Source organism: Pleurodeles waltl, chromosome 3_1 (genome assembly GCF_031143425.1).
Source record: "Pleurodeles waltl isolate 20211129_DDA chromosome 3_1, aPleWal1.hap1.20221129, whole genome shotgun sequence".
Taxonomy (NCBI): Eukaryota; Metazoa; Chordata; class Amphibia; order Caudata; family Salamandridae; genus Pleurodeles; species Pleurodeles waltl.
The window spans coordinates 1,377,091,796-1,377,235,974 of NC_090440.1; positions in this window are offsets into that span (position 1 = coordinate 1,377,091,796).

A 144,179-nucleotide genomic window follows, 5' to 3' on the forward strand; every position below is an offset into this window, starting at 1 on the left:
TACTGGTCAGATCCTACGCATCTTCCAAAGAACGCTGCTCAGATCTTGAAGGATGCTTATTGGATGAACTGGCAAGTTGACGAGTTGGCATCAGTCCCGCCCTTTAGCTTGACAGATGATTTATTTTTAGCCAAGTGCTACTATGAGTTTGAACAATACTTATACATAATAACTTCACCTTTAGCACATGCACTTTATATTAGATTTAGAGTTGGATCATTACCATTGCGGGCTTTTACTTCCAGATGGGAACAAACAGAAAACCCAACCGATCTCTGTCCAATGAGATGCATGACCCTAGAGAGTATTGCATGTCTTTATTTTTTTGCCAGGAGTACAAGAAACAGAGGGCTTGCTGGAATAGACCATTATGCAAATATTTGGGTATCAGGGATCACCCTTAGAATCTGTAAAACAAGTCTGCGTGGGACTGTGGTATGTGCACTGGCAAGGTTTTTAGAGCCAATTTGGCATATTAGAGGCAAATCCTTAACTACTAAAGTATAAATTCTATTTTTAACTATAGCTATGATCTTTGTACACATGCAGTTTTAGTGAATAAGAGAACACATTAGCTAGATGCAAATACTTGCGATAAACAGTGATTAACAGTGAGACAATAGAACAGGAATTATATTTTCCCTAATGTGTGAAGGATATAATCCACTCCATATATCGTGTGAATTGATAGGCCCTTATTGCATTTTTGCACAAAGATTTGTATTTATAGCTATGTATTAATATTTTTATGGTGATGTGCATTTGTGTACTTTTTACATTATTTATACTATTGATATTTTATATATTTGTAACACATGTCTGTGGGTGAGTTTTGACCTGAGATTTATCAAGATCTATGTGAATTTTAATGATCTCGTTTAATTGCTTTTATATGTAAGAAGTTTTGTTAATATGCTTTTAGGGTATTCTTGTGAAACTAAAGCTGAAATTGAAAATTGAAATTGAACAAGTTTCTAAGGAAACAATCCTTTTGTATGATCACACTGTCAGATATCCTGCACCTTCTCAAAACTGGAGATTACATGACATTGTTAGATCTCCAGGATGCCTATTTACACATCCCTATACATGCAAGACATCACAAATATCTCTGCTTCACCGTGGCCGGTGCCCATTACCAATTCAAAGTTCTCCCATTCGGATTAAAGTCAGCGCCCAGAATCTTCACAAAATGTCTCGCGCCTACAGCAGCTTTCCTTCGCAACAAGGTTTTTCAAGTCTTCCCGTATTTGGACCACTGGCTGATAAAGGCTCCAATGTCGCAGCTGGCGTCCAAAGCCACCAATGCCTGCCTAGCATTATTTCACAACCTAGGCCTAACAGTAAACTTCGAAAAAATCATTTATTCTTCCGACACGCAAGATAGTCTTTTTGGGTGCGGAACTCAACACCGTCAAGAGCAAGGCTTATCTACCAAGGACACGGCAACAGAGGCTAGCCAACATGGGTACTACGGTCTCAAAAAGAAAGTCTGTTTCAGTGCGAACGTTCAAGTCACTCCTAGGAAGGATTTCCTCATGAATCACATTAGTCCAACCTGCAAGGTTGAAAATGAGGCCATTACAGGAGGAATTGCAATTGCAATGGACACAATCTCAAGAATCCTTTGAGGATTTAATCAATATTATGTTGGAGACCCTGCAGTGGTGGTCCCAAACCAGCCATATCTCTCAGGAAACTGACTTTCCTAACCCCATGACAGATTTCATTATCACAACTGATGCTTTATTGGACTGCTGGGGAGGTCATTTGCAAGACATGTGCATTCAGGGAAAATGGTCAAGTTTGCAGAAGAGACTGCACATAAATCTGCTAGAGTTAAAGGCAATATTTCTTACGCTCAAGGCGATCCTCTGATGAATTTCGGGATCCTCAGTGTTGGTCCGTGTAGACAACACAACAAGCATGTTCTATGTCAACAAGCAAGGAGGAACACAATCTCTTTCCCTTTCAAGAGAAGCACAATCTCTCTGGGAATGGCTCACTCTTCACAAGATTTCTCTGAGAGTGGAACACCTTCCAAGTATCAACAGCGCCCTGGCGGATTCTCTCAGAAGGACGGATGACAACTGCCACAAATGGGAACTCAATCAGAGGTAACTGGACAACATCTTTCATTGCTGTGGTCGGCCAACTTTGGATCTATTTGCCACCAATTAGAACACCAAATGCCAATTTTACACCTGTCGATGCCCACTTCCAGGGTCGTGGGGAAATGCTCTTTCGATGCGATGGTCTGGGATCTTTGCATATGCTTTTCCCACCTTCCCATTAATCCCCTGGCTTCTCAAGAAGATTAAATCAGAGGGTTGCAAGCTCATACCCATAGCACCCAAGTGGCCCTGGCAGTATTGGTACACAGAGCTCTTTCTCCTGTCGGCGGCCAATCCCTCACGAATTCCCAGCAAGCACAACCTTATAACGAAGATTCAAGGTCAGGTTTGTCATCCAGATCCCACCTCTTTCCAATTGTACGCATAGCTCCTGAATTCCATGAGTTCCAGGGCATGAACACTGATGAGGAATGCAAGGTAATTTTGTCCAGAGCATGAGCTGACTATACAAACAAGACTTACAGGCTCAAATGGAGGAGGTTTTGTATCTGGTGCCATCAAAACAATATGCATCCGTTAAAGGTCTTGCCCGAGCAAATTATATCATACCTTCTTGCTCTGTCTAAATCTGGGCTCTGGCATGCATCAGTTAAGGTTCATCTGGTGGCTATATGTTCATACAGACCCTCTGCAAATGCATCCTCCCTTGGTTCTTCCAGGCTTATAAAACAATTTATGAAGGGTCGGTTTCGCACTTTCCCCTCCTGTGGGACCACCTCCTCCTCAATGACATCTAAACATTATCCTTTCACAATTAATGAAAGCTCTGTTCGAGCCCATACACAGAGCGGGTCTAACATATCTCACATATAAAGTGGCAACCCTCCTTGCACTTACGTCCACTAGGAAAGTCAGTGATATACAGCCTTTTACCACCAAGGAACCCTATCTCATTTTCTCATACAACTTTGTTCTTCTCAGAACAAACCCAAGAGACATCCCTAAGGTGCCTTCATCTTTTGACCTAAACGAACCAGTGATATTGAGAACCCCTTCTTCCCGAATCCATCAACTGTGGCCAAAAGGACTCTCCACACACTGCATATCAAACGATGCTTGAAGTTCTACCTTCAGCGTACTAAACAACTCTGGAAGACAGACCAGCTACTCGTCTCCTATGGCCAAGGTCGTCAGGGTTACTAAAGCTCGTTGGATTGCATCCACCATTCAGTTCTGCCAAACGAAGGCTGGAAAACCACTAGTCAGTCGGCCTAAGGCACACTCTACAAGACCAATTTCAACATCAGTTGCTCTATTTCAAAGGATCGCCTTGGACAAGATATGTCAAGCTGCAACGTGGAAGACTACACATTCTTTCACGCAGCATTACTGTTTGGAGTCAACAAAAATAACTGATTCACTCATAGGACAGGCGGTCCTGCGTCATCTATTTCATTAAGGTGAGCCCTTTTTCTTCAATGTGCATGTTTAATTCGGTATGCAATTGCTTATAACTCCTGCTCAATTATTGCTTGTTATGTATTAATGGATATATGTAGAAATGTATATATGTGTGTCTATATATATATATATATATATATATATATATATATATATATATATATATATATATATATATATATATATATATATTTTTTTTTTACTTTTTTTTTTTTAAAGATTAAAATGCTTGTACCCATCATCCACTTCGGGCATAACAGTTATTATGAGTACTGCTGGCTATTCAGATTCAAGCATGTGAATTTATGAAAGATCCGATACTGGATAAGAAAACAAGTTACTTACCTGTCTGTAGCTACAGTTATCCAGTATTGGTATCTTTTATAAATTCACATGCGACCCACCCTCCTCCCCTTTGAGGCTCACATTTCCTTTCCATTACATACTCTTCACTCTAGTGCTAGAAAATCTGAGGGAATGAGCCTCTTTGGGGAATATTCTAGAGAGTGCTGGCGCCTGATTGGTCATAAGTCAAGTTTGGATCTGTTTTTACACAAGGACATTGATAGGCTATATGTTTGTGTTTGCTAGCATTATAGCCTATGGAAAAAGTTTACTTACTGCTTTTTAGGATACCGTGGGTCTCCCACTTCAACGATGGGGATGATTCAAGCATGTGAATTTATGAAAGATACCAAAACTGGATAATTGTAGTTACAGGTAAGTAACCTGTTTTCTTCCTTGGGAATTATTTTGGGGGGCTTTAGAGAACTCCTTATTTTTAGTTTTTCTTCACCCTCTTTCTTCTGGTGGGAACGCTGACTAACTTTGTGGATGCCCCCTCTCTCCCAGATACCTTTTTGGACTCTCTGATGCTAGAACCAGAGGTCAGCCTCCTCAGCAAGCTTCTTGAGATCAGTCAACTTACTGTCAACTAGGTGCTGGGGCAACTCTGTGAAACAGATACGGAGCATGTGCTTTCTCAAGATTAAATCATACAACCAAACATAATCATTGACTTTGCTGCCCCGCACCCAGCCATTCAGTGCCTTACTGGAGTAATCAATTAAAACTACCCAGGATTGGTTGGGGAGCGTCTGACTGTCTCTGAATCTTTGGCGATACTTCTCAGGGGTCAGTCTAAATTTGGCAATCAAATGGCTTTCATGGGAGTGTACTTGGTTTGGTCCCTAACCTCTAATGTTAGAAGTTTGTCCCTCCCAAGTGCTGATCTGTGTTTCCACAGACCGGCCCCCCAGTGCTCTTCAGGAACCCCGTGTGCCTTCAGTGCAACTTCATAAGCAGAAAACCTCTCATCAATGTAATCTCCCACCATGTAACTGAGCACCAAATTCTTGAGTATACGAACCTTCTTGTTTCCATATGGTACTGTATGCATGCTGCCACCATTACTGCTGGATTCCGCTCATCTGACATTGAGTTGCAGCTATTTCAGACTCAATCCATGAGCCAACAAAAGTTTCTTCTCAGCTAAGGCTCTTTCATCCTCAGCCTTCCTCTCCTCAGCCTTTCATTTTTTCAACTGCAGCTCGAATTCTCTCTCCTTTCCTCTGGGGTCAGACCATGACTAGAAACACTGCTTCCTGCCCTCACAGGTAGCACAAATCCAGGGGTGTCCTTCTCTACTGTTGCAGGTAACTCCTCGAAAAAACTACTATATGCTGCCACAACTCAACATTCTCTTGGGAACTGGACTCTGCCCAGGCCCTCAGCACCATTTGAAGTTCCACCTTCTTGGTGGCTCCTCAGACAGGTACCACCAACCCTTTGCAGATGCTTTTTAATAGGAGTGGGCAGAGCTTGCAGAGTTATACTCTGAGGAATTCTGCTGAGATATCTTAAAATTCTGTGAAATTCTGCAGAGTTCCACGTGCGGCAGCATAGCGCCCGGTCCTACCCCAAAGCCTCTGGTAATGAGTCAGCTTCCTCACATGTGATGGGCAAGGACATGGTAATAAAGAAAGAAAATGGGCTATAATGATAGAGTGGTAACCAAATGAAGAGATCCTGTGCCAGTGGCTGTCACAAGTACACATCCTTGTCCCCCAGCTGCATGCTACTGTGAGTTCCAGTCATTGTGCTCCTTCCTGTCTGATTGTGCTGCTGCAGTTCTGGCTCCCGAACTGATTCCAAAAAAGGAAGAAGAAATTGCTTACCTGGCTGCCTTTTCCTCTCATTCCAAGCACACTTCCTCATTAGATGAGGCTGCAGTGGGGAGAGTGCATGCTGCGGAGGCCTAGGCTTTGATGGCGGACTCTGCTTCAGTGCACAGCTCTGCAGCAGCAGCCTGTGCCTCTAGCTTCCACCCTGGGCTCTCACGCACCATTCTTGACACTGCTCACAGACCCATCAGCACCATTCAGACTCAGCATCACCCAGTGCGAGCAGGAAGGGAGCGACAAGGAGCAGACAAAGAAGGCTGCGAATCCAAGACTCCACCCGGGTGTCCCATAGCTGGGCTGCAGCTCACCCTACAGCCTGTGTGCATAACCACTCAGAGTTGGCAGCACCCCACCCAAAAGCCAGCACTAACCTCTATTGGGGATCAGCAGGAGGTAAGACAACGAGCTGAGCCAAGCTCAGCATGGACAGCGCTTACAGTGCTGCTGCACATATTCTGTAACTGCTACCAAAGCGAGTCTGAAACAACCAGTGCTATCAACCAATCAAGTTACTATTAACAAATTCTTATTAAGGTTGGGAAAGTGGGAGGAATTGTGACTGATTGGGTGAACTCTTTGCGGATTGGTTCGTGGAAATACTATCAGTTATTTATAGGCCGAGCTATAGTGAACGTTTAGTTAGCTGATTCAGGATTAGCAAAATAACCCCTCGGCTGTTATTCACTGGCTGTGACATCCTAGAAAGTACAATCACTCATCGCAGAATTTACCTGCTGTTATATTCTGGCCTTCTGTCCGTAGGAGGACTTCCTATGATGTAAATGTGTTTGTTTTATTGCTCCGTACCCCAGGGCACCTTAGGTTGACTCGTTCTGGCAGAAGGCCTTCTGGGACTATCCGGTGCCCAGAGCCACACAGTTTTTACCTGTGTCACTTGGGTGTAAGATTTGTAGCCTTCTGTCCTTCACAGAACTGCTGGTCCCGGGTTTAACCCTATGGTCTTACCGTTTCTTGGGTATGCAGAGCTGAGTCTGATCTTGGTTTGTGAACTTATTGACTAATACAACAATTATATCTAGGGGTGAGTGAGCGGCGCACCGGTGAACTCCTCTCTGCCACCAGCTGGCGGAGTTTTTTTTCTGAAATCTGCACTCCGCTTGGAGCGCGGACTGCCAATCTCTGTGAACTCTGCCAGTGGACTGGAGTTCACCACCCCCCCTACTTTTTAACGGGTTTACTGTGAACTTCTACAGCTTAGCCAGCTCAAACTCCAATGCTCCACTTGTAGAATCAGCCAGAGACATGATGTATAGAGTGTATTAACAACGCAAAGCAGGAAAAATTGCAGAAGAAGGGAAAAAAATCTAAATTGTCTTTAAATGTGGGTAGGTAGTAGCTATTGTATGGTTCTGCACAAACCCAAGTCCTCTCCTCACCACTAATCACCAGTGTTAGAAATCGGGTATGCACCCTGTCTAAATAGGGACCACAATCCTCTGGTAGCTTGACACCGAGCCGCAGGCTTAACCTAGAAGGCAATGTGTAAAGTATTTGTGCAATAACTCATACAGTAACACAGTGAAAACACCACAAAAAGTACTCCACATCAGTTTAGAAAAGTAGATAGTATTTATCTGAATAAAAAAAGACCAAAACAACAAAGGTCCAATATACACAGGCCAAGATGTAACTTTTTCGAAGTTTAAGTAAGTCTTAACCCGTAGGAATCAATGGATGTATCTCCTTAGCACAATGTACCTGGGATGCCTCAAAACCAAAGATGATGTAGGCCACAGGGGAGATGAGGTGCCAGAAAGCAAAGCGATGTGTCAATTCCTTACAGCGCAGAGGAGGTGATGCGTTGATTCTTCCATCGCAGGAAAGGCAATGCATCGATTTCCAGTCATGCAGCCTCAGTTCCTTATTGCAGTGCAGGGTTGATGACAGACTGACACCCAGGGACGATTCGTAGAAAATCCAGACATGCTGGGATGCTTAAACTGAGGTGAAATTGGCACTGCTTTGATTCCACAAGCGCTGCATCAGTTTTACAGCTGCGAGACAGGCGCTGCATTGATTTTTCCAGCATGGCACATTGAGGTGTGGATTTTCTCTTTTACATGAAGTCTTTGATGACCCTGAAACCTCTTAACAGAAGGCAAGCTGACAAGCCCTTGGAGATCAAGTATGGTGGGACGGCAAACTCGTTCCAGCAGACTCAGGGAGCAGCAGACAGCAGGGCAACAAGCAGAAGAACAGTCCTTCCATAAAAGCAGTCTAGTTGAGTCCTTTGGGCAGCACTGCAATACAGTTGTAGATTCACAGGGAGTACAGACCCAGTATATATATATATATATATATATACTCAAATGTGCCATTGAGGTGGAGGAGACTTCAAAGAGTGGTTTTGAAGTGCACCACTTCCCCTTTGAGCCCATCCTTGTCTGTCAGGAGATCTGTGGGGGTTTTATCAGTCCTTTGTGTGGGGTCAAGCCACTACCCTTTGAAGTGTAAGTGAGAGTCTCTTCCCACCCTTCCTGTCCAGGAAGACCCATCAGTATGCAGATACAGCTGATCGTCCTGTGTTTATGGCTGTCTGGGTGGAATGCACAAGGGGAGCTGTCAACCAGCACAGACCAGACGTGGATTGAAGACAGGATGTAAGGCACAGAGAGCAGTAAGTGCAGAGAAATGCCTACTTTCTAAAAGTGGCATTTCTAAAATACTAATGTTAAATCCAACTTCACCAATAAGCAGGATTTCTCACTACCGTTTCAACCATACCAAACTTGACAATGCTACTCCTTTCAGATCAGAAATTACCACTTTAAAGTATGTAAGGGAATTTCAAATGCTGGCCTATGAGAGGAGCAGACTTCACAATAGTGAAAAACAACTTTGGGAGTTTATCACTACCAGGACATGTAAAACTTACAAGTAATTGTCCTGCCTTTTACTTACATATCATCCTGCTTTTCGGCTACTTAGGACCTACCTTAGGGGTGACATATATAATAAAAGGGAAGTTTAAAGCTTTGCAAGTATTTTTAAATGTCTAGGCGAAGTGGCAGTGAAACTGCACAAACAGGGCTTGCAATTGAAGGCCTATGACATGGTTAAGGGGTTTACTGACGTGGTACAATCAGTGCTGCAGACCCATTAGTAGCATTTAATTTACAGGCCCTAGGCACATAAAGGACACTTTACAAGGGACTTATCAGTAAATCAAATATGCCAATTGGGTAGGAGCCAATGTTACCCTGTTTAGGGGAGAGAGCACAAGCACTTTAGCACTGGTCAGCAGTGGTAAAGTGAGCAAAGTCCTAAAATCAGCAAAAACAAGATCAGTAAAATGGAGGGAGGGAGGGAGGCAGGCAAAAGTTGGGGGAAGACCACCCTAAGGCTGTCAGATCTAGCAACACACATTTACACTCATCCACCCATTCACACTTACACACACTCTCTCTCCCATGTAAACACACACTAACCCGCAAGCACGCACACAACATACATTTAAAAGCATTTTTTTACTTACCTCATCTTCAACGGAAGGTCATATCCCAGCTAATTGTACTTCATTTTATTACACTAAGAGTGAAAAATTAAACATTGTTCACTGTTAGTGTAATACAAAATGAAGGAAAAAAATCAATGTGGAGCCCCAAACAGCCTTAAGAACAAGCTTACTATGTCCTCCTGGTACTGATTTTGCCACCTCTGAGGCCAGGGGTCGAAAAATCAGTGCCAGGGGTCGCAAGGGGCAAGCCAGGGGTCGCAGATGCGACCCCTGAATGACGTCCATGTCTTTTGAGTTCTGTTTCTTTCCTTTTCCCTGTCAAGCCTCTCCATTCCCTTCTCAATCCTCCTCTCCTCCTCTCCTATTTACCCTCAAACACACTTGAACTCATCTTTAAGTCCCGATCACGCCTCCAATTCCTTTACCTTCTGTTTACTTAATCGTTGGAAATAACATTGTTACCTTACACTACCCAATCGTTCCAATGAATGAGCATGATTACCATGGATGTATCTTTGTTTGTACCTGTACCCTTGATGACATGGCACGAATAGAAAATATAAGTGCACACCTTTTAGTTTGAGGGCTTTATCTCTAGTTGTTGTCCAGGAGCGTTTACGACTCACCAGTAGATGGTGAAAGGTGTAAATATGTTGAGTTGGCTGTAACTGCGCGTTGCGAAAGAAGTTTTTTTTTATTGTACTTGCATACTTACATTTTTCCAGAATTTGCAACGAAGCCATTTCAAGTATCAGTAACACATTAATCATATTAAAACAGTTAATATGTTCCTTGTCAAAATACAGAAATGTATTCCATTGCATGTGCACTGGCAGTACCTAAAGGAGCGCTAGGGGCGCATGTCACCTGCAACTCCACTGAATAGCTGCGCGTGCACGCAGCACGTGGAGCAGGCCGCCATGTTGCAGACAGTAGACGCTCGTCACCTGAAATCCCCAGCTTGGCCCACGCCACGAACCCACAGCCTCTCTGTTACTAATATCGTTAAGATCCTTTTACTGGCGTCCCAGTAATAAGCACAGGCGGGGACACGGTGATTAATGCGGGCTTGATGGATGAAACCCCCTGTCACCATTTAATACCGGTAACAATACATTCATTAACCAGGATTAGTTTCAGACATAAGCTGGCTATACCCATGGCTATTACTCACTCAGTTCATTAACAGGACAGCATTAGTTCTGGTACCTTTGAGCTGGAATGCACACTGCATACAAATTACGCCAAATACTATAAATTGTCGTGAAAGACTGTTTTAATAATAGAAAAGAATCATAGAATATAAAAATTACTAAAATGCTCTTAATCCAAACCTATTGTGATTTGAGCTACATTTCTGGTCTTATTTGTTTCCAATTGCTGAAACAAGAAGCTGCTAAACCACGGATGCAAAGAGCATTATTTGAGCGCAAATCCCCTGCCAAGGTCCTTTGGTACCTGCACAATTCCTTAAAACGCTTCTTCATTAGAGAAAGAGCTTCTGGTCATGGCTCAGAGAGATTTTCACCTCCTGGGCACGGTTCACTTTCGGCTCACACTAGCATCGATTTTAAAGTCACTCCATGGTACACTTAGAACCTTAGGTGATTCCCTTCCCAGCAGCGGAGCTAGTTGCCCAGCTACTTTGCGCCTTCCCCATGAGGACAAAAGTGCAGTGCCAGTACTATTATTAGATTTTCGGACCGTCCCTCAAATTATTTTTACTGTTTGTACTCCAAATATTTGAATATTAGATGGAAAACAGTTCAGAAATAAAATGTGGGGAATGGAAGTAACCAGTGATGGGCCCTATCTGCGGAGGGGGTTGAGGGGAGGAGTGGTTGGAAGGGGCACAGTTATGAGATTGAGAAATTATGTGGTGATGGACAGCTCTGTTGACTGCATTGTTTTGAAATACAAGGACACTTTTTGTAAATACAAATAGCATCTTGTGGCTTGTAGCCACCACACAATGAAGTGCTTTGGACTACCTTGAAGATAGGATGTTGCAAAACTGATACCTGCTATTGCTATAGAATACAACATTAACTTCGTTTAGTTATTACACAACACTAATAACCCGAGTATTCAAATTTCTGAGGTCCACAAGTGAGTAGCTTATCCAATCCAAGTTATTTCTTTGCTTTTTGGGAGTTGTATACCTGTTTATTCCATATCAATCCAGGGCCAAAAGTACTATAATGCAATGTTGATCCCTGGACTCGATTACATAATCACACAAAAAGCGTGTGCAACATGAGAGCACTGTTAACAACTTGCTTTGTCATCATGTAAAAAAGTGTAATCGGTCAGTGGTGGAACAGGGTGTGGGACAGGCCTTATTTGTATACTGGAATAAGGTCCCAGGGTCACCTCTCAGGAATGGCCCCACCTGTGACCCAGTGCTGTATGCTGACAACAAGACCCAGGCATTGAGCACACAATTAAATTGTTTTGCCTTGAGGACAGCATCCTGGCAGATGGCCAGAGCTCTACTTTCAAAGCATAATCACAGTTCCAAGAAACAAACTTAGGCCCATATTTAAGAAAAATTGGTGCATCAGCTATTATGTGCAGTTGTGCGTCAAAAAGTAGAAATATGGGCCGCAATCCCTTGACCACTAGGGACCTGGGAAGTAGTTTCAGGAAATCTAAACTAGCCAGACAGCATCTGAAGGAGAAAGCCCATTCTCCCTTTTCTTCTAGAGATTTTAGTCCATTATTTTCTTGACTGTCTTGAAAAAAGACGTGCTTAACTTTTTACTTAGAGAGACTTTGCCTTTTCTGAACTTTGATAATGAATTCTGATGACTAGCTGACCGAACTGATGTCTTGTTGACGAAGACTGTCAAAGCTTGCTGAACCTCATTGAGGAGGAATACCATGATTTTACTGACTCCTATGTCTATTTGCATTTGTTTCTAGGTACCAACCGCTATTTTGATAGAGCCATAGTTAGATGTTTTTCCAAATTGGTGTGACAAAATTGGTTTGCATGAAGCCCAAATATGCTAATTCTAATCCGGTGTTAGTTAGTGTTCTCACTGATGAAGTCAGCTATATGTAATAACGACTGATGTCTTTCTTTGCTTAATCTAAATGTATGTAATATCATTTGCGCAGTTATTCTTGTTAATAATTTGCACTGTAACTTTGGAATGTGTATCAGCTCAAGCTTTGATTAGATTGCGTTTCTTTTGCCACTTTGGACAGCCAGTGTTGTTTCTGTATGTTTACAATTGATTTTGAGATTAACCTACACGACATTAGCATTGTTAATATAGGTAAATAAATATTCAAACTTTTGCATAAAGGTGTGGTTATTCATGATTGCAAGGTCATGGTGCGTGACAATTACTGACTCCTATTGATTACTAATGTTCTTGACTGTTATTGATTATTGATTTGCATGTACGGGATATATGGTGGGAAAACCCTGAAGCACGTGAAAAGGTTAATCAACCTATTCGCGTCTCCTTGTAAGTTTACTTATTAGGGTCGGACGCACTAACAGAGATGGTAATAGAGGATGGTTAGTCTACTTAAGAGCACAGCGTAGATGCCCAGTACAGGTTATTGTCCTTAAGAGCCCATCATAGATGGCTGGTATAGGTTAGTCTTCTTAAGAGCCCATCGTACAGTCCAGAAAGAGAGGTAGCAGAGTGTTTGGTCCCAGAGATTCTAAGTGAGAAATAACAGGTGTCCCCAGAGATGATAGTAGGGTAAGGGTTAATACCTTACAGAGAGCAAAATAATTCGTAAATTGGGTGCAATTGGTGAAATTTTGGATTTTCTAGATTTAATGATGCAAATTGAAAGAAAATGTGCCCCTAAGTACCTAAAATGACTTTCCCAGAATCTTGGAGCTTGCCAATGATTGTTTGAGGATCTTCTTGGCGTGTCTATTGACTGTGTGAATGAGGTAGGTTTTGCGCTTGCACAGCTTATGCAAATCGCAGGTGAATTGTGATGTTTGTGAGGGTTTAGGGAGTTTGCGTACTCCAAATGAAGTTGTAGGAGTGTGCATACTCCATAGTGTGACAGTAGGGAAGTCGTCAAACCTCACATGTGTGGCGCTTTGTGCTCACAAATTGTCCACATGGTTGTTGGTATATGGACTCTGCATGGTCTAAGACTCTCGAGTATATTGAAAAGTGTATGAGACACTTGGGTTTCATTGTAATTTGTCTGATTTAATAGGTCGACTGGGTGTGGCCGACAAGTCGGAGTGTGAGTCAAAGTGAGTGAAAGAATTTTTGACTGAGATTTGCAGAGTCCCATGTGCACCAGGACAGCCCCACTGATCAGTTGAGAGTGAAATTAGCGTGTCGAATTTTGCTTGCGAATCAGGGAAACTGAGAAAGAAGGAGTAGCTGTTACAGCGAAACGTGCAAAGAGAAAAGGCATTGTTGAAAAGTAACCAGAAAAGACTTTGATAACCTGATTTGACTTTTGAAAACCTGATTTTGACAAGCTGCTAAACCGATTTTTGACAAAAGAATTATGGAAGTAAGACTGAAAGCTGTAAATAACTGCTAAAAGATTTTTGTTTTTGATTTTTGCTGCATAATTTAAAAAATGTTCTTTTCTACTTTCTGATTCTTTACAGATCATGGGTAGCATTAGCCCGCAGGGTAGGAAGAATAGGTGCTGTAAATATATGAGCATTGGTTTGGCAATTGTGTGTATGATATTGTTCTTGATATTGATTGTGGGTATGACTGTTCTTGACAAGAGTTAAGCCAACCATTCTTCATCTTTAGAGAGAACTACTGCCTTAACAGCAATAGAGAAGTTTAGGTTAGATGAGAAGTATCTGCACGTGGGTAGTAGTGCACAAAAGGAATGTAGGAAGTTGGCTCTGTATGCACTATTTCAAAGTAAGGAATAGTATGCACAGAGTCCAAGGGTTCCCCTTAGAGGTAAGATAGTGGCAAAAAGAGATAATACTAATGCTCTATTTTGTGGTAGTGTGGTCGAGCAGTAGGCTTATCAAAGGAGTAGTGTTAAACATTTGTTGTACATACACACAGGCAATAAATGAGGAACACACACTCAGAGACAATTCCAGGCCAATAGGTTTTTGTTATAGAAAAATATATTTTCTTAGTTTATTTTAAGAACCACATGTTCAAATTCTACATGTAATATCTAATTTGAAAGGTATTGCATGTAAGTACTTTAGGAACTTTGAATAATCACAATAGCATATATACTTTGTATATAAAACACATTTAGCTGTTTTAAAAGTAGACACAGTGCAATTTTCACAGTTCCTGGGGGAGGTAAAGTAATGTTAGCTCTTGCAGGTAAGTAAACCACCTACGGGGTTCAAATTGGGGTCCAAGGTAGCCCACCGTTGGGGGTTCAGAGCAACCCCAAAGTTACCACACCAGCAGCTCAGGGCCGGTGAGGTGCAGAGTTCAAAGTGGTGCCCAAAACGCATAGGCTTCAATGGAGAGAAGGGGGTGCCCCGGTTCCAGTCTGCCAGCAGGTAAGTACCCGCTTTTTCGGAGGGCAGACCAGGGGGGTTTTGTAGGGCACCGGGGGGGACACAAGCTCACACAAAAAGTACACCCTCAGCGGCACTGGGGCGGCCGGGTGCAGTGTGCAAACACGCATCGGGTTTCCAATGGATTTCAATGGGAGACCAAGGGGTCTCTTCAGCGGTGCAGGCAGGCAAGGGGGGGGCTCCTCGGGGTAGCCACCACCTGGGCAAGCGAGAGGGCCTCCTGGGGGTCACTCCTGCACTGAAGTTCCGATCCTTCAGGTGCTGGGGGCTGCGGGTGCAGGGTCTTTTCCAGCCGTCGGGATTTTAGAGTCAGACAGTCGCGGTCAGGGGGAGCCTGGGGATTCCCTCTGCAGGCGTCGCTGTGGGGGCTCAGGGGGGACAACTTTGGTTACTCACAGTCTCGGAGTCGCCGGAGGGTCCTCCCTGAGGTGTTGGTTCTCCACCAGTCGAGTCGGGGTCGCCGGGTGCAGTGTTGCAAGTCTCACGCTTCTTGCGGGGATTGCAGGGGTTTTTAAATCTGCTCCTCTGGGTACAAAGTTGCAGTCTTTGTTGAACAGGGCCGCTGTTCTCTGGAGTTTCTTGGTCTCTTGGAAGCAGGGCAGTCCTCTGAGGATTCAGAGGTCGCTGGTCCTGGAGAAAGCGTCGCTGGAGCAGGTTTCTTTAGAAGGCAGGAGACAGGCCGGTAGGACTGGGGCCAAAGCAGTTGGTGTCTTCTTTCTTCTTCTGCAGGGGTTTTCAGCTCAGTAGTCTTCTTCTTCGGTAAGTTGCAGGAATCTAAATTCTTAGGTTCAGGGGAGCCCTTAAATACTAAATTTAAGGGCGTGTTTAGGTCTGGGGGGTTAGTAGCCAATGGCTACTAGCCCTGAGGGTGGGTACACCCTCTTTGTGCCTCCTCCCAAGGGGAGGGGGTCACATTCCTATCCCTATTGGGGGAATCCTCCATCTTCAAGATGGAGGATTTCTAAAAGTTAGAGTCACTTCAGCTCAGGACACCTTAGGGGCTGTCCTGACTGGCCAGTGACTCCTCCTTGTTATTCTCATTATCTCCTCCGGCCTTGCCGCCAAAAGTGGGGCCGTGGCCGGAGGAGGCGGGCAACTCCACTAGCTGGAGTGCCCTGCGGTGCTGGAACAAAGGGGGTAAGCCTTTGAGGCTCACCGCCAGGTGTTACAGCTCCTGCCTGGGGGAGGTGATAGCATCTCCACCCAGTGCAGGCTTTGTTACAGGCCACAGAGTGACAAAGGCACTCTCCCCATGTGGCCAGCAACATGTCTCGAGTGTGGCAGGCTGCTAGAACCAGTCAGCCTACACGGGTAGTTGGATTAGGTTTCAGGGGGCACCTCTAAGGTGCCCTCTGGGGTGTATTTTACAATAAAATGTACACTGGCATCAGTGTGCATTTATTGTGCTGAGAAGTTTGATACCAAACTTCCCAGTTTTCAGTGTAGCCATTATGGTGCTGTGGAGTCCGTGTTTGACAGACTCCCAGACCATATACTCTTATGGCTACTCTGCACTTACAATGTCTAAGGTTTGGCTTAGACACTGTAGGGGCACAGTGCTCATGCACTGGTGCCCTCACCTATGGTATAGTGCCCCCTGCCATGGGCTGTAAGGCCTACTAGAGGGGTGACTTATCTATACTGCATAGGCAGTGTGAGGTTGGCATGGCACCCTGAGGGGAGTGCCATGTCGACTTACTCGTTTTGTTCTCATCAGCACACACAAGCTGGCAAGCAGTGTGTCTGTGCTGAGTGAGGGATCCCTAGGGTGGCATAAGATATGCTGCAGCCCTTAGAACCCTTCCCTGGCATCAGGGCCCTTGGTACCAGAGGTACCAGTTACAAGGGACTTACCTGGATGCCAGGGTGTGCCAATTGTGGAATCAAAAGTACAGGTTAGGGAAAGAACACTGGTGCTGGGGCCTGGTTAGCAGGCCTCAGCACACTTTCAATTCAAAACATAGCATCAGCAAAGGCAAAAAGTCAGGGGGTAACCATACCAAGGAGGCATTTCCTTACACAACCCCCCCCCCCAAACGAAAGAGGATGAGACTAACCTTTCCCAAGAGAGTCTTCATTTTCTAAGTGGAAGAACCTGGAAAGGCCATCTGCATTGGCATGGGCAGTCCCAGGTCTGTGTTCCACTATAAAGTCCATTCCCTGTAGGGAGATGGACCACCTCAACAGTTTTGGATTTTCACCTTTCATTTGCATCAGCCATCTGAGAGGTCTGTGGTCAGTTTGAACTAGGAAGTGAGTACCAAAGAGGTATGGTCTCAGCTTCTTCAGGGACCAAACCACAGCAAAGGCCTCCCTCTCAATGGCACTCCAACGCTGCTCCCTGGGGAGTAACCTCCTGCTAATGAAAGCAACAGGCTGGTCAAGGCCATCATCATTTGTTTGGGACAAAACTGCCCCTATCCCATGTTCAGAGGCATCTGTCTGCACAATGAACTGCTTGGAGTAATCTGGAGCTTTTAGAACTGGTGCTGTGCACATTGCTTGTTTCAGGGTGTCAAAGGCCTGTTGGCATTCTACAGTCCAGTTTACCTTCTTGGGCATTTTCTTGGAGGTGGGTTCTGTGAGGGCTGTCACAATGGATCCATATCCCTTCACAAACCTCCTATAGTACCCAGTCAAGCCAAGGAATGCCCTGACTTGAGTCTGGATTTTTGGAGCTGCCCAGTCCAGAATAGTCTGGATCTTAGGCTGGAGTGGCTGAACTTGGCCTCCACCTACAAGGTGTCCCAAGTAAACCACAGTTTCCTGCCCTATCTGGCATTTGGATGCCTTGATAGAGAGGCCTGCAGATTGCAGAGCCTTCAAAACCTTCTTCAGGTGGACCAGGTGATCCTGCCAGTTGGAGCTAAAGACAGCAATATCGTCAAGATAAGCTGCACTAAAGGACTCCAAGCCAGCAAGGACTTGATTCACCAACCTTTGGAAGGTGGCAGGGGCATTCTTTAAACCAAAGGGCATAACAGTGAACTGATAATGCCCATCAGGTGTGGAGAATGCTGTCTTTTCTTTTGCTCCAGGTGCCATTTTGATTTGCCAGTACCCTGCTGTTAAGTCAAAGGTACTTAAGAATTTGGCAGCACTTAATTTGTCTATCAGTTCATCAGCTCTAGGAATGGGATGGGCATCTGTCTTGGTGACGGAATTAAGTCCTCTGTAGTCCACAAAAAACCTCATCTCCCTCTTTCCATCTTTGGTGTGAGGTTTGGGGACTAAGACCACTGGGCTAGCCCAGGGGCTGTCAGAGTGCTCAATTACTCCCAATTCCAGCATCTTGTGGACTTCCACCTTGATGCTTTCCTTAACTTGATCAGACTGTCTGAATATTTTGTTCTTGACAGGCCTGCTGTCTCCTGTGTCCACATCATGGGTACACAGGTGTGTCTGACCAGGGGTTAGGGAAAAGAGCTCAGCAAACTGTTGCAGGACCTTCCTACAGTCAGATTGCTGTTGGCCAGAGAGGGTGTCTGAATAGATCACTCCATCTACTGAGCCATCATTAGGGTCTGATGACAGAAGATCAGGGAGAGGCTCACTCTCAGCTTCCTGATCCTCATCTGTTACCATTAACAGATTCACATCAGCCCTGTCATGGAAGAGTTTAAGGCGGTTCACATGGATCACCCTCTTCGGGCTCCTGCTTGTGCCCAGGTCCACCAGGTAGGTGACCTGACTCTTCCTCTCTAGCACTGGGTAAGGGCCACTTCATTTGTCCTGAAGTGCCCTGGGAGCCACAGGCTCCAGAACCCAGACTTTCTGCCCTGGTTGAAATTCAACCAGTGCAGCCTTTTGGTCATACCAAAACTTCTGGAGCTGTTGGCTGGCCTCAAGGTTTTTACTTGCCTTTTCCATGTACTCTGCCATCCTTGAGCGAAGGCCAAGTACATAGTCCACTATGGGGGTCATTCCGACCGCCGGGGCCGGGGATGCGGGAGCACCGCCAACAGGCTGGCGGTGCCCCGCAGGGCATTCTGACCGCGGCGGTTTGGCCGCGGACAGACAAGGAAAACCGGCGGTCTCCCGCCGGTTTTCCGCTGCCCTGGGAATCCCCCATGGCGGCGCAGCATGCTGCGCCGCCATGGGGGATTCCGACCCCCTCACCGCCATCCTGTTCCTGGCGGCTCCGACCGCTAGGAACAGGATGGCGGTGAGGGGTGTCGTGGGACCCCGTAAGAGGGCCCCACTTTGTATTTCAGTGTCTGCTTTGCAGACACTGAAATACGCGACGGGTGCCACTGCACCCGTCGCACATACCCACTCCGCCGGCTCCATTCGGAGCCGGCTTCCTCGTGGGGAGGGGTTTCCCGCTGGGCTGGCGGGCGGCCCTCTGGCGGTCGCCCGCCAGCCCAGCGGGAAAGCCAGAATGGCCTCCGCGGTCTTTCGACCGCGGAGCGGCCATTTGGCGGCTCCCTCCAGGCGGGCGGCTCCCGCCGCCCGCCGGGCTCAGAATGAGCCCCTATGTCTTGTTTAGGCTCATGAAGAGGTCTCTCCCAGCCTTCTTTCACAAGAGCTAGTGGTCCCCTTACAGGGTGGCCAAACAGAAGTTCAAAGGGTGAGAATCCTACTCCCTTCTGAGGCACCTCTCTGTAAGCGAAGAGCAGACATGGCAGGAGGACATCCCATCTCCTTTTGAGTTTTTCTGGGAGCCCCATGATCATGCCCTTTAATGTCTTGTTGAATCTCTCAACAAGGCCATTAGTTTGTGGATGATAGGGTGTAGTGAATTTATAAGTGACTCCACACTCATTCCACATGTGTTCAGGTATGCTGACATGAAGTTGGTACCTCTGTTAGACACCACCTCCTTAGGGAAGCCCACTCTGGTAAAGATACCAATGAGGGCCTTGGCTACTGCAGGGGCAGTAGTCGACCTAAGGGGAATAGCTTCAGGATACCTAGTAGCATGATCCACTACTACTAGGATGTACATATTTCCTGAGGCTGTGGGAGGTTCAAGTGGACCCACTATGTCCACACCCACTCTTTCAAAGGGGACCCCCACCACTGGAAGTGGAATGAGGGGGGCCTTTGGATGTCCACCTGTCTTACCACTGGCTTGACAGGTGGTACAGGAGACACAAAACTCCTTAACTTTCTGGGACATATTGGGCCAGTAGAAGTGGTTGACTAGACTCTCCCACGTCTTGGTTTGTCCCAAATGCCCAGCAAGGGGAATATCATGGGCTAAGGTCAGTATGAACTCTCTGAACTCCTGAGGCACTACCACTCTCCTAGTGGCACCAGGTTTGGGATCTCTTGCCTCAGTGTACAGGAGCCCATCTTCCCAATAGACCCTATGTGTACCAGTTTTCTTGCCATTGGACTCTTCAGCAGCTTGCTGCCTAAGGCCTTCAAGAGAGGGACAGGTTTCTTGCCCCTTACACAACTGCTCCCTTGAGGGTCCCCCTGGGCCTAAGAGCTCAACCTGATAAGGTTCTAACTCCATAGGCTCAGTTCCCTCAGAGGGCAGAACTTCTTCCTGAGAAGAGAGGTTCTCTTTTTGTTGTTGTGTTGCAGCTGGTTTCCCAGCTGACTTTCCTTTTCTCTTGGTAGGCTGGGCCCTTTTTCCAGACTCCAGCTCTACTTTTTCACCCTGTGCCTTGCACTGTGCCCTTGTCTTCACACACACCAGTTCAGGGATACCCAGCATGGCTGCATGGGTTTTCAGTTCTACCTCAGCCCATGCTGAGGACTCCAGGTCATTTCCAAGCAAACAGTCTACTGGGATATTTGAGGAGACCACCACCTGTTTCAGGCCATTGACCCCTCCCCACTCTAAAGTTACCATAGCCATGGGATGTACTTTAGTCTGATTGTCAGCGTTGGTGACTGGATAAGTTTGTCCAGCCAGGTATTGACCAGGGGAAACCAGTTTCTCTGTCACCATGGTGACACTGGCACCTGTATCCCTCAGGCCTTCTACACTTGTCCCATTAATTAAGAGCTGCTGCCTGTATTTTTGCATGTTAGGAGGCCAGGCAGCCAGTGTGGCTAAATCCACCCCACCCTCAGAGACTAATGTAGCTTCAGTGTGACACCTGATTTGCTCTGGGCACACTGTTGATCCCACTTGGAGACTGCCCATTCCAGTTTTAACTGGAGTGGAGTTAGAAGTGGTACTGTTCTTGGGACAGGCCTTGTCTCCAGTTTGGTGTCCAGGCTGATTACAGCTACGACACCAGGCCTTTTTGGGATCAAAGTTTTTACCCTTGTACCCAAAATTGGTTTGTGAAGAGGCTCTGGGCCCACCCTCCTGTGCAGGTTTTTGGGGGCCTGTAGAAGACTCTTTACTATTTTTGTTTTTGGATGTCTCAACACTCTTCCCCTGGGGAGGCTTTGTGACCCCTTTCTTTTGGTCACCCCCTGTGGAAGTCTTGGTCACCCTAGTCTTGACCCAATGGTCCGCCTTCTTTCCCAATTCTTGGGGAGAAATTGGCCCTAGGTCTACCAGATGCTGATGCAGTTTATCATTGAAACAATTACTCAACAGGTGTTCTTTCACAAATAAATTGTACAGCCCATCATAATTATTTACACCACTGCCTTGAATCCAACCATCCAGTGTTTTCACTGAGTAGTCTACAAAATCAACCCAGGTCTGGCTCGAGGATTTTTGAGCCCCCCTGAATCTAATCCTATACTCCTCAGTGGAGAATCCAAAGCCCTCAATCAGGGTTCCCTTCATGAGGTCATAAGATTATGCATATTTTCCAGAGAGTGTGAGGAGTCTATCCCTACACTTTCCAGTGAACATTTCCCAAAGGAGAGCACCCCAGTGAGATTTGTTCACTTTTCTGGTTACACAAGCCCTCTCAAAAGCTATGAACCATTTGGTGATGTCATCACCATCTTCATATTTAGTTACAATCCCTTTAGGGATTTTCAACATGTCAGGAGAATCTCTGACCCTATTTATGTTGCTGCCACCATTGATGGGTCCTAGGCCCATCTCTTGTCTTTCCCTTTCTATGGCTAGGATCTGTCTTTCCAAAGCCAATCTTTTGGCCATCCTGGCTAGCTGGATGTCCTCTTCACTGGAGTTATCCTCAGTGATTTCAGAGAGGTTGGTCCCTCCTGTGAGGGAACCAGCATCTCTGACTATTAGGTTTGGAGACAGGGCTTGAGAGGCCCTGTTCTCCCTAGTTAGGACTGGTAGGGGGGAATTTTCCTCCAAGTCACTATCTTCGTCCTCTGTGTTGCCATCCTCAGAGGGGTTGGCCTTTTCAAACTCTGCCAAAAGCTCCTGGAGCTGTAGTTTGGAAGGTCTGGGGCCCATTGTTATTTTCTTTATTTTACAGAGTGACCTTAGCTTACTCATCTTAAGATGGAGGTAAGGGGTGGTGTCGAGTTCCACCACATTCATCTCTGTACTAGACATTATGCTTCTAAAAGTTGGAATACTTTTTAAGAATCTAAAACTAGTTCTAGGTTCTAATTCAAACTTTCACAAAACTTTTAAACTCTAAAAGAAATGCTAACAGGGACTAACACAAGGCCCTAGCAGGACTTTTAAAAATTTAGAAAAATAGTTCAAATTGCAAAAATCAATTTCTAATGACAATTTTTGGAATTTGTCGTGTGATCAGGTATTGGCTGAGTAGTCCAGCAAATGCAAAGTCTTGTATCCCACCGCTGCCACCAATGTTGGAAGTTGGCTCTGTATGCACTATTTCAAAGTAAGGAATAGTATGCACAGAGTCTAAGGGTTCCCCTTAGAGGTAAGATAGTGGCAAAAAGAGATAATACTAATGCTCTATTTTGTGGTAGTGTGGTCGAGCAGTAGGCTTATCAAAGGAGTAGTGTTAAGCATTTGTTGTACATACACACAGGCAATAAATGAGGAACACACACTCAGAGACAATTCCAGGCCAATAGGTTTTTGTTATAGAAAAATATCTTTTCTTAGTTTATTTTAAGAAACACAGGTTCAAATTCTACATGTAATATCTCATTTGAAAGGTATTGCAGGTAAGTACTTTAGGAACTTTGAATAATCACAATAGCATATATGCTTTGTACATAAAACACATTTAGCTGTTTTAAAAGTGGACACTGCAATTTTCACAGTTCCTGGGGGAGGTAAACTAATGTTAGCTCTTGCAGGTAAGTAAACCACCTACGGGGTTCAAATTGGGGTCCAAGGTAGCCCACCGTTGGGGGTTCAGAGCAACCCCAAAGTTACCACACCAGCAGCTCAGGGCCGGTGAGGTGCAGAGTTCAAAGTGGTGCCCAAAACGCATAGGCTTCAATGGAGAGAAGGGGGTGCCCCGGTTCCAGTCTGCCAGCAGGTAAGTACCCGCTTTTTCGGAGGGCAGACCAGGGGGGTTTTGTAGGGCACCGGGGGGGACACAAGCTCACACAAAAAGTACACCCTCAGCGGCACTGGGGCGGCCGGGTGCAGTGTGCAAACACGCATCGGGTTTCCAATGGATTTCAATGGGTGACAAAGGGGTCTCTTCAGCGGTGCAGGCAGGCAAGGGGGGGGGGGCTCCTCGGGGTAGCCACCACCTGGGCAAGGGAGAGGGCCTCCTGGGGGTCACTCCTGCACTGAAGTTCCGATCCTTCAGGTGCTGGGGGCTGCGGGTGCAGGGTATTTTCCAGCCGTCGGGATTTTAGAGTCAGGCAGTTGCGGTCAGGGGGGGCCTGGGGATTCCCTCTGCAGGCGTCGCTGTGGGGGCTCAGGGGGGACAACTTTGGTTACTCACAGTCTCGGAGTCGCCGGAGGGTCCTCCCTGAGGTGTTGGTTCTCCACCAGTCGAGTCGGGGTCGCCGGGTGCAGTGTTGCAAGTCTCACGCTTCTTGCGGGGATTGCAGGGGTTTTTAAATCTGCTCCTCTGGGTACAAAGTTGCAGTCTTTGTTGAACAGGGCCGCTGTTCTCTGGAGTTTCTTGGTCTCTTGGAAGCAGGGCAGTCCTCTGAGGATTCAGAGGTCGCTGGTCCTGGAGAAAGCGTCGCTGGAGCAGGTTTCTTTAGAAGGCAGGAGACAGGCCGGTAGGACTGGGGCCAAAGCAGTTGGTGTCTTCTTTCTTCTTCTGCAGGGGTTTTCAGCTCAGCAGTCTTCTTCTTCGGTAAGTTGCAGGAATCTAAATTCTTAGGTTCAGGGGAGCCCTTAAATACTAAATTTAAGGGCGTGTTTAGGTCTGGGGGGTTAGTAGCCAGTGGCTACTAGCCCTGAGGGTGGGTACACCCTCTTTGTGCCTGCTCCCAAGGGGAGGGGGTCACATTCCTATCCCTATTGGTGGAATCCTCCATCTGCAAGATGGAGGATTTCTAAAAGTTAGAGTCACTTCAGCTCAGGACACCTTAGGGGCTGTCCTGACTGGCCAGTGACTCCTCCTTGTTATTCTCATTATCTCCTCCGGCCTTGCTGCCAAAAGTGGGGCCGTGGCCGGAGGAGGCGGGCAACTCCACTAGCTGGAGTGCCCTGCGGTGCTGGAACAAAGGGGGTAAGCCTTTGAGGCTCACCGCCAGGTGTTACAGCTCCTGCCTGGGGGAGGTGATAGCATCTCCACCCAGTGCAGGCTTTGTTACAGGCCACAGAGTGACAAAGGCACTCTCCCCATGTGGCCAGCAACATGTCTCGAGTGTGGCAGGCTGCTAGAACCAGTCAGCCTACACGGGTAGTTGGATTAGGTTTCAGGGGGCACCTCCAAGGTGCCCTCTGGGGTGTATTTTACAATAAAATGTACACTGGCATCAGTGTGCATTTATTGTGCTGAGAAGTTTGATACCAAACTTCCCAGTTTTCAGTGTAGCCATTATGGTGCTGTGGAGTCCGTGTTTGACAGACTCCCAGACCATATACTCTTATGGCTACTCTGCACTTACAATGCCTAAGGTTTGGCTTAGACACTGTAGGGGCACAGTGCTCATGCACTGGTGCCCTCACCTATGGTATAGTGCCCCCTGCCTTAGGGCTGTAAGGCCTACTAGAGGGGTGACTTATCTATACTGCATAGACAGTGTGAGGTTGGCATGGCACCCTGAGGGGAGTGCCATGTCGACTTACTTGTTTTGTTCTCATCAGCACACACAAGCTGGCAAGCAGTGTGTCTGTGCTGAGTGAGGGATCCCTAGGGTGGCATAAGATATGCTGCAGCCCTTAGAACCCTTCCCTGGCATCAGGGCCCTTGGTACCAGAGGTACCAGTTACAAGGGACTTACCTGGATGCCAGGGTGTGCCAATTGTGGAATCAAAAGTACAGGTTAGGGAAAGAACACTGGTGCTGGGGCCTGGTTAGCAGGCCTCAGCACACTTTCAATTCAAAACATAGCATCAGCAAAGGCAAAAAGTCAGGGGGTAACCATGCCAAGGAGGCATTTCCTTACAAGGAACTTTCTTTTAATGTGTTCTATCGCTTATTGAGTGAGTATGTTGAAAGAATTGATGCAAATAATTGTTATGTGTGTAAGCAGATTCCTTTATCAGTGGAAAAAGGAGTTACCTATCATAGTTTGCCTCCTACTTATGGGATAAGTTGTAGTCTGTTACTAACAAGATTCTATAACCAGGAGTACATCCAGTACTTTTACTCCAACCATGACGTGATATTTTCGTTTGTCCCCATAATTAGATACTTGAGTAGAATAGCTAAGGATAATGAGATGGTATTGTTTAGGGGTTTCTTTGAACCTACATTAACTTTTGGCACAGCTTATGCTCACAGAAATAATGTGACATGCTTGCTTACACCTTTCGAAAAGAGCTTCTTAGATCACACAGATGACAGGGGAAAGACAATGAAGGAAAAATTAGAAAAGGGTTTAGAGAAAAGTACTTACAAGAATGATTATGCTTTTAGTGTAATAAAAACACAAAGGAAACTAGCTTTAGATGCACAACATGTAGGGAAGCTTTGTGTATATAGACCTAAATCTCTCACTGACACTTTATTTGTGGGAACAAGTGAATGCAGACATGTGTTTTTGTTTCAGAGTTAATAAACATTTATGTTGAATGGACAGGATCAGGTGATTCCTGGGATATATTACATCTGTGGTCCTAATGCTTAATACCGTCTTCCAAAAGGATGGTATGGGACATGCTATTTGGGGATAGTTTTTCCAAAGATTTTTCAACTTGACGACTTAAAGAAATTTCTGAAAATGATTGAATTACATCACATTTGAAAGAGGATAGGGTCTCCTTCTGGTATAGTGGGATATATATTTGGAGCAATGATTCCTTCAAGAGGAGTTGTTATGAATTTGATAAAGATTCAAAAGTTGTCTACTATAGTGGAAAACATGCTGACAAATGTTTCAGGAGCCATGATCTTGATAGATACAGAATTAGCTGCTGAAAGAGCTATGACTCTTCGTAACTGCCTTGCGTTACACAATCTTTTAGCAAAAGATTGTGGAGTTTGTAAAATGCTTAATTCTAGGCATTGCTGTTCGTTCATTCCTGATAATAGTAAATAAATTAGAAGCTTACTTACTAATCTGACTAATGAAAGTGCTGATTTGAAAGAGGTGAAAGACCCAGGTGTTTGGAAGAAAATTGGCAAAGGATTTGCTTCATTGGGAAATTGGCTCAGCAACATTGGGAAAGGGATACTATTGAAAATAATACAAGGGATATTGATTGTTGTGATTTGCTTAATTGGAATATGGAGAATATGTAAATTGTGTAAAGTGATCAAATTAAAGAAGATTAAGAATAGCCAGAGGAGGGAAGAAAAGAAAAGGGAAAATTTGTTTAGGGAAAATTTGAAAAGGGGACAAAACTATGAAAGGATTGAAATGACAGAATTTTAGCTGATGCAAAATTTGTATGAGAAAGTTTAGTGTGATGGCACATTTAGCATCAGAGGAGGGATTGTTAACGCTGATTTTACTAATGAATATTCATGTATTTTCTGTGCTGAATTTGCGTAGAAAATGTACTATTATAGAGAAAAATAATGCACACTTTTGAAGGTGCGGCTACATGAATGGCTACCAATGATAACGAAGTGTACTTATTAATCGCTTATTAATATGAAAGGATGAACTTATGTTTGATTGATGTAGTAATATGTCATGTTAAGGGTTATGTATTAGCTTTATTAATTGTAGGCCTTAACTTAGCAGACGTCTTGGCCTCGTTGCACGGCCTCATGTCAAGTTGCATTTCTTAGACGTCTCATAAAATGTCTGATTAGAGAATTAAATTGTGATTTTCCACCGTACTGTCCATGTGCTCGAATCTAAAAGTCGTTCTTATGAGAAACTGCTTGCTAGGAGATGATGTACTAGCTAATGCAACATTGTTTAATGTAATGTGTGTAAGACCGACTTTCTCAGGAGAGAACAATGACCATACTGACAGGAGTATAAGCTGCAACAATATTTTTACCTGACAAGCCGAATGATGAGAGCGGGACAAGAGGAGCCAATTATCAAAATGTAAACCATGTACTACACGAATTGTAGATTTGAGGGTTTAGATTCATTGGATTAAATGGAAATATGCAATCCCTTGACCAATAGGGACTTGGGAAGTAGTTTTAGGAAATCTAACTTAGCCAGACAGCACCAGGAGGAAGAAGCCCATTCTCTCTATTCTTCTAGAGAGTTTAGTCCTTTGTTTTCTTGACCGTCTTGAAAAAAGACATGCTAAACTTTCTGCTAAGAGAGACTTTGCCTTTTATGAACTTTGATGCTGAATCCTGATGACTAGCTGACCGAACTGATGTCCTGTTGACTAAGACTTTCACACCTTGCTGAACCTCATTGAGGACAGGTATACCATGACTTTACTGACTGCTATGTCTATTTGCTTTTGTTTCTAGGTCCCAACTGCTATTTTGATAGAGTCATAGTTAGATGTTTTTCCAAATTGGTTTGACAAAATTGTTTTGCATGAAGCCCAAATATGCTAATTCTAATCTGGTGTTAGTTAGGGTTCTCACTGATGAAGTCCGCTATATGTAATAACAACTGATGCCTTGCTTTGCTGAATCTAAATGTATGTAATATCATTTGTGCAGTTATTCTTGTTATTAATTTGCACTGTAACTTTGGAAAGTGTAGTATCTCAAGCTTTGATTAGATTGTGTTTCTTTCGCTGCTTTGGACAGCCAGTGTTGTGTCTGTATGCATACCAATTGATTTTGAGATGAACCTATGTGACATTAGCATTGTTAATATAGGTAAATAAATATTACAACTTTTGCATAAAGGTGTGGTTATTCATGACTGCAAGGTCATGGTATGTGACAATTACTGACTCCTATTGATTACTAATGTTATTGATTGTTATTGATTACTGATTTGCATGTACGGGATATATGGTGGGAAAACCTTGAAGTGAGTCAAAAGGTTCGTCGACCTTTTTGCATCTCCTTGTAGCTTTACTTATTAAGGTCCGACACACTAACACACTTGAACAGTTCATATCAAAAGTGTTTCAAAGGAATTATTATCATGAACTTTTTCAAATATAAATTCAAGTGTATATTACTATTCTGCACATTGTTAATTATACACAATTCTATTAATGCACAATAACCTCCAAATGTTTCATTGTGTTTTGCCTCATCAAAAGTTACCTGCTGTAATTCCCTGCTTAAAGAATCTCAAATAAATACTTCACCTCATTTGTTCAGAGATCACTGTGGTCATAATAATGTCCCTCTCACAACATTTATTCTTTCCTTAAAATTGACATTAGAGCTCCAACATTCACTTCTGCATTTAATTGTTTTTGTAAAGTGATCTGTCATGTATGTTCATGTCCAGCTCATGCTATGTAAATTAAAAATGTGGTAGATTTGATCTTCTAATTGTTGTTGCTTGTTTGAGTAGCACATTGAAGCCATTTGTAGTACTAAGACTCAAGGGAGACCCAAGAATTATTAGAGACTCGAGGTAATGCAACTAAACAGTAGTTCTAATTAAGACATGGTCAAAATGACAACCAAGTGAGTGTCAGTGAAAAATATGCTTGGTGCACTCTTGAAGAGTGATACACACATCTGAATAAAGTGATCAGTGTGCATATCATATAATCAAGACAACCATGCCCCTTGTGGTTACAATACAGAATATGACTGTGGCACAAGTAACGGACCCTAAATATTCTGTATTATAAATATACTGGGGGTCTTTGTCTTGATTTTATGGCAATCATTTCAATGTTAATGTTTGACCATGTCTTTATTAAAACGAGCTGTTGGTTGCAATTATTGTTGTGCATTTTTATAGTAGGGACTACTGTTCACTGACATAAATACCATTTGGGCTTTAGTAGATTCATAATGTCTTTCAGTGGCCAGCTCTAGATACATATATAACACGAAAAGACAGTACTGGGAGTGTTGCTATCCCACACCAACTCCCAAGAGAAATCTATATAACCACTAAGGGTGTGGAGTAGTAGGGGTTAAGGGTGGAACTGGGTCAGTGTACCCTCAATAGGCGGTATCACTTGGGTCGCCTTGAGATACGGGATGGAGAAAGCAAGGGTGAAGAGTGTCCCAGGGATGGAAGGCTGTGTTGTCCTACGGGGGGAGTTCCCTTACGGACTAGGTGGTCTCACACACATAATAGTGTCTTGCTTCATCATTTGACCACCTAGCCCCACCCAAGTAAGATGATACTACTTGGGCGGACTCACCCTCTTGGTTAAAGGAACCAGAGGGAGTGCTGAAATTAAACTGACTGGATAAATTACAGGGATCCAGATGAGGTGGAGAGGTCTGTAATGGCCCGGAGTCGGGCGGATGGCCTCTGGTCTGGCTAGCACCGAGGGAGGGGTATTCCCTTGTAGTCACACTCACTCCAAAGGGATTACCAAGGAGAGTACCTACATGCCTACATGCCGGTGCCGGCCTGGCGCTAGCCAGACCAGAGGCCATCCGCCCCCGACTCCGGGCCATTACAGACCTACCACACCATGAACCACCTGTTGAGGTAGGTCCTTTAATATTCACTTTGAGCACTTCACTTATTACTAGTGCTCCGGGATCCTAGACCCTGACGAATGCCCCTGACCCACCAGCACTTTGAGAGGGCAGAAACATGTTGGTCATACGTATTCCTTTTCAGACTCTTAAGAGACATTATTCTCAAGTGAGCCTCCTCCCCTGTTCTTAACCTTACCAACATGCACCCCCATTAAAATTTAACTAGTAGCAACTGGTGACATGTATGGTAATTTTATCTCCACCTCATCTGGATCCCTGTAATTTATCCAGTCAGTTTAATTTCAGCACTCCCTCTGATTCCTTTAACCAAGAGGTTGAGTCCACCCAAGTAGTATCATCTTACTTGGGTGGGGTTAGGTGGTCAAATGATGAAGCAAGACACTATTATGTGTGTGAGACCACCTAGTCCGTAAGGGAACTCCCCCCCCCGTAGTACAACACAGCCTTCCATCCCTGGGACACTCTTCACCCTTGCTTTCTCCATCCTGTATCTCAAGGCGAGCCAAGTGATACCGCCTATTGAGGGTACACTGACCCAGTTCCACCCTCAACCCCTACTACCCCACACCCTTAGTGGTTATACAGCTCTAGATAGAACTGTTGAACATCATGTGAGAGTGGTGCACAGCTTGTACGGTAAGTGACAAATCACAGGTTGTTATTACATTGCCAGTCAACCAAACTGAGGTACAAATGTTACAGTGTGGTAAGCTAGTGCTAAACAGTTCAGGCCCTTTCAAGTCAAAAGTGGCTCTCCCATGTATGCCATTTTAATTTGGACTACATCTCAAAGTGTTCAGTGCTCAGGGTCGTGTAGGTGGTTACAACTAGATATACACTGGAGTTTTTCCAAGTCTATTTTTAAGTAACAGACAATGGACATCAACTATTGTCCAGGGAACCTGAAGCATTTTTGACGGAGGCAGGAATAAGGTTGTGCTATCTCAGAAGTAAGAGATGTGTTGAGACGTTTAATAAGAGGGTAAAGAAGCGCCTTCAGTTGGCTCTGGCTAATGGTGTGAAGGTGAACGTTAGAGACTAGGTAAGAAAGAAATTGGTCCGTCATGGAAAATTAGGAGCTGTTTGTCTATGCCTTAAAATATGGTGAATGTGAAGGATACTGTGATTGTGTTGAAAAATGTGGCGAGATGTTGAGTAATAGCAAATTGTTGGTTATGCTGACTTGTGTGAAGGTGCAGAAGGTTTTAGTGTTGTTGATGTGTTCAAGGGTGGAAGTGTGCATGGTGGTGTTGATGGCGCTGCTGAATGTTCATGACAAATAGCCAGCAGAAAAACATCAGTGGTTACTGTGCATCCAAAAAGAATGGTCCAAAACCCTTTCAGTTATAAATGACTGTCCTACCAATTAACTCTAAAAAGATCCAATAATCCTTTGCTGGTTTGTATTGAGATGTTTTGTCTTATCAACTTTCATGGGCATATATATGTTTTGAGGTAGAGGGCTGTGGTTGGTAGGTTGGGGGAAAAGTTGTGTTGTTCTGAGAGAATGTGGAATGGTGTAACTGTGGTTGCAATCTTCCTTGATTATGTTAATGACAGCTGCTGCTGTGTGGACCTCTCACTACACTTCTTCAATAAAGAAGTGGTGCCGCTTATATTCACACATCCTGTGTTTCTCTTCAGTAATCTTCATGTAAATACTTTATTTAAGAGCTTGGCAAGATCACCTTATACCTTCACTTTCTACCCTGCCGACCATCTAAACTAGTGTTGCCACAACACTGCATCGTAGATACCTACAACTTTATACCATACAGTGAGCGAGGTCTCACAAGCCTAGTGAGATCTCAGCAGAGTGAGCAGTTCAAGCTTCATCACTATTCGTTGTACCCTTGTCCGAAAAGGGTGACTAAAAAGGCAGATCTTGATCATGCTAATAAAGAGGCTCACCCAGACGTTTCAATTTAGTAATTAGTTATGTTTAAGTCAGGTGTCACTTTCTTTCTGGATGTATTGATTGACAAGATGAATGCAAAGGTTTCACCCTTAACTTATTTTCAATGACTGGGTGACTTCAGGACTGATGTTGGGACCCACATGGAAGGTTCCAGGACCAGTTCTTTGTACATCTGTGTAAACATTTCCTACCACAATAAGGATACCCAGAGTAAATTTCTAGTATATTTGGCAAATGACTTTAACCTCTATGCTACCAATCCAATCCACCTGCTAAGCCACTTCTGTGCTTGAAGCTGAGGTTGGTAAGCCCAGGCCAATCCCAAACACTGAGAGTGCTGTACTGATGAGATAGAGTTTCCATCCAAATAAGATATACTTTTCACACCTGCAGATTCACTTCAGGTATATTTCGTTGAGACATCAGACCACTTACAGTAGAACAAAAGTATTTATGCTCTGACAGCCCACACTTGTTTTCCTGAAAACATATTCAATCCCATTGAAGCTCCATGTTCCTGATCAGGTGTTGGAGGTCTTGAGGCAGTCTAATTTATATATTTCAGGCCTCTGGGAAGTATATATAGTGTTTCAAAGCAGAAGTGATCTTTTTCATTGGGAATCCACGAGCTCAGTATGAGGTCATGAAAGTTCTAGGAAGGCAATGGAGTTCCATGTAATTAAACAAGTTCCATACTCTGACCTCTTTGCGTCTTACGTGCTCATTGAGCTCTCTCACAATCTGGCAGCTCATATGAGCTCTCTGATCTCATGTGCACTCTCTGACCTCATGTAAGCTCTGTGACTTCACAGGAGTTTATGGCCTTGTAACATCCCAAAAACATTTTGGAAATCTTTGACGTCCTTGAAACTCTATAACCTAATGTCCTGTTTATGACTTAATGTGATATCTATGATCTTCTGGAGCCCTATGACTGCAAGACAACTATATGGCTTGAAGTGAACTCTGCTACACTACTGTAGGAGAGGTATATGACCTCATGTTTGTGCTGCAACATCCAAAGAGCTCTCTGACCCCATGAAGCACTGTGACTTCATGGGATCTGTTTGTTCTTATGGAAAAGCCATGACCTTGCGTGTGTTATTTGTCCTCATAGAGCTCGGTGCACTCATGAGAGCTGTGTGGCCTCAGGGTAGCCCTATATCCTCCTGGGAGCTCTAGGGTTTCATGGTAGCTAATTGTCCTCATGAGAACCCAGTGATCCTTATGGGAAGTGTGTGACTTCATGGGATTAGAATACAATGTTTACTGTCACCTGGATGCTTCTTTACAATTGTACTGAATATGAATGGATGAGCGGAAAGGGAAGGCTCTTGCCAGTGCTGGGGATCCAGGCCCTCATGCTACCAGAAATGATTGACACATACACATGATTGTGGTTTGTACAACTGGTCCTGGACACGTGCGCCCGGCCTCTTTTGTTTGCAGGATCACCTGACTGGTGACGCCTGTGATGGATGGGTGTGGGGTGAGTGTGGAAGCCAGTCCTCAGCAGAGTGGTTGGTGGAAACAGTAGAATATGGCCAGCCGGACACTACATCCCTCTCAAACGTTATTGAAAAACCAACAACCAAGTCCAACCTGTGGGAGAGAAACATAAACACTAAAATAAACACTGAGGCCCATATTTATACTTTTTTAGCGCCGCATTTGCGCTGCTTTTTGACACAAAAGCGGCGCAAACTTACAAAATACAATTGTATTTTGTACGTTTGCACTGCTTTTCCGTCGAAAAGCAGTGCAAATACGGCACTAAAAATGTATAAATATGGGCCTGAGGCTCTTCAGGCGGTTCACCAGACATGCTGCATGGAAGAAGTACAGCTGGGGGACTCGGCATCACAGCACGCCTCCGTAGTTTAACCATGCTGCTCTGGACAGGAATGGCAGTGTTGATGAAGTCGGGATACCTCAATCGAATGTCCATGACATTACAGTTCACTTGGGGACTATTGGTCCTGTCCCGCCTGGGCTCACAGTGTTGGAGTCTATTTGCAAAGTTTGATGCAAGTGCATCAGGAGCAGTGGGGAGTCCACTTCAAGGATCTCTGGGAAGGCATTCAGGCTCCAGGGATAGTGAACCTCCAAGACTGAGGATGACCTGGATGGAAAGGTGTCATCCTTGAAGGCCTTGGTGCATCCCAATGTCCACTGGGAGAGCAGCTTCAGGCTTCCCTCTCATGCTAGAACTCCATCGGACAGGGGTCTCCTCGAGGCCCTTTAGCGGGCTGCCACGGGACCGTGTGTACTGTGCCGGGCCTATCACAGGCCAGATGAAGGCGTCGCTGAGGAACAACCAACAGGACCACATCCAAGTTGCATTTGGAGCCCACAAGGGTTGTTGTCACAGAGTTTGTGTGCTCTGGCTGTCAGGATTCAGGTGCACAGGCCTTTGTCTGATAGTCTTTGGGTGACCAGTCTCCATTCGTGACCTCAGTGCGTCCCGATGCCTGTAGTGGAGCTGCCTCAAACACATCTCTCTTGGCAGGATTCCCCTCTCACCGGAATTCCCTTGAGGCTCTTACCCCTGAATTGCCACAGGACTGCGTGGGCTGTGCGGGCCATTTGTAGGCCACGCCAAGGGGTTGCTGACGAACTCCTAACAGGGCCACGTTCAAGCCTCGTGCAACCCCAAGTGTGGATGATCCAGTGTTCAAGCATGCTCTCTTTGGCAGGTGTCTGGTTCATGGGGGCTCACAGCAGGTTTCTGGGTGGTCAGCCTTCCACGGTACCAGGGATGCCTTGTCAACCTCTGGTCTTATCGCTGACATTGGCTCCACTCTGGTGGTGCTGTGCTCCTTAGGTGATTTGGGTGGTGCACCTGATAAGGATGATGATCTTACAGACTAGTAGTTAGATCAACAGGTGGTGGTGTCGTTCTTGGAGAAGGGGTGACTTGAGGGACTTCATGGCCGCATGTGGTTCTTGCATGGCATGTGCAGTTGGCAGCAGGGATGCCATTGATGTCAAGCAGCCAGTGACAGGTACCAGGACGGTCTCACTGAGAAGCATGGGGCTTGGACAAGGTTCGTGCATGCTGGCGGCTTACAGTTGGTCCACCCACGGAGCTGTCTCCAGTGATGTCTGCTCACCACGGTGGCTGGCTTGTGGGGATGGATGCCCTCTCTGGTACTGCTACGAGTCCTCACTCCTATCGCTCTTCTCCCTTTCTCTTGCGCACCTTTGGTGTTCCTGATCTTCAGTGTTACAGGTCTGTCACACCCTTTCTTCTTCAAACCTTCATGTCATGGTGTAGTGCCACGTTCCTCTCTCCTCTCCGTTTCCCTTCTTGATGTGGCATTTCAACACAGGTCACATGTTGCGCCACATGGACCTCTCGCTGGCTTGTGCTGCACCTCTGATGGTGCATCTTCTTCTGTTGCAGCCTCTCGCAGGCTTAGTCCTGTCAGCAGGACTCGATTCCTTCTCCTCCCGGACCTCTCACAGGTCCGGTCTGTTCCGGGATCTTCTTGATGGTCACTCCCTGACTGGGGGGACACCTTTCCTTTCTTTATGTCTTCACTCGAGGGTGCAGAGCCTGCGCCTCAACAGTGCACCATCATAACGCTTGCTCTTGCCACTGTTTGCTTGGCAGGATCGGTCAATCCTCCTGGCGTGCTCAACGATGGGCCGACGGTGGACTTCTTATGCTGTGGTGTGGCTGGCTGACGCAACCTCTTCCCATTGGCGCTGGATCTCGCTCTCAGAGGGCTGTCCGTCTCTTGGGCTCCTGCCTGTACTGTCATATTCGCAGTTGTGGCCCTCTGCGCACTTCTGACATTGTGTCTCTGTCCTTTTTCCATGTCGCCCTTTTGCTGGCGCAGGTCATGCCCACTCTCCGTAATGGTGGCTGTGTGGCGTACATCTTCCTTCGTGCCCCACCCAGGGCTTGCGGTGCCATTTTCTTTACTGCGTTTGCAGCGGGAAGCCACTAGGGAGTGCAAGTGCAGCATACAGTACTCTTCTTTGCTTGTGCTGTCTTTGACCGCAGGGTGTTGTCTTTCGCTGGACGCTTGACAGCTTTCATTGGGGTAGCTTTGTACATTTGCAGTATTCCTTGCGCGGTTACCAGTCTCTCCGTGTGTCAGGCAATGTCCGTGGGTGCTGCTGCCACTTCAACTATGGGTATGGCAGCCTTAGCACTGTAGGTTTTTTTTTGGTGCTGCTCACTTTATTTTTGGAAATGGGTGCAGTAACCACTGGTGGCCACTAAGTGGCACTGCAGCCTCATTAATCCTACAGGGCTGTGCTGTTCTTGTGGGACAGGCAAAGTAGCACTTCTTCTGCCAGTTCTCCGGCCCTGTTCCATGTATTAGAATTGGCGCAAGATGCTCTCCTTGAGTCGCGCCACAGGAAGCTGATCGGGGCGCTGCATTCTACCTTGTGGAGGCGCCGTCAGTATTCCCTGATGCAGCGGGCCTCCCCATATGACAGTGCAGGTGTGGAGTGAGCCACATGCCCTGGTGCAACCATTTTTTCTTCCTGCTTCTGCGCCCCAAGTACGTGCAGTTTTTTTCTTTTTGTTTTCCTCTACTCAGCCTTGCAGTGGAGAGGCAGGCAACGTCAGTATGTGCTGTGGGGAGGGTCAGCAGTCTCTATGTAGGCTGATATTGACTCTCGTTACGAGAACCAGGAAAGGCAGCCAAGGGTCGTCCAGCCTCCCTTCCTGCTTAGGGGCCATCCTCAGCAGGCAGCAGGTGCTCAGTGTCGGTGTGGCTCTCACTGGGGGCCCAGCGGGCTCTGCTCAACTTGGTGCAATCTCATTGCCCCTGCAGGGGTTACAGGTGAGCAGGGGAGATCACAGTCTTGTGTGGCAGGCGGCTCTTTTCATTACGCTATCCCCGGTCAGTTCATGCTGGTGCAAACGCATGTGTGCCACTGAAGCTTTCCTAGTGTGGCAGCTCACTTCTTTACTGCGGGTGCCGCTAATGGCTATCGGCAGAAAGAACGCTTGCTGCAGCGCTTTTTGTCAGGCCGCAATATCTCTCCCATGCTTCTCACGCTGCGTCACGTCTGTTCTGCCCGCAGGGCTCACCTCACACCTGGCGGGTAAGCAGGCACTTTATTGCTACTGCCCTCCTTTCGTGCAGACCAGTCGCCCACGCTGCATATGCCGGTGCGGGGCTCATGTGTGTCACGCAATGTCGGGAAGGCTTTACTCCTCCACCTTCCGCTGGGACTAACAACGTCATGCGGGACAGCAGACTGTCTTCTCCGCTTCTGGGGGAGGGGGGCTGATACCGGTTGGTAAGCAGTCTCGATGCAGGGGCCTCACCAGGGACACCGGTGTCCGTGCTGGGTGGCTGTCTTGTTTACCTGCGCCAGTGGCTTTCGTGCTGGCTATGGGTGCGGGGGTGTCTTTAGGCACAGGCATCACTTCCCCCCACGATCAACAGCAGAACTGCTGCTAGCACACACTTGGGGTCAGACCCACTCATCGCCATTGTGTGTTGGAGGCCCTAGGCCTACCGCAGGGCTCATCCCTCAGGCCAACATTAATCAACATCTACATGGCCCCCCTCGCACAAGTAGCCCGCCAATACAACCTCAACATCATCTCCTACGCCGACGACACCCAGCTCATCCTCTCCCTCTCCAAGGACCCGCGCACCGCCAAAACCAACCTCCACGAGGGAATGAAGTCCGTCACCGAATGGATGAGAAACAGCCGTCTGAAACTGAACTCGGACAAGACGGAGGTCCTCATCCTCGGACCCAACCCCTCCACCTGGGACGACTCTTGGTGGCCAACATCCCTAGGAACCCCACCGACACCGACCGACCACGCACGCAATCTGGGCTTCATCCTCCACTCCTCCCTCTCCATGTCAAAACAAGTCAACGCAGTCTCCTCCTCCTGCTACAACACCCTCTGCATGCTCCGCAGGATCTACAAGTGGATCCCGACAGAAACAAGAAAACCAGTGACACAGGCCCTAGTCAGCAGCAGGCTAGACTACGGCAATGCACTCTACACAGGCATCCCGGCCAAACACCTGCGACGCCTCCAACGCATCCAAAACGCCTCCGCCCGACTGATCCTCAACGTACCCCACCGCAGCCACATCACACCCCACTTGAGAGACCTTCACTGGCTCCCCATGGACAAGAGGATCACATTCAAGCTCCTTACCCACGCACACAAAGCACTTCACAACACCGGACCTGCCTATCTTAACACAGAATCAGCTTCTACACCCCCACCCGACAGCTCCGCTCCGCAGGCCTCGCCCTCGCCGTCGTCCCCCGCATCCGTTGAAAGACATCTGGCGGCAGATCCTTCTCCCACCTCGCCGCCAAGACCTGGAACACTCTCCCTACCAACCTACGACAGACCCAAGACCTACTCACCTTCAGAAGACTCCTCAAGACCTGGCTCTTTGACCAGTAGCAGCAACCACCCCCCCTCAGCGACTTGAAACCCTAGCGGGTATGTAGTGCGCTTTATAAATATGCTGACTGATTGATTGATTGATTAGGCCCTCATGCTACCAAAAATGAGTGACACGTACACATGATTGTGGTTTGTACAACTGGCCCTGGGCACGCGCCCAGGCCTCTTTTATTTGCAGGGTCACCTGACTGGTGACGCCTGTGATGGATGAGTGTGGAAGCCAGCCCTAAGCAGAGTGGCTGATGGAAACACTAGAAAGGGTCCAGCAGGACACTGCACCTCCAATTACCACAGTGTAGGCACGCGCCCGCCCCCATCCAGGGGAGCCTAAGTGTATCTTTATTTCCACACTCATCCATGATACAAGACAGAAATCTCTCTCGCTCGTGTGGGATCGGCAAGTTCAAGTGCTGAAAAGGGCAGCTTTCGTGGCTGCTTCCAGCGCGGATCTAATGGTAATCTAAATTAGTTATTGGAAATAATTACCGACGCTTTATTGTGCCAAGCTTAGCAGAGCCCTGGAGAGCAGTCACGCTCAGACGGTGCCATGCAGCTAAAAGCTTTGATGCCCCATTAATATTCAAGGAGTCTCGTTCCTTTCCGCCTCGGTTACTAGCTGCTGGATGTCTGTGTGTGTGCACGTGTCTGTGTCTGTGTATGCTTTTGTGTTCTTCACAGTGCACTTGTGTATGGTTGTACCTATATTCCGTGCCATGCCGGGGGTGCTTCTCAGCACGAAACGGCTTAGATATGGTCTGGCTTCTGAGCTCCCTGCTCACGAGAGCACAGCTCTCAGAAATGACCCGCCCATTGGCTGGGCCCTGTCTCAGCATCCCTCGTTTTCTGTTGCCTGGAAACCTGCTCACTGTCTCAGCTCTTTGATCTGTGACTCTCTGGAGGTCTTCTAGGTTTTAGAGGCCAACCGACAGCTCAGTCCTTAATTCTTCCGGTGACCCAGCAAAAGGACTGTAACACCTCTCGGGGCGCCACAGATTCTGGTTAAACCACCTGCTTAACAAGGAGACTGCAGAAACCTGTAGCGCTAGGAATGCTCGCATCACTGCTAGTCCATGCAATGAAAATCCGCAAGGACCAGCGGACTTGGATATCGAGACGGACATAATTTAGAGCAAACCTTTTACTATCTCAAACCACAAATTATAAAAGGAGGGTCAGTGACGCAATGCAAAATTATGCCCCATCCCCCTGCAGAAATTGAAGACGGGCCACTTAATCGCCCATCCCTCGCAGATATTAGTTGTCCTTGGGCTGAAGAGAGGCCACCTGAAGGGTGAGGTGGGCCCTGTCAGGTGAGGTGGGCCCTGTCAGGTTGGAGGGTCCCTGCACCGCAGGGGCGTGCATTACGTGGCCTCAAATGACCTTAGAAAAGCTCCAAACATCCCATTCGAATTTCGTTTTCAATATTTGTGAATCAAATAAAATATTTCATCTTTTGCATATTTGTTTGACGAAAGCTTGTTTCTCTATTTTTAAAAATCTTTTTGGGTGTGAAATTATCGAAAATGCTAAGGTTGGCGTTCTCAGCTTCCAGTAATTACGCATTGGGGAGACCCTGGTTTCCAATAATGATTCAGTGGGCGACCCTGGCTTCCTGTAATGGTTATCTGGGGCTTCACAGAAGTCAAAAAGTTAAGAACCACTGGTCTAGAGCCCTCTAGGATGCAGTAGCTTTGTTATGCAGTTATGTTTACTGTCTTAGATGAAGAATTGCTTTTATGGAAATAGGATTTTTTTCCAAAAGTTGTTGGCACTTCTAAAGTGAGGGTTTGGCTGGGTGAAGAGTTGCAAGCAGTGGTGTGCAAACTTTGCAACCTTTTGGTTACGAAAATACAGGTAAATATCATGAAATTAAACAGAATATATTTCTTTGACTTCCTAGTAGATTTTCTCTTTGAGGGTATACCTCGCACAGTCATGCGAGATACCAGCAGAAGACAGGTTTCAGGAGAAAATGTCTCGAGAAAATATCTCTTGATGAGCAATTTTCTACTCAAAGCAGCTCTCTGGGGAGCAAAAATAATGCAAAATTTTGCATTATACAAAATGTAAAACAATTCACACTTTTTATGTAAACTAACATTTAAGAATTACATGCGATTATACGAAACAAAAACTTTGCAAAGGCCTAGTCATGGGTCATCTAAAGTCTTACATGTTTGGATCCTCTCCTGTACTACTAGCCTTACAGAGACAAGGAAGTCTTCCAGTTTCTTCTGATGATAGTCTGGCTCTCTTCAGGCCTCTCTTTTTGCAATCCTACGTCTCCCCTTTCTTTATTCGGCCCTGGTCTGTGATGCACACAATTGATTCGCAGAAGAAATTCCATATTTTAACTTGTGTGACTAACTAGTGAAGTAATTCCTAGTTTAGATTTAGTGTATGTAAATGTATCTCATGAACTGCACATCTGTCAGGGCCCGGGGTCTATTGGGCTGATGTTGGAATCCAGTGATGTAGATACTCGTTTTCTGATAGCAAAACAATTGTTTCCAGGATGGTACTAATGTTCCCACATTCTCTTACCTTAACTCCAGTTTATCTTTCAACATATCTGAAGGAAACCCTTCATCCCTTTTTACCTTGGCTATTTTCTATATGTGAACTTTTATGAAGTGCTTTGATGCTCATTTGGACATTGTCTGCCCTGCATGCAGCTGCTAAGCAAAATCATTTAAGATTATATTGCAAGATCAGATGAGTAGTCCAGGCTATCTGCAGTGGCGTCAGAATGTGGGTAAACAGAAATTCAAAGACATCCAGTGGAAAACAAGGTTTGGCAAAGACAATAGGTCTGGGTTATTACACAAGGTACCTGAAACTTCCATCTGTGCAATTGCACTCTACTTTCGTTGTACACTCATGTTGGCTGTGGAGTTTATTTCCTAAGACCCAAAAGGAATGTCAACCTTTTCGGAGAGATGTACTGGTTTGCTGTAAAGGTGTGTGGGCTTTTGGAGTATTTTTAGTTAGTTGAGACTACTAGTCTGAGAGGGTTGCAGGAGTGGTTTTGGAAGTACATGACTGCTATTCTGAGAGGGGTGCATGAGTGCTTCTCTTACTGTGTGACCTGTAGCTTGGGAGAAGTGAAAGAGTGCTGTTCGTAGTGTGTGATTGCTAGTCTGTGAGTGGCAAAAACCCCTCCAGACGGCCCATTCCCGCAATGATAACACCACAGTTGGATATTGGTTTGGAAAATTTTTTGGCCGCAGTTTATTGAAGGGTTAGTTTACAGCATGCCCGCCCTGCTTTTATGAGGGCCATAAATCATTCTGTCAAGTTGTTGTTATGAGCGATGCATTTGCCATAATGCTATATCTCTTCTGAGATTAGCCGACCTAGGGTTTGTGATTCACATTGGTACATTTGTGTCATACATCGCTTTGCATCTTTGACAACTTTAAACTTGCCCATAAAATTCTTGTTACATGCCGTTCATTCCTTTGCTTTCAATCAATCTCACGTTTGGTCCTTAGCCATTATTCCTTTTTTAAAGTAGGGGGGGGTATTTGTTTCCCTTTAGGCTTAACTCGCAACTTTGATTAGTCCTTGTGTCCAGCTCTCCGGTGGACCCGGGCTGCGAGCACCGTGTTTCCGAGTACCTCCGCTGACTGCCTTACCCTGCCGTGAGGCATCCCAAGGTAAGTAGCCCTGCCACTCCGCTGCGTTGGGTGTAGCCTTTGTAGTTCTTTTTATCTCTCCTTTCCGCCTTTCCACCGCTACTGCCAGTTATCCATTTGCCCAGCCTGCGACGCTCTGGGTGCCTGATGTAAGGTGTGGGTGGGTGGGTGTCGTCCTTTATTTTGCTGCCCGGTCTCTCTCGATCGTTGTGTGTGCTTTGAGCCGGGCAGCCGTTTTTAACCCTCATTTTTCCCTCAGGGCATTTGGGCGAAATTCAAATAATGCCCGCACCCCATTGGGTCACTTGTGCATTTCCTGTCCCCCCCTTTCCGTTTCCGCCATAACATCCTGCTTGTGACATGGCCGGAAAGGTTGGGGGTGGGGAGCTTGCTTCTTTGTCTTTGGGGGCACTTCCGCTCCCCTTTCTTTCTTTGTATTTTGCGCGCCACATTCGGCGCGTTTTTTGCTCGGGGGCCGCGGTGTGGTTTCCGCTCCAGCCCCCCGAGCTCCCTATGGTTGCGGGCCTTCGCCCAGAAAGTGCTGCTGGTATTGAGACCGGGCATGTGAGTGGGTTCTGTATGTACTATCAGTAGATCAGACTGTAATTCTGAGGGGAGTGAGGGCTTCCTGTAGTGTGTGTGACTAATAGCCTGTGAGTAGCGTGAGTGTGCTTATGGCAATATGAGACTGCTATTGTAATAGGTTTGGAAGTGCTTTCATTAATGAAAATCTGTCATGTAAGAATGATTTGGGTAATATGTGACTCATACTCGGTAGGGGGTGTGAGAGTGTCTCTGATAGCGTGAAACCGCCAGTCTGTGAGAGTGCTATTGGTATTTAGAGTGTTTTGAGGTGTTAGGATTTCAACCAACAGCGCTTTACCACTTTGCTGCCAGGCCTTTTCCCCTACTGTGCTGAGCCTTTCTTTGGCTATTTGGGGCAGTTTGCGCTTAGGTCCTCATAACGTTTTCTCCACATAAGCTACCAATGCCAAATTTGCGTCTTTTTTTCCTACATCCTAGAGATTCTAGAGGTACCCAGACTTTGTGGGTTCCCCTGAAGGAGACCAAGAAATTAGCCAAAATACAGCGAAAAGTTCGTTTAAAAAAAAAAAAAAATGGGAAAAAAGGACTGCAGAGAAGGCTTGTGGTTTTTTCCCCTGAAAATGGCATTAACAAAGAGTTTGCAGTGGTAAAATCACCATCTTCCGAGCTTTCAGGAACAGGCAGACTTGAATTAGAAAACCCCTTTTTCAACACAATTTTGACATTTTACTGGGACATATCCCATTTTACTATTTTTTGTGCTTTCAGCCTCCTTCCTGTCAGTGACAGGAATGGGTGAGAACCAATGCTGGATCCCAGAAAGCTAAACATTTCTGAAAAGTAGACAACATCCTGAATTCAGCAAGGGGCCATTTGTGTAGATCCTACAAGTGTTTCCTACAGAAAATAACAGCTTAAATAAAAGAATATTGAAATTGAGGTAAAAAAAAACAGCAGTTTTTCTTCACGTTTTACTCTGTAACTTTTTCCTGCGATGTCAGATTGTTGAAAGCAATATACTGTTACATCTGCTGGACTCTTCTGGTTGCGAGGATATATAGGGCTTGTAGGTTCATCAAGAACCCTAGGTACCTAGAGCCATTAAATGAGCTGCACCTTGCCATGGGTTTTCGTTCTATACCGGGTATACAGCAATTAATTTGCTGGAATATAAAAAGTGAAAAATAGGTATGAAGAAAACCTTTGTATTTCCAAAATGGCCCCAAGATAAAGTGTTAAGAAGCAGTGGTTATTTGCACATCTCTGAATTCCGGGGTGCCCATACTAGCATGTGAATTACAGGGCATTTCTCAAATAGACGTCTTTTTTACACACTGTCTTACATTTGGAAGGAAAATCTTTTGAGAAAGACAGAGGCAATAACACTTGTTTTCCTATTCTGTGTTCCCCCAAGTCTCCCGATAAAAATGGTACCTCACTTGCGTGGGTAGGCCTAGCGCCCGCGACAGGAAATGCCCCAAAACACAACGTGGACACATCACATTTTCACAAAGAAAACAGAGCTGTTTATAGCCAAGTGCCTAGCTGTGGATTTCGTCCTCTACCTCGGCCAGAACCTAGCAAAACCTAACAAACCTGCCCAGTTTTGAAAACTAGACACCTAGGGGAATTCAAGCTGGGGTGACTTGTGGGGCTGTGACCATGTTCTGTTACCTAGAATACTTTTCAAACTTGAAAATTTGGCCCAAAAAAACTTTTTCCTCTCATTTCGATGACAGAAAGTTCTGGAATCTGAGAGGAGCCACAAATTTCCTCCCACCCAGCGTTCCCCCAAGTCTCCCAATAAAAATGGTACCTCACTTGTTGGGGTAGGCCTAGTGCCCGGGACAGGAAATGCCCCAAAACACAACATGGACACATCACATTTTCACAAAGAAAACAGAGTTGTTTTTGGCAAAGTGCCTAGCTGTGGATTTTGGCCTCTAGCTCAGCCGACACCTAGGGAAACCTAGCAAACCTGTGCAGTTTTGAAAACTAGACACCTAGGGGAATTCAAGCTGGGGTGACTTGTGGGGCTCTGACCATGTTCTGTTACCCAGAATCCTTTCGAAACCTCAAAATTTGGCCAAAAAAAACCTTTTTCCTCTCATTTCAGGGACAGAAAGTTCTGGAATCTGAGAGGAGCCACAAATTTCCTTCCTCCCAGCGTTCCCCCAAGTCTCCCCTTAAAAATTGTACCTCACTTGTGGGGGTAGGCCTAGCGCCCGCGACAGGAAATGCCCCAAAACACAACGTGGACACATCATGTTTTCACAAAGAAAACAGATCTGTTTTTTGCTAAGTGCCTAGCTGTGGATTTTGGTATCTAGCTCAGCCGGCACCTAGGGAAACCTAGGAAACCTGCACAGTTTTGAAACCTAGACACCTAGGGGAATCCAGGATGGGGTGACTTGTGGGGCTCTGACAGGTTCTGTTACCCAGAATCCTTTGCAAACCTCAGAAATTTGGCAAAAAAAACACTTTTTCCTCTCATTTCAGTGACAGAAAGTTCTAGAATCAGAGAGAAGCCACAAATGTCCTTCCACCCAGTGTTCCCCCAAGTCTCCTGATAAAAATGGTACCTCACTTTTGTGGGTAGGTCTACTGCCCGCGAAAGGAAATGCCCCAAAACACTGTGGACACATCAAAATATTAAATACAAAACTACCTGTTTTTGCGTGGGGGGGACCTGCGTTTTTGGTCCTGAGCTTAGCAGCCATCTAGGGAAACCTACCAAACCCAGACATTTCTGAACACTAGACACCGGAGGCAGTCCAGGGAAGGTGTGATATGCGTGGATCCCCCAATGTTTTCTTCCTCAGCAGACCTCAAATTTAGCTCGAAAAATAAAAATTTTCCCAAGTGTGGGATCAACGCACTGGGACTAATTTCATACCACCCAACATTCCGCTCAGTCTCCCGGTAAAAATGACACTTCATTTGTGTAGGTGGGCCAAGTGCTTGTGACAGAGAAGAGCCAAAAACATGTCGAAATTGAGGGGGAACCAAAGTGGGTCCAAAAGGGCAGTTTGAAAAAAAACATTTTTAGGCTGACAAGTGCAGCAGAATTGTTATCGGTATAGATGAGACAATGCTGGGTGTTAGGAATTCTGTGGATTCCTGCAGATTCTGGAAGGTTCCATCACAAAAAAGTGGGAAAAATGTGTGATTTCCAGCAGAGTTGGAGGTTTACAGGGCATTGTGGGTAAGAAAATGGTGCGGGGTGCATGTGAAGCACACCACACTGGAATCACCCAGATGTTTAGTTTTCAGATGTGTCTAGGTCTTGTGGATTTTTCTACATGGCAGCGTCCCAAAGTTCATAAAGTGCAGCCTTCAACATTCCTAGTGGGACGATTTTGAGAGTTAGCCAAGCTCTCATGGCCCAAATGTAAAACTAAAACCCAAAATAATCAAATGTCTTCTTGCTTGCTATGGGATAAGATGTTTTAGTGTGCGGGGGAGAGCTGAAAGACTGTTCCCCCTTCAGTTGGGGTGGGGGCATAACCAGGCCCATACTGGTTGGTAGCCACCACCCCACTATTGTTTTTTAAACAAATTCCCTGGCATCTAGTAGACTTTCTGCCCCTGGGGGTGTGGATCAGGGGTAATTGCCCCATTTGCCCACTGGTAGGCAGAACAACTTTGGCCCCATTCATTTGGGGTGGGGGTATGGCCATACCCCCAACCTCTTATTTTGGAGAAAAAAACTTCCCTGTTCTCTGGTGGGCTTTCTGCAACCCATTGGGGGCGGATAGGCCTTCCAAAAATAGGCCAGTCTGCCCCCAAGGGGGGAAGATATGGCCAACAGTAATGTGCCCCCATGGGGAGGAACCCTTACCCAAGGGGCTGTCCCCCTAAAGAAAACACACACATACACACACACCAATCCCTGGTGCCTAATCGGCCTAATAGAAATACGCCGATCTGCCCCCAAAGGGAGCAGATATGGCCAAAAATAAATTTTCCCCCCAGGGGAGCGACCCTTGCCTAAGGGGTCGCTCCCCTTGCGTGAAATTGGCACAAAAAAATAATCCCTGGTGCCTAGATTGGCTTAATAAAAATCAACCGATCTGCCCCCAAGGGGGGCAGAAATGGTCTAAATATAATGTGCCCCCCAGGGGAGCCACCCTTGCCTAAGGGGTCGCCCTCACCTCTAAAAAACAAAACAAAAAAAACCCAAAAAAGGATCCCTTGCGCCTAGAGGTTTCTGCCCCCCCGGGGGCAGATCGTCCTGATAACAATAGGCCAACCTGCTCCCGGGGGGGGGGGGCAGAAATGGCCTAAAATAAATTCCCCCCCTGGGGAGCGACCCTTGCCTAAGGGTTCGCTCCCCATGTGTGAAATTGGCGCAAAAAAAAAAATACCTGGTGCCTAGTGGTTTCTGCCCCCCGTGGCCTAACAGAAATGGGCTGATCTGCCCCCAAGGGCGGCAGAAGTGGTCTAAATTTAATTTGCCCCCCAGGGAGTGACCCACCTCCAAAAAAATAAATTAAAAAAAAAACATTATCCCTGGCGCCTAGAGGTTTCTGAATTCGCCGTAAAAAAAAACTCCCTGGTGTCTAGTGGTTTCTGCCCCCCTTGGGGGAAGATTGGCCACATAAAAATAGGGGGCAGAACTGGCCTAAATATAATTTTCCCCCTAGGGGAGCGGCCCTTGCCTAAGCGACCCTTGCCTAAGGCTCCCCACCTCTGAAAAAACAACAAAAAAACTAAAATGATCCCTGGCGCCTAGAGGTTTCTGTCCCCCCTGGGGGCAGATCGGCCGAATAACAATAGGCCGATGAAGTCCTCGAAAAAAATTGACCCCCTGGGGAGTGACCGTTGTTTAAGGGGTCGCTCACCTTATGCCTATTTCTATTGATAAAATAAATCCCTGGTGTCTAGTGGGCATTTCAGAAGCCGGATCGCTTCATGATCCGGCGTCTGAAATGCTCTGAGAGACTTCAAAGGGAAAGAAATTCCTTTCCTTCCCTTTGAAGCCTCTCAGGCCCCCATCACATGATCGGAAGAGAAATGCTGAGCATTTCTCTCCAGCGCGATGGGGAAGTGGCCTCTGATGAGGTCAGAGTGCTGATGTCATCAGACATCACTGGTGGTGGGTCAGGAGGGGTTGGGGTGGAAGGGTAAGGGCTTCCCCTTCCATGCCTGCCTTGGGGGGGGGGAGGGAAGCCCACGGAGGGAGCACTAACGCTCCCTCCGAGCTCCAGGACGAGGACGTAATGGTTACGTCATCGGCACAGGAGCACTGTGCCGGTGGACGTAACCATTACGTCCCCGGCACAGAAGGGGTTAATAGTTCCATGTGTTTTCATTCAGGTGGTGGCTGAAGGATGGTCTTTACTTTTTAAACAATGCTTCATTAATTATTCCAAAGAAGTGTTCCCTTCTACTGTTTGTGTGTCAGGCTTCAGTGTGTGCTGTCCCTAAGGAGACTGTATATTAATCTCTAGGTTGTCCTTGAATGTACTTTTGAGAACCCTTGTCCAGTGAGTGCTGGCACAACAATCCCTTCAATCAGCCTACCCTGCAATGATCACTGATCCCTACATCATGTCCCCCAACTGGTTGTGTTTACTGGCTTCACCAAGAACTAATTACAGAAGTGAACAGTCTTGAAAGATTCCCTCTGGACCCTTTAATGCTCTGTTTCCAGCCTCACACGAACAGCTCCACAATGAAAAATTGAAACCTATGTGGGAGACAACATCTATATGACTAATTTAATTGAAGGAATACACTTTGATTCTGAGTTGGACCAATTGGTTACCTCTGATATAGAGTCCATTTATATATGAATATTCTTCAGATAAGGAGCTTAGTGGTTATTCACAAAACCATTAAAAACATCCTTTACCCAGTAAGGTACCTACATATCTCATTACAGATTTACTCACTATTGTGTGGACATCAAACTATTTCTCTATAAATGGTGAGCATTGTCAACAATGATAGTGGCTCAATTTGAGCCATTTTTGCTCCTAACCAGGCAAATCTTTACGCACACCATTTTGATCAGAAGAGTGCCCTCGTGGAAACCAACCAATACAAGACTTCAATAAAATGCTGGAAGAGGTATATTGGTGATACTTTAAGGATTTGGAATGGTTCGACTGAGAGACTTAGGGGCATATTTATACTCTGTCTGCGCTGAATTTGTGTCAAAAATTTTAACGCAAATTCAGAGCAAACCTAACACCATATTTATACTTTGATGCCCGAGCCCGCAAATGCCAAAATTCTGCCGTGTGCGTCATTTTCCGAATGTGTGAAACCGCCTTGCGTTAATGACATGCAAGGTAGGCGTTCCTGTCCAAAAAATGACTTAAGCACCCTTGTGCCATATTTATCCTACCGCGCAAAAATGCCGAACGGCTGGGAGGCGGAGGCGGAAAATGACGGACAACCCGATTTGGGTAAAAAAATAACACCTGCATCAGGGCAGGCGTTAAAATGGGGCAAACACACCACTACTTAAGGAAAACACACAGAAGCAAAATCAGAGCTCAAAAGGGAAGACATGGAGGTGCTATTCATCCAACATGCACGAAGACGCAGAGCACAGGACAAACAGCAGCAGCTTCCACCACACCAGTAGGGACCCCAAAGGCAACGCAGAAGGCAGGAGAGGATATTCAGGACCAAGACAACCCTTCTGGGTCTCAGGGAACATGACATCATCCAGAGGTACAGACTAAACTGGCAAGCCATTCAGCAGCTGCTGTGCCACGTTGAGCCACAGTTGGCACCCAGCTTGCAGACACCCCACATCATTCCACCAGAAACCAAGCTGCTAGCTGTCCTCCACATGTTGGCAAGTGGCTCGTTTCAAACCACTGGTGCCCTGGTTGCCGGGATCTCACAGCCCTCATTTTCTGCCTTCCTACCAAAGGTATTGGATGCCATCATCTCCCTCACACCCCGCCACATCAGCTTCCCTAACACACAGCAGAAGCAGCAGGGGACCAAACAGGGCTTCTACCAAATCAACGGCTTCCCACACGTGCTTGGTGCCATTGACTTCACACATGTACGGATTGTGCCACCTGCTGCAACCGAGCTTCTATACCGCAACAGGAAGCACACACACTCCATGGGGCAAAGTATGCTGGGAGTGTACATGATTCATTCATCTTCCGCCACAGCACCATTAATCAACACTTTCAGGATGGACGATGTGGAAATGGCCTACTTGTTGGTAAGTACAGAAACCCAGTTATATACACACAGCACAGCAACCCTGTAAGACACACAACACATACACCACTACATTGACACGTGGCCAGGAAGTCACTGAGGTTGTGGCACTGCTAGTCATGTTTGATATCCTTACCCAATGGGATACACACCTATGGACAAATGACAGATGCAAATAACAACAGATGCCACTCCAGAGACACAAGGGAAAAATTTAAAACCACACAGTGACAATGACATGGCCTTAAATGCCAGTACAACTTGGAAGATGAATCTTCCAACATCACATCAATAACACTCAATCACACACCCTTCCAAACAATATGTACTGTGTAAGGGGTATGCAGCGTGTTTCGCTGCAGGCCTAACACCATGACACACTTAGCATGATGATGATGACTCCAATGAATGCGACATGTAATCATTGAGGCTGTACCAACATCTCACATCACTCCTGGTCTGACATTGCCTACTACCAATAAGCAAGTGGACTGTGCTAAGAACACATATTGATGTGACAATATTGCAAAGTGCACATTGCTGCGCATTCGGATTGAGACAATTGCACATATACACAACAGATGTACAGGCACATGGACCTTCTGAAAATTAAACCTTCACCCCCACAACCAAGTTAGCCAGCTTACCTGGACCAGGTTCAGTAGTGTAGGTAAACGTTTTGAACATGAGCCAACTCAGTGAGGGCAGATAAATAGGTTTGCATAGAACTTGTCACACATGCGATATTTGTGCATTGCCAATTGTCAACACGTCAGTGCTGCCAATTTATGGAGATGTGTTGTACATTGTCACCTAGCCAAATCAAAGGGCCTCACTGATGTTGAACAAATTCTATTGCATACGTTAAATTGGATGTGATGTCCAGGCCCTATAGATGCAACTGTGTTACCACCACTGTGGAATTGATTCTGTGTATGGAAGTATCATGTCATCCCAAGTTAAGACACATGGACACCTCTTTCACATGAGATAATGCATGGGAGTACACAATGTACTGCAAGTCTACAAAAATACCGCTGACATCCGGTCAATCAGCAAAACACCAGTTCAGATAATGAAACATCCCAATGCTGATGGTGCATCCTAGAAGCCTAGGATTCCACAAATACCACAAACACAGATGAGCCACAGACAACACAAGATAACAACTGCCATGCAAAGTGATAATCATGGTGCAAGCTCCATCAAAAATTTTCACTCGTTTTCTCTTTCAGCTGATCAGGGGTATGTGGTCCAGCCATGGATCATGACCCCATTTGCAAACCCAAGCACTGCAGCAGAGCGTGCCTATAATGAGGCACATCGGAGGACACGCACCATAGTAGAGAGGACCTTTGGCATCCTGAAGTCAAGATTCAGGTGCTTCGACATCACCGGAGGCAGCCTCCTATACTCACCTGAAATGATGTGCAAGATCGTTTTGACCTGTGCCATCCTGCACAACATTTGTGTAAGGAGGAACATTCCCCTCTATGAACCAGACCCACAAATGCCTGAAGAGGAGGAAGAGGAGGATGGTGTCCGTGAAAATGAAGGGGAACATCCAAACTCTGCTGCAGGATTGCATCGGAGACAACAAATTGTACAAACCTTCTTTTAACTCTAGTCACCATTGTAGGAGGCTGGACTGGCTTGTAGTGAGTACCAAGGGGTACTTACACCTTGCACCAGGCCCAGGTATCCCTTATTAATGTATAGGGGTGTATAGCAGCTTAGGCTGATAGAAAAGGTAGCTTAGCAGAGCAGCTTAGGCTGAACTAGGAGACGATTTAAGCTCCTACAGTACCACTAGTGTCATATGCACAATATCATAAGAAAACACAATACACAGATATACTAAAAATAAAGGTACTTTATTTTTATGACAATATGCCAAAAGTATCTCAGTGAGTACCCTCAGTATGAGGATAGCAAATATACACAAGATATATGTACACAATACCAAAATATGCAGTAATAGCAATAAAAAACAGTGCAAACAATGTATAGTCACAATAGAATGCAATGGGGGCACATAGGGATAGAGGCAACACAAACCATATACTCTAGAAGTGGAATGAGAACCACGAATGGACCCCAAACCTATGTGACCTCGTAGAGGGTCGCTGGGACTGTAAGAAAACAGTGAGGGTTAGAAAAATAGCCCACCCCAAGACCCTGAAAAGTGGGTGCAAAGTGCACCTAAGTTCCCCAAAGAGCACAGAAGTCGTGATAGGGGAATTCTGCAGGAAAGACCAACACCAGCAATGCAACAACGATGGATTTTCAGACGAGAGTACCTGTGGAACAAGGGGACCAAGTCCAAAAGTCACGATCAAGTCGGGAGTGGGCAGATGCCCAGGAAATGCCAGCTGTGAATGCAAAGAAGCTGCCACCAGATGGTAGAAGCTGAGGATTCTGCACGAACGACAAGGGCTAGAAACTTCCCCTTTGGAGGATGGATGTCCCACGTCATGAAGAGTCGTGCAGAAGTGTTTTCCCCGCAGAAAGACCGCAAACAAGCCTTGCTAGCTGCAAATGTCACGGTTAGGGTTTTTGGATGCTGCTGTGGCCCAGGAGGGACCAGGATGTCACCAATTGTGTGAGGGGACAGAGGGGGCGCCCAGCAAGACAAGGAGCCCTCTCAGAAGCAGGCAGCACCCGCAGAAGTGCCGGAACAGGCACTACGAAGTGGAGTGAAACTGTGCTCACCCGAAGTTGCACAAGAGAGTCCCACGCCGCCGGAGGACAACTCAGGAGGTCGTGCAATGCAGGTTAGAGTGCCGTGGACCCAGGCTTGGCTGTGCACGAACGAAATCCTCGTTGAGTGCACAGGAGCCGGAGTGGCTGCAAAACACGCGGTTCCCAGCAATGCAGTCTAGCGTGGGAAGGCAAGGACTTACCTCCACCAAACTTGGACTGAAGAGTCACTGGACTGTGGGAGTCACTTGGACAGAGTTGCTGAGTTCAAGGGACCTCGCTCGTCGTGCTGAGAGGAGACCCAGAGGACCGGTGATGCAGTTCTTTGGTGCCTGCGGTTGCAGGGGGAAGATTCCGTCGACCCACGGGAGATTTCTTCTGAGCTTCTAGTGCAGAGAGGAGGCAGACTACCCCCACAGCATGCACCACCAGGAAAACAGTTGAGAAGGCGGCAGGATCAGCGTTACAAGGTCGCAGTAGTCGTCTTTGCTACTTTGTTGCAGTTTTGCAGGGTTCCAGCGCGGTCAGCAGTCGATTCCGTGGCAGAAGGTGAAGAGAGAGATGCAGAGGAACTCTGATGAGCTCTTGCATTCGTTATCTAAGGAATTCCCCAAAGCAGAGACCCTGAATAGCCAGAAAAGGAGGTTTGGCTACCTAAGAGAGAGGATAGGCTAGCAACACCTGAAGGAGCCTTTCAGAAAGAGTCTCTGACATCACCTGCTGGCCCTGGCCACTCAGAGCAGTCCAGTGTGCCAGCAGCACCTATGTTTCCAAGATGGCAGAGGTCTGGAGCACACTGGAGGAGCTCTGGGCACCTCCCAGGGGAGGTGCAGGTCAGGGGAGTGGTCAATCCCTTGTCCAGTTTCGCGCCAGAGCAGGACTGGGGGATCCCTGAACCGGTGTAGACTGGCTTATGCAGAGATGGGCACCATCTGTGCCCATCAAAGCATTTCCAGAGGCTGGGGGAGGCTACTCCTCCCCAGCCCTGACACCTTATTCCAAAGGGAGAGGGTGTAACACCCTCTCTCTGAGGAAGTCCTTTGTTCTGCCTTCCTGGGCCAAGCCTGGCTGGACCCCAGGAGGGCAGAAACCTGTCTGAGGGGTTGGCAGCAGCAGCAGCTGCAGTGAAACCCCGGGAAAGGCAGTTTGGCAGTACCCGGGTCTGTGCTAGAGACCCGGGGAATCATGGGATTGTCTCCCCAATACCAGGATGGCATTGGTGGGGCAATTCCATGATCTTAGACATGTTACATGGCCATATTCGGAGTTACCATTGTGAAGCTATACATAGGTAGTGACCTATGTATAGTGCACGCATGTAATGGTGTCCCCGCACTCACAAAGTCCGGGGAATTGGCCCTGAACGATGTGGGGGACCTTGGCTAGTGCCAGGGTGCCCACACACTAAGTAACTTAGCACCCAACCTTTACCAGGTAAAGGTTAGACATATAGGTGACTTATAAGTTACTTAAGTGCAGTGTAAAATGGCTGTGAAATAACGTGGACGTTATTTCACTCAGGCTGCAGTGGCAGGCCTGTGTAAGAATTGTCAGAGCTCCCTATGGGTGGCAAAAGAAATGCTGCGGCCCATAGGGATCTCCTGGAACCCCAATACCCTGGGTACCTTAGTACCATATACTAGGGAATTATAAGGGTGTTCCAGTATGTCAATGTAAATTGGTAAAATTGGTCACTAGCCTGTTAGTGACAATTTGGAAAGAAATGAGAGAGCATAACCACTGAGGTTCTGATTAGCAGAGCCTCAGTGAGACAGTTAGGCACCACACAGGGAACCCATACATATAGGTCACAAACTTATGAGCACTGGGGTCCTGACTAGCAGGGTCCCAGTGACACATAACAAACATACTGAAAACATAGGGTTTTCACTATGAGCACTGGGCCCTGGCTAGCAGGATCCCAGTGAGACAGTGAAAACACCCTGACATACACTCACAAACAGGCCAAAAGTGGGGGTAACAAGGCTAGAAAGAGGCTATTTTCTCACAACCATCACCACTGTGGGAAATTATGTATGCATCACATGATCCCTAGGAATCATAATCAGAGTTTAGCCCCATAGAACATTGCAGATATACAGATTAGGATACTGAAAAAGCTACATCACATTTGATGGGTATGAATGTACACCCAACTTCACAGACATTGTAAATTACATATATCCTGTCCATTTCACATTTGAAGGGCAATATCAGAGTATCACAGCTATGGCACACATCCATGTTGGCAACATGGTTCATTGCAGCATATGGCACACAACTAAGACACCATCAATCATAAGGTAAAAACTGCTTTATACATGAGGCAGTGGATGTGCTATTGCATTGGTAACAGGAATGTATGACCAGACCCTTAGTAAGTGTGACATCAGATATCTCTGCAAGGAGTATGTGTGACAAGAAGTCCATGTAAGCTGAAAATGGATAGCACAAGGGCCCCAGATATGACAAGCATTGCTCACTAGACATGCCCTGCGCATGCCATCCCAGGTTATAAGTCCTGCCACAGGCATGATTTCAGTCTCTCCCCATCCTTCTCTAGGGGGCCCTGTGACTGGACTATCTGTACCCTGATAATCCTTCATCTACACACACCCAGCCTCACATTCTGACTCGAGTGTGCTTCCCTCTTTAGTATGGCATGCCATAGTCCTAGTTCATCTGTCTGCATGGACTTTAGGTCCGATAATGCACTGCCTAGTAGTCTGTAGGACCTGTAATCACCTATCCATTGCTTCCCATGTAAAAGGTACTGTTGGCCCTTTGAACTTGATTCTCACCTACAGGACTTCTGAGAGACTGAAGCAGCACACACCTGTGAGCACTTCCTTGCAGACCAGCCATTTGGACCTGCACTGCCCTTGCTGCTGCCTGGAACGGCCTAGAAGCTGCCATTTTATGTATATCCTTGTTGTGCAATGCTGTATAAATCACTTGTGTAACACAGGCCTTGGGTCATTGTGTAACGTTGCAGCCCACAACATAAATACAGTTTTCATTTTCCACAGTGTTGTTCCAGATTTTCCCAGTCAGAGTCTGCTCACTGTGTATTTGCCTTGTTCATGTTAGTTCCTGACAGAGCCTCCATTCTGTTAGCCTGACTGGTTCCTGTCTTTGTGTTACCATAAAGGTTCCCTGTGGCTACATTTGTCTCATAGTTGCTTTAAATGCCCTCGGTTTCCTCTTGGGGTATTGTGTCTGGTAGGTCTACAATGAATCCTCAAATAGATTGTATAGTGTAATCAGTTTACTTATAACATCATGGTCTGGGACATGTATTCAAATAGCCTAATCCTGGCCCTATCCCTTGTCTGTGTTTCATGTATGCATGAGTGACAAACAGTGACAGTGTACCATAGCTGTGTGCATGGATTGGGTATGGTGCCTCCAGCACAACAAACAACGTTTGCTAATGTGCATGAACGGACAAAACATGTTTGTGCCCTGACGGTCCACACACAGATTCACATTGGCTACAACCCAATGATGGTGCTTGCGTGGTGACTAGCAGTGAGATTTATCAGAACAGAGGCAAGTCACTGATATTCCCGGTTTCAGTTGAAATTTTAGAGCCCACCCGGTGTTCAAATGTTGTGATGAAACCTGCCGGTTTTAAATTACTGATCCATTAACTTTGTGAGCACACCAAGGTTGCCCTGTTGTCAGTCTCATAAAACTTCTGCAGTGCCATAGCTGGATTATCCCCATGTGTGTTGTCAATTCCTCTTTGGCTTTCCGTCAATTCTGCTTTGAAGGATACTCTATTAATGCAGGGAATGGCTCCACAGACTCATGACTAGACCTGCACATAACTGTGACAACATGGAGGCCAATAATGACACAGGGTACACATGGCAACACACTTGAACTGGACACCTTTGTCCAATTAACCACTGGGAATATGTGAACACATGCAGCTTGGTCTGCTGGTCCTCCACTGCCACAAGAGAAACATAGGTCATTTATATGACTCAAACTGTGGAGTGACATTACATATTTGGTTTTGGGACTCTTTGTTACAAACACTGTACCCACATAGCATTTTCAAATGCCTGAGTCATGGGTAGTATCCAAACAAGTGACCAGGAAGTGGTATCCAACATTCCAGTACATGTGATGGCTTACTCTTGTAACATTGCCATTATCAACCGTCCTCTATCTATCCTGTGCATAGTTTGTCATGGGAGATGTTTTGTCCCAAAAGTCAGGGAAGTTCACACAGCATTATTTGCTACGCGTAGGACAAACACATATCCTGACTCATTTCAACATTGAATAGCATCTGATGGTCATCCACATTTACAACACATGCAACAAGCACATTAATGAAAGCACGTCTAGTGACATTCACACAGAGGCCCAACTAAAATTGAAATAGCCAATTCACAGACATTGACACACAGGCAATGAATTAATGTATTAAGTTGCATAGCCTTGCTATCCTCTATTGATGCACAACCTGCTCAAACTGGATGATACTAATTTGTATTAAAAAAGTTTGGGTATCTTTTGCGTCAGTGAAGAGTGCTCATCCGGTACAACAACTGGAGAATCATGGTCCGCAGTAGTGTGACCTGCCACATGTTCACAAACACTGTAATACACAATGCAGGTGCAAACAGCCTATCTCTGTACAGTTTCAGCTGTCATTTACTTTTAAAATGTGAGAAATGACACAAACCCAGTAAAAGACATAAATGTTGATGCAAACGCATAAAAAAGACGCATATTCATCAAAAATCACGGCATATGTGTAGAAAAATGACGCTCACAGCCATGATACATCCATTGGCTTGAGCGGTAATTCCTACACTGTACCCCATGAAATCAGTTACCAATGCTAAATATTTTGAACTATGGATGCGGGTCATTTTTAAGAATTCCCGTTAAAAAAAATTGATGGACAGACTGTAAGCGTCATAACATTTTGATGCATCATAATAAAAATGTACTGCATTTGAGGCAGTAAGTGATGTAAAAGGATATCCTGTTTACAGAACTGGCGCATTGGGTGTACTTTCACTTTCACTTTGCAGTCTGTGATTTTTCCAGACTGTGTGGCTATGCTTAGAGTTTTGTCTGTCCCAATTGTGCTTTTGTCTCCTGTGTGCCATCCTATTTGTCATCTGTTTTATTTGTAATTGTCTCAGTTGTTCATTGTAAGTGTTTATTTGTCATATTTGGTGTCTAATTTTGTCTTTGTACTGTTGGAAGTCTGTTTTGGGTATTGTTAGTTTGGGGATAGTTGGGCTGTTTGAGGGTTACTTTTCTTTCATTTTCCTCCCTCCTTTCCATTTATTTTCCTCTGTACCCTTCATTTTTCCTATTATTTCTGTCATGTTGGGTAGGCCACGTCTGGGGACAATGGGTGAGGAGGAGCTGGGGGCATTCATTTGGCTGGTGTGCCACTTCCTCCCCTTGATGATTGAAGCAGGTGGCAGGGTGATGCAGGGGTATCACACAGAGGCGAGAAGGCTCCGGTGGTCCAAGATGTTATACCATCTGCGTCGCATCCTCAACACACCCTGCAACGACCACCAACTGAAGCATCGCTGGGCTGACCTTGTTGCTAGAGAGCAAGATCTTCTTGACCACCTGGGTATTGTGATTGGTGGCCCTGTTGGTGAGTTCAATTCAGAGTAATGTGCACATTTAAATGCTCTGTAGTGACAGTAGCAGATTTGTTGATATGCTGCAGGCAATGGTTTTTGGACATGTGGAATGCAAGTTAAACATACAGTGGCCCTGAGTTATACAATAATTGCTACACATTACCATCGTTTGTTGATGTAACAGCTGCACTAACTTACAAAACACAACTTGATCTTGTAAATCAGTGCTGCCTTCACGTCAATAGATTATGGTAATGGGGCTCAAACATATGTATTATCCATGGTCTGTGAGTGTACCAGGAAAGAGATGTTTTTCACAAACTAAAGCAAAGAACTAATGTGTTCCCCAATTATTTTGAATACATGTCTGAACTGTATCCTGGCCCATATGTACCAATTTCTTCCAGTAGTATCTTAGGCTGATAATTTGACTTGGTTGTGCCGCAATTAAATTAGGAATGGATGCCAAAGTAATGCACACAGGTTCATATCTAAATGTTTGGTGCTACTTTCCATAGCTGTCACGTAAAACATGAAGCAAAGGATACGAATTGAGGGATAACAACTACCCCTGGCCATATGTTCATTGTACCTGTGTGTTTTAAATTGGTCTTGGGCACAATAGCTGGAACAGAGCTGATGCATTTCCCATCTGTGTTACTCTATAGCCATGCACTTCTCATAAGTTATTGGGTCATCGTGGGATACCTGACGTTGAGGAATGCATGGTCACAACGTATTACTTGCATGATGTTGTGCAAGGGACCCCTGACCAATTCCATCATACATATAAAGTTCCCTAATACTTTGCTAGTTTACGTTTGGTACACCCCTGCTGATCTAGTGTAGTATATGTACAATAGCTAACCTCCCAGTATGGTTGCTATCACAGACATGGGTGTATACTAAGATCAGAAGACCAGCATTCCTGTGACTGCTGCCATTCCGAAGGTACATACAAATTGAAACCTACATCATCATGATTGACACAGTAGGTCATTTGCTAAACCATGTTTCAATAATGGGACAGTGTCAGTTTGCTGTATACCTGCTGATCTCCACACTTGGCAAATGTAAGATGATGAATGTGCCTAACTGTGATTTCCAAAACCCAATATGGGTACACAGGGTAATGAGTGACACATTTCAGGTGGAATGACTACACCTGTGCCCATGCGTTCTGCCATGGATGACCACAATATACACTGTCAGCATATATTTCTTTGTTGTACTAAATTTTGAAAAATGGCCAATCCATGTTTTGTGTCAGAGTGTCACCAAGTAACGCACAGGATCCCTGCCGTTATGGTGTCTTAGGGGGAATATGTGGCTCAGGTACACTGTAAATGTAGCATATGTAACCTACACACAACACAGGCCCTACATGTAAGGGACCATAGAAAGCATAATAAATCATGAGCTTCACTCAACCCACATGAGCATCACACAGTAACTGATTGTCCCTTGATGCACAAGCCACAATACCTGAGTGACTGGTATTGCAATGTTCCAGGAATGTGGCTTTGCATGTCTCTCATTACAACAAATTATGAAAGGAGTACAATCCATAAATGAGTCTGCAACCAATTGAGGGATCATGTTTGTCACCACATGATAGTTAGGGCCACTGCATGTGTTCAGATGTGTGTGTATCACTCACTGGAGTGACAGGGTCTATACATGTTTGCAGTGCTATGTATGTTGGAGTATCATCATGCCTGAGGGGCTGGACTTTCAGATATAATGTCACACACAGTAATTTTATTTGAAAGTGTTGTACAGTGCACAGACATTGAGCCCATTTCACCCTTGCACAATTGGCAAAGTGGCTTGATTTGCGGGCCCAGACATATCCAGTAAGTGTTGATATTTATGTTCTGTGTTGTGTTTGCAAAGCAAACACAAATGACAGTCGGAATGTGGAACCAATCAAACATTCACCCCCAATCACAAATCTTGGTTAAATCCATCAATTCTTTTTATCACCATGCCACCCCAGTTTGAACCCACCCATATGCAAATCAGTCTTGACCCTGTTCTCCATGGGAACAGTCCAGCCCAAACTGCCAGGCCAGGATCTCCGTGGACCAGAAGCAAGCATCCTGGGACCGGTTTCAAAGTATCACCTTTTATCTAGGAGACTAGCTTGAATCCAGTGGCACAGTGAGCCCGGGACCCACGTCTGGGCATACCCAGCACACTTATGACGACAAAAGCAAAGCAAGTACAAATGATGAACGGAATGAAGAACCAATCAAACATTCACCCCCAGTCACAAATGTGGGTTTAATCCATCAATTCTTTTGCTCACCATACCACCCCAGATTGAACCCAGCCATATGCAAATCAGTCTTGACCCTGTTCCCCAGGGGAACAGTCCAGCCCGAACTGCCAGACAAGTTCTCCCTGGACATGCAACAAGCATCCTGGGACTGGTTTCAGAGTATCACCCTTCATCAGCCAGGCTAGCTTGAATCCAGTGGCACAGTGAGCCCGGGACCCACGTCTGGGCATACCCAGTACTCTTATGGCAACAAAAGCAAAGCAAACACAAATGATGGACAGAATGCAGAACCATTCAAACATTCACCCCCAGTCACAAATCTGGGTTCAATCCATCAATTCTTTTTCTCACCATGCCACCCCAGTTTGAACCCAGCCATATGGAAATCAGTCTTGTCCCTGTTCCCCATGGGAACAGTCCAGCCGAACTCCCAGGCCAGGTTCTCCCTGGACCAGAAACAAGCATCCTGGGACCAGTTTCAGAGTATCACCCTTCATCAGCCAGGCTAGCTTGAATCCAGTGGCACAGTGAGCCCGGGACCCACGTCTGGGCAACCCCGGGGCACTTATAGTGACAAAAGCAAAGCAAACTGGTCTGGCAGTTCGGGCTCAACTGTTCCCATGGGGAACAGGGTCAAGACTGATTTGCATATGACTGGGTCCAAACTGGGATGGCATGGTGAGCAAAAAAACGGATGGATTAAAACCAGATCTGTGACTGGGGGTGAATGTTTGATTTGTTCTACCTTCCGTCCGTCAACTATTCTTTTTGCGTTTGCCACCCCAAGTGGGAAGGGTATGCCCAGATGTGGGTCCCGTGCTCACTATGCCACCAGATTCAAGTTAGCCTGGCTGAAGAGGAGTGATATCACAAAACTGGTCCTAGAATGCTTGTTTCTGGTCCAGGGAGGACCTGGTCAACAGTTCATGTTGGACTGTTCACATGGGGAACAGGGTCAAGACTGATTTGCATATGACTGGGTCCAAACTGGAATGGCAAAAACTGATGGACTAAACCCAGATCTGTGACTGGGGGTGAATGTTTGATTTGTTCTACATTTTCTCCATCAACTGTTCTGTTTGCTTTTGTGACCCCAAGTGGGGAGGGTATGCCCAGAAGTGGGTCCCGTGCTCACTATGCCATCAAATTCAAGCTAGCCTGGCTGAAAAGGGGTGACACCCTGAAACTGGTCCCAGGATGCTTGTTTATGGTCCAGGGAGGACCTGGTCTGGCAGTTCGGGCTGGACTGTTCCCAGGGAGAACAGGGTCAAGACTGATTTGCATATGACTGGGTCCAAACTGGAATGGCATGATGAGCAAAAAAACTGATGGATGATTTGTTCTACATTCCGTCCATCAGCTGTTCTTTTTGCATTTGTCACCCCAAGTGGAAAGGTATACCCAGACATGGGTCCCGTGCTCACTATGCCACCAGATTCAAGCTAGTCAGGCTGAAGAGGGGTGATACCCCAAAACCAGTCCCAGGATGCTTGTTTATGGTCCAGGGAGGACCTGGTCTGGCAGTTCGGGCAGGACTGATTTGCATATGACTGGGTCCAAACTGGAATGGCATGATGAGCAAAAAAACTGATGGATTAAACCCAGATCTGTGACTGGGGGTGAATGTTTGATTTGTTCTACATTCCGTCCATCAGCTGTTCTTTTTGCGTTTGTCACCCCAAGTGGGAAGTGTATGCCCAGACGTGGGTCCGGTGCTCACTATGCCACCAGATTCAACCTAGCCTGGCTAAAGAGGGGTGATTTCGGCGAACCAGTCCCATGTTGCTTGTTTCTGGTCCAGGGAGGACCTGGTCTGGCAGTTTGGACTGGACTGTTCCCATGGGAAACAGGGTCAAGACTGATTTGCATTTTACCGGATACAAATTGGAATGGCATGATGAGCAAAAAAAGCGATGGATTAAACCCAGATCTGTGACAGGGGGTGAATGTTTGATTTGTTCTATATTCCGTCCATCAACTGTTCTTTTTGCCTTTTGTCACCCCAAGTGGGAAGGGTATGCCGAGACGTGGGTCCCGTGCTCACTATGCCACCTGATTCAAGCTAGCCTGGCTGAAGAGGGGTGATAACCCGAAACCGGTCCCAGGATGCTAGTTTCTGGTCCAGGGAGGACCTGGTCTGGCAGTTCGGGCTGGACTGTTCCCATGGAGAACAGGGTCAAGACTGATTTGCATATGACTGGGTCCAAACTGGAACAGCATGGTGAGGAAAAAAACTGATGGATTAAACCCAGATCTGTGACTGGGGGTGAATGTTTGGTTTGTTCTACATTCTGTCCATCTACTGTTCTTTTTGCATTTGTCACCCCAAGTGGGAAGGGTATGCCCAGACGTGGGTCCCGTGCTCACTATGCCACCACATTCAAGCTAGCCTGGCTGAAAAGGGGTGATACCCCAAAACCAGTCCCAGAATGCTTGTTTCTGGTCCAGGGAGAACCTGGTCTGGCAGTTCAGCCTGGCCTGTTCCCATGAGGAAGATGGTCAAGACTGATTTGCATATGACTTGGTCCAAACTGGAATGGCATGGTTAGTAAAAAAACTGATGGATTAAACCCATAATCTGTGACCAGGTGTGAATGTTTGATTTGTTCTACGTTACATCTATCAACTTATCTTTTTGTGTTTGTCACCCTAAGTGGGAAGGGTTTTCCCAGACGTGGGTCCTGTGCTCACTATGCCACCAGATTCAAACTAGCCTGGCTGAAGAGGGGTGATACTCCGAAACCGGTCCCAGGATGCTTGTTTCTGGTCCAGGGAGAACCTGGTCTGGCAGTTCAGGCTGGACTGTTCCCGTGGGGAACAGGGTCTAGACTGATTTGCATGTGACTGGGTCCACACTAGAATGGCATGGTGAGCAAAAAAACTGGTGAATTAAATCCAGATCTGTGATTGGGGATGCATCTTTGATTTGTTCTACATTACGTCCCTCAACTGTTCTTTCTGTGTTGTGTTTGCAGCTGTTGTGTGATTGACTCCTGTGTGTTGGACACATAGCAAGGTATGATGTGCTGGCACATGATCTGATATGTGACTTGACTGGAGTTTCACTTTTTTTTCCATATTTGAGTTGGACAATCAGTAGCGTAGAGTCATATTTTGGCATTGAAGTGCAGCCCTGTAGGCATGGCCATGTGAATAGGGTGACTTCTGTTGTTACATTTCTTGTAAATAAAATTTTGCAGAGGGCCATTTTCATGATTTATTGAGCAAGTCATACCCTGAATCTCAGAGAATAGGGATGCCAAAGTATTACCCACAGACTTGAGCCTCCCTGTTCACTAATGAACATGTTCCACTGTATGTTTGACTTCCTAGCAGCATCTAGCTCCACATGTTGTGCTACGTGTATGTGGCACTTGAGTACAATGTCATAGGTATGCATGCAACACATACCCAGATGTGTGCTTGCATCTATCTGCTTGTTGTAGGACAGTTATTGGTGGTATCAAATGATGTTGACAATTGTCTGTAATTACAAACATAAATGTGGATGGGATTGTTCAAGGTTTGTGTCTATCCTAGTTGGACACCCTCCTTACCTGTGGTGGACTGACTAAACCTATATAGAGCTCTCCAAAGCTTCCTGAGTGCCCTTGATGTTTGAAAGTATGTGTTCCTGGTCCGGCCCCCGAGGCACAGGCCTAGGGTTATGAGATATGTGTACCTAGGTGTGATGATCCAAGTGTAGTACACAGACATGTAAATCTATAAATCATTTGTCCCAACCTAGGATACCCACTCTTGTTTAGCAACTGCATACCATCCTGGCAATTCCATTTACAAATCACACATCTTGTGGCTCTTGATTGTCATCCATAAGATAGTCATTAGTTGGCCTGTCACATGTGGAGAACTTGCAGCATTTGTTATGTGACTAATGCAGAACAATGATGCTTAGATCATTTTAGTTGGTACACATCTTTTAGAGCATTGCTGTGCTGTTAGATAGGAATGTAAAAACAACACGTGATGGACGTAATGCTGAACATTGTCAAACATTCACCCCCAGTACAGTGATCTGGGCCTAAATCCATCGTTTTTTTTGCTGCCCATGCCATTCCAGTTTGGACCCAGCCATATGCAAATCAGTCTTGACCCTGTTCCCCATGGGAACAGTCCAGCCCGAACTGCTAGGCCAGGTCTTTCCTGGACTGGAAACAAGCATCCTGGGGCCGGTTTCAGGGTTACACCCCTCATCAGCCAGGTTAGCTTGAACCAGTGGCATGGGAAGCAAGGGACCCACGTCTGGGCATACCCTTCCCACTTAGGGTGACAAAGCAAAAACAACAAGTGATGGACGGAATGCTGAACAATGTCAAACATGCACCCCCAGTACAGTGATCTGGGCCTAAATCCCTAATTTTTTTGCTGCCCATGCCACCCCAGTTTGAACCCAGCCATATGCAAATCAGTCTTGACCCTGTTCCCCATGGGAACAGTCCAGCCCGAACTGCTAGGCCAGGTCTTTCCTGGACTGGAAACAAGCATCCTGGGACCAGTTTCAGGGTTTCACCCCTCATCACCAAGGCTAGCTTGAATCCAGTGGCATGGGAAGCAAGGGACCCACGTCTGAGCATACCCTTCCCACTTAGGGTGACAAAGCAAAAAACAACAAGTGATGGACGGAATGCTGAACATTGTCAAACATGCACCCCTAGTACAGTGATCTGGGCCTAAATCCATCGTTTTTTTGCTGCCCATGCCACCCCAGTTTGAACCCAGCCATATGGAAATCAGTCTTGTCCCTGTTCCCCATGGGAACAGTCCAGCCGAACTCCCAGGCCAGGTTCTCCCTGGACCAGAAACAAGCATCCTGGGACCAGTTTCAGAGTATCACCCTTCATCAGCCAGGCTAGCTTGAATCCAGTGGCACAGTGAGCCCGGAACCCACGTCTGGGCAACCCCGGGGCACTTATAGTGACAAAAGCAAAGCAAACTGGTCTGGCAGTTCGGGCTCAACTGTTCCCATGGGGAACAGGGTCAAGACTGATTTGCATATGACTGGGTCCAAACTGGAATGGCATGGTGAGCAAAAAAACGGATGGATTAAAACCAGATCTGTGACTGGGGGTGAATGTTTGATTTGTTCTACCTTCCGTCCGTCAACTATTCTTTTTGCGTTTGCCACCCCAAGTGGGAAGGGTATGCTCAGACGTGGGTCCCGTGCTCACTATGCCACCAGATTCAAGTTAGCCTGGCTGAAGAGGGGTGATATCACAAAACTGGTCCCAGAATGCTTGTTTCTGGTCCAGGGAAGACCTGGTCAGTAGTTCATGTTGGACTGTTCTCATGGGGAACAGGGTCAAGACTGATTTGCATATGACTGGGTCCAAACTGGAATGACAAAAATTGATGGATTAAACCCAGATCTGTGACTGTGGGTGAATGTTTGATTTGTTCTACATTCCCTCCATCAACTGTTCTTTTTGCGTTTGTCACCTGAGTGGGAAGGGTATGCCCAGACGTGGGTCCCGTGCTCACTATGCCACCAGATTCAAGCTAGCCTGGCTGAAAAGGGGTGACACCCTGAAACTGGTCCCAGGATGCTTGTTTCTGGTCCAGGGAGGACCGGGTCTTGCAGTTCGGACTGGACTGTTCCCAGGGGGGACAGGGTCAAGACTGATTTGCATATGACTGGGTCCAAACTGTAATGGCATGGTGAGCAAAAAAACTGTTGGATTAAACCCAGATCTGTGATTTGGGTGAATGTTTGATTTGTTCTACATTCTGTCCATCAACTGTTCTTTTTGCTTTTGTGACCCCAAGTGGGGAGGGTATGACAAGATGTGGGTCCCATGCTCACTATGCCACCAGATTCGAGCTAGCCTGGCTGAAAAGGGGTGATACCCCGAAACCGGTCCCAGGATGCTTGTTTCTGGTCCAAGGAGGACCTGGTCTGGCAGTTCGGGCTGGACTGTTCCCATGGAGAACAGGGTCAAGACTGATGTGCATATGACTGGGTCCAAACTGGAATGGCATGATGAGCAAAAAAACTGATGGATTAAACCCAGATCTATGACTGGGGGTGAATGTTTGATTTGTTCTACATTCCGTCCATCAGCTGTCCTTTTTGCATTTGTCACCCCAAGTGGAAAGGTATATCCAGACATGGGTCCCGTGCTCACTATGCCACCAGATTCAAGTTAGTCTGGCTGAAGAGGGGTGATACCCCAAAACCGGTCCCAGGATGCTTGTTTATGGTCCAGGGAGGACCTGGTCTGGCAGTTTGGACTGGACTGTTCCCATGGGAAACAGGGTCAAGACTGATTTGCATTTTACCGGGTACAAATTGGAATGGCATGGTGAGCAAAAAAACTGATGGATTAAACCCAGATCTGTGACTGGGGGTGAATGTTTGGTTTGTTCTACATTACATCTATCAACTTATCTTTTTGTGTTTGTCACCCTAAGTGGGAAGGGTTTGCCCAGACGTGGGTCCTGTGCTCACTATGCCACCAGATTCAAGCTAGCCTGGCTGAAGAGGGGTGATACTCCGAAACCGGTCCCAGGATGCTTGTTTCTGGTCCAGTGAGAACCTGGTCTGGCAGTTCAGGCTGGACTGTTCCCGTGGGGAACAGGGTCTAGACTGATTTGCATATGACTGGGTCCACACTAGAATGGCATGGTGAGCAAAAAAACTGGTGAATTAAATCCAGTTCTGTGATTGGGGATACATCTTTGATTTGTTCTACATTACGTCCATCAACTGTTCTTTCTGTGTTGTGTTTGCAGCTGTTGTGTGATTGACTCCTGTGTGTTGGACACATAGCAAGGTATGATGCGCTGGCACATGATCTGATATGTGACTTGACTGGAGTTTCACTTTTTTTCTCCATATTTGAGTTGGACAATCAGTAGCGTAGAGTCATATTTTGGCATTGAAGTGCAGCCCTGTAGGCATGGCCATGTGAATAGGGTGACATTTGTTGTTACATTTCTTGTAAATAAAATTTTGCAGAGGGCCATTTTCATGATTTAGTGAGCAAGTCATACCCTGAATCTCAGAGAATAGGGATGCCAAAGTATTACCTACAGACTTGAGCCTCCCTGTTCACTAATGAACATGTTCCACTGTATGTTTGACTTCCTAGCAGCATCTAGCTCCACATGTTGTGCTACGTGTATGTGGCACTTGAGTACAATGTCATAGGTATGCATGCAGCTCATACCCAGATGTGTGCTTGCATCTATCTGCTTGTTGTATGACAAGTATTGGTGGTATCAAATGATGTTGACAATTGTCTGTAATTACAAAAATAAATGTGGATGGGATTGTTCAAGGTTTGTGTCTATCCTAGTTGGACACCCTCCTTACCTGTGGTGGACTGACTAAACCTATATACAGCTCTCCAAAGCTTCCTGAGTGCCCTTGATGTTTGAAAGTATGGCCCATATTTATACTTTTTGACGCTAAACTGCGCTAACGCAGTTTAGCGTCAAAAAATTTAGCGCCGTCTAACGCCATTCTGAAGCGCCATGCGGGCGCCGTATTTATGGAATGGCGTTAGCCGGCGCTAGCAGACCGGCGCTGCCTGGTGTGCGTGGAAAAAAACCACGTAGACCAGGCAGCGCCGGCGTAGGGGGAAAATGGCGTTAGGGCGTCTTAAAATGGGGCAAGTCAGGTTGAGGCAAAAAAATCGCCTCAACCCGATTTGCGCCATTATTTTCGACGCCCAGACGCCATTTAAATGACTCCTGTCTTAGTAAAGACAGGAGTCATGCCCCCTTGCCCAATGGCCATGCCCAGGGGACTTATGTCCCCTGGGCATGGTCATTGGGCATAGTGGCATGTATGGGGGCACAAATAAGGCCCCCCTATGCCACCCAAAATTTTTTAAAAAATATAAAAAATTATACTTACCTGAACTTACCTGAATGTCCCTGGGGTGGGTCCCTCCATCCTTGGGTGTCCTCCTGGGGTGGGCAGGGGTGGCAGGGGGGGTCCCTGGGGGCAGGGGAGGGCACCTGTGGGCTCATTTTGAGCCCACAGGCCCCTTAACGCCTACCCTGACCCAGGCGTTAAATAGTGGCGCAAATGCGGGGTTTTTTGACCCGCCACCTCCCGGGCGTGACTTTTGCCCGGGAGTATAAATACGACGCATTTGCGTCGCCGTCATTTTTTTAGACGGGAACGCCTTCCTTGCATCTCATTAACGCAAGGAAGGCGTTCACGCAAAAAAATGACGCTATTTGCCCATACTTTGGCGCTAGACGCGTCTAACGCCAAAGTATAAATATGGCGTTAGTTTTGCGCCGAATTTGCGTCGAAAAAAACGACGCTAATTCGGCGCAAACGGAGTATAAATACGGGCCTATGTGTTCCTTGTCCGCCCCCCCGAGGCACAGGCTTAGGGTTATGAGATATGTGTACCTAGGTGTGATGATCCAAGTGTAGTACACAGACATGTAAATCTATAAATCATTTGTCCCAACCTAGGATACCCACTCTTGTTTAGCAACTGCATACCATCCTGGCAATTCCATTTACAAATCACACATCTTGTGGCTCTTGATTGTCATCCATAAGATAGTCATTAGTTGGCCTGTCACATGTGGAGGACTTGCAGTATTTGTTACGTGACTAATGCAGAACAATGATGCTTAGATCATTTAAGTTGGTACACATCTTTTAGAGCATTGCTGTGCTGTTAGATAGGAATGTAAAAACAACAAGTGATGGACGGAATGCTGAACATTGTCAAACATTCACCCCCAGGACAGTGATCTGGGCCTAAATCCATCGTTTTTTTGCTGCCCATGCCATTCCAGTTTGGACCCAGCCATATGCAAATCAATCTCGACCCTGTTCCCCATGGGAACAGTCCAGCCCGAGCTGCTAGGCCAGGTCTTTCCTGGAATGGAAACAAGCATCCTGGGGCCGGTTTCAGGGTTACACCCCCTCATCAGCCAAGTTAGCTTGAATCCAGTGGCATGGGGAAGCAAGGGACCCACGTCTGGGCATACCCTTCCCACTTAGGGTGACAAAGCAAAAACAACAAGTGATGGACGGAATGCTGAACATTGTCAAACATGCACCCCCAGTACAGTGATCTGGGCCTAAATCCATCGTTTTTTTGCTGCCCATGCCATTCCAGTTTGGACCCAGCCATATGCAAATCAGTCTTGACCCTGTTCCCCATGGGAACAGTCCAGCCCGAACTGCTAGGCCAGGTCTTTCCTGGACTGGAAACAAGCATCCTGGGACCGGTTTCAGGGTTTCACCCCTCATCAGCCGGGCTAGTTTGAATCCAGTGGCATGGGAAGCAAGGGACCCATGTCTGAGCATACCCTTCCCACTTAGGGTGACAAAGCAAAAACAACAAGTGATGGACGGAATGCTGAACAATGTCAAACATGCACCCCCAGTACAGTGATCTGGGCCTAAATCCCTTGTTTTTTTGCTGCCCATGCCACCCCAGTTTGAACCCAGCCATATGGAAATCAGTCTTGTCCCTGTTCCCCCTGGGAACAGTCCAGCCAAACTCCCAGGCCAGGTTCTCCCTGGACCAGAAACAAGCATCCTGGGACCAGTTTCAGGATTTCACCCCTCATCAGCCAAGCTAGCTTGAATCCAGTGGCATGGGGGAAGCAAGGGACCCACGTCTGAGCATACCCTTCCCACTTAGGGTGACAAAGCAGAAACAACAAGTGATGGACGGAATGCTGAACATTGTCAAACATGCACCCCCAGTACAGTGATCTGGACCTAAATCCATCGTTTTTTTGCTGCCCATGCCACCCCAGTTTGAACCCAGCCATATGCAAATCAGTCTTGACCCTGTTCCCCATGGGAACAGTCCAGCCCGAACTGCTAGGCCAGGTCTTTTCTGGACTGGAAACAAGCATCCTGGGACCAGTTTCAGAGTATCACCCTTCATCAGCCAGGCTAGCTTGAATCCAGTGGCACAGTGAGCCCGGGACCCACGTCTGGGCTACCCCGGTTCACTTATAGTGACAAAAGCAAAACAAACTGGTCTGGCAGTTCGGGCTCAACTGTTCCCATGGGGAACAGGGTCAAGACTGATTTGCATATGACTGGGTCCAAACTGGAATGGCATGGTGAGCAAAAACACGGATGGATTAAAACCAGATCTGTGACTGGGGGTGAATGTTTGATTTGTTCTACCTTCCGTCCGTCAACTATTCTTTTTGCGTTTGCCACCCCAAGTGGGAAGGGTATGCCCAGACGTGGGCCCCCTGCTCACTATACCACCAGATTCAAGTTAGCCTGGCTGAAGAGGGGTGATATCACAAAACTGGTCCCAGAATGCTTGTTTCTTGTCCAGGGTGGACCTGGTCAGCAGTTCATGTTGGACTGTTCCCATGGGGAACAGGGTCAAGACTGATTTGCATATGACTGGGTCCAAACTGGAATGGCAAAAACTGATGGATTAAACCCAGATCTGTGACTGGGGGTGAATGTTTGATTTGTTCTACATTCCCTCCATCAACTGTTCTTTTTGCGTTTGTCATCTGAGTTGGAAGGGTATGCCCAGATGTGGGTCCCGTGCTCACTATGCCACCAGATTCAAGCTAGCCTGGCTGAAAAGGGGTGACACCCTGAAACTCGTCCCAGGATGCTTGTTTCTGTTCCAGGGAGGACCTGGTCTGGCAGTTCGGGCTGGACTGTTCCCAGGGGGGACAGGGTCAAGACTGATTTGCATATGACTGGGTCCAAACTGTAATGGCATGGTGAGCAAAAAAACTGTTGGATTAAACCCAGATCTGTGATTTGGGTGAATGTTTGATTTGTTCTACATTCTGTCCATCAACTGTTCTTTTTGCTGTTGTGACCCCAAGTGCGGAGGGTATGACAAGATGTGGGTCCCATGCTCACTATGCCACCAGATTCGAGCTAGCCTGGCTGAAAATGGGTGATACCCCGAAACTGGTCCCAGGATGTTTGTTTCTGGTCCAGGGAGGACCTGGTCTGGCAGTTCGGGCTGGGCTGTTCCCATGGAGAACAGGGTCAAGACTGATTTGCATATGACTGGGTCCAAACTGGAATGGCATGATGAGCAAAAAAACTGATGGATTAAACATAGATCTGTGACTGGGGGTGAATGTTTGATTTGTTCTACATTCCGTCCATCAGCTGTTCTTTTTGCATTTGTCACCCCAAGTGGAAAGGTATATCCAGACATGGGTCCCGTGCTCACTATGCCACCAGATTCAAGCTAGTCTGGCTGAAGAGGGGTGATACCCCAAAACCGGTCCCAGGATGCTTGTTTATGGTCCAGGCAGGACCTGGTCTGGCAGTTCGGGCGGGACTGTTCCCATGAGGAACAGGGTCAAGACTGATTTGCATATAACTGTGTCCAAACTGGAATGGCATGGTGAGCAAAAACACTGATGGATTAAACACAGATCTGTGACCGGGGGTGAATGTTTGATTTGTTCTACATTCTGTCCATCAACTGTTCTTTTTGCGTTTGTCACCCCAAGTGGGAAGTGTATGCCCAGACGTGGGTCCGGTGCTCACTATGCCACCAGATTCACGCTAGCCTGGCTAAAGAGAGGTGATTTCCCTGAACCAGTCGCAGGTTGCTTGTTTCTGGTCCAGGGAGGACCTGGTCTGGCAGTTTGGACTGGACTGTTCCCATGGGAAACAGGGTCAAGACTGATTTGCATTTTACCGGGTACAAATTGGAATGGCATGGTGAGCAAAAAAAGCGATGGATTAAACCCAGATCTGTGACTGGGGGTGAATGTTTGATTTGTTCTATATTCCGTCCATCAACTGTTCTTTTTGCCTTTTGTCATCCCAAGTGGGAAGGGTATGCCCATACGTGGGTCCCGTGCTCACTATGCCACCTGATTCAAGCTAGCCTGGCTGAAGAGGGGTGATACCCCGAAACCGGTCCCAGGATGCTAGTTTCTGGTCCAGGGAGGACCTGGTCTGGCAGTTCGGGCTGGACTGTTCCCATGGAGAACAGGGCCAAGAGTGATTTGCATATGACTGGGTCCAAACTGGAACTGCACGGTGAGGAAAAAAACTGATGGATTAAACCCAGATCTGTGACTGGGGGTGAATGTTTGGTTTGTTCTACATTCTGTCCATCTACTGTTCTTTTTGCGTTTGTCACCCCAAGTGGGAAGGGTATGCCCAGACGTGGGTCCCGTGCTCACTATGCCACCAGATTCAAGTTAGCCTGGCTGAAGAGGGGTGATATCACAAAACTGTTCCCAGAATGCTTGTTTCTGGTCGGGGAGGACCTGGTCAGCAGTTCATGTTGGACTGTTCCCATGGGGAACAGGGTCAAGACTGATTTGCATATGACTGGGTACAAACTGGAATGTCAAAAACTGATGGATTAAACCCAGATCTGTGACTGGGGGTGAATGTTTGATTTGTTCTACATTCCGTCCATCAGCTTTTCTTTTTGCATTTGTCACCCCAAGTGGAAAGGTATACCCAGACATGGGTCCCGTGCCCACTATGCCACCAGATTCAAGCTAGTCTGGCTGAAGAGGGGTGATACTCCAAAACCGGTCCCAGGATGCTTGTTTATGGTCCAGGGAGGACCTGGTCTGGCAGTTCGGGTGGGACTGTTCCCATGAGGAACAGGGTCAAGACTGATTTACATATAACTGGGTCCAAACTGGAATTGCATGGTGAGCAAAAACACTGATGGATTAAACCGAGATCTGTGACTGGGTGTGAATGTTTGATTTGTTCTACATTCTGTCCATCAACTGTTCTTTTTGCGTTTGTCACCCCAAGTGGGAAGTGTATGCCCAGACGTGGGTCCGGTGCTCACTATGCCACCAGATTCAAGCTAGCCTGGCTAAAGAGGGATGATTTCCCTAACCAGCCCCAGGTTGCTTGTTTCTGGTCCAGGGAGGACCTGGTCTGGCAGTTTGGACTGGACTGTTCCCATGGGAAACAGGGTCAAGACTGATTTGCATTTTACCGGGTAGAAATTGGAATGGCATGGTGAGCAAAAAAAACGATGGATGAAACCCAGATCTGTGACTGGGGGTGAATGTTTGATTTGTTCTATATTCCATCCATCAACTGTTCTTTTTGCCTTTTGTCACCCCAAGTGGAAGGGTATGCCCAGACGTGGGTCCCGTGCTCACTATGCCACCTGATTCAAGCTAGCCTGGCTGAAGAGGGGTGATACCCCAAAACCGGTCCCAGGATGCTAGTTTCTCGTCCACGGAGGACCTGGTCTGGCAGTTCGGGCTGGACTGTTCCCATGGAGAACAGGGTCAAGACTGATTTGCATATGACTGGGTCCAAACTGGAATGGCATGGTGAGGAAAAAAACTGATGGATTAAACCCAGATCTGTGACTGGGGGTGAATGTTTGGTTTGTTCTACATTCTGTCCATCTACTGTTCTTTTTGCGTTTGTCACCCCAAGTGGGAAGGGTATGCCCAGACGTGGGTCCCGTGCTCACTATGCCACCAGATTCAAGTTAGCCTGGCTGAAGAGGGGTGATATCACAAAACTGTTCCCAGAATGCTTGTTTCTGGTCCGGGGAGGACCTGGTCAGCAGTTCATGTTGGACTGTTCCCATGGGGAACAGGGTCAAGACTGATTTGCATATGACTGGGTACAAACTGGAATGTCAAAAACTGATGGATTAAACCCAGATCTGTGACTGGGGGTGAATGTTTGATTTGTTCTACATTCCGTCCATCAGCTTTTCTTTTTGCATTTGTCACCCCAAGTGGAAAGGTATACCCAGACATGGGTCCCGTGCCCACTATGCCACCAGATTCAAGCTAGTCTGGCTGAAGAGGGGTGATACTCCAAAACCGGTCCCAGGATGCTTGTTTATGGTCCAGGGAGGACCTGGTCTGGCAGTTCGGGTGGGACTGTTCCCATGAGGAACAGGGTCAAGACTGATTTACATATAACTGGGTCCAAACTGGAATTGCATGGTGAGCAAAAACACTGATGGATTAAACCGAGATCTGTGACTGGGTGTGAATGTTTGATTTGTTCTACATTCTGTCCATCAACTGTTCTTTTTGCGTTTGTCACCCCAAGTGGGAAGTGTATGCCCAGACGTGGGTCCGGTGCTCACTATGCCACCAGATTCAAGCTAGCCTGGCTAAAGAGGGATGATTTCCCCGAACCAGCCCCAGGTTGCTTGTTTCTGGTCCAGGGAGGACCTGGTCTGGCAGTTTGGACTGGACTGTTCCCATGGGAAACAGGGTCAAGACTGATTTGCATTTTACCGGGTACAAATTGGAATGGCATGGTGAGCAAAAAAAACGATGGATGAAACCCAGATCTGTGACTGGGGGTGAATGTTTGATTTGTTCTATATTCCGTCCATCAACTGTTCTTTTTGCCTTTTGTCACCCCAAGTGGAAGGGTATGCCCAGACGTGGGTCCCGTGCTCACTATGCCACCTGATTCAAGCTAGCCTGGCTGAAGAGGGGTGATACCCCAAAACCGGTCCCAGGATGCTAGTTTCTCGTCCACGGAGGACCTGGTCTGGCAGTTCGGGCTGGACTGTTCCCATGGAGAACAGGGTCAAGACTGATTTGCATATGACTGGGTCCAAACTGGAATGGCATGGTGAGGAAAAAAACTGATGGATTAAACCCAGATCTGTGACTGGGGGTGAATGTTTGGTTTGTTCTACATTCTGTCCATCTACTGTTCGTTTTGAGTTTGTCACCCCAAGTGGGAAGGGTATGCCCAGACGTGGGTCCCGTGCTCACTATGCCACCATATTCAAGCTAGCCTGGCTGAAGAGGGGTGATACCCCGAAACCAGTCTCAGAATGCTTGTTTCTGGTCCAGGGAGAACCTGGTCTGGCAGTTCAGCCTGGCCTGTTCCCATGAGGAAGACGGTCAAGACTGATTTGCATATGACTTGGTCCAAACTGGAATGGCATGGTGAGTAAAAAAACTGATGGATTAAACCCATAATCTGTGACCAGGGGTGAATGTTTGATTTGTTCTACGTTACATCTATCAACTTATCTTTTTGTGTTTGTCACCCTAAGTGGGAAGGGTTTGCCCAGACGTGGGTCCCGTGCTCACTATGCCACCTGATTCAAGCTAGCCTGGCTGAAGAGGGGTGATACCCCGAAACCAGTCCCAGAATGCTTGTTTCTGGTCCAGGGAGAACCTGGTCTGGCAGTTCAGCCTGGCCTGTTCCCATGAGGAAGACGGTCAAGACTTATTTGCATATGACTTGGTCCAAACTGGAATGGCATGGTGAGTAAAAAAACTGATGGATTAAACCCATAATCTGTAACCAGGGGTGAATGTTTGATTTGTTCTACGTTACATCTATCAACTTATCTTTTTGTGTTTGTCACCCTAAGTGGGAAGGGTTTGCCCAGACGTGGGTCCTGTGCTCACTATGCCACCAGATTCAAGCTAGCCTGGCTGAAGAGGGGTGATACTCCGAAACCGGTCCCAGGATGCTTGTTTCTGGTCCAGGGAGAACCTGGTCTGGCAGTTCAGGCTGGACTGTTCCCGTGGGGAACAGGGTCTAGACTGATTTGCATATGACTGGGTCCACACTGGAATGCCATGGTGAGCAAAAAAACTGGTGGATTAAACCCAGATCTGTGATTGGGGATGCATCTTTGATTTGTTCTACATTACGTCCATCAACTGTTCTTTCTGTGTTGTGTTTGCAGCTGTTGTGTGATTGACTCCTGTGTGTTGGACACATAGCAAGGTATGATGTGCTGACACATGATCTGATATGTGACTTGACTGGAGTTTCACTTTTTTTTCCATATTTGAGTTGGACAATCAGTAGCGTAGAGTCATATTTTGGCATTGAAGTGCAGCCCTGTAGGCATGGCCATGTGAATAGGGTGACATTTGTTGTTACATTTCTTGTAAATAAAATTTTGCAGAGGGCCATTTTCATGATTTAGTGAGCAAGTCATACCCTGAATCTCAGAGAATTGGGATGCCAAAGTATTACCCACAGACTTGAGCCTCCCTGTTCACTAATGAACATGTTCCACTGTATGTTTGACTTCCTAGCAGCATCTAGCTCCACATGTTGTGCTACGTGTATGTGGCACTTGAGTAGAATGTCATAGGTGTGCATGCAGCTCATACCCAGATGTGTGCTTGCATCTATCTGCTTGTTGTAGGACAGGTATTGGTGGTATCAAATGATGTTGATAATTGTCTGTAATTACAAACATAAATGTGGATGGGATTGTTCAAGGTTTGTGTCTATCCTAGTTGGACACCCTCCTTACCTGTGGTGGACTGACTAAACCTATATACAGCTCTCCAAAGCTTCCTGAGTGCCCTTGATGTTTGAAAGTATGTGTTCCTTGTCCGCCCCCCCGAGGCACAGGCTTAGGGTTATGAGATATGTGTACCTAGGTGTGATGATCCAAGTGTAGTACACAGACATGTAAATCTATAAATCATTTGTCCCAACCTAGGATACCCACTCTTGTTTAGCAACTGCATACCATCCTGGCAATTCCATTCACAAATCACACATCTTGTGGCTCTTGATTGTCATCCATAAGATAGTCATTAGTTGGCCTGTCACATGTGGAGGACTTGCAGCATTTGTTACATGACTAATGCAGAACAATGATGCTTAGATCATTTAAGTTGGTACACATCTTTTAGAGCATTGCTGTGCTGTTAGATAGGAATGTAAAAACAACAAGTGATGGACGGAATGCTGAACATTGTCAAACATTCACCCCCAGTACAGTGATCTGGGCCTAAATCCATCGTTTTTTTGCTGCCCATGCCATTCCAGTTTGGACCCAGCCATATGCAAATTAGTCTTGACCCCATTCCCCATGGGAACAGTCCAGCCCAAACTGCTAGGCCAGGTCTTTCCTGGACTGGAAACAAGCATCCTGGGACTAGTTTCAGAGTATCACCCTTCATCAGCCAGGTTAGCTTGAATCCAGTGGTATGGGGAAGCAAGGGACCCACGTCTGGGCATACCCTTCCCACTTAGGGTGACAAAGCAAAAACAACAAGTGATGGACGGAATGCTGAACATTGTCAAACATGCACCCCCAGTACAGTGATCTGGGCCTAAATCCATAGTTTTTTTGCTGCCCATGCCATTCCAGTTTGGACCCAGCCATATGCAAATCAGTCTTGACCCTGTTCCCCATGGGAACAGTCCAGCCCGAACTGCTAGGCCAGGTCTTTCCTGGACTGGAAACAAGCATCCTGGGACCGGTTTCAGGGTTTCACCCCTCATCAGCCAGGCTAGCTTGAATCCAGTGGCATGGGAAGCAAGGGACCCATGTCTGAGCATACCCTTCCCACTTAGGGTGACAAAGTAAAAACAACAAGTGATGGACGGAATGCTGAACAATGCAAACATGCACCCCCAGTACAGTGATCTGGGCCTAAATCCCTCGTTTTTTTGCTGCCCATGCCACCCCAGTTTGAACCCAGCCATATGGAAATCAGTCTTGTCCCTGTTACCTATGGGAACAGTCCAGCCGAACTCCCAGACCAGGTTCTCCCTGGACCGGAAACAAGCATCCTGGGACCGGTTTCAGGGTTTCACCCCTCATCAGCCAGGCTAGCTTGAATCCAGTGGCATGGGAAGCAAGGGACCCATGTCTGAGCATACCCTTCCCACTTAGGGTGACAAAGTAAAAACAACAAGTGATGGACGGAATGCTGAACAATGCAAACACGCACCCCCAGTACAGTGATCTGGGCCTAAATCCCTCGTTTTTTTGCTGCCCATGCCACCCCAGTTTGAACCCAGCCATATGGAAATCAGTCTTGTCCCTGTTACCCATGGGAACAGTCCAGCCGAACTCCCAGACCAGGTTCTCCCTGGACCGGAAACAAGCATCCTGGGACCGGTTTCAGAATTTCACCCCTCATCAGCCAAGCTAGCTTGAATCCAGTGGCATGGGGGGAAGCAAGGGACCCAATCTGAGCATACCCTTCCCACTTAGGGTGACAAAGCAAAAACAACAAGTGATGGACGGAATGCTGAACATTGTCAAACATGCACCCCCAGTACAGTGATCTGGACCTAAATCCATCGTTTTTTTGCTGCCCACGCCACCCCAGTTTGAACCCAGCCATATGCAAATCAGTCTTGACCCTGTTCCCCATGGGAACAGTCCAGCCCGAACTGCTAGGCCAGGTGTTTCCTGGACTAGAAACAAGCATCCTGGGACCAGTTTCAGGGTTTCACCCCTCATCACCAAGGCTAGCTTGAATCCAGTGGCATGGGGGGGGGGGGGAAGCAAGGGACCCACGTCTGAGCATACCCTTCCCACTTAGGGTGACAAAGCAAAAAACAACAAGTGATGGACGGAATGCTGAACATTGTCAAACATGCACCCCTAGTACAGTGATCTGGGCCTAAATCCATCGTTTTTTTGCTGCCCATGCCACCCCAGTTTGAACCCAGCCATATGGAAATCAGTCTTGTCCCTGTTCCCCATGAGAACAGTCCAGCCGAACTCCCAGGCCAGGTTCTCCCTGGACCGGAAACAAGCATCCTGGGACCAGTTTCAGAGTATCACCCTTCATCAGCCAGGCTAGCTTGAATCCAGTGGCACAGTGAGCCCGGAACCCACGTCTGGGCAACCCCGGGGCACTTATAGTGACAAAAGCAAAGCAAACTGGTCTGGCAGTTCGGGCTCAACTGTTCCCATGGGGAACAGGGTCAAGACTGATTTGCATATGACTGGGTCCAAACTGGAATGGCATGGTGAGCAAAAAAACGGATGGATTAAAACCAGATCTGTGACTGGGGGTGAATGTTTGATTTGTTCTACCTTCCGTCCGTCAACTATTCTTTTTGCGTTTGCCACCCCAAGTGGGAAGGGTATGCCCAGACGTGGGTCCCGTGCTCACTATGTCACCAGATTCAAGTTAGCCTGGCTGAAGAGGGGTGATATCACAAAACTGGTCCCAGAATGCTTGTTTTTGGTCCAGGGAGGACCTGGTCTGGCAATTCATGTTGGACTGTTCCCATGGGGAACAGGGTCAAGACTGATTTGCATATGATTGGGTCCAAACTAGAAAGGCAAAAACTGATGGATTAAACCCAGATCTGTGACTGGGGATGAATGTTTGATTTGTTCTACATTCCCTGCATCAACTGTTCTTTTTGCGTTTGTCACCTGAGTGGGAAGGGTATGCCCAGACGTGGGTCCCGTGCTCACTATGCCACCAGATTCAAGCTAGCCTGGCTGAAAAGGGGTGACCCCTGAAACTGGTCCCAGGATGCTTGTTTCTGGTCCAGGGAGGACCTGGTCTGGCAGTATGGGCTGGACTGTTCCCAGGGGGGACAGGGTCAAGACTGATTTGCATATGACTGGGTCCAAACTGTAATGGCATGGTGAGCAAAAAAACTGTTGGATTAAACCCCGATCTGTGATTTGGGTGAATGTTTGATTTGTTCTACATTCTGTCCATCAACTGTTCTTTTTGCTTTTGTGACCCCAAGTGGGGAGGGTATGACAAGATGTGGGTCCCATGCTCACTATGCCACCAGATTCGAGCTCGCCTGGCTGAAAAGGGGTGATACCCCGAAACCGGTCCCAGGATGCTTGTTTCTGGTCCAGGGAGGATCTGGTCTGGCAGTTCGGGCTGGACTGATTTGCATATGACTGGGTCCAAACTGGAATGGCATGATGAGCAAAAAAACTGATGGATTAAACACAGATCTGTGACTGGGGGTGAATGTTTGATTTGCTCTACATTCCGTCCATCAGCTGTTCTTTTTGCATTTGTTACCCCAAGTGGAAAGGTATACTCAGACATGGGTCCCGTGCTCACTATGCCACCAGATTCAAGCTAGTCTGGATGAAGAGGGGTGATACCCCAAAACCGGTCCCAGGATGCTTGTTTATGGTCCAGGGAGGACCTGGTCTGGCAGTTTGGACTGGATTGTTCCCATAGGAAACAGGGTCAAGACTGATTTGCATTTTACCGGGTACAAATTGGAATGGCATGGTGAGCAAAAAAAGCGATGGATTAAACCCAGATCTGTGACTGGGGGTGAATGTTTGATTTGTTCTATATTCCGTCCATCAACTGTTCTTTTTGCCTTTTGTCATCCCAAGTGGGAAGGGTATGCCCATACGTGGGTCCCGTGCTCACTATGCCACCTGATTCAAGCTAGCCTGTCTGAAGAGGGGTGATACTCCGAAACCGGTCCCAGGATGCTAGTTTCTGGTCTAGGGAGGACCTGGTCTGGCAGTTCGGGCTGGATTGTTCCCATGGAGAACAGGGCCAAGACTGATTTGCATATGACTGGGTCCAAACTGGAACGGCATGGTGAGGAAAAAAACAGATGGATTAAACCCAGATGTGTGACTTGGGGTGAATGTTTGGTTTGTTCTACATTCTGTCCATCTACTGTTCTTTTTACGTTTGTCACCCCAAGTGGGAAGGGTATGCCCAGACGTGGGTCCCGTGCTCACTATGCCACCGGATTCAAGTTAGTCTGGCTGAAGAGGGGTGATATCACAAAACTGGTCCCAGAATGCTTGTTTTTGGTCCAGGGAGAACCTGGTCAGCAGTTCATGTTGGACTGTTCCCATGGGGAACAGGGTCAAGACTGATTTGCATATGACTGGGTCCAAACTGGAATGTCAAAAACTGATGGATTAAACCCAGATCTGTGACTCGGGGTGAATGTTTGATTTGTTCTACATTCCCTCCATCAACTGTTCTTTTTGCTTTTGTGACCCCAAGTGGGGAGGGTATGACAAGACGTGGGTCCCATGCTCACTATGCCACCAGATTCGAGCTAACCTGGCTGAAAAGGGGTGATACCCCGAAACCGGTCCCAGGATGCTTGTTTCTGGTCCAGGGAGGACCTGGTCTGGCAGTTCCGGCTGGACTGTTCCCAGGGGGGACAGGGTCAAGACTGATTTGCATATGACTAGGTCCAAACTGTAATGGCATGGTGAGCAAAAAAACTGTTGGATTAAACCCAGATCTGTGATTTGGGTGAATGTTTGATTTGTTCTACATTCTGTCCATCAACTGTTCTTTTTGCTTTTGTGACCCCCAAGTGGGGAGAGTATGACAAGATGTGGGTCCCATGCTCACTATGCCACCAGATTCGAGCTAGCCTGGCTGAAAAGGGGTGATACCCCGAAACCGGTCCCAGGATGCTTGTTTCTGGTCCAGGGAGGACCTGGTCTGGCAGATCGGGCTGGACTGTTCCCATGGAGAACAGCGTCAAGACTGATTTGCATATGACTGGGTCCAAACTGGAATGGCATGATGAGCAAAAAAACTGATGGATTAAACACAGATCTGTGACTGGGGGTGAATGTTTGATTTGTTCTACATTCCATCCATCAGCTGTTCTTTTTGCATTTGTCACCCCAAGTGGAAAGGTATACCCAGACATGGGTCCCGTGCTCACTATGCCACCAGATTCAAGCTAGTCTGGCTGAAGAGGGGTGATACCCCAAAACCGGTCCCAGGATGCTTGTTTATGGTCCAGGGAGGACCTGGTCTGGCAGTTCGGGCGGGACTGTTCCTATGAGGAACTGGGTCAAGACTGATTTGCATATAACTGGGTCCAAACTGGAATGGCATGGTGAGCAAAAACACTGATGGATTAAACCCAGATCTGTGACTGGGTGTGAATGTTTGATTTGTTCTACATTCTGTCCATCAACTGTTCTTTTTGCGTTTGTCACCCCAAGTGGGAAGAGTATGCCCAGACGTGGGTCCGGTGCTCACTATGCCACCAGATTCAAGCTAGCCTGGCTAAAGAGTGGTGATTTCCCCGAACCAGTCGCAGGTTGCTTGTTTCTGGTCCAGGGAGGACCTGGTCTGGCAGTTTGGACTGGACTGTTCCCATGGGAAACAGGGTCAAGACTGATTTGCATTTTACTGGGTACAAATTGGAATGGCATGGTGAGCAAAAAAAGCGATGGATTAAACCCAGATCTGTGACTGGGGTGAATGTTTGATTTGTTCTATATTCAGTCCATCAACTGTTCTTTTTGCCTTTTGTCACCCCAAGTGGGAAGGGTATGCCCAGACGTGGGTCCCGTGCTCACTATGCCACCTGATTCAAGCTAGCCTGGCTGAAGAGGGGTGATACCCCGAAACCGGTCCCAGGACGCTAGTTTCTGGTCCAGGGAGGACCTGGTCTGGCAGTTCGGGCTGGACTGTTCCCATGGAGAACAGGGCCAAGACTGATTTGCATATGACTGGGTCCAAACTGGAACGGCATGGTGAGGAAAAAAACAGATGGATTAAACCCAGATCTGTGACTGGGGGTGAATGTTTGGTTTGTTCTACATTCTGTCCATCTACTGTTCTTTTTGCGTTTGTCACCCCAAGTGGGAAGGGTATGCCCAGACGTGGGTCCCGTGCTCACTATGCCACCAGATTCAAGTTAGCCTGGCTGAAGAGGGGTGATATCACAAAACTGGTCCCAGAATGCTTGTTTCTGGTCCAGGGAGGACCTGGTCAGCAGTTCATGTTGGACTGTTCCCATGGGTAACAGGGTCAAGACTGATTTGCATATGACTGGGTCCAAACTGGAATGGCAATAACTGATGGATTAAACCCAGACCTGTGACTGGGGGTGAATGTTTGATTTGTTCTACATTCCCTCCATCAACTGTTCTTTTTGCTTTTGTGACCCCAAGTGGGGAGGGTATGACAAGATGTGGGCCCCATGCTCACTATGCCACCAGATTCGAGCTAGCCTGGCTGAAAAGGGGTGATACCCCGAAACCGGTCCCAGGATGCTTGTTTCTGGTCCAGGGAGGACCTGGTCTGGCAGTTCGGGCTGGACTGTTCCCATGGAGAACAGGGTCAAGACTGATTTGCATATGACTGGGTCCAAACTGGAATGGCATGATGAGCAAAAAACTGATGGATTAAACCCAGATCTGTGACTGGGGGTGAATGTTTGATTTGTTCTACATTCCGTCCATCAGCTGTTCTTTTTGCATATGTCACCCCAAGTGGAAAGGTATACCCAGACATGGGTCCCGTGCTCACTATGCCACCAGATTCAAGCTAGTCTGGCTGAAGAGGGGTGATACCCCAAAACCGGTCCCAGGATGCTTGTTTATGGTCCAGGGAAGACCTGGTCTGGCAGTTCGGGCGGGACTGTTCCCATGAGGAACAGGGTCAAGACTGATTTACATATAACTGGGTCCAAACTGGAATGGCATGGTGAGCAAAAACACTGATGGATTAAACCCAGATCTGTGACTGGGTGTGAATGTTTGATTTGTTCTACATTCTGTCCATCAACTGTTCTTTTTGCGTTTGTCACCCCAAGTGAGAAGTGTATGCCACCAGATTCAAGCTAGCCTGGCTAAAGAGGGGTGATTTCCCCGAACCAGTCCCAGGTTGCTTGTTTCTGGTCCAGGGAGGAACTGGTCTGGCAGTTTGGACTGGACTGTTCCCATGGGAAACAGGGTCAAGACTGATTTGCATTTTACCGGGTAGAAATTGGAATGGCATGGTGAGCAAAAAAAGCGATGGATGAAACCTAGATCTGTGACTGGGGGTGAATGTTTGATTTGTTCTATATTCCGTCCATCAACTGTTCTTTTTGCCTTTTGTCACCCCAAGTGGGAAGGGTATGCCCAGACGTGGGTCCCGTGCTCACTATGCCACCTGATTCAAGCTAGCCTGGCTGAAAAGGGGTGATACCCCGAAACCGGTCCCAGGATGCTAGTTTCTGGTCCAGGGAGGACCTGGTCTGGCAGTTCGGGCTGGACTGTTCCCATGGAGAACACGGTCAAGACTGATTTGCATATGACTGGGTCCAAACTGGAACGGCATGGTGAGGAAAAAAACTGATGGATTAAACCCAGATCTGTGACTGGGGGTGAATGCTTGGTTTGTTCTACAGTCTGTCCATCTACTGTTCTTTTTGCGTTTGTCACCCCAAGTGGGAAGGGTATGCCCAGACGTGGGTCCCGTGCTCACTATGCCACCACATTCAAGCTAGCCTGGCTGAAGAGGGGTGATACCCCGAAACCAGTCCCAGAATGCTTGTTTCTGGTCCAGGGAGAACCTGGTCTGGCAGTTCAACCTGGCCTGTTCCCATGAGGAAGACGGTCAAGACTGATTTGCATATTACTTGGTCCAAACTGGAATGGCATGGTGAGTAAAAAGACTGATGGATTAAACCCATAATCTGTGACCAGGGGTGAATGTTTGATTTGTTCTACGTTACATCTATCAACTTATCTTTTTGTGTTTGTCACCCTAAGTGGGAAGGGTTTGCCCAGACGTGGGTCCTGTGCTCACTATGCCACCAGATTCAAGCCAGCCTGGCTGAAGAGGGGTGATACTCCGAAACCGGTCACAGGATGCTTGTTTCTGGTCCAGGGAGAACCTGGTCTGGCAGTTCAGGCTGGACTGTTCCCGTGGGGAACAGGGTCTAGACTGATTTGCATATGACTGGGTCCACACTGGAATGCCATGGTGAGCAAAAAAACTGGTGGATTAAACCCAGATCTGTGATTGGGGATGCATCTTTGATTTGTTCTACATTACGTCCATCAACTGTTCTTTCTGTGTTGTGTTTGCAGCTGTTGTGTGATTGACTCCTGTGTGTTGGACACATAGCAAGGTATGATGTGCTGGCACATGATCTGATATGTGACTTGACTGGAGTTTCACTTTTTTTTCCATATTTGAGTTGGACAATCAGTAGCGTAGAGTCATATTTTGGCATTGAAGTGCAGCCCTGTAGGCATGGCCATGTGAATAGGGTGACATTTGTTGTTACATTTCTTGTAAATAAAATTTTGCAGAGGGCCATTTTCATGATTTAGTGAGCAAGTCATACCCTGAGGGGCATATTTATACTCCGTTTGCGCCGAATTAGCGTTGTTTTTTTCGACGTAAATTCGGCGCAAAACTAACGCCATATTTATACTTTGGCGTTAGACGCGTCTCGCGCCAAAGTATTAGGAAAGAGCGTCATTTTTTTGCATGAACGCCTTCCTTGCGTTAATGAGATGCAAGGTAGGCGTTCCCGTCTAAAAAAATGACTGCGCCGCAAATGCGTCGTATTTATACTCCCGGGCAAAAATGACGCCCGGAAGTGGGCGGGGCAAAAAACCCCGCATTTGCGCCGGATTTTAGCGCCTGGGTCTGGGCAGGCTTTAAGGGACCTGTGGGCTCAAAATGAGCCCACAGCTGCCCTCCCATGCCCCCAGGGACCCCCCCTGCCACCCTTGCCCACCCCAGGAGGACACCCAAGGATGGAGGGACCCACCCCAGGGACATTCAGGTAAGTTCAGGTAAGTATAATTTATTTTTTTTTTATTTATTTTTTTGGCATAGGGGGGCCTGATTTGTGCCCCCCTACATGCCTCAATGCCCAATGACCATGCCCAGGGGACATGGCCATTGGGCAAGGGGGTATGACTCCTGTCTTTACTAAGACAGGAGTCATGTAAATGGCGTCTGGGCGTCGTTAAAAATGGCGCAAATCGGGTGGAGGCGATTTTTTGCATCAACCTGACTTGCACCATTTTTAAGACGCCCTAGCGCCATTTTTCCCAACGCCGGCGCTGCCTGGTGTACGTGGTTTTTTTCCACGCACACCAGGCAGCGCCGGTCTGCTTGCGCCGGCTAACGCCATTCAATAAATACGGCGCCCGCATGGCGCTTCAGAATGGCGTTAGCCTGCGCAAAACTTTTTGACGCTAAACTGCGTTAGCGCAGTTTAGCGTCAAAAAGTATAAATACGGGCCTGAATCTCAGAGAATAGGGATGCCAAAGTATTACCCACAGACTTGAGCCTCCCTGTTCACTAATGAACATGTTCCACTGTATGTTTGACTTCCTAGCAGCATCTAGCTCCACATGTTGTGCTACGTGTATGTGGCACTTGAGTACAATGTCATAGGTGTGCATGCAGCTCATACCCAGATGTGTGCTTGCATCTATCTGCTTGTTGTAGGACAGGTATTGGTGGTATCAAATGATGTTGACAATTGTCTGTAATTACAAACATAAATGTGGATGGGATTGTTCAAGGTTTGTGTCTATCCTAGTTGGACACCCTCCTTACCTGTGGTAGACTGACTAAACCTATATACAGCTCTCCAAAGCTTCCTGAGTGCCCTTGATGTTTGAAAGTATGTGTTCCTTGTCCGCCCCCCCGAGGCACAGGCTTAGGGTTATGAGATATGTGTACCTAGGTGTGATGATCCAAGTGTAGTACACAGACATGTAAATCTATAAATCATTTGTCCCAACCTAGGATACCCACTCTTGTTTAGCCACTGCATACCATCCTGGCAATTCCGTTTACAAATCACACATCTTGTGGCTCTTGATTGTCATCCATAAGATAGTCATTAGTTGGCCTGTCACATGTGGAGGACTTGCAGCATTTGTTACGTGACTAATGCAGAACAATGATGCTTAGATCATTTAAGTTGGTACACATCTTTTAGAGCATTGCTGTGCTGTTAGATAGGAATGTAAAAACAACAAGTGATGGACAGAATGCTGAACATTGTCAAACATTCACCCCCAGTACAGTGATCTGGGCCTAAATCCATCGTTTTTTTGCTGCACATGCCATTCCAGTTTGGACCCAGCCATATGCAAATCAGTCTTGACCCTGTTCCCCATGGGAACAGTCCAGCCCGAGCTGCTAGGCCAGGTCTTTCCTGGACTGGATACAAGCATCCTGGGGCAGGTTTCAGGGTTACACCCCTCATCAGCCAGGTTAGCTTGAATCCAGTGGCATGGGAAGCAAGGGACCCACGTCTGGGCATACCCTTCCCACTTAGGGTGACAAAGCAAAAACAACAAGTGATGGACGGAATGCTGAACATTGTCAAACATGCACCCCCAGTACAGTGATCTGGGCCTAAATCCATCATTTTTTTGCTGCCCATGCCATTCCAGTTTGGACCCAGCCATATGCAAATCAGTCTTGACCCTGTTCCCCATGGGAACAGTCCAGCCCGAACTGCTAGGCCAGGTCTTTCCTGGACTGGAAACAAGCATCCTGGGACCGGTTTCAGGGTTTCATCCCTCATCAGCCAGGCTAGCTTGAATCCAGTGGCATGGGAAGCAAGGGACCCACGTCTGAGCATACCTTTCCCACTTAGGGTAACAAAGCAAAAACAACAAGTGATGGACGGAATGCTGAACATTGTCAAACATTCACCCCCAGTACAGTGATCTGGGCCTAAATCCATCGTTTTTTTGCTGCCCATGCCATTCCAGTTCGGACCCAGCCATATGCAAATCAGTCTTGACCCTGTTCCCCATGGGAACAGTCCAGCCCGAACTGCTAGACCAGGTCTTTCCTGGACTGGAAACAAGCATCCTGGGAACAGTTTCAGGGTTTCACCCCTCATAAGCCAGGCTAGCTTGAATCCCGTAGCATGGGAAGCAAGGGACCCACGTCTGGGCATACCCTTCCCACTTAGGGCAATAAAGCAAAAACAACAAGTGATGGACGGAATGCTGAACATTATCAAACATTCACCCCCAGTACAGTGATCTGGGCCTAAATCCATTGTTTTTTTGCTGCCCATGCCATTCCAGTTTGGACCCAGCCATATGCAAATCAGTCTTGACCCTGTTCCCCATGGCAACAGTCCAGCCCGAGCTGCTAGGCCAGGTCTTTCCTGGACTGGATACAAGCATCCTGGGACCTGTTTCAGCGTTTCACCTCTCATCAGCCAGGCTAGCTTGAATCCAGTGGCATGGGAAAGCAAGGACCCACGTCTGGGCATACCCTTCCCACTTAGGATGACAAAGCAAAAACAACAAGTGATGGACGGAATGCTGAACATTGTCAAACATTCACACACAGTACAGTGATCTGGGGGTGAATCAGTTACGCTATCCCACAGCGTTTGTGTTTTGCTTTGCTTTTGCTGCCCTAAGTGCGCCGGGTATGCCCAGACGTGGGTCCCGGGCTCACTGTGCCACTGGATTCAAGCTAGCCTGGCTGATGAGGGGTGAAACCCCAAAACCGGTCCCAGGATGCTTGTTTCCGGTCCAGGGAGAACCTGGCCTCGCAGTTCGGGCTGGACTGTTCCCATGAGGAACAGGGTCAAGACTGATTTGCATATGGCTGGTTTCAAACTGGGGTGGCATGGTGAGCAAAATAATGGATGGATTAAACCCAGATCTGTGACTGGGGGTGAATGTTTGATTGGTTCCACATTCCGTCCATCCAGTTACGCTATCCCACAGCGTTTGTGTTTTGCTTTGCTTTTGCCGCCCTAAGTGCGCCGGGTATGCCCAGACGTGGGTCCCGGGCTCACTGTGCCACTGGATTCAAGCTAGCCTGGCTGATGAGGGGTGAAACCCTGAAACTGGTTCTAGGATGCTTGTTTCCGGTCAAGGGAGAGCCTGGCCTGGCAGTTCTGGCTGGACTGTTCCCATGAGGAACAGGGTAACGATTGATTTGTATATAGCTGGGTTCAAACTGGGGTGGCATGGTGAGCAAAATAATGGATGGATTAAATCCAGATCTGTGACTGGGGGTGAATGTTTGATCGGTTCCACATTCCGTCCATCCAGTTACGCTATCCCACAGCGTTTGTGTTTTGCTTTGCGTTAGATAGGAATGTGTCAGCTGAGTTGGCAAGTACCTCCTCTGGGAGAATCTGTGCTCTGTATGGTGATATGGCCTGTTTTTGCTACAATAGATGTATTGTCTGATTCTCATCAGTAGCTGTATCACACAATGATGTACCTAATGTTTGGCTTTATCTTTATTAACAGCAGCCAATATGGATGCCAACCAGATCCGTGAATTTCAGCGGAGGGCGATGCGTTACCACCACATTCTGGATGCAGAGTCTGGGTTCCGCCACATGGCACGGCGTTATTGCCATGAAAGAGCCTCAGGTGTGTGGAGGGCATTTTCCCAAGGGGGTCCTTCTGTGTCCCCAACAGCCACCACCACCAGCACCACCACTACGACCCAGGTGGCACCAAGGATGACAGCCACCACTGCAGGTCCATCAACCTCCTCAGCTCCTGGACCACTGACAGCAGCACCTGCACCTCCGCCTCCAAGCATGGCACCACCAACTGGACAACCCTCGACTACTAGCACTCAGACCACACCTGCTGCAGTCATTGACACTGGTGATTTTCATGCTATGCAATGTGACATGCAATGGATGTTGCGCAGACTGGACAGGCTGCAGCAGGAGGTGTTGCAGATAAATAAGAGAGTGTGTGCTATTAAGAAGACCCTGCGGAGGGCGAACTTGTGAATTTGATACCCTCACCCATGATTCCCTCCCATCCCTCCTCTTTCTTGGTTCTTTTAATTAGTGGTTTAGGGGGCTTAGGGCCAGATGTAGGAAGTTCTGATTTTGCGAATCGGAAATTGTGAGTCGGTGCGACTCGCAATTTCCGATTCGCAAAATCGGATGCAGAACGGTGTCTCAGACCCACCTCATTAATTTTAATGAGGTGGGTCGCATTTTGCGACCCCATAGCAAGTCCCTGCACTCACAGGGATGGTGGCCTGCTGAAGACAGCAGACCTCCATGTCTGTGACTGCTTTTTAAATAAAGCAGTTTTTTTAAGGAAAACGAGTTGCAAAATAAAAAAAACAACAAAACCATTTGGTTTCGTTTTTTCAGAGTAGGCAGTGGTCCATTGGACCAATGCCTGCTCTGAAAAAACATTTTTGGCAACATTCACAAAGGGGAAGGGGTCCCATGGGGACCCTTTCCCTTTTGCGAATAGGTTACCACCAGTGTGACACTGGTGGTAACTGCGAATTGCTTTGCGACCGCATTCGCGGTCACAAAGAAATTTAGCATTGCGATGCGAGTTGCAAATAGGAAGGGGACACCCCTTCCTATTTGCGAGTCGCATTCACAATTTGCGAGTCGGTACCGACTCGCAAATTGTGAATGAGCATCGTGATGAGCCTTTTGCATGGCGCAAACTGCGATTTTGTCAGTTTGCACCATGCAAAATGCTTCCTACATCTGGCCCTTAGTGTTAGGTTAGAATAGACTGTTAGTTTAGTTAGTAGTATTGGGCTGGGGGGTGGAGGGTATGATATTTTTACATGTTTTTTTATGTGGGTGGGGGACGATGTTGGGTTTTTTGTGTATTAAATAAATAAAATTAAAAAAAATATCTATATATATTTATTTAGTATAAGATAGTATGTGTTTAGGTTAGTATATGTTGTCCTCCATGTGTCCCGTCATATAAAGGGGAGTGGGGGGTTGATGTTTAGAGTATTTAGTTAAATGTGATAAGTAAGTTTAGCTTAGGGTAGTTAGGGCCAGTTGTGGGTAATGTGTAGTTAGGATAGGTTAGGTTAGTTAAGGTGTTTCCCCTAGTTTTAGCATCCTATTTTTACATTTTAATAAATACGTAGGTACTCCTTTACAGTATGTATCATATGCTTGGGAATCAGGGCCTTGGCATGGATGAACAATGTCAATTTAGTATTTGCATTTGTGTTCCATCCTGCATCCAAATCCCAATTGAGCAGTCACATTGGCAGCTACACCAAAGCTACTTCGCTAGGAATCTGTCATCCATTGCACAAACCACTCAAGGTTCTTATGGTTCCCAATGTGTTATTAAGTTTGGATGTATGTTTTCAATCTGACATACTTTGAGACCAGATTTGGTATTGAGGACACTGTGTTACGTCTGCCTGCAGCCTGATGTTCATGTGACCCTGATAAGGTGAGTGATGGTATAATCTCATGTATTATAGTATACATAACTCACACCTATTATTTGTTACATTGTATAGCGAGGTTATTAATTTGTATGTACACTCATACACATCCATTCCTGCTGTATGGTGTGTGTGATGAAAAATGTGAGTCAAATGTCACATATGTAAAGATTGTCTGGAAGGAAAATTTGAAGACAATGATTTTCTGCTTAGACATCCCTTGAAGAAGACTTATTCTGTCCAACACAGCATTATACTGTAATGTTTCTATTTATCTCAGACTTAACCCTCATGAAGGGCAGATGATGGTACAATCCAGACCACAGTGCATAGTTATCAGCCCACAATCTTTCAGGGCAGTTGTATTGACATTCTATGGGCATTGACATGAGGCAAACATCACAAATCTCCCTCACGGTTGATGTTTCACATTACACAGAGACAAAGTGGTTGTGTAAGTGCGATTTATTTTAAAGTGCTGTAGTACCATATTTACATAGTCCAGGATTGTGAGTCCATTAGTGTAACACCTTCCATTGTGATCCTACACAAGTGCAAAACGACATGCCATTGGACATGCTGGGGTGCAGTGTCATACAGTGCAGAGGTACATAAATTGCCAATGAGGTAGTGAGGGCATCGTGACAAGGTAAACAGTGGGCTTGAGAACAGTACTTGTGAGCAGCTGTTACAAGACTGGCATGTTACAAAGCACAGGACCTTGGTTATAAGTGCCCATATGGGAGGGACAAGTGCTACCGGGTACTCTTACGGATGAAGGTGATCTGTTCCACGTCTTTATCTTCTGATGTGTGTGTTGTCTCCTTTGCCCTTGGTTGTTCTGGGTCTGAAGGGGCAACACACACTTCAGTGTTTGAAGACGTGGAGTCAGATATCCCGGTAGCTGCCAACCATGGGTCTATTAAGGGCAGTACTGCAGCAAGGAAGAGCTGCTAGTTCTTAAGGATAGCAGCTACATCACTGTGGTAGGCAGCCAGGTCAGCCCTGAGGGGGTCAATATTGCATTTGTGCACACATTGAAAGGCTTGTTGTTGGAGGTGTTGTGTCAACTCCCTTACTGCTGTGCAGATTTCCTTCACACTTTGTTGAAGTTCTTGCAAGATTGATGTTCGCCCTTGCATGGCTGCTGCCTGTTCCACAGTTGACATCATGCACGAACACACCCCCTATAGGCTGGCTGCCATATTTTGCATCCCCTCCCACACCTCCTTGGTCAGCTCCAGCTGTACTCCAACTACAGTCCTGTCAAAGCTGGTGCCACTGTTGTCAGAGTCCTCAGCTGGGTTGGATCTGGCAGGTCGTACAATTGGGGTGGTGGGTGTGTCCTCTGTGATGGCAGCTGTATCTGTGCTCCTCCTTGCAACTAAAGGTGGGGTCTGGAGGGTTCCAAGGATATCTTGGAGGGTCTGCTGGCTGATGTTTGTCAGGTCGTCATCCATGCCATCAGGGACATCCAGGACAGGCATATCCACAGGAGAGCCATCGTCCTCTGCAATGAGATATAGTACAATTAGTGTGTCTGTGTTGTGGCATTTGTAATGTGACGTGGCTGACTTCATATTAGTTGCACATTGTGATAATGGTTCCTGTTCATTGTTCCTGTCTTTAATATTAGCATTCTCCCAGGTCTATTCCCCACCTGCATGTCTCATGTAGTGTGGGCAGTTTGGGGAATTGTTTGCATTACATCCTCTAGGTGTAGGTTCCGCCCAAATTGTATGTTGCCACCTTCTTGTCCTACTCAACCCTCTGTCTACTTCCATTCTCATGTTGTGGCCTTGCACTGGCTGTGGGTGTTCTGATGGCACTTGCACCACACTTATCAATGTGGAACTGCCCCAGTCTCTGATATTTCACATCCAGCTATATGTTGCTGAGACCTAGCATATACTATGTATAGCATTGTAATGGCACACTACAGATGTCAGCATTGGTAGTGTGTAATGTTGATTTTGGGGAATGTGTGCTACATTTGATTTCACTGATGGTCCTAGCAGTGTTCCATTTCCTCGTCTGACTGTGCGGGTGTATTTCACTAGCCGGTAACATATGTCCTCCCCCTCAATGCTGTTGTCCGAGCAGTATAACAGTTGGGATGTTGCATGGTGTCATTGCAGCTATTGTGACCGAGGCAGAGGGTGGGCCCTGACATATGCAGCATGGTATGACATTACTGCTGTGTACCTCATAATGTTTATGACAATGGCTGATGTTTGTAGCGACTATGGACATTCACATTTGACAGGGTTAGCACATTTTTATTGATTACAGGGGATTGATAACATTGTCATCCTGAACCTTCTAATTTGGGTGTGTTTGTCCATGGGCACGTAACTGCCATAAGGTACTTGACCTGCACACACAGCAGAGGTGGTAGTGGTAACTCTTGTCAATGTTAAATTCCACTTGCGGATATGGCCTGAGACTGTTAATTGAGCCCTAGTTCATGTAGGGAGGATACCAGCTGTCGTGTGACAGCAGGCCAGTTTTACGTTGTACTCTACCCTCCTGGACTGGCTTTACCTTTCCATCATCCTTGGCATGACAGCATACCCCAATGCAAAGGTTGTTGGTGTAGTGTAGTGCTGTGCCCCAGGTTTGCCCTGCACAGCCCATGCCCCTGTGCCGTGCTCCTTTGCCCATTCCACTCCCTTAATATCATGACTTCCATGCATTGTGTAGTAGGTCTGTCCCTCCGCTTACAGTTTACAAATAGGCATTTTAGTTACCCATGCCACTTACCCTGCATCTGTGTTGTCTCCTGGTAGTCTGCGCTGTCTTGTCCTTGAATCCCTGTGACGATCTTCTCAAGGATGATGGCTGCCACCATCTCCTCCATGTGTTCCAGGGCCTCCTGCTGTGCTGGACTCCCACCTCCAGTCTACAGTGCTGCCTTCCTGTTCCTGGCCATCTTTTCCTTGGTCCTGGGCTTGCAGTCATGCCAGCGTTACTTGCACTCGATGACTGCTCTCCGTAATTCTGCCACACTGTTTATCTGGTCGACAATTTGTTGCCAAATTGCCTCTCTCCTACTAATTGGCAATTTAGAGGTGACAAAAAGTTGGTGCTGGTGTTCTGTCACCTCTTTCACCAATATTTCCTGCTACTCTGCACTGAACCAACACTTCCTTTTCTTCTTCTCCCTCTCCTGGGTCTTGTCTGGGGCCTCCTGGCTGGTTCCTTGTCATCTTCCTGGGGTCTCTTAAAGCTTCTGGGATCCATTTTGGCCCTCCTTTGCACATTTTGCTGTGTTTGCACTGCTTTTTGATGCAATTGCATCAAAAAATTATGCCTATCCGGTTTGCGACTTCCACAACCGGATCAAAGTCATTTTCGCCACGTTAACGTTGTTTTTCTTTACAACGTGACACATTGGTTTGAGTAAAAAAATGACTCACACCAGTGGTTTGTGCCGCCGTGCGTCAAAGTATAAATTTGACGCCCGAGCGGCGCTAAGAAATGGCGTTAGCCGGCATTAACATTTTTAACGCAAAACTGCGTTGGCGCAGTTTTGCATCAAAAAGTATAAATATGGGCCTAAGATCCTTTATAGAGTACCAAAATAACGCCCAAGGAAATTTTAAATTCATCTATAGTTTTGATCGAGACAGCATACCCTTCCTGGATCCCCTTATAAAACACAATGAGAATAGGCTTATTACATCATTATACAGAAAAGCTACAGAGAGAAACTCTCTTCTTCCATACAAATGTTTTTATCCTTGGGTCCTAATAGATGGACTACCTTTAGGCCAGTTCTTGAGATGTGATTCTACTGCACCATAAGAAATGACTACTTACAGGAGGTGGTATTCTCTCTGCTAAACTGATAGATAAAGGCTACTCCAGGCTCATAATTAGAACTTCCATGAAGAGGCCTTAGGATAGCCCTAGAAAGAAACTTTTACAGCCAAATGGCAGACAGTCTGTAGATCAACTTTCTTGTGTGACCACTTTCTGCCCTGACACCAACAAAATTGTCAAAATCCCTAAGAAACATTTCACATTTTGAAACACATCAATTCCTCATTTGTTCTTCCACTGTTTTCATTTAAAAGAGGTAGAAATATTATAGATTATGTGGTACATGCTAACAGTAGAACAAACACGTCTAGTAACAGTATTATAGAGGAATGGGGTATGGACAGCTCTAAAAGCCACTTTAAATATGTTAATTGTGTGGTTTGCCAGGTCACTAATAGTATAACTTTTTTTTCACTCACAGTAATGTACATTTTGGGCTCAAGTCTAACGCTAATTGGCTATCTGAGAATGTGGTCTATTTCATGGTGGTGATCTCATTGATGTGGGACAGACATCGCAAGAAATAAAAGTGAGAATTGGTCAACACAGACGCCACACCAGATGTCTAGTACTAAATGATCCATTGATGGCTTATTTTGTCCAATTTGGACATACTGTGATTATGATATTAGAAAGCAGGTGATTGAAAAAGCAACACTTTTTCACGATATGGAGATCTGTCTTTCGCCCTATTGTGTATGGAGTGCAAATGGATAGACAAATGCACTTCAATCACAGATGGACGTAATACATTGGAGGAATGGTGTGTCTTCATATCCTTAACGGACCATTAATGGTCTATTTAAAGAGCATGGCCTTTGGTGTTCTATCTGGTATCTGTAGCATGTTCTCTGTTAGCATAGTCCCTGCATATGGGAAAAGCACATACACTGGTACATATTCATATCATTGACGTACATGGTCTGCCTTATACATTGAGTATGGAAGTTAACAAGGCTGCATATATATTTGCAGAGCGTACACATTGAGTGTAATGTTTTTGATGATTGACATTTATAATTAATTTTCTTATGCGCTTTTCTCAAGTATGTTTGTAATTATGTTTTGGAAGTATGTTCAGTTTCCATGACATCCTACACACCACTGCCACCACCGCTGCCTCAAAAGCCTCCCATTCTTTCAACTGCTTTCACTCCATCATCATAAAGATTAACGCATGTGACTGCATTTGGAATGCACAGGATCCTAGCCTCCATTTTGTGAGCCACCATATTAACCAAGGACATGCTCGCGTCAGTTGCATCCTGACAGTGATGGTCCTTTGTGGCGTCGTGCTTTCTTCAATCTGGAATCCATAAGCCCTTACCCTTACTTACGGTGAAAATGCTTCAAGTGTGTCATTTTAAATTTCATATATATTTATAACTTTGTTTTGGGCACTTCAGGTACATATTTTACCTCCTTACTCCATTATTCTCTACGCTTTCCTACCAGCAAGTTCCCATTCTCGCGTTATACTTTTTCATTTTATAGCTCCCTTAGTCCTGATGAGACACTGGATGTATATTAGAATTGAAACCTCATCAACACTTATCACTAACACACTGTGTTGCCATTTCATGATCTGCATGTACGCAGGCGACTTGAGGCCTGTTTAATGGACTGGATTTTGAAAATTGTTTGTGTTCCAACATACCTTAAAGTATTGTTTACTCTCTGTTTTAGTCGTAGTTTTTGCACAAGCGTTCACTTTGCCCGGATGATTGAAAACACAACACTAACAGCAGGTTTATGTTGCGAATAAACCAACGCTCACAAAATGGAATTTGCTTAGTATAATTGTTTTTTTCTGAGATGAAGTATATGAGCTACAGGAAAAGTTGCTCACAATCCTTTTCAAATGAGTTCTGTGTGAGCAGTTGTATAACAATTTTAAGTCATTACGGAGATTTACACAGTGCCTAATTTGTAAATAAAAACGTGCGGGCGCCTAAAGCCCTCTCCTTAAACACGCAGCTGCTGTAATTAGGGCCCATATTTATACTTTTTGATGCAAACCAGCGCCGGCGCTGGTTTGCATAAAAATGTTTACCGTCGGCTAACGCCATTCCTGCGCACCAGGCGGGTGCCTTATTTAAGGATTGACGTTAGCCGGCGCTCCGGGCTGGTCAGAGTAAAAAAAAATGACTCAAACCAGGCAGCGCCGGCGTAGGGGAAAATGGGGGTTGTGCGTCAAAAAATGGTGCAAGTCAGGTTTGAGTCAAAAATCATGGCTCAAACCGGACTTGCGCCATTTTTTGACACACAACCCCCACTGAAATGACTCCTGTCTTAGCAAAGACAGGAGTCATGTCCCCTTGCCCAATGGCCAAGCCTAGGGGACTTTTGTCCCTTGGGCATGGCCATTGGGCACAGTGGCATGTAGGGAGGCCCAAATTAGGCCCCCATATGCCACTTTAAAAAAATAAAAAAATGATACTTACCACAACTTACCTGAACCTACCTGGGATGGGTACCCCCATCCATGGGTGTCCTCCAGGGGTGGGCGAGGGTGGCAGGGGGTGTCCCGGGGGCAGGGAAGGGCACCTCTGGACTGCTTCCATGGTCAGAGACCATGGAAGTGAGCCCACAGGTCCCTTAATGCCTGCCCTCACCCAGGCGTTAAAAAATGGTGTACATCAGGCCGTGAGCTGTTTTTAAGGCCTGTCCCCTCCTGTGCGTCAAAATGACAAAATGACAAAGGAGTATAAATAAGGCGCACATGCCTTAAAGTCATTTTTTGGACGGGAACACCTACCTTGCATGTCATTAACGCAAGGCGGTTTCCCGCATCCAAAAAATTACGCACACAGAGGATTTTTGACATCAGCGGTGTCGGTCATCATAATATAAATATGGGGCAAGGTTTGCGCTGAATGTACGTCAAAATCTTTGACACACATTTTGCGCAAACAGAGTATAAATATGCCCCTAAATGCGCGAACATTGAATACTGAGGCAGGGTAATCCTGAAGCCATCTCTGGCCTCTCCAATCTATTTACATCCACTCCCTGCCCCGTTGACTCACTCTAGCAGCTTTCTGCTGTTCCCCTTCGTGACGCTTTTTCGTTTTTCTCTTTCTTCGTCTTTCCCATATGTGTCTTTTGCTCGCAGTAAATGCTTGAGGCAGAAGAATAAGTGCTGGCCCTTAAAAATAAGTGCCGGTACTCAGCACTGGAAACAACAAGCACAATTTAAGCACTGGATTTACATGGACATTTAGGTTGCTCTTGTACATGATAAAAAACAAACTACAGCGTTTTCTAATAGCTGCTCTCTCTGGCTGACACTGGTCCTCCTACGCCAACTCCAGATCTATTCAAATTCTCCATATGTGTGCACAGTTTGGACTTGATTCACACTTTTCAGTAAGTTTACACTTTTGAGGCTGTACGCTCACATTGGGAAATTGGCCTACACAAGGGATGTCAAATACAAATAAATCAATGAGGTGTCCTTTGAGCAATCAGCATACTAACTATATGTAATGTGACAAGGGATGAGAGTTGGTTCACTACTTTAGATATTTTACTGTTATTTTGTGTATGTGACGGTAAAAATCAATAAACAAGTTTTCTTCTTTTGTTATTCACAAACTCTGGGCGCAAACTTACTAAAAAAGTGTAATTTACATCCCTACAGTAATGAAATTGGCTGATTCTTGTTTGGGTGGGTAACATCCCTCCCTAAACCCCTCTTCAACCCTCCTTAAGCCCCTTTTAGTCCCACCCAATCCCATCCCTTAAGTAGTAAGTCTGCTGCTTTTCCCACCCACACTACTGTGTCCTTCTCACATTTATTACTAAAATCTAGTCTTATATGTGCAGAGACCCTGCAGTTGGGATGGAGAACTCTGCACATAGGTTTAGGTAAAACTTACATGTTGTAGTAGTGTTTTGTAGTAGTACAAACAGTAGTAGAAAGTGCTGTTTGTGAATCTTGCCATAGTGCGCATGTGCAACAAAGGCCCTATCGTAAGCAGACTGCATGTGCAGCTTGAGGGAAGCAGCTATTTTTGTCACCATATAGCATAACTTTACTGTACACTAAAGAGCACAATACTTGGACACTAAACAGAGCAGAATAGCACAGCATTGGCCCCAACCAATGCTGTAGTTTTCAATCTGTATGGAATGGGGAGGTCTGAAGGAAGCCTGGCAGCAGTCAAAACATAGCACAATTACTCCTGAGGTTGAGGAAGGCAACTCCTCACAGAGGCATGCTGTTTGTTTGTTTACTGCAACACACAGCCCATACCAGCCAATCCATCATTATGATTGGAAGAAAGCCTTTCTACAAGTAGGGAATCCACAAAACATCATGACACATTGTAATTGCCCTACCGTTGTAGGCATTTGTGGCATGATGTGCTTTGGTGTTCTTTAAGTCACAATGAGGGGTGCAGCTGTGGGGGCACAGCAGGGGGATGAAGAGATAGAGCGTGACCAGTAATAATGCACCTCAACTGCAGTTCATGTGGGCATGTGTGTATTGGTTCGAGGAGAGGACCAAGATCAGTCAAGGGTTACTTGGCTCTGATTGTGAGAATTGATATATTTTACGTCTGGTGTCCTGGGGCCACCTTACTATTTAACCTGTACCAATCATCAAAAACTCCCATTTAACACTTTGTCCTCAGGGCAGAGAGGCAGGTTTGTCCATGGCTTACTTGGGGATGTAGCTTTGGTCAGAAACTCAGAACTCCGCAAAGCACACAATAATACTAAGTCACTGTTCAGTCAGAGCTCACAACGTACACCTCTTCCAAATGTACCTGTAAGGGTCCACAATGTAAAATCAATTTCTATTTTGCTAGTTAGTGTGTTCACAATGTAAAACTCTCCCCTATTGTATTGGCTAGAGCTCAAAATGCAAACCCCCTTACTACTGTATTTGTCAAGGGTTTCACCATACAGAGCCCCTTCTGACTGTAAGAACTCACATAATTTATGAGCAACTGAAATGCTTCAGAGGCATGCCAACACAACTCCTGACCAATCAAATGCGTGTGGAAAAGAGAATTAAAAAGAGGCAGAGACAAAGCCCCAGGCCTGCCTTGCTATTGGACCAAAAGTCAGCAAAACATGCACCCTTGTCACATTTCACCATTAAGGTAGCAAGGCCAACTAGTGCAAGACTAAGTCAGAGGTGGTTTGAGGTAGAAAATTCAGAAGTCTGCAAAACACACAATATTGTCTAACCAATGCTTTTAAAACTATTTTAATTTCCATATAAATTCTAAACATAAAATTACAAATGTGCACAGTGAAAACCAGACCTCATTGTCCCTTCTGCATCTAAAGCGCTATTTATCAAAGTCTCTCTGTGTTAAACAACGTAAGTCCCCTTCTCTTGGTGTGTGTTACAGAGTTCCTAATATAAAACCCTTTTCTAATGTGTTATGGGGCCAGATGTAACAAAAAAGGCATTGGCGATTCAGAAATAGCGATTTTTAAGAAATCGCTATTTCTGATTCGCAAAATGCAATGTATCATATTTGCGATTCGGAAATAGCGATTTCTTAAAAATCGCAAATGCTATTACCGAATTGCAAATTGCGATACCTGCCCCATTCGCACCTGTAGGCCCATATTTGGGAATATTTTGTATTTCCCAAATTGCAAATTCCTAACCGGAATTCGCAAATTTGGGAAATGCAAACCCCAGAGTGCTGGGGGCCTAAGGCCCCCTCTGCTGCACCCCAAGAAGTTTTTTAAGGACATGTAAGGCGCACACATGCCAAAGGGGTATGTGTGTGTTACATGTCAATTTTAACCTGTTGGTTGCGGACGTCGGCCACTGGCCGACGCCCACACTCCCTCCCTGGTGCGGGTCACGACCAGTGGCCGACACCAGGGAGGGGGTTAATAAATCCTCGGGTGCGTCGCACCCGAGGATTTATTTTTATTTTTTTATAACCCTGCCCGCCCCTTTGTGACGTCAGATAACAATGTTGATTTCCCCATCGGAGCAAGAAGCAGCCTTGCGGCGCTTCCTGCTCCAATGGGGAAAACGGCCTTCCCCACGTTCGGGAAGGCCTCGTAAGAAAGGGGAGAGTCTCCCCTTTCTTACGAGGCCTTCCTGAAAGTGTATCCTGGCCCCCAGTCGCAGCTGTGCTGCGATCGGGGGCCATGAAACACTTTCAGGTTTCCTGGCCCCCAGTCGCAGCTGTGCTGCGATCGGGGGCCATGAAACACTTTCAGGTTTCCTGGCCCCCGATCGCAGCTGTGCTGCGATCGGGGGCCAGGAAACACTTTCCGAAGGCCTCGTAAGAAAGGGGAGAGTCTCCCCTTTCTTACGAGGCCTTCTGAAAGTGTTTCCTGGCCCCCGATCGCAGCTGTGCTGCGATCGGGGGCCAGGAAACATCACTAGACGCCAGGGATTTCACTTGGGGGGGTCAGCCCTCTCGGAAAACGGGCCGCCCCCCCCCCCCCCCCCCGGGGCATATTTGTTTTTTTTTAAAGGTAGGTGCCCCCTGGGGGGGCGCAATCGCGCCCCCCCAAGGGATTTTCTTTTTTCTTCAAAAAATAAATAAAAATAAAAATAAATGGACAGGGGGTCGCCCGTGGGCAGGGCGAACCCCTGTGGGGGCAATATTTTTTTTTAGATGTTGTAGGGTTTCCCTGGGGCCATTTTGGCCCCCAAGGAAACCATACAACAACAAAAAAAAATAGATCTATATATAGATCTATATATATAGATAGCTATATCTATGTAGATATATCTATGTAGATAGATATATATATATAGAGATAGATCTATATATATATATCAATCAATCAATCAAAGAGATTTATAAAGCGCGCTACTCACCCGTGAGGGTCTCAAGGCGCTGGGGGAGACGGGGTGAAAGGGGCTGGGAAGATCACTGTTCGAAAAGCCAGGTTTTGAGGCCCTTCCTGAAAAGAAGTAGGTTTTGGGTCTTGCGAAGGTGGGTTGGGAGGGCGTTCCAGGTTTTGGGTGCAAGGTAGGAGAAGGATCTGCCCCCGGTGGTGGTGTGTTTGATGCGGGGGAAAGAGGCGAGAGAGAGGTCAGCTGAGCGGAGGTTTCGTGTGGGGGTGTGGAAGGTGACTCTCGTTGAGGTAGGCAGGGCCTGTGTTGTGGAGTGATTTGTGTGCGAGGATGAGGATCTTGAAGGTGATCCTTTTGTCAATGGGGAGCCAGTGGAGGGATTTGAGGTGTGGAGAGAAGTGTTCGTGTCGGGGGAGGTCGAGGATGAGTCGTTCTGCTGAGTTCTGAATGCGCTGTAGTTTGCGCTTGAGTTTTAGAGTGGTGCCGGCGTAGAGGGCGTTTCCGTAATCAAGTCTGCTGCTGATGAGTGCATGAGTGTCAGTTTTTCTGGTCTCTGTGGGGATCCATTTGAATGTTTTTTTCAGTATACGGAGTGTGTTGAAGCATGAGGAGGTGAGAGCGTTGATTTGTTGGGTCATCGAGAGGGAGGAGTCTAGGATGATGCTGAGGTTGTGTGCGTGGTTGGCAGGGGTGGGTGCAGGGCCTAGCGTGGTGGGCCACCATGAGGGGTCCCAGGTGTTTTTGTCTGGGCCAAAGAGGATTATTTTGGTTTTGCTTGAGTTGAGTTTCAGGTGGTTGGCTGTCATATATATATCACTTTTGTCAATATGTGTGTGGTTTCACTGGGGGGAAAAGGGTCAGACTTGTCTAGTGGCAGTTTTAGTGCCATAAAGAAGCGCAGAAGGTTTATATGCCTACTGCAAAGAGCAAATCTGTTTTTTATGTAAATAGCTGAGTACATTAGTAAAGTCAGCCATTACCTGAGCAATGAAATGTATGTGCGGGTTGGAGGGCGGCTATAGAGAGATGAAGGGCACTTTTGCTGGGTGGTAATGAGGGAATCCGAGGAGGAGGGAGTGGGAGCACCAATAATGATTGTTGGACTGGGCGCAGGAGGTGCTAAAGACTGTGACGAATGGTATGTGACAAGGTGTTTTTTGAGTGTCTTGAAAGAACGTGCTGATTGAGGGAAGAAGCGCAGGTAAGGTGGCCTCTACTGTTGCACGTATCTCGCACACACCATCGATTTTGTGACTGTCTACGTAGGCTAGTGTTTTAGAGCAACAGTTTAGCCAATAGCAGAGATGGCATCTTGATGGATGACTGCTGCCGGCACTCGGGTTATAGAGGACAGCTCTGACATAGGATCAGAGACTGAGGCATCAGATACTGAGACAGCATCTGAGGGATAGGACAATGGCGCAGACTCTGGGAGTGATTTTTCGGTCGGAGGAGTCCCATTCGATAACTCCTCTTCCAGTACATTATGAGGGAGGTGATGAGGACAGTCCTGCTGTCCCTTCGCAAGCTGTTTGTGCAACTGGGTAATAGTGGGTTAGCCCAACCCAGAGAGCAGGTGAATGCGGCGGCAAGCAGAGAGAGAAAGAGTGCTCTCTTGGGAGCTCCCCAATTTAGTTCAGCCCCAAATTCCACCACCCAAATCGTATTGTGGAGACATCAAAATTATCTATGGCAAAACAAACTGGTTTTGTAAGGCAGGCACCTGTGTTTTTGGTCCTGGGTTCGGCAGCCATATAGAGAAACACACTAAACCCAAACATTTCTGGAAACTAGACATTCGGGGGAGTCCACAGAGGTGTGACTTGTGTGGATTCCCCAAAGTTTTCTTACCCAGAATACCCTGCAAAGCTGAAATGTTGAATAAAAACTCTATTTTTCTCGCATTTCTGTCACACAAACTACAGGAATATGCTGGGATCCACAAAATTCCTACCACCCAGTGACTCCTCACCTGTCCTGATAAAAACACTACCCAACTTGAGTGCCTACACCTAGTGACTGCGTCAGGAATGGATCACCCCAGGGTCAACAGCTGCCTCATGTAAGGACCAACATTGACCGTTGTGTGATCTATTCCTGTCGCGGGCACCAGGCCTACTCACACAAGTGAGGTATCATTTTTATCGGGATACTTGGGGGAGCGCTGGGAGGAAGGAAATTTGTGGCTCCTCTCAGATTCCAGAACTTTCTGTCACCGAAATGTGAGGAAAACGTGTTATTTTAGCCACATTTTGAGGTTTGCAAAGGATTCTGGGTAACAGAACCTGGTCAGAGCTCCACAAGACACCTAGGCCCGTATTTATACTTTTTTTGCGCCGCATTTGCGTCGTTTTTTGACGCAAAAACGGCGCAAACTTGCAAAATACCATTGTATTTTGTGGGTTTGCGCCGTTTTGCGCCAAAAAGCGGCGCAAATGCGGCGCTAAAAAAAGTATAAATACGGGCCCTAATCTTGGATTCCCCAGGGTTTCTAGTTTTCAAAAATGCGCTGGTTTGCTAGGTTTTCCCCAGATGCCGGCTGAGCTAGAGGCCAAAATCCACAGGTAGGCACTGTTTTCTATGAAAAAATGTGATGTGTCCACGTTGTGTTTTGGGGCATTTCCTGTCACGGGTGCTAGGCCTACCCACACAAGCGAGGTATCATTTTTATTGGGAGACTTGGGGGAATGCTGGGTGGAAGGAAATTTGTGGCTCCTCTCAGATTTCAGGACTTTCTGTCACTGAAATGTGAGGAAAACGTGATTTTTTAGCCACGTTTTGAGGTTTGCAAAGGATTCTGGGTAACAGAACCTGGTCAGAGGCCCACAAGTCACCCCATCTTGGATTCCCCTAGGTCTCTAGTTTTCAAAAATGCACAGGTTTGGTAGGTTTCCCTATGTGCCGGCTGAGCTAGAGGCCCAAATCTACAGGTAGGCACTTTGCAAAAAACAGCTCTGTTTTCTGTCAAAAAATGGGATGTGTCCACGTTGTGTTTTGGGGCATTTCCTGTCGCGGGCGCTAAGCGTACCCACACAAGTGAGGTATCATTTTTATCGGGAGACTTGGGGGAACGCTGGGTGGAAGGAAATTTATGGCTCCTCTCAGATTCCAGAACTTTCTGTCACCGAAATGAGAGGAAAACGTGTTTTTTTTAGCCACATTTTGAGGTTTGCAAAGGATTCGGGGTAACAGAACCTGGTCAGAGCCCCACAAGTCACACCATCTTGGATTCCCCTAGATCTCTAGTTTTCAAAACTGCACAGGGTTGGTAGGTTTCCCTAGGTGCCGGCTGAGCAAAAGGCCAAAATCCACAGCTAGGCACTTTGCAAAAAACAGCTCTGTTTTCTGTCAAAAAAATGGGATGTGTCCACGTTGTGTTTTGGGGCATTTCCTGTCGCGGGCGCTAGGCCTACCCACACAAGTGAGGAATAATTTTTATCGGGAGACTTGGGGGAACATAGAATAGCAAAACAAGTGTTATTGCCCCTTATCTTTCTCTACATTTTTTCCTTCCATATATAAGAGAGTGTGTAAAAAAGACGTCTATTTGAGAAATGCCCTGCAATTCACATGCTAGTATGGGCACCCCGGAATTCAGAGATGTGCAAATAACCACTGCTCCTCAAAACCTTATCTTGAGCCCATTTTGGAAATGAAAGGTTTTCTTGATACCTATTTTTCACTCTTCATATTTCAGCAAATGAATTGCTGTATACCCAGTATAGAATGAAAACCAACTGCAGGGTGCAGCTCATTTATTGGCTCTGTGTACCTAGGGCTCTTGATGAACCTACAAGCCCTTTATATCCCCGCAACCAGAAGAGTCCAGCAGACAAAACGGTATATTGCTTTCAGAAATCTGACATTGCAGGAAAAAGTTACAGAGTAAAACATAAAGAAAAATGGCTGTTGTTTTCAGCTCAATTTCAATATTTTTTTATTTCAGCTGTTATTTTCTGTAGGAAACCTTGTAGGGTCTAAACAAATTACCCCTTGCTGAATTCAGAATTTTGTCTAGTTTTCAGAAATGTTTAGCTTTCCGGGATCCAGCATTGGTTTCACACCCATTCCTGTCACTAACTGGAAGGAGGCTGAAAGCACCAAAAATAGTAAAAATGGGGTATGTCCCAGTAAAATGCCAAATTTGTGTTGAAAAATGTGGTTTTCTGATTCAAGTCTGCCCGTTCCTGAAAGGATTTCAGCACCAGAAACCCTTTGTTGATGGCATTTTCAAGGAAAAAACCACAAGCCTTCTTCGGCAGCCCTTTCTTCCCATTTGTTTGGAAAAAACGAAATTTTCACTGTATTTTGGCTAATTTCTTGGTCTCGTCCAGGGGAAACCACAAACTCTGAGTACCATTAGAATCCCTAGGATGTTGGAAAAAAAAGGACACAAATTTGGCGTGGATAGCTTATGTGCACAAAAAAGTTATGAAGGCCTAAGCGCGAACTACCCCAAATAGCCAAAAAAGGGCTCAGCACTGGGGGGGGGGAAACGGCCCAGCAGCTAAGGGGTTAAAAATGCATTTTTAAAAATTTGCACATGGTTACCACCAAGTTCAACTTGGTGGTAATAGCGATTCCTTAATGCCCAATTCGCATTAAGGAATTGCTTGTTACATGTGGTTTAGAAATCGCAAATAAGGATTCCTTATTTGCGATTTCTTATTTGGAGAATCGCTATTTGCGATTCTCTAAACAGGCTCGCAAATTTAAGGAATCGCTATTTTAGCCATTCCTTAAATTTGCGTTGTGAATGCCTTTCATAAATACTGAAGGGCATTGTTGTATTCCCAAACAGGCATTCGCACTGTTTGCGAATGCAAAAAGGGTTGATACATCTGGCCCATAGAGTTAAAAATGAAAAATGTACACCTATCACATTTGTCATTGAGTTCACACTGTAACTCCCCCACCCCTAATTGTATTTGTCAAGTGTTTATGGCAAGTAGATCCCTTCCTATTTTATTTGACTTGGTGTCTGTGTCAACAGTGTGTGTATCAGTTAGCAGCAATAGAATAATTTCATACGCAGAGGAATACAACTGTGATTACATGAGCTCTGGCAAACAGCTAAGGAAGTCTTTAGCCAGCCCTAAAAACTCTAACCATAACAAATCTTCTTAATATCAATGACCCACTGAAATGACCTAACAGTAGACACACCATTTTTTTCTAATGTGGAACATCTCAAGAACATTTCAGAAACTGGGCCAAAACCAGGAGCTTACACCAGCCTTTGAAGAAAGAGCTGCGCAACGCAGCATGGTAAGTGTAGAATAACAAGTATCAGGTTACGGCAGGGGTCTTCACAGTGGGAGGCAGCCCCCCCCCCCCAGGGGGGCCTCAAATGATCCAAGGGGGGGCACCAGGCTCTGGCCAAAAAAGCATTTCACAGATAACAGTGTTTTGTTTTAAGCAGAAACATGTTATTGCATTTTTAAAATGGCAACAGTACTTAACTGCAATGTTTAAAAACATCTAGACATATTTAAAGATTGCCAGCTTTATAAAATATTTGTGAAAAATTCTGAAAGGGGCCAAATTATTTTTATTTTTCAACTGGGGGGGCGCAGCACTAAAACGTTTGGAGACCACTGGGTTAGGGACACACGGATTGGGATCTGTACTTGCCAAGGAGGGCCTACAGTAAGCATGTCACTGTAGGCACAGGGGAGAGGTCATTGCACTCCTGACAGTCGCTGGCTGGAGTTTGCTTCTCACTAGACTCTGAAGGCAGCGAGGAGGTGAATACTCCTGTGAGGAGTGGTATAGGGAGCCCTGGTGCCAATAGTGAGCACAGTGACAGGGAAAGTGCGGGACCAGGCACAGGGTGCAAAGGTGGGATGAAGAATAATATATTTGCAGCTGTCTGCGCAGAGTGGAGTTTCTGACAGCACCCAAAGGAATTCCCTGGATTCAGAACTGAGGGTAAGTAAAAGCAGGCAACTTGCAAATGTAGAGAAGTCGTGAAAGGATACCAATGAGAAAGAAAACTGGGAGAGGGAGGAGAATAACAAGGGAAATAAGCCACAGGGCTGCCTAAAAGAGACAGTGGAAGGGGGAAAGGATTACTCTTTCCGAGCAGCTGCAGCATCAGAAATGAGATGGAAAATACAACCTAGCTTTCATAGCCACCACCTGCACGAGACCAACTTACCTCCTAGCAAATGTGCTGGCATGCCTTCTCAAAATGTGGACAACATAGATACTCTTCTCACAAAATAGATAACCTGACTGGCACCGTAGGTACCTTGGAACAGAAGATGACACAAGTGGAAAGAGGGATACACCACAATAAAAACAAGATACTCTGACCACTGAGAAGGAAGGTCAGAATACAGCAGGAGAAATAGCTAGATTGTAGATCTACAAAGACCAATGACTCTAGCTGCTGGAAGACAAAATCAGCCTTAGAAATGTGCGCTGTAGAGTTACATGTGGGATTCATGACGGACTTGATTTAACAAAGGGAAAAACAATGAACAGAAACATGCTGAGCACCCACAATGAGGACTTGAAAGGGTGGTTTGTGCCAGATTGGCGGAGTCCCCGCACTGATGGTCACATTGTGAACTGAGCCTCACATATATTGTATATTAGAAGGTCCCAGAAATAGAAAAGCTTCATGGATCAAGTGCGGCCCGGGCCGTGTTTTCCTCAGATGTGTTCACAGTGTCCAGAAAGATGTATTAGAAGAGGATAAAGACAGCTTCCGATGGAGGAGGTGAGAGTGAGAATTCAAAAATTAATGTTTCTGTGCTTTAGGCGAGATTAATGAGATGAGTGTTTGCATACGTTTTAACACGGTGAAATGCTTAACTTAGCCTAAATGGACCTAGTAGTGTTCCCACCTCTCATAGCACTCTCAGACCTTCACTGATGTATTAAATACATGAAATTCACTTCGGTCGTTGCTCTGTAACATTTATTAAAATGTATTATATGAGGTTCCTGGTGTTCTTCGAAAGGACAAATTTACAACAGTATGCAACTAAAGGCCACTTCCTTCAGCTGAACAAAAGTGCCATTTACATTTTTTAATGTGCTTTTGTTTTCATTCTAAAGCATAGTAAAACACATTCATTAGATGTAGAGCAAATTTCAATATACCATTTGATGTGTTTTCTGTTTTACTATTGGGCTTAAAAGTGTAACTTTCTTTCTCACACCACAGTTACTGTATGGTTTCTCTGTCCAAAACTATATAACCTCTCCCTTTGGGATAAGAGCCAGGATTTTTCCTGCTATCCTTAGAGACAGACCCCTGCGTCAGACATCTTATTACTTTGCTTAAGGTCTTTCTCTGGCTCTCCTGGAAAGCAGACTCACTGCTATTCTGTTTATTGATCTTTTCATTTTTTTTCCTGCCTTGAACTGACCGGTCCCTATGGCATTATGCTCATTATCCATCCTGTGCTTGATAATATATAGTTCTGGCTATTGCTAGATTAGGTTCTAATTCCACTTCTGATGGCATTTTTAATTTGGCATTATTTAATCTGATTGACTAACCAATGCATTTTGCCCCCTTTATTTATTCTAAAGTTTAACATAAACCTTTGTGGTTTGTACTTTAAACATTGTCTCAGGTGGATTTTCCTGTGTGGATTGCTGTATCATTATTCTTAGGTTCATGCTTCTGGATAAATTCTTTGAGTGTGTTTAGGACTCTCATCTCTCAGAGACTCACACATAGAACCGACCTCTCAATCAGCTCATTTGCTGTAAAAAGCACTGACAGAAGCAATACTGATACTGGAATATACTGAACAATAGCAGAAACCACTTCAGAAGCAGAAAAGCAAATTATCTCATTGGGGCAACAGCCAAACCAAAAGAGATAAAATCATCTACTGTGGTGAACACAAGATGTTAAGAAACAGATGTCAACAGAAAGCACTCTAACATTACAATTAGATCAACCAGGAGGTGTTGTACATTGTGTTATGTTATAGGTAATTGTCCAGTGAGTTCCACCATCATTATGGGTGCTTTGTGTGCAGGTGTTGGAAAGGCACTTTTGCTTGTATATGGTGCATATTGTGAGTCATCCTTTAAGGTCCCTTCAAGGTCAGATTCTAGTGAAAGTTTGTAATGCCCTTAGTTAAAGCTGATGTCTGCACTTTATTAACTCCCCTTTGAATTCTGGAATCAAATTGCACATACCAAGGACAACCCATGCAATCTCTATGAGAGTCCCTTGGCCAACATCAACCAATATTTCAGATCTGATCTCCTTATGGTAGCAGATGACACCCAAATGCTACTGAAAAAGAGAGTTTCCAATTTCCAATTTTCAGGGAAGCTTATAAACATAATTTGGCCTCAGTTAATTAAAGAATGCATTAAGGAGTTCCCAAATGGCCCTTAGTGTCACTCTTTAGTTGTTTGGAGTCTTTTCATGTAGATAATGTGGAAGTGACAAATGACAATAGGGAAAGGGTGTGTGTGTGTCAGAGGGATCGGGTAATAGACTGTGGAGTGCAGGTACACAGGGCCATATTTATACTTTTTGATGCAAAACTGCGCTAACGCAGTTTTGCGTCAAAAAAATTAGCGCCGGCTAACGCCATTCTGAAGCGCCATGCAGGCGCCATATTTATTCAATGAAGTTAGCTGGCGTTAGCCGCCGGCACTGCCTGGTGTGCGTGAAAAAAAATGACGTACACCAGGCGGCGCCGGCGTAGGGGAATATGGAGTTTGGGCGCCAAAAAATGGGGCAAGTCAGGCTGAGGCAAATTTTTCGCCTCAACCCGATTTGCGCCATTTTTTTCGACTCCCAACCCCCATTGAAATGACTCCTGTCTTAGCAAAGACAGGAGTCATGCCCCCTTGCCCAATGGCCATGCCCAGGGGACTTCTGTCCCCTGGGCATGGTCATTGGGCATAGTGGCATGTAGGGGGGCACAAATCAGGCCCCCCTATGCCACAAAAAAATAAAAAATAAAAACTTACCTGAACTTACCTTAATGTCCCTGGGATGGGTCCCTCCATCCTTGGGTGTCCTCCTGGGGTGGGCAAGGGTGGCAGGGGGTGTCCCTGGGGGCATGGGAGGGCACCTCTGGGCTCCTTCCGAGCCCACAGGTCCCTTAACGCCTGCCCTGACCAGGCGCTAAAAAACAACGCAAAAGCGGCTGGACGTCATTTTTTTTGACCCGCCCACTCCCGGGCGTGAGTTTTGCCCGGGAGTGTAAATACGGCGCACATGCCTCGGAGTCAATTTTTTAGACGGGAACGCCTACCTTGCATATCATTAACGCAAAGTAGGTGTCCACGCTAAAAAATGACGCAAACTCCATGGACTTTGGCGCTAGACGCGTCTAACGCCAAAGTATAAATATGGAGTTAGTTTTGCGTCGGAATTGCGTCAAAAAAAACGACGCAATTCCGGCGCAAACAGAGTATAAATATGCCCCACAGTGTAAGCTGTCTCTGAGATGAATTAAACTCTTTTTTTAAATGTTCAATTTCCAGCAACCTTCTCAGATTGAAATAGTTTGGTTGTGGTAGTGGAAGTGGGTTGATGGCTTTCAAAGTTTTGGACCATGGTCTCCCAAACGTCTACCTAATCTTTTGTATCCTTGAACCTCTGTTGGCTGAGATATTGTGGAGTGCACAAGTGGGCCAACCTGGAGGCTTTCTGTTGTAAGTTTCTGTAAATAGCTAGAGCCCTTTCCCCAGATGTCTTTGTGCAAAGTGTAAAAGACTGTGGTGGTCATTCTGACCGCGGCGGTCGGCTGTCGCCGCCCGCCAAGCGGTTCCTGCCGAAAGACCGCACCGCGGTCAAAAGACCGTGGCGGTCATTCCGGCTTTCCCGCTGGGCCGGCGGGCGACCGCCAGAAGACCGCCGGCCGGGCCAGCGGGACAGCCCCTTCAACAATGAAGCCGGCTCGGAATGGAGCCGGCGGAGTTGAAGGGGTGCGACGGGTGCAGTGTCACCCGTCGCGATTTTCACTGTCTGCTAAGCAGACAGTGAAAATCTTTGTGGGGCCCTGTTAGAGGGCCCCTGCACTGCCCATGCCAGTGGCATGGGCAGTGCAGGGGCCCCACGGCACCCGTTCCCGCCATCCTGGTTCCGGCGGTGGACACCGCCAGAAACAGGCTGGCGGTAAGGGGGTCGGAATCCCCATGGCGGTGCTGCAAGCAGCGCCGCCATGGTGGGTTCCCTGGGCCAGCGGGAAACCGGCGGGAAACCGCCGGCTCCCCTTTTCCGACCGCGGCTTTACCGCTGCGGTCAGAATCGCCCAGGAAGCACCGCCAGCCTGTTGGCGGTGCTTCCGCCGCACTCCGCCATGGCGGTCATGGACCGCCAAGGTCAGAATGACCCCCTATGATCTTGACCTGTGATTTAACCAGAAGACAGTGAAGAAATTTCAATAGAGATCTATGCGGTCTCATCTTTTTAGGTTCTTGGCCAGTCTTGCAGCTTGGTTTTAGACTCTCTGCAATCTGTAAGGTAATTTGGAGTCCAACAGACACATTAATACAAAAGTCCAGTTTGCTTATGACTAAAGATTTGGTCAAATCACTCTGCAGCTCATTTGTAGGAAAGACGCTGTTTGGTGAAGTAGAAAAAGCTGGAATTCAGTTCCTTTGCCCAATGCATTGCGTTAAGGGATGAAATATAAATCTGAGTCAAACACAGCACCCTGATTTCTGACTTTCTGGGAAGGAGTGTGATTTAGTCCCAGTAAGGTTGGATTGGAATAGCTATCTTGACTGGGCCTCCCAGAGTGAGGGTCTCTGGCATAGGTAGTCTTCTCTGATCCATTGGAAATTACAAACAAGGCAATGGTTGATATTGGTCTAGTTAGCTGATTCTTTTTGCAAGCAGAAATTAATTTGTCATTGGCAAACCTTCGGAAATGGAAGTGGCATGGGTTGAGGACTGGACTACAGGATGAATAAAGATGTTGAAAAGGAGAGGAGATAAGGAAGGTCAAGTGGAACAACTTCAGGGACCATCTGAGTGGGAGATTTGCGCAACCCCATTCTGATATTCTGGGCATAGTTAGTAGTGCTTAGGTAAAATCCAAATTGATGTCTGTAATTCCATCCCACTCCTCCAGTCACTTACTCAAAAGGAAATGACTGACAAGCTGAAAAAGAAGAAACATTCTGGTCAAGGGATCCCATATGTTCTTCCAGGACTATTCTTTCTGAAGGAAACTAGAAGAAGGTTCCTTGAATAGGGGAGAAGAAAGCTTTGAGAGCAAGTGAACGAAGTTGGCGTCCTTTAGCTAGCAATACTCAAAATAACAATCAGGGGGAAAGGGCATATTTCCTAATCCATGAATAAGTAGTTCAACTAATGATAGCACTGGGTCCCTATAGAACAAAAGAGAGATGCTTGGACTTGCTCTGAGGACAAAACTATTATGAAACAGATTCAGCGAGGAAGCACTTATTGGAATAGAAAAGGTCCCTTGAATGGCCCTATAGAGCGTTTGTCACCACCTTGAGCTCCCATAGTGAGTTGCTGCTGTTTGTTTTTATAATTTAACCTTAGCATACACAACAATTATGTGTGTACACTGAGGGTATTCCCTCTGACATGAAACAAGACCTAGAGCTGGGATCTGTGGCCTAGAATGGCCCACCAAGTGCACGCTACTTTTCAGAGCGGGTCTACCATTACCTGACTGGGCTCTAGATTGACAGTGGTGGTGGCAACACATTCTAGTGAAGGACCAGCCTTTTTACCTGTCACCTGCCAAGGAGAGTTGCCTATTGACCAATTGTTCTATCTCTTGCAACCGAGTCCTGCACATGTGTGTGTGTGTGTGTGAGAGAGAGAGAGAAAGAGAAAGAAAGAGAGAGAGAGAGAGGAGCTCTTTAGATTTTCTGCACTAAGATGGAGGCAAAGGACAGCCCTTGAAAGCAAACAGCATTGCAGGGTTTTAGTATGTGAGAGGTTGTTTGCAGAAGACCATACTCTAGCATGTTGTGGGTAGGAGACAGAAAGGCCTTTTGAAATGTAGAGAAATTCCTCAGCACATCCTTTCTTCATTGTTCCCTGGAAGTTTTACCCCAGCAGACTAAGTGATAGTTAAGTGGGGAAACCTCTCCTCTTTTGTGCCATTTTTGTGCTGCCTCTGGCCCACAATTCCCTTCACCACCCTGCTGACAATGAATTAAAGACTATGGCCCGTATTTATACTTTTTGACGCTAAACTGCGCTAACGCAGTTTAGCGTCAAAAAGTTTAGCGCCGGCTAACGCCATTCTGAAGCGCCATGCGGGCGCCGTATTTATTGAATGGCGTTAGCCGGCGCTAGCAGACCGGCGCTGCCTGGTGTGCGTGGAAAAAAAACACGTACACCAGGCAGCGCCGGCGTTGGGGAAAATGGCGTTAGGGCGTCTTAAAAATGGTGCAAGTCAGGTTGACGCTAAAAAATCGCCTCCACCCGATTTGCGCCATTTTTAACGACGCCCAGACGCCATTTACATGACTCCTGTCTTAGTAAAGACAGGAGTCATGCCCCCTTGCCCAATGGCCATGCCCAGGGGACTTATGTCCCCTGGGCATGGTCATTGGGCATTGAGGCATGTAGGGGGGCACAAATCAGGCCCCCCTATGCCAAAAAAAAATATAAAAAAAATAAAAATGTATATTTACCTGAACTTACCTGAATGTCCCTGGGATGGGTCCCTCCATCCTTGGGTGTCCTCCTGGGGTGGGCAAGGGTGGCAGGGGGGGTCCCTGGGGGCATGGGAGGGCAGCTGTGGGCTCATTTTGAGCCCACAGGTCCCTTAACGCCTGCCCTGACCCAGGCGTTAAAAAGAGGCGCAAATGCGGGGTTTTTTGCCCCGCCTACTCCCGGGCGTGATTTTTGCCCGGGAGTATAAATACGACGCATTTGTGTCGCAGTCATTTTTTTGGACGGGAACGCCTACCTTGCATCTCATTAACGCAAGGAAGGCGTTCACGCAAAAAAATGACGCTCTTTCCTCATACTTTGGCGCTAGACGCGTCTAACGCCAAAGTATAAATATGGCGTTAGTTTTGCGCCGAATTTGCGTCGAAAAAAACGACGCTAATTCGGCGCAAACGGAGTATAAATATGCCCCTATGACAGGGGCAGTTTGGAGGTAACATGCACAAGCCTAAAACCAGCCTCAGAGTGAACCACCCTGCTGACACTGTGAATCAAAGCCTATGACAGGGTCAGTTTTGGGGTAATACGCACAAGCCTAAAACCAACCTCAGAGTGAACTTGTGAAGTACACAAAATGTGTCTGCAAATTTAATAGAAACGTGAGGCAGAATATCTGCCAATGATGACTGAGAAACTCTTTTGTGCTCCAGGGTTGGTGTTACTGACTGACAACTCCCTTGGCCAGATTCAGAAACAGGATCATGGATGCGCTCTAAATCTTCCAGAACTAGCTGCTTGAGGACTGCCTTGAAGAAAGGAACTGACTGCCTGCTGAGAAGGGGTTCTGGAGGTGCCTTTTTATGAAGAAGGTACTGACTTAAATAGGAAGCCTTCAATGAACTGACACAGGTGGAGCGTTACACAGCCTGCTGCAATTCAGAATAGAATCTGTCCTACCAGGCTTTGTGGTGAGGCCTTCAGACCCTGTGGATGATGTGGCGTGCTTAGAAGTTAAAATGCTTGTGAACATCAGAGCACTCATGGAGATTGCCTTAGCGTTCTGTAGTTTTCCCTTACTAAAACAAAGGGGCATATTTATACTCCGTTTGCGCCGAATTAGCGTCGTTTTTTTCGACGCAAATTCGGCGCAAAACTAACGCCATATTTATACTTTGGCGTTAGACGCGTCTAGCGCCAAAGTATGGGCAAATAGCGTCATTTTTTTGCGTGAACGCCTTCCTTGCGTTAATGAGATGCAAGGAAGGCGTTCCCGTCTAAAAAAATGACGGCGACGCAAATGCGTCGTATTTATACTCCCGGGCAAAAATCACGCCCGGGAGTTGGCGGGGCCGAAAACCCCGCATTTGCGCCACTTTTTAACGCCTGGGTCAGGGCAGGCGTTAAGGGACCTGTGGGCTCAAAATGAGCCCACAGCTGCCCTCCCATGCCCCCAGGGACCTCCCCTGCCACCCTTGCCCACCCCAGGAGGACACCCAAGGATGGAGGGACCCACCCCAGGGACATTCAGGTAAGTTCAGGTATGTTTTCCCCCCTACATGCCACAATGCCCAATGACCATGCCCAGGGGACAGAAGTCCCCTGGGCATGGCCTTTGGGCAAGGGGGCATGACTCCTGTCTTTACTAAGACAGGAGTCATGTAAATGGCGTCTGGGCGTCGTTTAAAATGGCGCAAATCGGGTTAAGACTATTTTTTAGCGTCAACCTGACTTGCGCCATTTTAAGACGCCCTAACGCCATTTTTCCCAACGCCGGCGCTGCCTGGTGTACGTGTTTTTTTTCCACGCACACCAGGCAGCGCCGGTCTGCTTGCGCCGGCTAACGCCATTCAATAAATACGGCGCCCGCATGGTGCTTCAGAATGGCGTTAGCCGGCGCAAAAATTTTTGACGCTAAACTGCGTTAGCGCAGTTTAGCGTCAAAAAGTATAAATACGGGCCAAAGTGCCTGTCACAAAGGGGCACCTGAAGAATGGAAACTGCATTTTTGTAATTACCTCAACTGAGACCAAAGCACCAAAACTATAGTGCTACAACAAGATTGCAGTCTGCATTCAGCAGTTTTTCACAACTTCCTCTGAAGCATTGCACAGACTTGGGTGGTCTTTACACTTTGTAAGGTTGGAAGGGGGATGTGGGAGGTGCTTGTGTGTGTGGCCAAAGAAGAACTGTGGACAAGGGCCTAATGGAATCCGAGCAGCCCTGCCTCATACCTCGCACTGTGGGTTACACTAAAACATTTTAGCGTTGGTATCCGCATCACCGCACTAAAATGCTAATGTCATGCATTTACTTGGTCCTGTATGCGTGACAAGGGGATGCAGACTTCTCTCTGGCGTACGGTAAACAAAGTAGCCAGTGCTATTTACACTGAGCCAACTAGGCCCTGGTTGAGAAGTGACTCCTTCCTATGGTGATTGGGTGTCTGGGCCCCGCTAAATTGTTTACTTTGAAATTACCGTGGGGCGTGGGCTTTAACTATTAAGCTGTGATCTCCCTGACCATCATGGTATAGATCTGTGGTGCATTCCTAAATCATTTTCATTGTGTTTGCATGTAGCTTAGGCAGATAGAATGACATCCGGCTGCTAAGTGTTTTTAAGCAGTCTTGAAAAGCGGAAATTGTAATCTTTATTTTTTGAGCAGCATATGGGTGTCATCTGCACTCATAAAGAGATCAGAGCTGAAGTACTAGATGAAGTGTGCCAAGGGGCTCACAAAGATGAAATGGGTCGTCCACGGCATGTGAGATATAAATCCTGAATTCAAAGGGAAGTTAATAAAGTGCAGACAACTGATTTAATGACGAGTATTGGTAGCTTTCTCTTGAATATGATCTCGAGATCCCAAAGGATAATTCGTCCCCTGCAAACACACACAAGCAAACTGTGTCATTCCCAGACCTGCACAAAAACCCATAACATAACAAGTAGAGACATTGCAGTACCATCCTTGAACTCGGCAGAGATGCTGAGCTATAATTGTAAAAGTATGCACATAATCCGCAATATCCTCGTCGCCACAACTAAATATGGCAATATTACTTCTAATAGCGCCTGTATTGTAAAACCACTACTGAAAGGAGCACAATTTTACAGTATCATCGTCACCACACAGCAAGAACATGCCTCATCACCACAAAAAGCACAACAATACTGAATTGTTGTTAAATCAGGCACCAGTATTGTATGTAGTGTCACTTTTGTGTGATTTCTGGTTCCCTGAAGGCATCAAGACACTTATCGAGAGTAAGAACTGACTATGCATAGAAGGTACCAGGCTGTGTATTTCAACCCACACTTGCCTCACTATTCGTCACCTTCTGTCCTGTCCAGTATACTGACTGAGCTTCAGTCTGTATGTGTGTCTGTAGAATCCACATCAGGGCACAAGTAAAGGGAATTGCAACATTATTAGTAAATCAACTATGTTTTCATCACATACCGCTTTAAGGGGCCAATGTTTATATGCAGTACCGCTCATTTCACCATGATTTACATAGTGCTTGATTTCAACAGGTTACTTCTATACTGTTTACATGTAAACATACAAGAGAGGTAATTGTCCACGTTTTTTTAAACAAAAAAGGTGCTCTCCTACTATATGTTGTCTCATAATGCAGACCTTACATGTGACACTGGCTAACATTTTTAGGTTTCACATGAGACAGCATGCATGTGCTGTCAGAGAAATTTTTTGTTAACAAACAAAGCTTAAAACTGACTTAGAACCTGCCCATTAATTAACATTACTTACCAACGGTTGGCTTCAACATCACTCATTTCTTTCTTCTTACTGGTCACCCCTCCTGCTTGCCTCCTACTTACCACTGAGTCGTCAAGTGTTTGTCTCTGCAGTGTAGAATGGACCAAGTACAGTTTCCTGTCTGGGACCCATGTCCCTCCATGGGCTGCACACGCCTACTGGTACTTTTTAGTTGTTTTTTAAATGCAATCTATAGGAGTACATGTATCTCCAGTCCCTCTCTTTTTCCACCATCGTGCTCTTGCCCCCAGCCCTGCGCACTCTCCATTTTGTTGATGCACCCACCGTCCTCCCTCATGTCTCTTGCCCCGCACTACCCTGCCCCTTGTTGTGTTGCTTCTCCCTCCTCCCCCGCACGCCCTCATTTTTGTTTGCCACCCTCACAAACCCTCCACGTTGTGTTGCTGTATCCTCCTCTTTTTCAGAAAGTGCCAAATTAAGGATAATGCTGTGCATTATGGTTTTATCATTGCCAATCATTTAGGAGGGCTAGATGTTAAAATCACTTTCAACAGTTTTGCACATTTTTCTTGCTACTATATTCCAAGGTCTATGCTGTGGTACACAGCAATGGTAAAGCAGCGCAGTATGTAGTAGATGCTGAGTGTAAAATGTTAAAACCGTTTCCAGCAGCTTTGCATGGTTTTCTTTGCTGCTATAGTCCAAGGTCTAAGCAGCGGTAAAGAGCATTGCAAAAGCTGCACAATTCGTAATAGGTGTCAAATGTACACAATTGTGGGAATTCCATTCCAATTCATTGTTATAGTTAGTGCAGGACTCCAAATGAGCCCTTCAGCACTTAGATTACTTGACAAGTACTCTACCGTCACATCAGCTCTTCCCTCATGGCTACCTAAATAGACTATACTGCTTTCTTCCCTGTAGCTGAACACCATGCTTTTCCAGGAGCTCCATGCCCCCCTTTCAGTCGCTGCTCCTTCCCTCTTCCCCGCTCCTCCCTTGTGTTGCTTGGCCCTCCCTGCATGCCCACACACTCCACTGTGTTGTTGTTTATTCCCTTCTCGCACACACCTCCCTCATGTCGCTTGCCCCTGTTCACTCTGTTGTGTTGCTGATTACCCCAGCTGCTGCCTCTGCCCACTGCAACCCTCCTGTGCCCCACATAAAATTAAACAAAGGCAAAGCGCTCTCATGGATGCAAGTGCTATTTACCTTTGTTTGACTTTTTTAGCTATATTGCACAGCGATGCAGTGGCGTAACAAAACTTGAGCACCCCCTCTTGCAAAGTACATGGGAGGCCCTTCTCCCCCGGCCCACTACCTAACACCTGCCAGACCCTGCCACTGTACTGTGCAGAGGGGGGTCCCCTGGAGGCCGGGCCACCTGTACTACGGAAGCTGTGGGGGCTAATGTTATGCCACTGCAGCAACGCACACTCTGGTGCAACATAGCTTAAAGAAAAAAAGTGCCATGATGCAGTCAATGCTAGCCACGTCATAGTACTTTTTAAAAATGTAAGCCATGTTGTACAGCCGCCTGTGCAACATATCTAAAAACGTTGCTAAAGCCAATAGATCTTGCATAGGTGATACCTATTGGCTTTGCCAGTGCTTGTTGATTCATATAGTGTTTGTTTTAATAGGTCATTGATATTTTTTTTTGTGCAAAAATCAGATCAGTTTATTAGATCCTAGTGGTATGAATGATTCTGTACATCACAGTGTGGTCTACATAATAAGTGCATTAGCCATAATCTGTATTAGAAATATGCATTGTCTCCAAGATTTTCACTTATACAGTACATAGACTTCCAGGTGAGAAGTAGTAAAAACTCGAAATGCACTCAGGCACAGAAAAAGACCAATTGAGTGGTTTCCTTGTACTCGGAATGCAAGGGAGAAAAGAACAAACTATTAGAATTGTGTGTTAAAGCCTTTCTAATATGAGAAAATCTTAAAATAAAAAAGATAAGGTCAAAGAAGTACACAACCATATGCAATCAACAATTGGTGAAATATCATTAATATAAGGAGAATATATGTGTATGTACAAAAGAACCTAATAAAGCTAAGCCAGCGATCCACATTGACAGAAAGGAAAGCACATATCTGTGCAGCCCTTGCCCCACTCAATGAGCTATCTCATCTAAATTATGGTACATGTTTCATATACCAGAATTGTAACCCCATGAGCTAACTTTTAATATACTTTGGTAGGGGGAGGTGGCAAATGACGATAGACCCTTGTCTATTGCAGAGAATCAGAAACATTGTTAGTAATAAACCAGTTTACTGACTTTCTATTTCAGACATTCTGTAGCAGTTTCAAGACCCTGTAGGAACTTCTCATTGCTCGAAATGGGGTAATTTAGGATATTTATCTCCATACATGGACTTCTTGCTTGGTTTTACTCGGGAGAAACTAGAACTCAAAGTGTCACACATTTGGCAGAAGAATGTCACTCACACATTCATTGAAACCCTTTAAATGTCACGCATAAGAATTCTCACAATGTACACCGCCAGTCCTGAATATTTGTGAGTTGAAACAGCATAAAGGCATGCTAAATCTCAAAACAACATAGGTTTAAGGTGGACCTCTAGGAAGCATTTGTCCTCCTTTGATTGGTAGTTCACGTGGTCTTAACCCAAGTTCGTGCCTGCCAGATCCTTACTATATTTAGACATAGCCTGTCGTGTGGACCGGAACTCCGGTGCGCACATGCGCCCGTCGCACAGGGTCGGCGCTGCAGCTTAACAAAAGCACTGACACTGACACTGCGGTGCGGTGCTGTGCTATTATGCCTTTCCCGCAGGAAAGAAGATACATTTATTGACTCGGGTTACCCTGCCACGGTCTCAACCACTATGTGATCACATGACAGGGTAGCACATACAAAGAGTCTTGCTAAGAAAGTGGCAGTGGGTCGGACCAAACAACCAAACGCACAGTATAACAGTAGCCCTATCCCATTATACACATGGCCGTGAGCATAACTCAAGTGAAAATGTTGTGGAAAAACAGTTTTCTTTGGCGCCATTTGCCTGTCAACGAGACCTAAGTTTGTGGGGACTCTGTTTGACCCCATTTTGATTTTTTTTGAATTACCTAATATGTTCAAATTAGGATATTTCAGAAAATGAAAAAAACGTAGTTTGGCGTACTCGTTTTGTTTAATTGCCAGTTGTTCAGGAACTTCCAGATTACATTTATCATTCGTTGACTGAAACTGGTATTTGTTGTTCTTTTCTGAGAAGTTTGCAATCGAATAAAATAAATTCTATGTTCGGCTATCCAGAGCTGCTTGGTTCATATATATATGTTTGCGCAAGGCAGAAAGTTATGTTAACTAAGAAAAACTTACCTGTGTTCCCTGGTGCAGCGTAACAAAACTAAAAGAAAGTTTGAAAATTCATTCACCAGCAAAACAATATATATATTTTTGTTTTAATGTAATTAAAAAATGTTGGCCTTTCGTAAAACGTCAACATTTTGAGTTTTTTTTCCCTGAATGTTGTTCTCTTTAGGGAAAAGATGCTCTGCACACTGACTGGATTTCGTTTTACCTTTATTTACGATATGATTTTTTAAGTTCCTCTATCCTACAATTCTACAAAAAGACAAAAGTTGAAATGTGATAAATCTCGTTTTTTTCCGAAGTAAAAATCTTGGGGCCAGATTGACTAAATTCTCACACAAAGCATTGCAGTAGCCAAAAATGCTGTGCTGCTTTGTGTGAGGAGAGAGCAGAAGAGCACCACATCAACAGATATGTGCCCCCGTCCCTAGCGCCAGCCCAGAAGTTAGCTGCTAAGTGCCACGCACACACCTTTGCACCATAGCGCAAGGGTGTGTGTGTGAGTCTAGCATATGTTTTGAACTGGAAGGTTGCCCCTCCATTACAAAATACTGTGTCTAGACAACTTTTAAAAATATTCCTACTTTGTATGTGTGCTGTACAGTCAATGCTTTTAATGGGAAAAAAAACACAGGTACTTACCAAATTGAGTAGGAAGAGGCTCGGGTGCGGCCCGAAATGTGAGTACGAAGAAGCATTTCTTCACATTAAAGTATTCTTGCTTTGAATCAGACGATGGTGATCTTAAGCTAAATAGTGCAGTTTCCACCATAATGTTCCCATAAATTTGCTAAGAAACCATAAGTTCTCAACGGGGGCAAAATACAAGCATTTAATAGCACAACAATATGTTAAAGATGTAGCATTGCTATCATGTTATCTCCCAGTAGGCCAGCTCCCTTTTTTGCCTCAACTGATGTAGGTAAGTAGTAAAATGACCTATTAAGAGTCACTTGGTCTATTGCACATCAGCCTCTTACTACACCCACCTGCTGTGTGCCAATGCACTCTGCTTACTTGTGTTTTTAAAAAGTATCTTGAAACTTGCAATTTATGTTTTTTTTGTTTTGTTTTTGCCAATGCTGCATGATTTACATTGTTTGCTTTGGTGCTGAGGTATATTTCTATACTTTTTCTGGTTCCTTACTTAGAGAAATAGAGGTTTTCCAGGGTCCTACACAGTATATGCACTTGCTCCCAATAATAGCACTGAATATCTAGATTGTTTTTTTTTTTTTTTTAAATCATGTTCATGTATTCTAGTAAACACAGTAAACCACATTCACTTCTCATGGCGACAGTTGGGAGGAAACAACAAACTGCAGAGTGGCAGGGGAGCTACAAGTCTGCACAAGTGTTTTCACCATAGTATAGATACATTAACTCACTGAGCCATTTTGACAATTATCTTTGAGAGCTGAACACCTATAGTTTGCCAAAAGTGGTAATGAATATACCACAACTCCAGCTGAAACCTTGACTGTGGTGCTCTAAACTAGTGGCATTCTTAGGAATTTTTAGCGAAAACAGTACATGCTTCCGAGATTTTTGTATAACCTGTAGCAGATGGAATAGGAGATTCAGCCTTTAATACTGCTAAGGCTGATAAATATTCATTTCTTATTAACACGCTGACAAGTAGCAATCTTTCTATGCAAAATACTATACAGAAAAATATCAATACTCTAAAACTTGATGTGCACACGTGTCTCGTTCGAGGCAGCTCTCACGCCACTGTGATTGTAGCGAAGGACTGCCAATTCTGATTTGTATTTAATAGAACTCTTTGTCTTCTTTAGAAAACACCTTTTCCTCAGGTACATTATACCACGTCATATAGAGTATCTGACAACCACTATGTATCAAAACAGCAATCTCCTGCTAATTTTTTAAGTAGCTCCTTTTGCAAAGGTCCTGCAGCTTCGCAGTGCTGTTAACAGGTTTTGAAGTTTGCTACAATAAACTCAATGATGATGATTTTATCAAATTCTGACATATGAGAGGTACTCGCTCAGAATTCTAACCAAATGGGTGCATGTAAAGTTCTGCAGCAGGTGCATGAATCCTCTAAGCTTTCTTGCAGCAACAATGGCTACTGAAATTACAGAATAATGATTTGGATTTGCTGTGTATGGTCAGAAATGTCAGGTAAAAGCCCCTGTACAGTTTAAATGACCGCGCAGGTTCTAATTGGAACCTGCTTGGTTGAATAAGACAGCATGCCTGGTCCTTTCCACACTTTACTCCTCCCCTACGCCAGCCACGAGATAATGCATATCAGTAGCTTTCCACACATGGATAGAGTACAGAATGGCGCACAGACACACTCCTCTCCCAGAGCCTCAACATCAGCTGCTCTTGCACTGTAAATATTAATATGGCAGACCCTGCTCTGCTGCCACTGTGAGTACAGGTGCTCTCCTTGCCTAGAAGAAGTTCTGGTACTCAGGAGGAGAAAACAAAAAAGTGCTGGTACTCAGTGCCACTGAGTACTGGCCCATTTAAAGCACTATGTACAGTGCAGCACACGTGCAAAGTCCAAAAAGTATGGAGACATGAAACATTTCTCCTCTTAACACCTGCCTTCAATTTTGTGTCAAAAAGCATGGGTAGTTGCATCATGGAATTACCCCTTTATGCTAAATAGTGGAAAGCGCTTTGCTTTACTTTTAGGCAATTTTCGGGGCAAAACAGGTTTTGCACTGGAAAGTAAATAACAAAAAAAAAAAAAATTCTGCTGGTTTGCGTCTTTTTTGTGACACAAATACAGCACACAATGTTGGTAAATCTGGCCCTTGGTGTTTCCGATGTATTCCATTTAAATATGATTTTTTTTCTATTATGTGTAATAATACGCATAATATTTGTGAGAAGGAAAGTTAAAGAGATCAAGGAAGAAAGAGAGGTACACAGGAGAATGACAGGATGTAGAAAGATGTAGCTAAGAGTGTGGGGTGAAAGAAGGGAGAAAAAAGGAGCAGGATTAAAGGAGGAAGAGGAAGGCTGAAAGCAAGCAGTATAGAATGGGATAGAGAAAGCTAGCAAGGAAAAAAGGGTGGGAATGAATAAGAGAGGAAAAGAAAGAAATATAGGAGAAATTAAGGAAACGATATGGAAGAGAAAGATAGGAGGAGATAAGGAAATGAAAAAGACAGAAATAGATAAGAAAGTGATAAAACAAAGAACTAAGGAAAGAAAGGAGAAAGAATAGGCAAAGGGATCAAAGGAAAAAGAAAGGTAGAAATAATGTAAAGCAAAAGGAAGAAGATAGACATCATGACGAAAGAAAGAAGGAAGGAGAGGAGAAGACAAGAGGGGAAAGGTAAGGTGAGCAAATACATTTAGAAGAAAAAGAGGAATTAATGTACGAAGGATGTAAATATTTTACATATTTGACAGAATCATTTCCAGTGTGCTTTCTGATAACACCCATAAAGGATAATTGATCGCTGTGGTTAGGTGTCTAGTAAATGATGGGACCTGCAGTTTGCAAAGTGCCTTCAAATCAAGAGGCTTTGTGACCCTTAGGTGAGTCTCCAGTGGAAGGAAAACACACAAGGCACCTATGCAGAAAGTAGGGATTCAATAGATGCTCTGTGTTTTTTTTTCCCTTCTCAGTGAGACTGTATCAGTGAACTGATGTTACAGGTGAGATTCAGGACAAATTCACCTTTGCGCTGTTAAGAGCCAACCTAAAAACAGATTATCAACCTGTGACCATTCAGTTTGCGTCTAATCATGGAAGTTAACACTGCTCATCTCTAGGGGATTGAGACAATGAGCAGCCTTCATAATTGAATAATAACATGTAACCCATCTGTATAAAAAAAACCTTGGCCAAAGGAACTGGTGTAAGTACATGAATTACATTTCTAACAAGCTGGGCGCCTGCCATGTTTCTTATACCCTGAAGATGGAGCTCTGCTGCGAGTGAAGCCTGTGATTAGCTCTGGGCATGTTCTGACTCTGCTGCACAGCTGATCCCAGGATAGAAGTGGCCAGGTGAGCCCTCCTGGGGGCGCCGCCTCTTATGGGCTATGGCCAGGCAAGCCTCAAGCGGGGTGCTGTTTCCACCCAAGCCTCCCTTTGCCCACATGTGCGCAACAGTGGGCGGGACCTGGCTCCCGCAGGGGTACTGGGCTAGGCCAGGTGCTAAGATAATTCCACTGGAGGGAACAACACACTGAATATGAAACTTCACAAGAGATAAACACCTTTTAAGACTATCAAACAGAAGGTACTGAACAGACTTCCCATCATATGGTCATCTCTTGCCTTTTAAAATATGAATTCACATTTATGCAAATGGCAGGCCCTCAGATCATATTTATTCAATTCCTCATGTAAATCTTAGGCCATATCATTGGGCCTATACAAGTGCAATGTGAATCAGAATTTGCAGACTTGCTTGGGAAGTTCATGACCATGATAGGAACATGATCTAAGAAAAACTGGGGCAGGCGGCCGAGAGGTGAATTGAGCTAGGAGGAAAACGTTATAATTTCTGACAGCTGGCACTACTGAAGAATGCAGTCGCGCATACATGTGAGATAACTGGGGCTTTACACCAGCAGCTGGCTTGTAGAGAAATCTCCTGGTATGCATGAAGGTAGAGGAACAATGATGGCATAGACAGTGTTCGAAGCAGGCCAGGGGTGTGATACTCCAACAGAGCCTACAGCGTTAAAGTATACACGTGGCAATAGTGATACTGAGCGAATAATCCAATTATAAGAACCTTTTGCAGCCTTGAGTCAAGAAACAAGAAGGTGATGCAAGCAAAAGATTTTCATATCTCTTTGATCCACCGACTCTGATCGGTATCCCTGGCCCTGCAAAGCAGTGAGAACTGACGTTAGTCTCACTTACCTGAGGGGTAGTGTACAAGCTGGGTCTACCTGGAATCTGCTCAAACCAGGCACAGATACTATTCTGAGAAGTCATTGAACATGGCAGGACTGCATCTGCAAAAATTAATTCTATGTTTTCCTAAAGTAGCACTATGCAGATTTTATGCTACTATTTGATTAGGACAATGTTTAAGACGTTTGAAGAATTTAGATCATTATAAATGTCAATGGAATATGATGTGGCAAAAAATGAAATTTGTAAATGTGTGAATTTGTTTTATGGACGACTGGCTTAATAAACATTTTTTATATCTCTATGTAATAGTACAAAATGGGAGGTAATGGTAACTTTCATTAGAGCTTTAATAGCACAGGCGAATAACAGCAATAAAAATGCGAAGATAATACCTAACATCTTTTAAAATATCAGTCTATTAGAGCGCTGTTCCGGGTGTTCAACCAAAATATCCGTTTTTAAAATTGCCGTACACTTATATCAACTCCCCAACATCTACCATCAATGTGACATCAAAGCAAGTATATGTAGGGTTAAGAAAAGTACGTTTAGACTTCCCTGCTTTCGCGTACAATTACAAACTGTTGGTTGTTGCTATTCTGCAGTTGAAGTTTATGATGGTTGAGATTACTGACCTCTGTATTTTCAAATACACTATTTCTTCCTTTGTGAGAAAATTGCCTCATACCAACTCTACGCTATATGTTGTGAGCACAGGCCCCACATCAGTGCCCTGTCCCTTGGCTAAGAAATGAGCGCTTGTCCTTCAGAATGCCCTCCATCACCTTGATTTTCCTTTCTTGTTACCAGATAAAATATAATGCGTTGCACTAGATGAATATAAAAAAATGTGAACAGAGACCCTGTTTCCCAGGGGGTTTATGAGAATGAAAGAAGAGGTTTGCATTTATATATAATATAATGCACAACACAAGCAATGGGAAGAGACACCCTTGTCTTCCTGCAAGATGACTGGATGGTCCTTAGAAGCCCTGCCTGCTCAGACATGGGTTCTCCTCAATGTGATATTGACGTGACGTGTCTGCGTGGCGCTTCTTGCTGCTAGGTCTAATATTTTCCCTTGGCATCAGATCAGTATTTCTCCTTGGTGTCTATGGATCCTGATTTCCCAACACATCTGCAACCTGGTGCCTAGTGCTCAAGCTTCAGGTTTCGGTGTGGGCAGATCTCCTGCAGACTGTTGTCAACTCTCTGCTCTTTATGGCTAACTCCAGGCCCCTTCTCAACAGTCTTATGCTGTTTGTCAACAGATGTTGATGGCTTTTGGCTCCCATGTAAGCGATGGCACTTGTATATACTACATCACACAAGTAGCAGCTCCTGAGAACTCACCATGTATTGTGGAATTGGAGAGAAAACCAAGAACACCATGAAGATACCTAACAGTGTTACTGAATAGAAAAACCTAAATAATTTGCTTCTTATTATTCTTTTTGGAATCTTTTCTGAAGAAACCTGTGAACTCAAGAAGACCCCAATGGCCACACCAGGACCAGTTTTCTTTTTTTCCTGGCCCCTTTCTTCCTGCCTTTCTTTATCCCCCTGTTACAAACAGGGAAGGATGCAGGGGTATGTGGGCATTGAGAGCACTCTGTGCTTGCCTTTGTGAACAGCCTGGGTCATGGCAGCCACATGATGCTTTTGCTGGTACTTCTTCTCCTGAAAGAGGAACTATGTGCAAAGCCTGCTGCTTACTGATTAATGCATCATCTTTTTTGTCCATCTCTCATGGGGGTCCACCTCTTGCGAACACAATACAAAAAGAGAAAAAAAATGCAAGCAGAGGTCAAGAGCTATTGGCCTGATTATGAGTTTGGCAGTGCCAGCTAGGCCATGGTTGCAGCGCAGGTACTCCCCCACAGTGTTGGCAGTCTGACTGACGTATTATGATGCATGCGGGTACATAGATGAAAGTCCTCTGCGTTCCCGTCGATACTGTCTGCAAATTTAGACCACAGTGTTGGCGAGATAGGCCAATGTGTCTGTCTGAGGGCAGACCGACAGTTTAACCGCCGGACCAATTATGAGGTGGCTTTCCGCTGACATGACTGTGGCAGTCCAACCACCACATTTGAGCTGGCGGAATAGGAGGCAATATAAGGCTGAAACTCACCTGTACTCAGCTTCACCTGTCCTGTTTCACCATGGAGCTGACCGTATAAATACTTATGCTGCTGGTGATGCTAGATGATGCCCAAAACTGACGCTGTTGTGGACAGATCCAAAAGTAAGCCAATCAGTTACTCGTTTTCATCAACTCCACAGCAAATCAATGCCCCACCATTGACCTTGCATGGGATACATGGTCCGTGGGCAAAACATATTTTGTGTGCCCCTGTTCTGTTCAGAGTTGTACTCAATGTTTGACCCAATTAAAGCCCTATGATGCCCTCTTTGGCCAGGTCACTGACACTGCACAGGCACACTCTTCTAAATTTTAAATGTGTGCACCACCAGTATGCAGGGACAGTGATGTGTCTATGACGTTGTGTCACACAACAGCAACTCCTCATCAATATCCCACCCACAAATCTAAGTGACAACTTCACATTGCTCACATTCCATGGCCTGTTGTGATATCAAAGATGCATCTGTATGGATGCGTCATTGAACTTAAACACACCTTCTCTGCCAAATCTCTGTAATAGACTTTCACATATCACCCACAATTCAAGATAATGAATGGTAAATGGAATGCAAAATAATCAGTGTAACAAACATTCAAAGATCACAATGTAAAGAATTCCTGCAGAATAGATTTGCCTCTACCAGGAGGACCCCTGGAGGGCTGGTGCCCTGGGCCACATTCCACTTTGCACATGCTCAAAAACACTGTTTGCACAGGAACTGTGGCATGATGTATATCAGCGGCAACCAATAGTATAAACAAGTGCCATTCATATGCAGAAAATGTGTAAGTGCAAGTCATAAAAGCAAATACAGCAGTAACAGCATGAGTCACAGTTTTAGTTAAAGTAGGTGCAAGGTACACACATGAAAATAGACACATGTCCTTTAAAATGTATACAAAGGTATGACAGTAGAACACCTTCCATGTGTGGACAAACAATTCTCTAGCTTGCACACAATAAACAAATGTCCCACCTACATCACAGGGAGAAAGGTAACCAATGGATGTTGACATTGGGCAAGTCAAGATGAAATACTTACCATGTGAAACACCACCTAATGCAAAGTCAGCCAAAATAATATTACATCCCACGTATCCATCCATTGAACATTTCCCCTTGTCCTGGGTGACTCCAACACTGGTTCCAAAGTCAGATCATACCAACCACATCAAATGGATCATCAATAAGGATGAAACAAACACAACTGTAGTCATACATCCCAAAGTATCTATGAGCATGAAAATGGCAGAAAGGTAATGGCATGACTAATGTTCATAAAACTACCAGATTATGTATATTAGAAAAAATGAAGATGTGTTTAAGGCCATTTGCCAATACACTTGTCCAACCGTGGGTCATTTCACTGCTGTGCCACTAAACTTGCCTCATAGAACACTGCCATTGGACCTCCCCAGGAAGGGGCATCTAGTGTGTAGTCCAAGCACTTCAACTATGCCCTTTGGGAGGGGTGGGTCGGTTTTGGGATGGGTGGGTTTGGCTTTGGGAGGGGTGGGCCTGACTTTAAGAGGGGTGTCCTTTTTGGGGGTTTCTTTGGGGTATGGCTGGGTTCAATGGGGAGTGGGGGATCAATGTCACAGGGGAAGACTTGGATGTGGAAGGGACGGGTTGGGGTGGGGATGTAGTCCCTTTGGCTTTGGGAGGAGGGGGCGGTTTTTACCCTGGTATGGGCAAGAGCAAACATGAAACTTTCTTTTGGGAAATGGGTAGGGTGTCCAGGAGGGATTTTTGGTTGGGAGGTTGAGGAAGTGGAAGTGTCAGGTGTGAGTGTGTGTTGTTGGTGCTGCTGTCTGTGTGTCTGAAGTATAATGTTTATCTTTTGTAGGTGTCTGTTATGTGGGTGAGTGTGGGCGTTTGTGTTTTTTTGCGGTGTGTGATGTGGATGTGCTATGGATGCTGGGAGTGGAGGATGGGTCTGTTGCTGTGGGAGTGGTGTCTGAGGGTATTGTGGGAGTGGGGAATGTGTCTGTTGGTGTGAGTGTGGTGTTTGGGGGTATGGTGCGAGCAATGCCTGGTCTGTGAGTCTGGGGGTATGATGAGGGTGGTGGGTGTGGTGTCTGGGGGTATGGTGGGGTAGCTGTGAGTGGGGTGGGTGTCTGGTGAGTGGTTGTATGCTTGTGTGTTTTGTGATGTTTCTGATTACATGTGCTGCTTGGGGCTGTTGAGGTGTGTACATGCTTATGTGTGAGTGTGCTTAGGACAGGTATGGGAATAGGGAAATTGGATGGAGAAGAGGCAGGTGGTGGGTAGAAGTATGGGATAGGTGGAAGGCTGCCATTAGGGAGGAAGCCAGAGCCTGAAAAGATCTCTGTAGGGTGGACACAGAACTGTGGATGCCTTCCAGGTAGGCCACCATCTGTTGCAGATGGCTGCCCTGTACCTGGAAGCCATTCAGTACTGCTGTCTGACCCACAGAGATGTTTCTTAGAGGGTCAATAGCCTCCTCACTTAGGGCAGCAGGGGGAACAGAGGTGGGGGTGAGGTGCCTGGAGTGAAGAAGATGGCTCCCCTCTTGGGTGAGCAGGCCCGGCCAACTGGGAGGGGAGCAACAGGGAGGGCTGCGATGTTAGTGGGAGTGGCAGACATAGGTGATGAAGGAACAGGTCCTGTATGTCCTGCCACCACTAGGGAGTATCCACTGGAGCTGGACTAAAATGACCATGATGTAGAGTATGCGCACTCCCTCTGTGATGACCAGTTACTGGTAAATGTGGCACATTTCTGTCCCAGAATGCATGTTGCAACACAAAATCAAAATGGAGAAAATCTTTCCTGGAGGTGGCGGGTTTGGCTAACTCAACCCACGGGTGCGGCTAACTTTTGCCCACATTCCCCTTCCGTCCCCTCTCCTAATCCCATTAGAGAGACTTGCATCTGGCTGCGGGTGCAGGAAGTTGAGCTTGGCCTGGTTCCCCCACTATCTGTCCTTCTCCTTGTGGAGACCAGTTTGAATACCAATATCTGTCCATCTGTCCTTCACCCCCTTCCTGTCCTAGCATCTGTAGCAGCAGATCTCCTGCCCCCAGATGTTTCCTAAATCTACGTTCCTACAATAGTTATAATAAATCTAATCTGGGCAAATTGCTGGATTAATTGTAACTATTATGTTGACCCTTTGAATGACTGTTCTAGCTCACGCCTGTCAAATTTTAGACTTTTTTTAAGTTTAATAAAGCAATCCCATGTTAGCTGTAGCAGTGCTACAATGGGGAAAAATGAAATGGGTAGTTTTTCCCTCACCACAGCATATAAAACATATTTTATAATGCCCTTCCTTTTAATTACAAGGCACCCTACCAATAGGGCCTCTAGGGCAGACCTTAGGGGTGACTTATTTGTGATTAAAAGGTTGTTTTAGACTTTGCAAGTACTTTTAATCGCAAAGTCGGATTTGGACATAGTTTTATTTTAAAAGAAGCCTGCAAGGCAGGGCTGAATTTAGAACGACAGCTGACAACACAGCATTTCACAATTAAGTGCCTTGAATCTACTGGGGTCTCTAACCCTACATACCCTACCATATACTAGGGACTTACAGATAGGTTGTCAGAGCCAATTGTAATTATGCCTAATGACCATATACCTTTTAAACAGAGCACTGGGCCTGGTTAGCAGAGCCCAGGGTACAATCAACGTCAGAAAACAAGCATCCAGTAGTCCAAACTGGGGTGAAAAGTGGGGGAACATCTGCAAAAAAGAGCTGTTTTCTTTCAATGTTGGCCCAAGAGGTATGCACTTCATACAACACATATTACATATCTGATGACATCTGAAATTCTGAAATCTGTGACAGCGTAAGTTATACTTTAGTCAGTTTCATATAACTGGTAAATTTCAATGGATTTTTTTGGTTTTAAAACTGTACATTTTGTATTATTAGAAAACCTATGTATAACTCCACCTTAACCTTTGATTTTTTTAGTGAATCTCTACGGTATTTTTGATGTAAGTTAAAATCTTACTACAATACATATAACATACAAATATATAGTGAGAGAGAGAGTTTCCATGGGAAGAGCATTTTTGTTTTGCTAATAACTTTGATGCTGTTTGACAAATCTTCACAAAACATTCCCCCAAAAAGCTGCTTCCTATGTGATCAGTCAACATACTTATGTCTGTTTTTGTAACTTCCAAATGTCTGTGTTTTTTTTAATTTTTTAATGGTAGTGCTTTGCCCAGTTAATTTCTAGGGTATTTTAATGCATGGTAAATTCTTACTACCGATCTCACATATAACTCCACTTTAATATTTGTTTTTTTAGTCAATATAATATATATTTATTTTATATATATTTGCAGTGCACTCAAGCAGAAAACTTTCTTGTACCACTCAAAGCAGAGTTTACCTCCCTCGGTCCACATTACAGTCTGTGTTACATCCTATTGCATAACTAGATTTAAATGTTCTACAACCTTGTCTATTGGGAACATCTTCAAAAGAACTCCTAGTAAGCGCACATTATAGATTTTTAAACTCAAATTCGTTTTTCTAGATTTAGCAAAGCTGCTCCTGGTGTCTCTGTGGCTGTGTCTGTGGCAAGTCAGCATGCCAGAGTGTTTCACAAAGAAGAGGGTGACAGTGGCGTTGCCTTGCCACTGACACATCTAGATATGGCATGTAACAACAAATAACCAATGGATTAACCTTGGGTTTCAGAATCGTGTGCTACTTGCAGTAAAGCTTTGTCAGGCGTAATAAGCGCTATATACATGCCATTACAATACAATTCAAAGATTGTGAAATCAACCACAGGGTCTAGGTGTGGAGTTTAAGTAAGCTAGAGAGTCTTCACCACGGGAATGAGTTATGCAAAATAAACAAAACAAAATTTAACATGAAAATGGTCTATCAAATATGGGAGGGGGCCCATAATGGGCTATAGATAGACGAGCCACTGAAAGTTTGCATCAAGCTCAAGACTGAAGCCGGGGTCTGGCTCAACTTGAGATCCTGTTGGAACCTCGACCCCATAACAAGCCAAGCTTTCATATGGCTTCTGCTTGACACTGTACCTCTATATATGATGTGGTGTTATAGCCAGAGCTTTCATCTTTGGACCTGGGGAACCATTTTCAGAGTCTCGGCGTTGGCTCAATATCCAGTCATTCCATGCAAATCACTTGATCTGTCAGTGCCTATAAAATGAATGGGATCTTGGGTAAAGTGCTCTAATACATACAGGTCGAATTCGTATTACATAAAGAGGTAAAAACAAAGCATCAACATAAAATGGAGAGACACATAGATACCGATTTATGGCTAATTTGTACAAACGGAAACCAGAAAAGCTAGATAAATTGGGGCTTTCCAGCTTAAACTGTGTGATCCTAGCCAAGTATTTTTCAGCAGAACTCTTTTTTTAAAATTCAAAATGGCATATTAAAGCACTTTCAGATACAAGTTCATAATACTAGCTCTACAAAAGCCTAATGTGTTTGATTAAATAAACTATAATGGTGCTTGATCTGGGCCACATCCAGTGTTCATATGACAACTGTCTTGCCACTTACTTCACAAATGGCACTGTCACCAATGTGTGATGGGGCAGGAATAGTTCTAACATATTGTGTAAAAACTATCACTTGGAATAAGTACTTCTCAGTGCAGTGTTAGAATGTGACATATTAATGTAAAAAGAAATACAATTTTTTGAATTTTCAAGAGGCTTTATAATATTTTACGTGCTGTTTGTTGTATTATTCACATAGGAAGAATTTTCAGGACTCGGCTTGTGCATAGGTTCTAAGAGCTGAGTCATCCCATTGGCTTGTCTCCTGCTTGGCTCTGCTCATGAACTTTTTGGCTCCACTTCTATAAAGAGCCACAAAACAGCATCACCTCTGGCATGTTACAAACTAAACTTAATTGGAAACAATTCACTAGTTTGTATGTCTTTAGTTGAACATGGACACATTCAAACCTGAAAAGTATATCAATAGCCAAACCTGCCCTTCAGCCAATGGACAAAGTGGGTAGAATCGGAGGGGCACGATGTGACCATACCTTTTTTTTATTTTAAGGAAAACAGTTCCCCTACTTTTTCTGGAAAGGTAACCATCCAGGATGGTTAGTTCTGAAAGTCAAAATGCTTCAGCTCCTGTGTAAGGCGGGGAGTCTCCTGTACTATGAAACCGAGGGAGGGGCAGACAGTTAAATAAGCCGTCTTGCCTGGGTGCCTCCTTTCGAAATGAAATGTAAATGGGCGAAAGGGGTCATTCTGCAAATCTAAAAGGAGCTGGATTTAACTGATAGAATCACCTGAATCTTCCTGATGGCACAGATTTATTCTTATTAAGTGTTATTGCAAGGAAGGTACCAGCTGAGCTGTCAAGTGTGTGCTTTTAAAGAACAGTTATAAAACAAATTACACTATGTGAAATCCGTGTACTATTGAAATCTATATTTTGGAAACGCTTTTTTATCTTAAATCTTTTTGTGCAATTTGTAGCACACGTTCTCATACTGTTTATAATGCAAGTTTAAAATAACGACTAAAATATTGAGGGAGCTCTTAACACTAAACATACCCCGTCACTATTTTCAGTGGCGTTTTGCAAAATGATGGATCTCCCATGGAAAGTGTGTTGAGGGACCCCTACTTCTCTCATATCTCATAGATATTGTTGTCCTTGGGCTGAATGGGGGCCCTCTGAATAACTGGGGGCTCCTATGTACCGTAAAGGCAGCGGGGCCTGTGTTATGCCCCTGACTATTCTCCAGTGCTCCAACCATAATTCAGTTCAATGGCTCTCTGGTTACACACAGACCACTTCAGTGCATTAACTAGTAGAGGTTTCATAAAGAACAATGTATTTATTTATTTATTTAAAACATTTGAAAGGTGTACTGTGGCCAATTCTGGTCTCCTGGCGCTAGAGAGCCCCACCAAACAAGGAAGGAGAGGGGAGGAAAAGCAGACATAGAACAGATTTGAGAGAAAGAGTAAAAGAGCTGTGGCCAGTAGGAATCATAGACCAGCTTTAACCAAAGGGACATCACGGAAGTGAGAACAGCCAAGTTTTCAATGCTTTAGTTAAATGCATAAGATCAGTCAGAGATCTGATGGAGATGGTTCCACATTTGAGTGGCTGATATCGAAAAGGCCTGGCCACCATATCTATATTTCCTCACTTGTGGAATGCAGACAAGTTTGGCAGTGGTCGACCAAAGGCACCTCCCAGGGGAATATCTTTTCAACTTATTTCGTAATGGCACAGGGTCGTCGCCCTGGAGATAGTGCATTTCTCACTGATTAACTTAACTTGCATTTATTTTTCATTAATATATGTGTTATTTTATATACAGTTATCTGAAGGTGAAAGACCAAAAAAAGTTACAGAATATTTTGGTTTTTTGGCCACACGTTTGACTCCGCCCCACACTCACTCACCATGCCTCCATTGTGCACAGGAAACATTTTCCATACTTTTTAGGTGGAGCCTAGCCAGATCGCATGCGCTCTCTTTGAGACATGCTGTATTCACTCTGTTAGATTAGAGCACACCCACAGCTTTTAATTAGCTTATGTTAGTGTCCCTTGAAAAACATTGCTTCTAAATGGTTAATGTTTCATATTTGTTCCACCTTTATTACAATTGTTAATGTGCATGGAGTATCACCGCAGTCTTTGTCCTCTTCCACTTGTGCCATAGTATTTCGTGTTTTTGGACCTTTTTTTTTAATCAGGACTGCAATGACTCCAGTATGTGAAGACTCTGCGCCTATGGGAAGCCTATGCACCCACACACCTTTTGTTAAGCTTCGCCTGGCAAGAACATTTCAGGCAATATTTACACTGTTTGGGATAGTTTGTTAAAGGCCAGGCTTGATTGTGATATTTGCCCAGAGGCTGCACTGCTTTTATTTTTACAGCCTGGTGCCCACTTCATGGCCGCCATGCTTCATGTTTCAGCCACGTGCCTAACTTTTGTACACGGTACACAATTTTATTTCTGCCTGGTTCCTTTCAGGTTGTAAAGTAGTTTTATGTCCCATCTACCTATGTCCATCTGCCTGACCTCTGAATGTCTTCACCGTATTTACAACGGGGACAATCGAAACAAGTCGTGGTACGTGGGAGCCCTTAAATCTCACACTGACAAAGTTGGCATACTCTTGGAGAAGGGCCAAGTTTAAAACTTAACCGAACTCTTTAGTGCTGCAAGGCGATTAGAGGTTGCTGTTAGTGCTATGTTGATTTAAGAAAGCATAGCGTTGGCAGCAAATTGTTGAGAGATTAAATGTTTAATGGAAGGCCTGCTTTCTGATTTTGATTTGGGGGATGGAGAGAAGCAGGCGCGCTTAGGGGAGAGTGCCCTGCATATGATGATGCAGAGTATGAGTTATCAGCTTATTTGGTGACAGTGTGGAGTCTGATATGTAAATTCTGTCAATGTGATCCTACCTTCATGATCCAGTCTGTCCAATCCAGCTGCACACCAGCGACTAACGGCGCAGGCAGCAGGGAGTGCTGCAGAGCTGCTGACTGGCGTCTGATTAACGCCCTAGCACCTCGTGTATACAGAGAGCATTCCAGGCACTTCTTCAATATCCCTGAATTCTGTCACTGCCTGCTCTCTGACTCCAGGGCATTTCTCCTGCCCAGCAAGCCTTGCATGAGGCAGGCCCCTCCCTGGTGCCATCAGGACCCCTCAATACTGAGCTTGCATCTCCTGTCTGGGAGCTAGACACAGTGCAGCGAAAGAGACAGATCCCTCTAGGGCTCACAAGCTGTACAAATGCACCAATTCTCTCCAGTGTATTCTATTACTGAACCTGTGCATGGGAAGCATGCAGTATGTTTTTTCCTGTTTGTATTACACCAACCACCCCCCATCATTAACCCCTAGAGCTCGGATTCTCCTGCGTTTTAGTGCTATGTTATTCCTGCAAAAGGTCCCTGTCAAGGTTCTCTCAAGTCGCCTCTTTGCATGTGCTTGGTTTTTTTTTGGGGGGGGGGTCCTGTGATTACGCAATTAATCACCCCATTCTTTAATTGTTACACTTTCTTTTATAATCACCCAAGATTATTTCATTGTCCCCCTCTTGTTTAACCTGTCTCTTTGTATCTTCTCCTGTTTAAGATTTTTTAACGAGAATCTTTGAGAGAAAGGAACATTATATTTGCCCATTGTTTCTCCTGCGTATCCCTTCTGTCTTTCAAAGTCATCTCTTGTTTTTTCCTTTACCTTTTAATTTACATTTAGCTGCTATCTGACACTGGTCTGTGTATGTGGTGAGAGTGGCACTAAAGGAGTAGCTTCATACAACTTTCATGGCTATGGGGGTGTATGGCAGTGAGGTCTGTCAATCTTGCAGCAAACACTGTGGGCTCAGTTGTCTCCTTCATTCTGGAGATGTGCAACTCTGAAAGCTTAAGCCCGGCTGTCCAGGGACCTCTATTAACGGCATGTGGTAGTGCACCATAGAGCACCCAGCACTGTATATTCCTATCCAGGAACCTCTAGTGACGGCCTGTGGCAGTGCACCATAGCTCACCCTGCGATGACACTGGCTGATAATGTGCTCCATGGCCAAACACTTGTAAGGTCCCAAAGGCGAAACCTATTGGCTATGCCAATGCATGTTTTAATGCACTGCGACCACTGTCTTCAACAGCAACCTTGGTTATACAGTGAAAGGAATACAATTTACTTACAACTGCAGTGGTATCGAGAGGTCTTGCTGCCTGCTCCTCCCTTGACAGTACTTTCGCATTGTGCACTATGCCTGCGGCTTTCCTGTATTCATATTTAGGCCCGTATTTATACTCTGTTTGCGCCGAATTAGCGTCGTTTTTTTAGACGCAGATTCGGCGCAAAACTAACGCCATATTTATACTTTGGCGTTAGACGCGTCTAGCGCCAAAGTATGGGCAAATAGCGTCATTTTTTTGCGTGAACGCCTTCCTTGCGTTAATGAGATGCAAGGAAGGCGTTCCCGTCTAAAAAAATGACGGCGACGCAAATGCGTCGTATTTATACTCCCGGGCAAAAATCACGCCCGGGAGTTGGCGGGTCAAAAAACCCCGCATTTGCGCCACTATTTAACGCCTGGGTCAGGGTAGGCGTTAAGGGGCCTGTGGGCTCAAAATGAGCCCACAGGTGCCCTCCCCTGCCCCCAGGGACCCCCCCTGCCACCCCTGCCCACCCCAGGAGGACACCCAAGGATGGAGGGACCCACCCCAGGGACATTCAGGTAAGTTCAGGTAAGTATACATTTTTATATTTTTTAATTTTTTTTAGTGGCATAGGGGGGCCTTATTTGTGCCCCCCTACATGCCACTATGCCCAATGACCATGCCCAGGGGACATAAGTCCCCTGGGCATGGCCATTGGGCAAGGGGGCATGACTCCTGTCTTTACTAAGACAGGAGTCATTTAAATGGCGTCTGGGCGTCGAAAATAATGGCGCAAATCGGGTTGAGGCGATTTTTTTGCCTCAACCTGACTTGCCCCATTTTAAGACGCCCTAACGCCATTTTCCCCCTACGCCGGCGCTGCCTGGTCTACGTGGTTTTTTTCTACGCACACCAGGCAGCGCCGGTCTGCTAGCGCCGGCTAACGCCATTCCATAAATACGGCGCCCGCATGGCGCTTCAGAATGGCGTTAGACGGCGCTAAATATTTTGACGCTAAACTGCGTTAGCGCAGTTTAGCGTCAAAAAGTATAAATATGGGCCTTAATATCTTATTGTGACATTGCTTTCCTGTTTAATTGGTAGATGACAATCTTTCTTTCACCCCATTCCTCTCTCTTGGCATTCAATTACACATCTTTCATTCTAGTGTTTGTCACAGGAAACTGAAGAAGCTCGGTCGGGTGGGTTTTTGAGGTCCACACGCTCCAACACAACATGAATCAGTGACAACACTGGTGCCTAATGGGAAAGGATCTATATTTTAGAGTTTTTTTATTAACACGGTGTTCATAGTGTGACTCTTGTGGCTTAATTACACTGGAAGTAGGAAAATTTAGGCCCATATTTATACTTTTTGACGCTAAACTGCGCTAACGCAGTTTAGCGTCAAAAAATTTTGCGCCGTCTAACGCCATTCTGAAGCGCCATGCGGGCGCCGTATTTATGGAATGGCGTTAGCCGGCGCAAGCAGACCGGCGCTGCCTGGTTTGCGTGGAAAAAAACCACGTAGACCAGGCAGCGCCGGCGTAGGGGGAAAATGGCGCTAGGGCGTCTTAAAATGGCGCAAGTCGGGTTGACGCTAAAAAATCGTCTTAACCCGATTAGCGCCATTTTTTCGACGCCCAGACGCCATTTAAATGACTCCTGTCTTAGTAAAGACAGGAGTCATGCCCCCTTGCCCAATGGCCATGCCCAGGGGACTTATGTCCCCTGGGCATGGTCATTGGGCATAGTGGCATGTAGGGGGGCACAAATAAGGCCCCCCTATGCCACCCAAAAAAAATTGAAAAATAACAAAAATTATACTTACGTGAACTTACCTGAATGTCCCTGGGGTGGGTCCCTCCATCCTTGGGTGTCCTCCTGGGGTGGGCAGGGGTGGCAGGGGGGGTTCCTGGGGGCAGGGGAGGGCACCTGTGGGCTCATTTTGAGCCCACAGGCCCCTTAACGCCTACCCTGACCCAGGCGTTAAAATGTGGCGCAAATGCGGGGTTTTTTGACCCGCCACCTCCCAGGCGTGATTTTTGCCCGGGAGTATAAATACGACGCATTTGCGTCGCCGTCATTTTTTTAGACGGGAACGCCTTCCTTGCATCTCATTAACGCAAGGAAGGCGTTCACGCTAAAAAATGACGCTCTTTGCCAACACTTTGGCGCTAGACGCGTCTAACGCCAAAGTATAAATATGGCGTTAGTTTTGCGCCGAATTTGCGTCGAAAAAAACGACGCAAATTCGGCGCAAACGGAGTATAAATACGGGCCTTAGGCCCATATTTATACTTTTTGACGCTAAACTGCGCTAACGCAGTTTAGCGTCAAAAAATTTAGCGCCGTCTAACGCCATTCTGAAGCGCCATGCGGGCGCCGTATTTATGGAATGGCGTTAGCCGGCGCAAGCAGACCGGCGCTGCCTGGTTTGCGTGGAAAAAAACCACGTAGACCAGGCAGCGCCGGCGTAGGGGGAAAATGGCGCTAGGGCGTCTTAAAATGGCGCAAGTCGGGTTGACGCTAAAAAATCGTCTTAACCCGATTAGCGCCATTTTTTCGACGCCCAGACGCCATTTAAATGACTCCTGTCTTAGTAAAGACAGGAGTCATGCCCCCTTGCCCAATGGCCATGCCCAGGGGACTTATGTCCCCTGGGCATGGTCATTGGGCATAGTGGCATGTAGGGGGGCACAAATAAGGCCCCCCTTTGCCACCCAAAAAATATTGAAAAATAACAAAAATTATACTTACGTGAACTTACCTGAATGTCCCTGGGGTGGGTCCCTCCATCCTTGGGTGTCTTCCTGGGGTGGGCAGGGGTGGCAGGGGGGGTCCCTGGGGGCAGGGGAGGGCACCTGTGGGCTCATTTTGAGCCCACAGGCCCCTTAACGCCTACCCTGACCCAGGCGTTAAAATGTGGCGCAAATGCGGGGTTTTTTGACCCGCCACCTCCCGGGCGTGATTTTTGCCCGGGAGTATAAATACGACGCATTTGCGTCGCCGTCATTTTTTTAGACGGGAACGCCTTCCTTGTATCTCATTAACGCAAGGAAGGCGTTCACGCTAAAAAATGACGCTCTTTGCCAATACTTTGGCGCTAGACGCGTCTAACGCCAAAGTATAAATATGGCGTTAGTTTTGCGCCGAATTTGCGTCGAAAAAAACGACGCAAATTCGGCGCAAACGGAGTATAAATACGGGCCTTAATATTTAGATGATTTAATTTGATTGTCATTCTGAAAGATGAAATTATATCTTCGCTTTGTTAGTGATAAGTCACTTACGAGCTAACTGGTTTCGTAACAGTGCATTATCTGAAAACAGAAGATCACCCTGTGCTATGGCCGTCTTTTGACATCGATTTTCTTTTTCTTTCCCTGGTACTTTTCTCTTCGTCCTGTCTTACCTTTCCATTTGACTTCGCCTTGGGCTCCTTTGTCCTGCCCTGCCCTCCCCTCCCCATCTCCTTCTTTCCCATCACAGTTTGTATCCGCGCATTTAAATGTATTACCTTATTCTGTGTTGCTCTTAAATACATTTAATTGTTCAACATAAACAATATAATTACGCCCTATTCCTCTTTAACTTTTCTAAAAAAAAACACTTTTTTACAAGCTGGTTTAGCTGGTTGTGTTTTGTGCCAGAATTATCAATGCACTAACGCCTTCCGCCTGTGCTGAGTAGTGCTCAAAGCGCACGGACCTCTCCGGGAAGCGGAGCCGGCGCCCCGGTGGTGTCAGCATGCCTTCTGATGTATAGCCACCTTGGCGGCGCTATGGAATGAATATAATGGGATGGTGATTTATATAACTTATTATTGCGTCACCTCATTGAGGCCTGTCATGCTGTATCCACACCTTAAACCTGCGACAGAGCCTCTCTTACTGCAGAGCTAGATTGTTACTCGCGAAGAGCAGAAGCTGAATGAACCGCCCCCACCTCCCGTCCCCACCCTATCACTACCCTTTTTTTTCCAAAGTGTGAGAAATGCTAGTTGGCACCCCATAACAATTACTTAACGGAATGTTACACTGATGGATCGTTCTAGACCACATTTTCCGCTTCAGTTGCCAAAGTCGTCCGAGAGACTCCATTATACCTAATTTGTGACTGGCAGACAGCGCTAAACGGCTTCTCTGTGGTCACTTGGGGAGTTCAGGTGAACAAATCGGAGTTGAGTCACCATCTGCCTCCCTAAAGTGTGGCTAAGGCCTGTCTACATGAGCAATGCCCTTTCTTTGCTACTGGCACGCCACAAATCACACGGTGTTTCTCAAGTGTAGGAACGCACACGTCTCGTCTATAAGTCTATATAGTCTGCCAACTGTTTTCTAACTTCCTTACATTTTTACTCCAGCTTTTCCATAGGAATCTCTCATTTTTAGAGGCCAACTCAGTCTCCTGTCAAAAGATCCTTGAGTGACTGATGCACCAACTCACTCATAACTCATTATCTCCATCTGGCACCTTGAGAGCAGGCTTTGAAGGCCCAGGCCACTTGTGCAGGTCACGTGCTTCTACCCTTGCTAAAAGGAAATAACTCTGTGGGGACTGGATTGTCTCTGAATAGTTTGTTAGCGTGCACCCCTGCTGTAATTTACCCAGCTGCGTGGTTCCATGGTATTCTTAATTTTTTGGTGTGCACTAAGCATGACAATAATGCGAACTTGCTGTGGTCTGGAATGAGTAAAGGTTTTGAGACTCACATTGGGGCTCTATGGTCTGTAAGGATGCGGCAAGTGTGGGTTTCTTATGGAATTGCATTACTATCCATGTACTGATTTTGGTGGTGGTGTCATACTTTTTTCAATCAATAGAATCAATAGTGCAAGGCAGGACCTTTTTCCCTGCTGTCGGTTATGAGCAATTTGTTTACTGGCTCCGCGCTGTAAAGTTTTGTTGAAGAGATGTATGGGAGTGGGACGAGGGGGAGGTGGGCTCACGCTGACATACTGTGCTTGTGGCATGTGCATGGTGATAACACAAAGTGATTGGTAGCATAAAGCTGTATGACAGAGCGAATCTCAACTATTCATCTAATCACATATTGTGTGCTGTGCAAAAAGAAGCAAGACAGCCTGATCATTGTCTGTGGTTACCCTGACTGGTGGGATGTCCCAGGAGCCAACCTGAGTGCTGTATTGGGTCTCCCTGCATCCTGAAAATCCCATCTGGCATGCTGTGGTGAAGAGAAGTGAAATAATGCTACCACTGCCCGCGGTCACCATGATTGTTGGGATGTCACAGAAGGTGGTCAGAGAGCTGCAGTGGGTCTCTAGGTGCCCCTCTGCAGACTGGCAACCTGCTTCTATAAAGACAAACTTGGCTGGAGCTCAGGGTCTCCCTCTGCAATACCTGAGGATTGATGATGCATTTTGATGCTTTCTGTGACATCCGACTGCCCGGAATCAAAGACTTCAGCAAGATCTCAAGGGTGGGCTCTACACTGTTTGGGTGGGTGCTTTTGAACTGGGCATGTTTGCAACTCTTCCGCTTGCTGCTGCATTTTCACAACGGTTGTGGCATCTGGAGCATCCCAGCACCACTGGAAGAGAGGCTGGGGCCGCCTACCTGCAGTGCATGATGGCAAGGACCTTTCACTGGGGTCTCCTACAAAAAGCAGGTAATTCTGAACTAATTTGTCCCTATGCTGATACAGAGGCCTAGAACTGAGACTGGGGCCTAATTGGTAAGCAAACATTGATCTCGTGCCCTAGAGACTGACCTACAGGTCATAGGCACAGCAATCTGCTTGCACTTTCACTATACGTCTGCACCTGTGACTTTGCCTTCCTATTTATGTTAATTCATTTTTTCTGTAGAACCTCGTTAGGACTGGTGCCCCTGTTTATATACCTTTTGTGTGGTATTTCATACTCCATAGTAAAGTACTACTCTTATGAATAAAGATAAGCACTGGAATGGACAGTCGTCATTTCGTTCTATCTAGTGATTGTTGAGTCCTGAGTTTCTGCCTCAGACAAGATCCCTGCATAGCCTTGGAGTGATGTCCCCTCTATCCCGAGGCTGAAGTGCTAAAAGGATGTGCTAAGTGCTCAGTATTCAGTGCCGTACAGGTGGGGTCACAGGTCTGCAGTACTGAAAGACCACAAGTACCTCGGTGTTGGTCCTGTAACCTATGCTCAACCCAGAACCCTACTCTTCATTTATCATAGAAACTTGTAGTGGAAGAAAAGTTAAGAAAAGTTTATTTCCAGAATAAAGGTGAGTTTTTACAACAGGCTCACCAGGAGATAAAGCTATGGCAGTAGGTCAGCCTAGATTTCTCTGCTTCAGCATGCGCAAATAGGTCAATGCATGCTTATTAGTAAAAAGAGCCGTAAATGTCACTACCAAGGCAGTGAACAGGTCATTAATTCTGTCCCACTAACATAATTTCTAAAAAAAAAAAGGAACTATTTTTTACTGACGCTCACTGAGGGATAGCCTATCCAACCAATATTCAAATAAAAATATTTATTTCCAAAAATGTATCTATGACTATATAGATTAGAGACATATGTCTCACATCTCACTTTTTATGAAAAACACGATACAGAGGCAACACAAGAAAGGGCTCGCAC